Here is a 144,179-nt window from a genome sequence, read left to right as displayed (position 1 = left end):
TAACTTTCACGGATGATCTATCTAGATATGGATATATCTATCTGATGAAACATAAGTTGGATTCATTTGAAATGTTCAAACGATTCTGAAGTGAAGTAGAAAAATAAACTGGGAAGAGTATTAAAACTCTTCAATCTGATCGAGGAGGAGAATACCTTTCTAGTGAGTTTCTCACATATCTAGGAGAGAATGTGATTCTCTCCCAATGGACTCCTCCAGGAACACCACAGCATAATGGTATGTCTGAGAGGAGGAATTGGACTCTGTTAGACATGGTCCGATCCATGATGGGTTTTGCTAGCTTGTTGATATCCTTTTGGGGATATGCACTTGAATCAGCCTGTTATCTGTTAAATAGGGTTCCAAGTAAGTCTGTAATTAAGACTCTATATGAGATATAGACAGGACGTAAGCCAGCACTTTCACACCTTAGGGTCTGGGGGTGCCCAGCCTATGTCAAACGATTAGTCACAGACAAACTTGGACCTAGGTCTGACAAATGCATATTCATAGGGTACCCCAAACAGATGAAAGGATATTTTTTCTACCATGCTGATGAACAAAAGGTGTTCGTCAGTCTTAAGGCAATCTTTTTAGAAAAGAAGTTTCTTGGTGAAGGAACCGTTGCCTCTAAGGTTGAACTTGATGAAGTTCAACAGGTAGAAGGACCGACACCAATAGCTGAACCTGAGTCGGATTTGATTAGATCAGATGTGGAGCCCAATGTACCTGCACCATCAAGGCGATCCGGTAGAGTACCACGTCAGTCAGATAGATACTATGATTTTTTGGTCTGGAATAGTGATCCCATCGAATTCGATGAGAACGATGAGGATCCGATTACCTATATGGATACAATACAGAGATCTGATTTTGAGAAATGGCTTGAAGCCATAAAATTCGAAATGGAGTTCATGAAGGTCAACGATGTATGGACATTGGTTGACCCACCTGAAGGGGTTAAACCTATTGGGTGTAAATGGGTCTTCAAAAGGAAGAGGGGCGCAGACGGAAAGGTGGAGACCTATAAAGCCCATCTAGTTGCCAAGGGATATCGTCAACATTATGGTATTGACTATGACGAGATATTTTCCCCTGTGGTAATGCTCAAATCCATTCGGATAATGCTTGCAATAGCTGCCCATCTGGATTATGAGATCTGGCAAATGGATGTAAAGATAGCTTTTCTGAATGGAGAGCTGACCGAAGAGGTGTATATGATACAACCTAAGAGGTTTACATCCACAGATGAGTCCAAGGTGTGCAAGCTTCAGAGATCCATTTATGGATTGAAGCAAGCTTCTCGGAGTTGGAACATGCATTTTGATAAGGTGATCAAAATGTATGGCTTCATTAAGAATGGAGAAGAGCTCTACATCTATAAATGGGCAAATGATCCAGTTGTGGTATTCCTTATCTTGTACGTGGATGACATTCTCTTAATAGGGAATGACATCCCCATACTACAGGGAATAAAAGTTTGGTTGTCATCACAGTTTTCCATGAAGGACTTGGGTGAAGCATCCTACATCCTAGGGATGAAGATCTATAGGGATAGATCTAAAAAGATGCTTGAGTTATCCCAGTCCACGTACATAGATACTGTGCTGAAGAGGTTCAGTATGGAGAATTCCAAGAAGGGCTATCTACCGATAGGTATAAGTGTCCCTTAGACCTGAGATTGCCTCAGTGACTTGCAAGCAACTCGCTGTGCTTTGGTACTGGACTAACTGAATTTTTAATTTTGGGATGGAAGGCTTCTGGGCATAATCAAGTACTTGCAAAGTCAGAGTGTGATCGAGATGGGATTGACCACTCCAAGAGTTGGAGAAGAATGAGTCGCTGTATTTCAATTTAGCAAAACCTTGGCCAGGGTAATCCATCAGATGGATTTGATATTTTGAAATACAATGTGGACAACCTGATCAGAGTTGATAGTTGAACTCTGACATATCCTATGATCATTTTGGTCAAGGAGATGAATTATATGAAAACTATATCTGTATGGGTTCTAAGGATGTTGTTTTACACATTCGACCTATCCGGTCGTCAGGTACCATTGCTAGATGGTCACTTCGATTAGTATAAAAATTTATTTCTATGCTATCGACATAGGTTTGAACCTATGAGAGCACACACATTAGAGTTTATGATCCAATCGGATGGTTGATCAATGATTAAGAATCGTTCTAGGGTTAAATGATCCATACGATTGACATTTAACCTAGTGCAAGTGTTGCAGGAGGATCGATTAGCAATTTGATTGCTAATTGGCTTAATTTGATTAAGCCAATGGGCTGAGATTAAGTCTAATTGAATATGATTTAATTAGATTTAGTTTAGACTTGATTGGATCAAGTCCAATTGGTTTATTGGATAAGCCAAGTGCAAGAAAAAAACTAGTCCTAGTTCAATTAGGACTTGGGTCAACCTAATTTCTAATTTGATTAGAAAATTAAATCAAATTTAAATATAAATTTAATCTGATTAAATTAAATTTTTAATTGGGTTAAGACCTATTTTAGTTGGGTTGATCTAATTTTGGTTTGATTTGGTTTGAGAAATCAAATTAAAACAAGTCATGAGTTAGAATCCTAGTAAGACTAGGATTCCACCTTGCGCCACATAAGCCCCCCCGATGCCCTCTCTCTTATTCCACACCAATCCCCTCTTATTTTGTGTGACAAAAGCCCTCTCCCAAGTCTCTCCCATGTTCATAAAAGTTTTTCTCTCTTCTTTCTTACATGGAAGGTGGTTTGGATCAAATCAAAGAGGAATAAGTTTGGATTTCGAATTCTATGAGATAGAGTTTTAGAAATCCAAAACTCTTTCAATTTTGCATCGAATTTATCCAATTTTTTTTTAAAATTTTTGTGACTTTTAGGATACACATTGTGCACCCTTTTCTGATAGTTCATGCATGAAAATAAGGAGGAAGTGCTCAAGAGTTGGGCGCCCCTTATCTTGCCATGTTTGGATAAGCCTTGACTAGGTATTTGACCTAGCCAAGGACTCTATCATATATCTCTCTATAAAATGAGTTTCTTCATGAAATTTTTGAAGAAGATATAGATTTGATATACCTTTGACCCATCCAAAAATTAGAGAGAAAAACCTTTGGGTCGTAGAGATATAATAGACACAAGATAGGGTGTTTAGAGAGAAAAACGAGAAGAAGAAGAGGGTCTTCTTCTAGGGTTTCTTGTTTTCATCTCTTTTCTTCCTTCATTTTGAGTTTTCTGAGAGTGTCTCAGATCTGAAACTCCTCCTTCTACTTTTTGTTTTTGAAAGAGCTCAAATCAAGAAGAAAGAGGCACCTGATCAATCATCAAAGAAGGATCAGTGCAGTACTAGCATACTGTGCTGATTTTCTGAAGCAGGACTTCTGGTCGAGATTTGTGGGCTCGTGTGGATGACTCCTAGAGGCCAGAGGCATGTGTGGCTTGCAACATCATCCTTAAGCCTGGATCAGCAAGGTTAGAACGTCGAACTTGCAAGGTAATAAATCTGATCTATTGTTTAATACATACATTAGATGTAGTATAGAAACATGTTGATATGATCAACATGTAGTTCATGCTCTATATATTTTAATTTTTGATTTAATACTATATAATAATTATGTAATAAGATCTTAGATCTAGAGATTCTCTAGTTTTAGAAAATAAATTTTGATTTATTTTAGTCTTCCGCTGCATGATCTTGAAAAAGTTTCAACATCTAACCCTAAAACCCTAGATCTGGTTCCTTCACTAATTTGGTTTGAGTTGGCTCGAGTCTCAAAATTTGTAGAGTACCTATCTATCTTTTTGAGAGAGTTTGTTTGGTTTCATTTTGAGCTGGCTCAGCTGCATGCCAAGATAAAATTTCTATCCCATTTCATGCTAGAGCTGGCTCGATTCTTCGACAAGTCAGCTTTGATTTTTTAGGAAGGCTTTTCTTGTGCCGTTTGTCTCCAAAACTGATTTTGCTTGACTCAATTGATCTTCAATCATACTTAGAGTCTTCTAATGGTAATTTTCTTAACAAAAATATTCTTTGACATACTTGAAAAATATTATTATTAATTTATGCTCTAATATTTTGTAATCATTAAAATTATTTCTTAGATCAACAATCTTTCTCTTTTTGATGATGACAAAATATTGAGCATATAGTCGTGTATAAAAATTTTTTAAGGTAAAGGAAATGTACAATATCAAGAGTAGATAAGTGTTATAGATGTTTACACTTCATTGTATACTACATGCTTAAATAAATTCTGATTTGACAAGCTATATGGAAGAGTTGCACTTTTACAAATTCTAGATGCATGAAATTCTTAAAAGATATTTAGCTATTAAAATTTAAATTCCCCCTTAATAAGTGTATTTTATGAAACTAATGTAGGTGGAAATTTTTAACATCCATTAATATCTCAATTTAATTAATATATTAATTAATAATCTCAATCAATATACTCATAATATGCTCAATTTCTATTTCTCCCCCTTTTTGTCGACATCAAAAAGAGCATTAAAGAATACAAACATTTGAGAAAAGCTAAAGCAAACATTTATTGATTGATAACATTCATTACATGTTTGTATTACTTACAAAAAGGTGCCATTCAAATAATACAACACTTGATGACATTCTAAAGCAAAACATAAAAGACTAAAAGGCATTCTAAATTTCTAACCCGAAGAGAACAACTCCTCATCTAATGGAAACTCTATGATGCATTGAACTGGATCAGAGGATGAGGAGGATATTGATCTCTTGCTACAGGTCCTTGCAAAGGGCTTGGAGCGAATAGGAGGGAAACCAATGTCAGGTCTAACAGTGGCACTTAAAGGGGGTCTAACTGCGGAGGAAGAAGATGGGTGACACTGGCTAGGGAAGGGTCTAGGTAGGATAGGAGGTGGTCAAGATCGAGATGGAGATATCCGATCCATGAGCAGACCGATCTGCACCTTAATCCTCCGAACAGTACTAATGAGAACCTCGACATTGCCTTGTTAAGAAATGATAGCTTCCTCAACTCTCCTAGCAATTCTGATAGCCTACACAATCAAATGCTCAATACTCTGAGATAAATCAGATGTCCCCCTCTGAGTCTTCTCCAAAATCTCTAGTCTTTGAGACAGACTACTAATCTACTGACTAAGCTATTCAAGCTGTCCCTCAGATGATACTCTATGCTCATCAAGACTCTAAGTGATTTGCTGATAAAAATTAGTAAACAAATCCTCCATTCCCTTCATAATCTTCACCATAGCCTATTCTATAGCCCTTTTAAAGCTAAAATTGTGATGCATAATAGGAGTGTGAGGAGGACTAGAGCATGCTTTCCTATAACTGATGCTGGAGTCGGTGCTAGTGGGGGTGAAGAAGGTCTAGCTGCAGGTGCTGGTGAAGATGGATCGACAGAATCTGATGGGGATGAAGAAGATGATCCAGAAACATGACCAGGAATCCCCTCGGCTTCCCTAACCCACTGACCATTCACTTTTTAGTAACTCATGCGATGCAGTGAGTGAATGGTGTAATAATCTGTGTGAGTAAGAGATTTGAAGTCCTCACCATCCAGGTCAGTCCCAGCATCAATGAATATCAGAGTGAACACCATACCATAGGGCAAACAGGTCTTTATCTATGATCTTCCAACAGCATTCCTAATCTACTCAATCATCATAAATGATAGGTTCAGTGTAGTCCCTTCAACCATGTGAACCATCACAGCAAGATCTTTCCTTGATACCCAATCAAATCTTTCCATCCTAGGAAAGAAGATCCTGCAAATCATGCTATGGAGTAGCTTCAGTTCAGTAGGCAGAAGATTGGCTTTATGAAAGTTGAAGTCCTCCACATCATCTCTGCCTAGAATCCTTCATAAGCCATCAAAATCATTTTCTAGCTTAAGCATATCGATTTCAGAAGATGGCATTTCCAAAAGATACCCTAGCTTTCTCTGGTCAAGTACAATCTTAGTCCCTTTCACCACAGACTAGTTGAACTCTGTATCAGTTTTCAAATTTTCAAAAAATTCTCTCACATGGTTGGGATAGGTCGGTACCTCTAGAGAACAAATTTTCTCTCACCCTTGTTGATGAATCCAAGACCCAATCCGAAAGTTTTCCCCATCCAAAAAATCAAAACTAAACTTTCTGCCCAAAGTGATTGCTCGTGAAGCTATAGAAACCTGATTTGGTGGAAAAATCAATGCAGAAGGTGTGGGGTGAAGATCTTCAAGCTATCACTTCCTCTTGGACCGTGCCTCATGCTCCTCAATAGTGCCTCACTTCTTTGCAACCATGGTTTGAGTTTGGGGTCCCAATGCATGGATTCCCAAGATTTTGGAGGGTACAATAAGGAGGAAAGGGGTTTTGGTGGGTTTAGGAATGGAGTCAAGAGGATTTGAGGTGGGGCGAGCTTGGAAGAGTTGAACAGAATTTGGGAAAGTCAAACGTTTTAATTAAAAAATTGGGCCCCTGACCATCAAGTCAGCTCAATTCCCAGGTCAGATTGGATCGACAATCAAATCGACTTGACCCAGCTCAGGCCATAGTTTCAAAAATGAAATAAAATTCAAAAGAATTCAAAATTTGTCCAAAAAGTTTCTAGAAAACTTAAATCAAATCAACTAATATATGAACAAAAAGTTATTAAAGTGATTTTTAATCATAAGGGATCATGAATTCTTAATTCACCTCTAATCATATTAAATCTATTTTCATTCAAAGATTTTGTATAAATATCAGCTAATTGATTGTCAGTAGAAACAAATTCAAGTACGATGTCACTATTTTGAGCATGATATCTTATGAAATGATGTTTAATATCTATGTGTTTTGTTCTAGAGTGTAAGACAAGATTTTTTGTTAGATTAATTGCACTTGTGTTATTATATTATATTAAAATTTTGTTCTATTTAATTCCAAAGTCTTTGAGTTATTGTTTAATCTAAAGGATTTGAGCACAGCTACTCCCAGTTGCAACATACTCGGCCTCAACCGTGGAAAGTGTAGCTGAGTTTTGCTTCTTAGTAAATCAGGTGATTAAATTTAACCTAAGAAATTGGCAAGTTCGAGAGATGCTTTTTTTATTAATTTTACAACCATCATAATCAGCATCAGAATATCCAATTAAGTTAAATGAAGAGTGTTTAGAATACCACAATCCTAGGTTTTATGTGCTCATTAAATATCTAAAAATTCTCTTTACAGTAAGCATATGAATTTTTTTTAGATTTGATTGGAATCTAGCACATATACATATACTAAATAGAATGTTAGGCCTACTAGTTGTAAGGTAAAGTAAAGATCCGATCATACCTTGATAAAGTCCGAGGAAAAAAATGAGCTCTCCTATCATACTCATTTCAAATTCACCTTGCATTAGCTCGACAAGCTCTTGGCAAAGATTTTCATTAGTAGCTTCAAAAATGATGTCATCAACATAAATTTGAACTACAAGTAATGTTATCATTTTTTTTTCTCACAAATAGAGTTGTCCGTACATTATCTCTATAAAAATTATTTTCCAGTAAGAATTTGCTTAATCGTTCATATCAAGCCCTAGGTGCATGTTTAAGACCATATAAAGCTTTTATTTAGCTTAAAAATAGGGTTAGGGATTGTATGATTTTCAAAACCAGATGGTTGTTCAACAAAGACCTCTTCAGCTATATAGCCATTCAAAAATATACTTTTCACATCCATTTGATATAATTTAAAGTTCACGTAGCAGACAAATGTAAGTAGTAATCTTATTGCTTCTAATCTAGCTATAGGTACGTAAGTTTTATCAAAATCTATTCCTTTTTCTAGGTTATATCCTTTTGCAACTAATCTAGTTCCTTACTACATTACCCTGTTCATTCAATTATTTCTAAATACCCATTTAGTGTCAATTATTGGATGGTCAAATGGTCTACTTATAAGTGTCCATACTTTATTGCTTTCAAACTGATTTAGTTCCTCTTGCATAGCAAGCATCCAGCTAGAATTTATTTCAGCTTCTTCTATACATTTAGGTTCAATTTGAGATACAAAAGCTAAGTAATCATGAGAATCTCTAAGAGAGGATCTAGTTCTTACCCCATGAGAAGGATCACCTATGATAAGACCTTTAGGATGATGGACTGTATACTTCCATTCTTTGGGCAAATGATCTTGCATCTTATTGATGTTTTCTTCTGAATTTTTTTCTAGCTCTTTACCTTTTTCTTCTTTCTTTTCTTGACTTGACTTCTCCTTCAAGTTGAGTTCTCTTATTCCATTTTCAAGAATCTCTGCATCATCATCAATAGTATTTTCTTTTCTCAAGGAAGATTCGTTAGTTTTACCAAATACCACATGTATACATTCTTCAACAACCAATGTTCGTTTGTTGAAGATTCTATATGCTTTGCTGTGGAGTATCCTAAGAAGATACCCTCATCCGACTTGGCATCAAATTTTTTTAAGTTACCTTTTTCATCATTCAAAATAAAACATCTACATCCAAAGACATGAAAATAGTTAATGTTAGGCTTCTTACCTTTCTAAAGCTCATAGGAGGTTTTCTTTAAAATTGATAAGATTAAAACTCTATTAAGAATGTAACATATTATGTTTATTGCTTCAATCCAAAAATATTTAGGTAGATTTCCTTCGCACAACATGGTGTGGGTCATTTCTTCTAGAGTTCTATTCTTTTTTTTAACTACTCCATTTTATTATGGGGTTCTTGATGCTAAAAAGTTGTATTCAATATCTTTTTTATTATAAAAGTTTTTAAAATATTTATTTTCAAATTTAATATCATGGTCACTATGAATACAAACTATAGTTAAATTCTTTTCATTCTTAAAAAATATTGAGAAAGCTTCATCTTTGTGTGTGAAAAGTAAAATCCAAGTGTATCTAGAAAAATCATTTATGATCACAAGTCTATATTTCTTCCCTCCTAGGCTTGTGATCCTAGTAGCTCCGAATAAGTCTACATGGATTAATTCAAGTGGCCTAGAAATTGAAACTACATTTTTAGATTCGAAACTCTCCCTCATTTATTTTTCAAATTGACAAGTATCATAAATACAATTCTTTTCAAAGTCCAATTTTGGCAATCCTTTAGCTAAATTTTTTACAACTAATTTTGAAATAGTATTCATGCTTGTATGTCCTAGCCTGCGATGCCATAGCCAACTAGTCTCTTTGGCTTTAGTATCTATTGCGACAAGACATTGACCACTCTTCATGGCTATCTCATCAAGATCAACCATGTAGATGTTTCCAGGTCTATGTCCAATGAATTCTAAGTTTGCATCAAAGGAACTAGAGAAAATACACATGAAAGATTCAAAAAAAATATTGAAATCTTTATCACACAATTGACTAATGCTAAGAAAATTGTGCTTTAAACTATCAACTAAGAGCATATTTTCAATAAAAGTAGATGGAGTGATCTTTATTTTATCAATGCCAATTATCTTTTCTTTGCCATTGTCGCCAAAGGTAACCACTCTTTCCTTTTTTTCAAGGGTGATGAATTAGTCTTGGTCATCCGTCATATGTCTTGAATAGCCGTTATCTAAAAACTATCTTCGTTTAGTGCCATGGGCTGCAAGACACTCTTCTTCTTGTGCCATTAGGCACAAATTCGTAATTTTTTGATTTTTTTCATCTGAGGTAGAGTCATCATCGTCGCTTCGTGTGGCGACCATGGTCTTCTTTTTCAACTTCTTGAAGCTCTTCTTTAAAGTAGAGCATTCAGCTTTAAAGTGCCCCAGCTTTTTGCATTCGTAGCAAAGTGGCTACTCCTTCTTTTCTTTATCCTTACTTGAATCTCCCTTGATTAATTACCTTTTTCTAAACCCTTATCTCTTCTTCCTCATGAACTTCTTAAAGTTTCTTATGATTACTGCCATATCCTCATCATGCTCATTACTTTCGAATGACTCCTCATCACTCTCATCCTTCACTATAGATTTGAGGGTGATGATCTTTTTCTTCTTTCCTTCTTCATTATTATTGTGCTACCTCATTGCCAGCTCATGTGTCATTAGTGATCCAATTAGCTCTTTGAGTGATAGTTTGTTTAGGTCTTTTGCCTCCTGAATTATAGTTATTTGGGCTTCCCAAGTTCTAAATAAAGATCTGAGAATTTTTCTCACTAAATCACTATTAGAATAAACTTTACCAAGGCTTTTGAGGCCACTAATAATGTCAGTGAAATGTGTAAACATGCTGATGATTGATTCATTAGGATTCATTTTAAATAGTTCATATTGGTGCACAAGCATATTAATTTTTAATTTTTTAACTTGGCTTACCCTTTCATGAGTTATCTCAAGTCTATCCTAAATTTTCTTTGCTGCATTGCAAGTAAAAATTTAGTTGAACTTGTTAGCATCAAGGGCACAATATAATACATTCATTACTTTGGCATTTAGTGGAGCAAGCTTTTTGTCCATTTCATCCCAATCTTTTTCCAGCTTGAGTGAAGCAATGCCATCAACAATGACTATAGATATGTGCGGCCCATTGATTATGACACTCTACAAATCGTAATCAAGAGCATATATGAAAATATGCATGCAAGCTTTCTAATAGGTATAATTTGACCAATTAAGGAATGGTGGCCTGTTGGTGGATTGCCCTTCGGCAAGTGAACCACCCAATTGAGTTACCATGACCTTTTACTCTTGATCGTTAGATCAACTTCTAGCTAAGTAACAAACTCTGATACCACTTGTTGTCCAACTAGACAACCCAAGAAGGGAGGTGACTTGGGTTTTAAAAATTTTAAACAGATAATGTGCACTAGTTGTGAGCTAATTCAAGGTTGTGTAGTGAATTTAAGGTAAAGCAGATGCAAAACAAAAATGAAAGATGCACACACATAAATACAACAAGTTCATAGTGGTTCAGTGCACTCCAATCACCTACATCCACTCCCCAAGCGATCATCTTGAGAATTTCACTATAAAAAAATTACAGTTGCATAGTTTTGACAGACTCACTATCCAAAAATTTAGTTGATTTTAAAATAGGTGCACTAACCTTAACCTTTACAAGCCTTAATCCAAGGCTTCTAATTTAATTTAAGGGCTGGATTCAACCTTTTCCTCAAGTTTCAGTCCCTCTGAAACTTGTTGCAGCAAATCAAGAACAAAGAAAAGGTTACAACGAAGATTCTCCCAAACTGAGCTGATTTGTTATCGTTGATGCTTGGATGAAGAAGCTTTGAATGCTTTTCACTGATTGCTCCCTTGCTTCTTCTTAATTGCTTAACTAAGTCTCAAAAAAAGTTTGAATGGAAGTAGTTGAACTCTGTTAAATGCAGTCATGCAAAAGGCTGAGCTTTTATCACTTGAACAGTTCCTCTTTATTGTTTCCTTGACTTCTCTTTTATGTATGATTAATTTTCTTCAAGTTTACTATGGTTTGAGCCCAAATCTAGCCATTTTTGACTATTGGAGGTTGAAAATAGCCGTTGGGAGGAGATTTGGATAAAATCTGGGTTATTGTAGAACTGGCCGTTATGGCTGTCAGACGGCGTTGAGTCAGCTCGAACTGGTCTCGAGCCAGCCCAATTTGCATTCGAGCTTGCTCCACTACATTTTGGGTTAGCTCAACTTTGGAACTCAGAAAATTTGCATTCTGTCCCACTGACAGAGTCGACTTCGATACAAGTCAAGTCGGCTCGACTCCTGAAATCCAAATTTCAACTTTTTGTTCCACTGAGAGAGTCGACTCCAATTTGGTTTGAGCTGGCTCAAGTCTCAGAACTTGAAAAATACTTCTCTATCTTTCTAAGAGAGCCAGCTCGATTTTATTTTGAGCTAACTCAACTACATGCCAAGCCAAAGTTTCAATCCCATTTCATACCAGAGCTGGCTCGATTCTTCAGTGAGTTGGTTCTGATTCTTTAGGAAGACTTTTTTTGTGCCGTTTGTTTCCAAAACTGATTTTGCTTGCTTCAATTGATCTTCAATCATACTTAGAGTCTTCTAATGGTGATTTTTTTAACAAAAATATTTTTAAACATATTTAAAAAATATTATTATTAATTTATGCTCTAATATTTTATAATCATCAAAATTATTTCTGGGGTCAATAGAAACTCATCAAACCCCAACATTCATCATATGAATGATTCGATTAGCTTGAATCCAAATCATGATACTGATAAAAAATTTTTTCTATCAATCATCTTATTATGATCATAGATAGGACTACTTCTTATCTACTAAGATCAATAAATCCCATCTAGCTATGCACCATACTCCTACAATGAACCTACTGTAGTCAAAATATATTACAAGGATCTAAATGGCTAGAAGATCTTGTTTATGTGTAGTCAAACTATAGCAATCCTATTGTGAATAGTCGAGGCATCACAGGTTAAAAAATTACTCACACCACTACAGCATTGAGAAGATCACTGATGAGTGAGTAGACATCCATATAGTTTCTCATTTGATCATGCTTAGTACTGATGTTCTCTAAGAACTATCCGCACTCTTGCTTAGTATCTCTACACTATAGACTAGAGATTCATCTATCCCAAAAGAAGTGATTCATACACTGATCTAACCAGATCAGCCACTGTTCCTGTGATGATCCATCGAGCGAGAGCTATTTAGAAATTAATCATACATATCTCTAAGTCTCAACTCTTAAGAATATGTATCTTTAAATTATTAAATCCTAAGGCAATTCTTAGATACATTAGACAAGAATGGATAGAAAAGGTCCATTTTATTGATGAATCAATAGTTTAAGTATCTGCCACATTGGATTATAGGGTATACATCTAACACATGCCAACCAAGGGGCATGGACATTGGACAAAGCTTATCTAAAGGTATGGTAGGGAGAGAGAGAGGCTCAAAGCCCCTTGGTAGGAGTCTAACTCATCCTCCATGCCAAAAAAAAATTGCGCTAACATTTCTTGCACCAAATAATCAAAGGAGAGTCCCAACCTCTTAGGACTCATGGTTTAGATGTGGGATAAGGCTAGGATGTGCCATCTGATGGTAGACCCTTCATGGCTCAACCTAATCCAAGTCAAACTTAATTAGGTTAGCCCAATTAGCAAGGTTTCAAACAAAATCTAATTTGGTTAGGAGTAGGATTAGCCAATATGTGCTAGCATGCTAATTAGCAACCCAATTAGGATCCATTGAACCTAATAAAATTTAAATAAATTTTTGATTAATTGTTTAATATTTGTGATCCATTGAGTTCTACATCTAGCCAATAATAGGTCCAGATGCATATTAACCTAGTTTGATTGGAACCCTTCCAATTGATTTAGGTCAAATACATGTCAATCCAAGTTAATCAATTAGAACTCCTTCTAATTGATTCATAAATTAAACTTTTTAATTCATGAGAATCTAAAAGATAAGATTGACATCTAGCAATGTATCATGCCTATCCAAAAGATGAAAAATTTTATAGAAGTATCAAATATATCCTTCAATGGCAAGTTATCATGCAATTCAATCTTTCGATCATTCTACTATTGAGTTTCGACCATGCAGTAAAAAGTAATTTTTAAAATTTTTAAAAATATTCAAATCAATAGTTATATCAAATAAGACTATCGAGTCAAACCCAAAACCCTAGAATCACCTTGTCGAACATGATCAAAGCAAATTCAAGCATGTAAAGAGATAGAATATTATACTTTAACTAAAATAGAAAAATAGAAAGTTGGTGTTCTCCACAAAACCTCAAGATAGAAGTCCTCCAATGGTGATCCACATGGAAGTTGGCCAAGGTCCTTCCCAATCGGTGTGCAGCCGCAGCCTTATTTTCCCAAGAACACTGTCGGCTTCAAATTTGTGTCACGATCGCACCAAAGCCTAGTTGCTTTTGATCTTTCCATCAAAATAATGCTAAGAAGATGCTCTTCAGATATCATACAATTTAGTATTTAATTTTTAGCTCTAACATATAAAAAAATCAAATCCTATGGCACTTCAGCAACACTTACTGAAAATCTCACCACCCTTGTAGCAACTTTTGCCACTCAAATTCTTCTTTTTTTTTTTCAGAATTTTTTCATATTTTTTTTATGATTTCCACATTACTTCTCTCTAATTCACCTAAAAATATTAGTTAGAAGCTATCTGGGGTATCCCCTATAAATAGGGGACCAGGAGACGTTACATGGGATGAAAGGGTGCCAACTTTTGGCACTCCAAGTTCCCACACACCAAATAAATTCACTGAGTGAATTTTTGGTGATTTAGATACTTGGAATAGAAGGACTCTTCCTTCTCTATATCTCATAAAAATTTTATTAATTTTTGGAATCAAAACATAAGATTTCTAATTTATCTTATAAGGCAACGCATTTAATAAAGAGCTTTTTTAAGAAGGACTCTTTATTTCTCACGCTGATTTGAGGTGGGCGGTAATTATATTTTTGCATGGTTTTTGGTGAATGTGGAGAAGTCTTTCTCCACTTAAAACTGATCTAAGTTGGATAAGGATCCAATCCAAATTGACCCAATCCCAATAGGTCAAAGCCAACTGGTCTAGGTTAGCTCTAATACTTTGAACCAAACTAATTTGGAAACTTGGGTTAATACAATGTGCTAGCATATCAAATTAATCTATAGAATTTATATTAAATTTTAATTAAATTAGATCAAGATCAAATCTCAAAGTGTATGACCCAAGGCCAAATCTAGCCAGCAATGGATCCGGACTTTCGACGTAACCCTAATCCGATGAGATTAAGTCACCTGAAGAGTCCCAATCAACTTGGACTCTTCCAAATTGATTTCAGAATCAAATTCTTTCAATTTTTGTCAAGCCCACAAGTTAAGATTGACGTCTAGCAATATATCATGACTATCTAGAGATTTAAAATTTTGATAAAATTATCAAAATATCCTTCGGTGGTAAGTTTTCATGTAATTCAATCCTTCAGTCAAATAACATCCCAGATGAGCTGTGGGCATAAAAATATGTCAATCCCAATCACTTATCTTTATATATCTCGATTTGAAGGTGATGATTCAATTGATGGTATATTAAAAATTTTTTTCTAATTATCATCCTGGTTTGGCCAAAGACTTCCAGAATCACCGTCCTATGAGATCACGTAGGATGTTCACTCCCCTTATTAGGAGTGACTGATCTCTTATTGATCACTTATAATCTCCATACACACTTCACCATATCTAGAACACCCCACATAAGGATCAGAGAATCAAGTTAGGTAGTGAACCAAAATATGGATCCATGTACACAAGGTACCATAGTGACCTCAGATTAAAGGATCACTTACACAATTCTCACTAGAGAATTATCAGTTGACATGTTAATAAGACTCCATCTGATTATTCTCTCGCAAGTCAATTCAATGAACTCATTCTCTAATGAGCACCCATATCCATATATTAGTGTCACCACACAGGTGGTTGTGAGATCAACCATCCTCATTTTTGAGCATACATAGGATATACCAATCTTACCAGTATCATGGATCTCCGACTCAATGTACCAACGACTAGAAATATTTTAGATCAGAACTATCCAAGATTTAGGTCTCACTGGTGTGATCTCATCATGACCCTAAAACCATTGCCCAGACCTATGGGGTTCATTATAATCTTAAAATTAATAAGATACATCATATAATAAATCAAAAATATCAATATTATTAATAATATTAATACCAATTATATGAGTTTGAAAGATAAATTATAATAAATATCCTATCGCATCCCATATGTGATTAGTTTGTAAGGTATAATTCTTTTAATCTTCCACTTGCACTAAAGCCAATCGCTCCTATACCTGATAGCCATGCTATCAAGATGGCGGTCAAACTACCGCATTGACAAGGCCTTAGTGAATGGATCCACTATATTATTCTTAGTGTCAACACACTCCACAATCACATCGCATCTTTCGACTATCTTTCGAATGAGGTGGAATCATCTTAGGATGTACTTGGATTTATTATGAGATCTTGATTCTTTGGCTTGAGCAACTGCTCCAGTATTATCACAATAAAGAGGCACTGGTTGTTCAATCTCTAAAATCATACCCAACTCTATAATGAATTTCTTCATCCAGATGGCCTCCTTAGCAGCCTCACTTGCAGCAATGTACTTAGCCTCAGTGATCGAGTCAGCAATAGTTTACTGTTTGAAACTTTTTCAACTTACTGTACTATCATACAAGGTAAACACATATCTAAATATCGATTTGCTATCATCCAGATTAGATTAAAAACTAAAATCGATATAACCTTTCAATTTTAAATTAGATCTATCATATATTAGAAAAATATCTCTAGTTCTTCTCAAGTACTTGAGTATATTTTTCACAGCTTTTTAATGATCCTCTCCGGAATCAGCCCGAAATCTGCTTACAATGCCCAAGGCATAAGCCATATCAGACCTGATATATAACATAGCGTACATTATTGATCCTACTGCCGAAGCATAAGGAATAGAACTCATTCTATTTCTCTCTTTAGGTGTCTTAGGAGACATCTTCTTAAAGAGTCGTATGTCATGACCTATGGGTAAGTAACCTCTTTTACTTCTCTCCATATTGAACCTCTTTAACATAAGGTCAATGTACCTAGACTAGGACAAGCCTAGCATCTTTTTCGATCTATCTCTATAGATCTTTATACCAAGTATATAGGATACTTCACTCAAGTCTTTCATAGAAAACTTTTGTGATAGCCAAGTCTTAACCAATTGTAACATCGGGATATCATTCCTAATGAGCCGCATGTCATCCACATATAAGATTAAGAAGATAATAGCACTCCTACTACTCTTCTTGTAAACACAAGGTTCATCCATATTTTTGATGAAGCCAAATGATTTGACTGTCTCATCAAAACGGACGTTTCAGATCCTCGATGCTTGCTTTAATCCATATATGGATCTATTCAGCTTACATACCTGATTTTCTCTCCCACTTGAGATAAATCCCTCTGACTGAGTCATATAGACTTCTTCCTCAAAGTTTTTATTGAGGAAGGTAGTTTTGACATCCATCTGCTAGATCTTATAGTCATGGTATGCTGCAATAGCAAGCATTATCCGAATAGACTTGAGCATGCTACCAACGAAAAAAAATTTTTATAATCAACATCTTATTTTTGTCTGAAATCTTTTGCCACAAGTCTGGCCTTATAGGTTTCTACCTATCCATCTACTCCAATCTTCTTTTTAAAGACCCATTTGCAGCCTATTGGGGTCATACCCTCAGGCGCATCAACCAATGTCCAAACATGGTTGACATACATAGAGTCTATTTTGGATTTTATGGCATTGAGTCGCTTATCAGTCACTACTCATGACAGCTTTCGAATAGGTTGTAGGCTCATCATTCTCAATGATGTAGGTTGTGTTGTCATTCTTAATAACAAATCCATACCTGAGTGATACACTATGCACTCTACTCGACCGTCAGAGAGGAGGTGTGTATAGTGGCTGTGCCTCAATAATGGGCACATTTGGTTGAGAACCATCTAGTGAATCTTGGATGGATTGTAGGTTTTAAACTTCCTCAAGTTCAACAGACCTCCCACTGCCTCCTTTTTGGATAAACTCTTTCTTCAAAAAAATGATATGCCTACCAACAAACATCCTTTGTTGAGTAGGATTATAGAAGTAGTATCCTATACTCTCCTTGGGATAACCTACTGTTGGGTATAAAATACCCTCAGCCGAAGTTCTCAGCGGGATTGACCCTTGCAGGTCCCCTCCGACTTTCGACTACTGGTGGACTCCGCCCGAATTCCTATGGGAGCCAGGCTCCATCCTCGACACTAATAGCTGCAGAGAGACTTCGCCCGGACTCCTACGGGAGCCGGACACTGCCCACGACTTCAGCTGTAAGTGGACTTCGCCCGGACTCCTACGGGAGCTGGGCTCTGTCCCCAACTTCAACTGCTGGTAAGCTCCATCCGGACTCCTACGGGAGCCAGACTTCGCCCCTGATTTTAATTGCAGGAAGACTCCGCCCGGATTCCTACGAGAGCCGGGCTCCATCCTCGACTCCAACGGCTGCAGACAGACTTCGCCCAGACTCCTACGGGAGCCGGACTCTGCCCACGACTTCAACTGCAAGTGGACTCCACCCAGACTCCTACGGGAGCCGGGCTCCATCCCCAACTTCAACTACTGGTAAGCTCCGTCCGGACTCCTACGGGAGCCAGACTTCGCTCCTGATTTTAATTGCAGGAAGACTCCGCCTGGATTCCTACGGGAGCCGAGCTCCGTCCTCGACTCCAACGGCTGCAGACAGACTTCGCCCGGACTCCTACGGGAGCCAGACTCTGCGCATGACTTCAACTGCAAGTGGACTCCGCCCGGACTCCTACGGGAGCCGGGCTCCGTCCCCAACTTCAACTGCTGGTAAGCTCCATCCGGACTCCTACGGGAGCCAGACTTCGCCCCTGATTTTAATTGCAGGAAGACTCCGCCAGGATTCCTACAGGAGCCGAGCTCCATCCTCGACTCCAACGGCTGCAGACAGACTTCGCCCGGACTCCTATGGGAGCCAGACTCCGCCCACGACTTCAACTGCAAGTGGAATCCGCCCGGACTCCTACAGGTGCCGGGCTCCGTCCCCAACTTCAACTGCTGGTAAGCTCCGTCCGGACTCCTACAGGAGCCGGACTTCGCCCCTGATTTTAATTGCAGGAAGACTCCGCCCGGATTCCTACGGGTGCTGGGCTCCATCCTCGACTCCAACAGCTGCAGACAGACTTCGCCTGGACTCCTACGGGAGCCGGACTCCACCCATGACTTCAACTGCAAGTGGACTCCGCCCGGACTCCTGCGGGAGCCGGGCTCCATCCCCAACTTTAACTGCTGGTAAGCTCCATCCGGACTCCTACGATAGCCAGACTTCGCCCCTGATTTTAATTGCAGGAAAACTCTGCCTGGATTCCTACGGGAGTCGGGCTCCATCCTCGACTCCAACGGCTGCAGACAGACTTCGCCCGGACTCCTACGGGAGCCGGACTCCGCCCGCGACTTCAACTGCAAGTGGACTCCGCCCGGACTCCTACGGGAGCCGGGCTCCGTCCCCAACTTCAACTGCTGGTAAGCTCCGTCCGGACTCCTACAGGAGTCGGACTTCGCCCCTGATTTTAACTGCAGGAAGACTCCGCCCGGATTCCTACGGGTGCTGGGCTCCATCCTCGACTCCAACAGCTGCAGACAGACTTCGCCTGGACTCCTACGAGAGCCGGACTCCACCCATGACTTCAACTGCAAGTGGACTCCGCCCGGACTCCTGCGGGAGCCGGGCTCCATCCCCAACTTTAACTGCTGGTAAGCTCCATCCGGACTCCTACGATAGCCAGACTTCGCCCCTGATTTTAATTGCAGGAAAACTCCGCCTGGATTCCTACGGGAGTCGGGCTCCATCCTCGACTCCAACGGCTGCAGACAGACTTCGCCCGGACTCCTACGGGAGCCGGACTCCGCCCGCGACTTCAACTGCAAGTGGACTCCGCTCGGACTCCTACGGGAGCCGGGCTCCGTCCCCAACTTCAACTGCTGGTAAGCTCCGTCCGGACTCCTACGGGAGTCGGACTTCGCCCCTGATTTTAATTGCAGAAAGACTCCGCCCGGATTCCTACGGGAGCCGGGCTCCGTCCTCGACTCCAACGGCTGCAAACAGACTTCGTCCGGACTCCTTCGGGAGCCAGACTCCGCCCACAACTTCAACTGCAAGTGGACTCCGCTCGGACTCCTACGGGAGCCGGGCTCCGTCCCCAACTTCAACTGCTGGTAATCTTCGTCTGGACTCCTACGAGAGCCAGACTTCACCCCTGATTTTAACTGCAGGAAGACTCCGCCCGGATTCCTACGGGAGCCAGGCTCCATCCTTGACTCTGATGGCTGCAGACAGACTTTGCCCGGACTCCTACAGGAGCCGGACTCCACCCACGACTTCAACTGCAAGTGGACTTCACCCGGACTCCTACGGGAGCCGGGCTCTGTCCCCAACTTCAACTGCTGGTAAGCTTCGTTCGGACTCCTACGGGAGCCAGACTTCGCCGCTGACTTCAACCACAGGAAGACTCCACCTGGACCCCTACGGGAGTCGGGTCTCGTCCTCAACTCCAACTGTTGGTAATCTGCATCCGGACTCCTAAGGAAGCCAGACTCCGCCCGCGACTCCGACTGCAAGTAGGCTCTGCCCGGACTCCTATGGGAGCCGGGCCTCATCCTCGATTTCAACTGCCGGTGAGCTGTGTCCGGACTCCTAAGAAAGCCGGACTCCGCCCATGACTCCAACAGCAAGGAAACTCCGCCCAGACCCCTACGGTAGCCGGACTCCACCCCCGGCTGTGACTGAAGGAAGACTCCATCCGAACTTTTGCGAAAGCCGAATTTCGAGCTCCTCTCGGATAGATGGCTAACTACCTCTCTCTGCCAGACACTCCAGCCAGACTTCGACTGGCAGACCTTCACCCCCTGGCGCACTGCAGTAACAGCTGCGATTTTGCTCCATTCCCTGTGGTAGATTCCATGCGGCTCCATCACTCCACGACCCAGCTCCCCCTCCTGTGATGGATTCCACGCGGCTCCATCACTCCCTGGCAGGCCGTAATAATGGCCATGGTCTTGCTCCACTTCCTGCGACGGATACCGTGCGATTCTCCTATCTTCTGGCAAGTCGCGACAACGGACGCCGCTCCGCTCCTCGTGGCAGACTCCACGTGGCACACCCCGGTAATAGCCACGGGTCCACCCCACTACTCTCCGCAATAAACTTCTCCTGACTATGGGCGGCCCACTGCCAGACGGTTACAGGCATCACCATCAGTTTGTTGCCCCCTTTGCCTATAAAAGGGGGAACCCCAGATACGTTATTCTATAAGCTCTCATTTTTACCTAGAAACTCTGCTAAAATTTTCGTTCGAGCACTCCATTCTTGTTGAGGCAGAGAACTGACTTGAGCATCGGAGGGTCTTGCCGGAGCAACCCCACCTCCAGTTTAAACTTCTTTTGCAGGTCCCGGCGGCGACCGTGACTCCAGCTTCTCCGATGTAAGCAGATTTTTGTACCAACAGAATTGGCGCTAGAGGAAGGGCTGTGTCTTCGCAGTACCCTTGTTCTTAAAGGGGCGCTCAATGGGACCACCCCCGGGCATCTTTTCCGGCATCCTCTCCTCCCTCCTTTACTTGGTCTTTGCCCGATGCCTCCCCGCAAGGCGTCCACACGATGATCCACGGCCTCTGTGGCCAGATCTCAGGCTCTGGCCTCACCTCCAGTTTCTCAGCCTCCTCCTTCTCTGGTGACGGTGGTCGGTGCGGAGCAATTTGATCTACTGGCGCAGCAGGTCAGAGGCCTCACTGAGGTCGTACAGGCCATGCAGCAGCAGCAGCAGCAGCAGCAGCCGCAAGCATTTGTGCGCCTGGAAAGGGTGTCACCGGAACGCCAGAATTTGGCAGTGGGGCGGGCCACTTGGGCCAGCCACCCCGTCTTTCTCGAGAAGATGAACCCGAGGGTGGGGAGCCCTCAATCGGATCATGACTCTACCCCTGGAAGATCCCTACCCCCATTCTGTCAGAGGACCCTCGAGACCCGGAGTCGAGAGGATTTTCTGGACCGGAGGCTCCAGAAAATGAACCGACGAATCGAAGAACTCCGCCACGCTCGCCCCACTTATGGTGAGGATATTTGCACTGACCCCCCCTTTTCTCAAATGATCATATAGGAACCGATCCCGCCAAACTTCAAGCTCCCCTAGTTCGAAAGCTACGACGGGACTTTGGACCTGGACCGATCATCTGGAAGCCTTCCGGACGATGATGCTGCTTCATGGCACATCCGACGTCATCTTGTGCCGGGCCTTCCCATCCACCTTGAAGGGAGCGGCGAGAAATTGGTACTCGGTGCTGAAGTTGGGTACCATCTTTTCTTTCGATCAGATGAGCCACCAATTCGTGGCCCATTTTGTTAGCAGCCGACGCCCCCTGAAGGGCTCGAAATCCATCATGAATATCAGGCAGAGGGAGGGGGAGTCCATTCGGGCCTACATCAACTGCTTCAATGTCGCAGCGCTGGAGGTCCAGAATTTGGACCAATTGGTAGCAATGGCCGCTCTGAAGGGCGGCCTTCAGAAGAATGACCTTTTGTTCTCCATGGAGAAGAAGTACCCCAGGGATTTTGCTGATTTGTTGGCTCGGGCTGAAGGGCACGTCTGAGCAGAAGAAGCCTTCAAAATGAAGGATGAGGAGACTGCGAGAGAGCGGCAGGCGGGAGACTCGAGTAAGCCCGTAGTCGAAAAAAGGTCGAGAGAAGCTCGGCCACGTTCTCGATCCCCTCCTGGGCACAAGCGCGCCCATACTCCACCCCAGGTACGTAGGCAGAGAAGTCTGGATCACGGGGTTCGACAGGGTTCTCCATCGGAAAGATTCTGCAACTATGCCCCCCTCAATACCTCGAAGACCCAGGTACTGATGGAGGTCAGGGAGCAGCTCCCTAGGCCAGAGAGGATGCGCACACACCCCGGGAAGTGCAACCCCAACAAGTTTTGTCTCTACCACCGCGACCACGGCCATGACACAGAGGAATGCATCCAGCTCCGAGACGAGATCGAGGAGCTCATCCGGCAAGGTCGACTCGACAGGTTCATCCGACGCTGGCCTGAGGGTAGAGAAGATCGGCCAAGGGCCCTACCGCAACCTGAACCGCCAAGGAGGGAGGAGCAGCTTGGGGATCGGCCTCCAATCGGGACCATCGACTCCATCACTGGAGGGCCTCAAGGAGGAGCGGACCTTCTACGACCATGGAACTCGGGAAACCTGTAAATGTATCGCTTACGACTTTGCCCTGAATCTAAATTCCTTTCGACTTTGCATGTTCTTCCCATTTGGCATGGATTCGTTACGACTGGGGATAACCCCTTTAAACAGTAAAAACAAGGTCATGTTAGGAACAGGAGGAGAACCTCATCCTAACATAAATAAAATGAAAATCTGATTATCTTGAGATTGGATTGGGAGAGAGGCCCATATAACGCCTGAATGTGCCCCCACAGGCATGTCAAGAATAGGAGGAGAACCTCGTCCTGGCATGAGCAAAGTCAAAGGCTCGATTTTTTTAGACCGGATGGGGAGAGAGGCCTTACAACGCCCGAATGTGCCCCCACAGCCATGTTAGGAACAGGAGGAGAACCTCATCCTGGCATGAGCAAAGTCAAAGGCCCGGTTCTTTTAGATCGGATGGGGGGAGAGGCCTTACAATGCCCTAATACGCCCCCACAGCCATGTCAGGAACAGGAAGAGAACCTCGTCCTGACATGAGCAAAGTCGAAGGCCCGATTCTTTTAGACCGGATGGGGGGAGAGGCCTTACAACGCCCTAATGCACCCCCACAGCCATGTCAGGAACAGGAGGAGAACCTCATCCTGACATGAGCAAAGTCGAAGGCCCGATTCTTTTAGATCGGATGGGGGGAGAGGCCCTTACGATGGCCTTAATGTGCCCCCGCGGCCCCGTCAGGAACAGGAGGAAAACCTCATCCTAACCTGAGCTGAGATCGACTACGTCAGGAACGGAAGGAGAACCTCATCCTAACGGGGATGAAACCCGACCGCTCAACAAGATCGGATGAAGGGGAAAGGCCCCTAAGCGGCAGAGAGAAGAGCGAAGGTTCTGGGACTAACCTAGATCGCTCTGAAGGATGCGGAGGGGCGAGGACAGGGATGACTCGAAGGACGCCTATGGCCCAAGAAGATGCCAAGAGAATTGGGACTCTCGAAGCAAGGGTCGATACTGATAGAACTCTCGAGCGAAATAGGGCCCCTAAAGGTGGAGGGATGGGTTTAAATAGACCCTGAGATCCGACGCCATAATGATCGTGAATCCCCCCAGACCGGCCTGCACTCGACACGTGTCCCACTCGCCACGACAGATGGCTAAAAGTGGCTGACGGCTGACAGAGCTATTACTGTACCGTACCTGGGCCAGCATCCCAGAGGGAATTTCGAAGGGTCCCTTCGTATCGTCCCGATTCGAAAAGACTCCAGCACACGTGCATTTAATGCCAAAATATCTGAGGGCGATCGTGCACAGGATTCGAGGGGACAACTTCAGCTGTGCCAACCTCTCTGTACTTCCTTCATTTGAAATTCAAACTCGAAAGTAGGGGGACTGGTGTTGGGTATAAAATACCCTCAGCTGAAGTTCTCAGTGGGATTGACCCTTGCAGGTCCCCTCCGACTTTCGACTACTGGTGGACTCCGCCCGGATTCCTATGGGAGCCGGGCTCCATCCTTGACTCCGACGGCTGCAGACAGACTTCGCCCGGACTCCTACGGGAGCCGGACTCCACCCACGACTTCAACTGCAAGTGGACTCCGCCCGGACTCCTACGGGAGTCGGGCTCCGTCCCTAACTTTAACTGCGGTAAGCTTCGTCCGGACTTCTACGGGAGTCGGACTTCGCCCCTGACATCAACCGCAGGAAGACTCCACCCGGACCCCTACGGGAGCCGGGCCTCGTCCTCAACTCCAACTACTGGTAATCTACGTCCGGACTCCTAAGGGAGTCGGACTCCCCCCGCGACTCCGACTGCAAGTAGGCTCCGCCCAGACTCCTATGGGAGCCGGACCTTGTCCTCGATTTCAACTGCCGGTGAGCTGCGTCCAGACTCCTAAGGGAGCCAGACTCCGCCCACGACTCCAACAGCAAGGAAGCTCTGCCCAGACCCCTACGGTAGCCGGACTCCACCCCCGGTTGTGACTGAAGGAAGACTCCATCCGAACTCCTGTGAAAGCCAGATTCCGAGCTCCTCTCGGATAGATGGCTAACTACCTCTCTCCGCCAGACACTCCAGCCGGACTTCGATCGGTAGACCTTCACCCCCTGGCATGCCGCAGTAACAACCGTGATTCTGCTCCATTCCCTGCGGCAGATTCCACGTGGCTCTATCACTCCACGACCCTGCTCCACCTCCTGCGACGGATTTCAAGCGGCTCCATCACTCCCTGGCAGGCCGTAATAATGGCCACGGTCCTGCTCCACTTCCTGCGACGGATACCGCATGATTCTCCTATCCTCTGGCAAGTCACGATAATGGACGCCGCTCCGCTCATCGTGGCAGACTCCACGTGGCATGCCCCGGTAATAGCCACGGGTCCACCCCACTACTCTCCGCAACAAACTTCTCCTGACTATGGGCGGCCCACTGCCAGACGGTTACAGGCATCACCATCAGTTTGTTGCCCCCTCCGCCTATAAAAGGGGAAACCCCAGATATGTTATTCTATAAGCTCTCATTTTTACCTAGAAACTCTGCTAAAATTTTTGTTCGAGCACTCCATTCTTGTTGAGGCAGAGAACTGACTTGAGTGTCGGAGGGTCTTGCCGGAGCAACCCCACCTCCGGTTTAGACTTCTTTTGCAGGTCCCGACGGCGACCGCGACTCCAGCTTCTCCGACGTAAGCGGATTTTTGCACCAACACCTACAAATCTATATTTTTCTGATCTAGCATCCAGCTTATGTCCATCAATATTTTTCACATAAGCTGGACAGCCCCAAATCTTAAGATGCTTAAGATTGGATTTTTTTCCTTTTCATATTTCATATGGAGTGCTAGAAATAGATTTTGAAGGTACTTTATTTAAAATATACACTGTAGTCTCGAGGGTGTATCCCCAAAAGGATAATAGAAGCTCCGTGAAACACATCATCGACTGCACCATATCTAATAAGGTACGATTCTTCTTTTTCATAATTTTATTTAATTATGGAGTATAAGGAGGTATCCATTGAGAGAGTATACTATTTTATTTCAAATAATCAAAATACTCATTAGACAAATATTCTTCTCTTCGATCCAATGGAAGAGCTTTAATACTTTTCCTAGTTTGTTTCTCGATCATTCTTTGATACTCTTTAAATTTGTCAAAGACTTCAGATTTATATTTTATTAAATATACATATCCAAACCTAAACATATCATCAGTAAATATGATGAAGTAAGAGTATCTACCTCTAGCTTGAATCGATATTAGACCACACACATCAATATGTACAAGATCCAAAATATCACTCACCCAATCTTCATATCCAATAAATAGAGTCTTGATCATTTTTCCCATGAGGTAAGATTCACAGTTCCATATGATTCATAATCATAAGGATCAAAGAAATTATCTTTGTATAACTTGTTAATCCTTGACTCATTTATATGGCCAAGCCGGCAGTGCCAGAGGTATGTGACATTCACATTCACATCCTCTCTCTTTCTTTTCTTCATATTATCAATATGAAGCATATTATCATTAAGTCAAAGAAACATAAGACCATTATCAAAAAAAGCACTTCCATAATATTCATTAAAAAAATATACAGAACAATCATTTTTCTTTGCAATTATTTCAAAATCTTGTTCCAATAATAATGGTACAGAAATAATATTTCTAACAATATTTGAAATGTAATAACAGATTTTTAGTTTCAAAACTTTTTTCGAAGGCAACTTTAAAACCCTAGTTCCTACGGCTTCAGCTTGAATGGACTCTCCACTTGCGCCAAACAGGTCGAAGTCACCTTTATTCAGATTCCTTATTTTCTGTAGACCCTACAACGATTTGCAAAGGTACGAACCACAGGCAGTATCCAATACCCAAGAATCTGATATTGAAGTACTTAATAATAAATTAGTTTGTATCATATACAAATCTTTAGCAATGTTTGCTTATTTCACGGTTGCAAGGTACTCCTTGCAATTTTTCTTCCAGTTGCCCTCCTTGCCATAGTGATAACAAGTACATTTGGTGGAGACCTTCTTCACCTTCTTCTTGGAGATGCCAGCCTTAGGGTTCAGCTCTTTCTTAGAACTCTTCTTCACCTTCTTCTTGCTGATTTTATCAACATGAAGAACCTGAGCCTTTTCACCCTTGAAATAGGTCTCTATTGTTTTTAACATATTCAGCAGCTCAGGCAAGCTGATATTCAGTTTGTTCATATGATAATTAATAATAATTGAGAAAAGAAGTTAGAAAGAGACTGCAGGATAAAATCCTGACTCAGTTCACCATTCATGGCAAAATCCAGCTATCCCAAATGAGTGATCAAATCAATCATCTTTAGGACATGCATTTGCATGAAAGAGCCTTCAGTCATACGAGTACGAAATAACTGCTTCGATATCTCATATTGAGCAGTTCAATTTTGCTCCCCATATAACTTCTTAAGATTAAGGAGAATAGAGGGAATGTCCATGTCCTTGTAGGAACCAGATCTAGGGTTTCTGGGTTAGATCTTGAAAAAGAGGGTTAGATCTTGAAACTTTTTCAAGATCATACAGCGGAAGACTAAAATAAATCAAAATTTATTTTCTAAGATCAGAAAATCCCTAGATCTAAGATCCTATTACATGATTATTACATGGCATTAAATCAGAAATTAAAATATATAAATATAGCATGAACTACATGTTGATCATATCAACATGTTTTTATACCACATCTAATGTATGTATTAAACAATAGATCAGATCTATTACCTTGCAAGTTAGACGCTCTAACCTCGCTGATCCGGGCTTAAGGATGATGTTGCAAGCCGCACATGTGTCCGACCTCTAGGAGTCATCCACACGAGCCCACGAATCTCGATCAGAAGTCCTGCTTCAGGAAATCAGCACAGTATGCTAGTACTGCGCTGATCTTTCTTTGATGGTTGATCAGGTACCTCCTTCTTCTTGATTTGGACTCTTTCAAAGATGGAAAGTAGAAGGAGGAGTTTCAAATCTGAGACACTCTCAGGAAAATCAAGATGGAGGGAGGAAAGATATGAAAACAAAAAACTTAGAAGAAGACCCTCTTCTTCTTCACGTTTTTTCTCTCTAAATGCCCTAACTTGCATCTTTTATATCTCCACGATCCAAAGGTATTTCTCTCTAATTTTTGGATGGAACAAAGGACACTCAAATCTCTATCTCCCCCTAAAATTTTATGAAGAAACTCATCTTATATAGAGAGATATGATAGAGTCCTTGTCTAGGTCAAATACCTAGTCAAGGCTTATCCAAACATGGCAAGTTAAGGGACGCCCAACTCTTGAGCATCTCCTCAATATTTTCATGCATAGATCACTAGCAAAGGGTTCAAAATGTAAACCCTAAAGGCCACGAAAATTCCAAAAAAAATTTGGATAAATTCGGTGCAAAATTGAAAGAGTTTTGGATTTCTAAAACTCTATCTCATAGAATTCAAAATCCAAACTTATTCCTTTTAGATTTGATTGAAACCACCTTCCATGTAAGAAAGAAGAGAAGAGACCTTTTGTGAACGTGAGAGAGATCTGGGAGAGGGCTTTTTTCGCACAAAATAAGTGGAGATTGGCGTTGAATTAAGAGAGAGGGCATGGAGAAGGCTTATGTGGTGCAAGGTGGAATCCTAGTCCTACTAGGATTCTGTCTTATGACTTGTTTTAATTTGGTTTTCCAAACCAAATCAAATCAAAATTAGATCAACCCAATTAAAATAGGTCTTAACCCAATTAAAAATCTAATTTAATCAGATTAAATTAGATTTAAATCTGATTTAATTTTCTAATCAAATTAGAAATTAGATTGACCCAAGTCCTAGTTGAACTAGGACTATTTTTTTCTTGCACTTGGCTTATCCAATAAACCAATTGGACTTGATCCAATCAAGCCCAAATCAAATCTAATTAAATCATATTTAATTAAACTTAATCTCAGCCCATTGGCTTAATCAAATTAAGTCAATTAGCAATCAAATTGCTAATCGATCCTCCTGCAACACTTGCACTGGGTTAAATGTCAATCGTATTGATCATTTAACCCTAGAACGATTCTTAATCGTTGATCAACCATCCGATCGGATCATGAACTCTAATGTGTGTGACCTCATAGGTCCGAACCTAAGCCGGTAGCATAGGAATAAATTCCTATACCAATCGAAGTGACCATCTAGCAATGATACCTGACGACCGGATAGGTCGAATGTGTAGAACAACATCCTTAGAACCCATGCGGATATAGTTTTCATATAATTCATTCCCTTGACCAAAATGATCATAGGATACCCCAAAGTTCAACTGTCAACTCTGATCAGGTTGTCCACATTGTATTTCAAAATATCAAATCCATCTGATGGATTACCCTGGCCAAGGTTTTGCTAAATTAAAATACAGCAACTCATTCTTCTCCAACTCTTAGAGTGGTCAATCCCATCTCGATCATACTCTGACTTCGCAAGTACTTGACTGTGCCCAGAAGCCTTCCGTCCCTGAATTAGAAATTCAGTTAGTTCAGTACCAAAGCACAGTGAGTTGCTTGCAAGTCACTGAGGCGATCTCAAGTCTAAGGGACACTTATACCTATATCCCATCAGAGACATTCTCGACAGCAGAATGCTCTGGAGTTGGTCACGTTCAATGATGATGTACCCTTACATCTCACCTGTATGCCATACCAGTATCTCCACACTCCTTGGTTAAGAGGACAACCAACCCATATGGCCTACAGCGACCTATGCTCGATAGAAGCTGTTGTCCTTATTAACAGCCTATCATTTAGTCGTGAACTGTTTTAAGGACTAATCGATAAATCCTCTCTTTATCGAATCTAAATAGTCCTAAGGACTTCATCATAACAACGGAGTTCATTAGAAGATGAAAGCTTATGATGAAGATGCCAAATATATTTTATTTATTAACAAATCAATTACAATACTTGGTTGCTCAACCGTCAACAGCTTGACGATTGGCTTTTTGGGACACATTTCCCAACAACTCCCACTTGTCCTAAAGCCACTCGGCACAGTATCTAATACCCATCTTCGACTTGTGGTTGTCGAACTCCTTTATTGCCAGGGCTTTAGTGAAGGGGTCGGCTAGGTTCTCCTTTCCGTCGATCTTCTGAAGGTCGACGTCACCTCGATCCACGATCTCTCAGACCAGGTGGAAGCGGTGCAAGATGTGCTTCGTCCGCTGATGTGCTTTGGGTTCCTTCACCTGAGCTATGGCACCAGTACTGTCGCAGTAGAGCAGGACTGGACCATCGAGGGAGGGTGCTACTCTGAGCTCGTTGATGAATTTTCTCAGCCACACAGCTTCCTTCGCGGCATCTGATGCTGCGATATACTCCGCTTCACAAACAGAGTCTGCCACAGTATGCTGCTTGGAACTCTTCCAGCAGATGGCTCCACCATTCAGAGTAAAGATATAACCCGACACACTCCTGCTGTCATCATGGTCAGATTGGAAGCTGGAGTCTGTGAACCCCACAAGTTTCATATCTGACTAGCCATAAACCAACCATTGGTCCTTAGTATTTCTCAAATACTTAAGGATGGCTTTAACCACTTTTCAGTGATTTTCTCCAGGATCAGATTGGTATCTACTCACTACTCCTAGTGAGTATGCCACATCTGATCTTGTACATGTCATGGCGTACATGATAGATCCCACGGTTGAAGCATATGGGACTCTACTCATACGCTCTCTCTCTTCAGGAGTTGTCGGACAATCGTTCTTAGAGAGAGAAATTCCATGGCCTATCGGTAGATAGCCCTTCTTGAAATTCTCCATGCTGAACCTCTTCAGCACAGTGTCTATATACATGGACTGGGATAACCCAAGCATCCTTTTAGATCTATCCCTATAGATCTTCATCCCTAGGATGTAGGATGCTTCACCCAAGTCCTTCATGGAGAACTGTGATGATAACCAAACTTTTATTCCCTGTAGTGCGGGGATGTCATTCCCGATTAAGAGAATGTCATCCACGTACAAGACAAGGAATACCACAACTGGACCATTTGCCCATTTATAGATGCAGGGCTCTTCTCCATTCTTAATGAAGCCATACATTTTGATCACCTTATCAAAACGCATGTTCCAACTCCGAGAAGCTTGCTTCAGTCCATAAATGGATCTCTGAAGCTTGCACATCTTGGACTCATCTGTGGATGTAAACCCTTCAGGTTGTATCATATACACCTCTTCAGTCAGCTCTCCATTCAGGAAAGCTGTCTTTACATCCATCTGCCAGATCTCATAATCCAGATGGGCAGCTATTGCAAGCATTATCCGAATAGATTTGAGCATTGCCACAGGAGAAAATATCTCGTCATAGTCAATACCATAACGTTGACGATACCCCTTGGCAACCAGACGGGCTTTATAGGTCTCCACCTTTCCGTCTGCGCCCCTCTTCCTTTTGAAGACCCATTTACACCCAATGGGTTTAACCCCTTCAGGTTGGTCAACCAATGTCCATACATCGTTGACCTTCATGGACTCCATTTCGGATTTCATGGCTTCAAGCCATTTCTCGGAATCAGGTCTCTGCATAGCATCCATATAGGTGATCGGATCCTCATTATTCTCATCAAGTTCGATGGGATCACCATCCCGGACCAAGAAACCGTAGTATCTGTCCGGCTGACGCGGTACTCTACCGGATCGCCTTAATGGTGCAGGTATATTGGGCTCCGAATCTGATCTAATCATATCCGACTCAGGTTCAGCTATTGGTGTCGGTCCTTCTACCTGTTGAACTTCATCAAGTTCAACCTTAGAGGCAACGGTTCCTTCACCAAGGAACTCCTTTTCTAAAAAGATTGCCTTAAGGTTGACGAACACCTTTTGTTCATCAGCATGGTAGAAAAAATATCCTTTTGTCTCTTTGGGGTACCCTATCAATGAGCATTTGTCAGACCTAGGTCCAAGTTTGTCTGTGACTAATCATTTGACATAGGCCGGGCACCCCCAGACCCTAAAGTGTGAAAGTACTGGCTTACGCCCTGTCCATATCTCATATGGAGTCTTAATTACAGACTTACTTGGAATCCTATTTAACAGATAACAGGCCGATTCGAGTGCATATCCCCAGAAGGATATCAGCAAGCTAGCAAAAACCCATCATGGATCGGACCATGTCTAACAAAGTCCGATTCCTCCTTTCAAACACACCATTATGCTGTGGTGTTCCTGGAGGAGTCCATTGGGAGAGAATCCCATTCTCTCCTAGATATGTGGAAAACTCACTAGAAAGATATTCTCCTCCTCGATCAGATCGAAGAGTTTTAATACTCTTCCCAGTTTATTTTTCTACTTCACTTCAGAATCGTTTGAACATTTCAAATGAATCTGACTTATGTTTCATCAGATAGACATATCCATATCGGGATAGGTCATCCGTGAAAGTTATGAAGTAGAAATATCCACCTCCAGCACTGGTGCTCATGGGCCCACATACATCAGTATATACTAGGCTCAAGAGCTCAGTAGCTCTCTCACCTTTTCCAGTAAAAGGTGACTTGGTCATTTTACCAAGAAGACAGGACTCACAGGTTGGAAGTGATTCACAATCACTCACTTCAAGGATTCCCTCTTGAGTCAACCTATTTATTTTGTTCTTGTTTATATGACCTAGCCTACAGTGCCATAAGTAGATATCTGACACACTATCTAATCTAGGGTGCTTGCCAGTAGAATAGACTCTTATCAGGCTTGACCTTTTTGGTCTGGCTCTGCACTGATGTCCTAGCCTGAACTTGCACCTTCTTTACTTTCTTCTTCTTGTTCTTCTTTCCTTTCTTAAAAGGTCGAGAACCAGAAGACGAACCTCCCACTAAATTCACCGACTCCTTGTGAAGTTGGTGATCCTTCTCAAAGTTCTGAAGCAACCCCAGTAACCCATGGTAGTTCTCTTCAGGCTTTGTCATTCTATAATGAGTGAGGAATGGGAGATAAGACTTGGGCAGCGAGTTCAGTATTGCATCTTTCCCAAGCTGCTCATGCAAGGAAAAGTCGAGCTTGCTCAATCATTCCATCAGCTCGATCATGTACAATACATGATCAGTGACAGAGGCACCATCCCGTATTTTGGCGTTGAAGATGGCACAACTAGTCTTGTGCCTCTCCACATCATCGGGTGTGCCAAAGGCATCCTCCAACACTTGAAGCTTGTCCTTTGGCTGAGCCATCTCGAATCTGCGACTGAACTCGTCGCTCATGATAGCCAGCATGATACAGCGCACCATGGTCTGATCACTGAGCCACTTCTGGTAAGTGTCTCTGATTGTTCCACGTGCATTGACAGCTGGCTCCTCAGGTGCAGGATCTATTATCACATATAGGATCCGTTCATGCTCCAAAACTATCTTCAACTTTCGATACCAGCTACCGAAGTTGGGTCCCACCAACTTATCATTGTCCAACAATGATCGGAGCGATAGGAAAGTGGCCATATTTGCACAAAGGAGAACCATAACCTAATTAGTAATTGATTCATTAAACCTAAAGATTTGGACTTTAATCAAAAGGTTTCTCCCACTATTTTATTCGAATTGGTAGCCTCTACCTCCAATTCGAGGAATTAACCTAATTCCTTAGCGGGTACTAGAATCCACTTAGACTGCACACAAGCCCAACTTTGGTTGGCCAACCCATGTACATCTAAGGGTAGGTTCATAACCAAATATTTCTCTAAACAATTTCTAGTAATTTTAATTTTGCCCCAGAAACCTAATCAGTAGGCTTTGGCCTCCACTGTAAGGATCCAGTTAGGTCCAACCATTAACATGATCATACTTGGTGTATCTAACCAACGAATGATTAAGCCCAACTTTGGTTGGCTCACCTAACCACCATTAGAGAGATACTTCCAAGTTGTCATATGATGAGTGATAATTCCATTAGTCAACAAGCACCAGGCCTTTGGGTCTGCAATGATTATTGAGTTCATGGACTCATTATCAAACACCTTAATGGGAGGCTATGACTCAGTTATCTCCATAACTTTATCATTTTAAGGACCTAATAATTTTAGAGGATTTAAATAATATAGAGGATGAGGTCAGATGAACCAGCTTATCATGATCCTCCCACTGGCTTCACCAAGTCAGCTTAAGGGAGACCATTAAAAGGGCTGGTCTAGGAGCACCTAAATTAGTCACACTGATTTACCTAGTTGACATGGGTCAGCTCGAATAGTCAAGTGATCCGATCAAAACATAATTTCACCAAGAGGTCAGGTAAGTTCGATCAGTGGGAGGGTCTGCCAAAGCTTGCCTTAGACACCATCAGAAATAGCCAGGTAAGCGGGCTCCCAATTAAAAACCACCGGTCTGGTTTACCTTAGACACCAACTGGTTTAATTAGTTTCGATTAGATCAACCTAACAGTTCGTGCTAGACCGCTTAGTCAAGAATCAAGTCCATTTGGTTCTCGTTAAAGACATGGACTTGACCAACTACAACTACTGTAATTGATCTAGAGAATCCTTGACCTAATCTAAGACAACAATTGATTAGATTTAGTCAATTCTCTAATTAAGTCCATCTTTAATCTAACCATAGGTCTAACTCAATTAATGGACCTAATTCCCACTAACCCATTAACCCAATGTGTTATGATTTGTGTCTTAGGTTCTTCAATTCATAATCCTAGAACCTAATCAAACAACTTCTTAATTCTTAATTAAGTTTTGGGCTGAGGGTTGGGTTTGGCTTTTCAAAAAAAAATAATTTTCATATTTGTAAAACAATTTTACAATATGATTCTACCAATCATATTGCATGTTTGATTCATAATCAAGATGCAAGTGAAATAAACATGAAACTACTTTACATCTAATCTAAACAGGTTCATGTAATTGAAACAATTTCAACTTTAAATAATTTCTTTGCATAAAAATTATTAACAAAGAGATTTTATTTTAGATTTAAATATCTTTTAAATCTAATAAATCATAAATTTAATCTAGATCATATCTAACAAATTTATGATTAAAGATAGATCTACACAAACTAGGACAACCTTTGCACTGTAAGGGGTAAACCTTACAGCAGGACAACCTTGCAGTTTGTGATTGATCTAAAATTTTAATTTCAGATTTAATAATCAGATTATAAATTAGATCTAATCTAAAAGATAATCTAAGCATGTATAAATAATCATGTAATAAAGAACCTTACTCTGATACCAATTGTAGGAACCAGATCTAGGGTTTCAGGGTTAGATCTTGAAAAAGAGGGTTAGATCTTGAAACTTTTTCAAGATCATACAGCAAAAGACTAAAATAAATCAAAATTTATTTTCTAAGATCAGAAAATTCTTAGATCTAAGATTCTATTACATGATTATTACATGGTATTAAATCAAAAATTAAAATATATAAATATAGCATGAACTACATGTTGATCATATCAACATGTTTTTATACCACATCTAATGTATGTATTAAACAATAGATCAGATCTATTACCTTGCAAGTTAGATGCTCTAACCTCACTGATCCGGGCTTAAGGATGATGTTGCAAGCCGCACACGCGTCCGACCTCTAGGAGTCGTCCACACGAGCCCACGAATCTCGATCAGAAGTCCTGCTTCAGAAAATCAGCACAGTATGCTAGTACTGCACTGATCCTTCTTTGATGGTTGATCAGGTACCTTCTTCTTCTTGATTTGGACTCTTCCAAAGATGAAAAGTAGAAGGAGGAGTTTCCGATCTGAGACACTCTCAGGAAAATCAAGATGGAGGGAGGAAAGATATGAAAAACAAAAAACTTAGAAGAAGACCCTCTTCTTCTTCACATTTTTTCTCTCTAAATGCCCTAACTTGCATCTTTTATATCTCCACGACCCAAAGGTATTTCTCTTTTATTTTTGGATGGAACAAAGGTCTCTCATATCTCTATCTCCCCCTAAATTTTTATGAAGAAACTCATCTTATATAGAGAGATATGATAGAGTCCTTATCTAGGTCAAACACCTAGTCAAGGCTTATCCAAACATGGCAAGTTAAGGGACGCCCAACTCTTGAGCATCTCCTCCATATTTTCGTGTATGGATCACCAAAAAAGGGTTCACAATTTAAACCCTAAAGGCTACAAAAATTTCAAAAAAAATTTGGATAAATTCGGTGCAAAATTGAAAGAGTTTTGGATTTCTAAAACTCTATCTCATAGAATTCAAAATCCAAACTTATTCCTTTTAGATTTGATCCAAACCACCTTCCATGTAAGAAAGAAGAGAAGAGACCTTTTGTGAACGTGAGAGAGATCTAGGAGAGGGCTTTTGTCGCACAAAATAAGTGGATATTGGCATTGAATTAAGAGAGAGGGCATGGAGAAGGCTTATGTGGTGCAAGGAGGAATCCTAGTCCTACTAGGATTCTGTCTTATGACTTGTTTTAATTTGGTTTCCCAAACCAAATCAAATCAAAATTAGATCAACCCAATTAAAATAGATCTTAACCCAATTAAGAACCTAATTTAATCAGATTAAATTAGATTTAAATCTGATTTAATTTTCTAATCAAATTAGAAATTAGATTGACCCAAGTCCTAGTTGAACTAGGACTATTTTTTTCTTGCACTTGGCTTATCCAATAAACCAATTGGACTTGATCCAATCAAGCCCAAATCAAATTTAATTAAATCATATTTAATTAAACTTAATCTTAGCCCATTGGCTTAATCAAATTAAGCCAATTAGCAATCAAATTGCTAATCGATCCTCCTGCAACACTTGCACTGGGTTAAATGTCAATCGTATTGATCATTTAACCCTAGAACGATTCTTAATCGTTGATCAACCATCCGATCGGATCATGAACTCTAATGTGTGTGACCTCATAGGTCCGAACCTAAGCTGGTAGCATAGGAACAAATTCCTATACCAATCGAAGTGACCATCTAGCAATGGTACCCGACGATCGGATAGGTCGAATGTGTAGAACAACATCCTTAGAACCCATGTGGATATAGTTTTCATATAATTCATCCCCTTGACCAAAATGATCATAGGACACCCCAGAGTTCAACTGTCAACTCTGATCAGGTTGTCCACATTGTATTTCAAAATATCAAATCCATCTGATGGATTACCCTGGCCAAGATTTTGCTAAATTGAAATACAGCGACTCATTCTTCTCCAACTCTTGGAGTGGTCAATCCCATATCGATCACACTCTGACTTCGCAAGTACTTGACTGTGCCCAGAAGCCTTCCATCCCTGAATTAGAAATTTAGTTAGTCCAGTACCAAAGCACAGTGAGTTGCTTGCAAGTCACTGAGGCGATCTCAAGTCTAAGGGACACTTATACCTATATCCCATCAGAGACATTCTCGACAGCAGAATGCTCTAGAGTTGGTCACGTTCAATGATGATGTACCCTTACATCTCACCTGTATGCTATACCAGTGTCTCCACACTCCTTGGTTAAGAGGACAACCAACCCATATGGCCTACAGCGACCTATGCTCGATAGAAGCTGTTGTCCTTATTAACAGCCTATCATTTGGTCGTGAACTGTTTTAAGGATTAATCGATAAATCCTCTCTTTATCGAATCTAAATAGTCCTAAGGACTTCATCATAACAACGGAGTTCATTAGAAGATGAAAGCTTATGATGAAGATGCCAAATATATTTTATTTATTAACAAATCAATTACAATACTTGGTTGCTCAACCGTCAACAGCTTGACGATTGGCTTTTTGGGACACATTTCCCAACAGTCCTCATACTACCTCTAGAGCTCATTGCTCATGAAGGCAAGCATGATACATTTAACAGTCACACTGTCATCTTTCCACATCTTATATGTGGCTTTTTCTTCCTTGAAAGTATCTTTTCTAAGAGAATCTGGAGCAGGTGTATCCAGAATGTAGGAGACTTTCTCCTGAGTGAGAACAATTCTCAAGTTCCTTAACTAGTCGATATAGTTGGGTCCGATCAACTTGTAAGTATCTAGGATACCTCTAAGGGATAGTGAGAATGTCATAAGTGTAGTTAATCTATAATGACAAGAACACAATATAAGCAGACAACTCATGAAGACATTCACAACTAGACTAGAACTTTTATCTAATTGTGTCTCCCACTATTTTATCGAACTTTATAGCTCTCATATATGAAAATTGAGAAACATACTAATATTTCTTAGTGGGGTTGACATCCCTATTCCTCACAAACATCTTATGGATAGCACAATAAGTATTCAAGAGTAGGTAATTCTTTACCAATTGTACCTTTATAATTCTCAATATCTTTCATTCTAACCTCTAGATCATATATAGTCTTGTGGATAGCATAACAAACTATAGTATTCTAGTTAAGTTGATCCTTCAATCCTATATAGTCATACTTAAATAATACTGTCTTTGTGGATAGTACAACAAAATAATACTATTCAAATATGCCATAAGCATTAATATGCACTTGATCAACATCATGTCAATTTTTATATTAAGCCTTGTGGATAGCACAACAAGCTCACTAGGATCTTGACATACTCTATCAACCAAGTTTGAAGGAAGGCCTTTGTAGTATCTACATCACTAATCAATCTAAGTCTAAAATTCAAGAAGACCAAATTGGCCAGATAAGTAGGTGGGAGGCTCTCCGTAGCTTTTCAAGACACCAACAGAGTTGGTCAGGTCAGCATACGAACCTAATTAGAAAACTACCTTTCATAATTTCTTCGACCCCAATTGATCTTAAGAATTTGACTTTTTATTTAAAAGTGAATCTCGACATTACAACTTAATATAAGTTTACGAGGGACTTTAAACTGATCTCGACACATCCTAACTATATAAGTGCATAAAATGTACACTACAAATTATGCAAATTTGCATGCTTCTACTATTCAAAATAGCAATCACATTATCATGCCAAAAAAATATATAAGGGTGCAATCAAAGTCATAACATATGACTAACAAATTCATATAATATAGCATACTCTAATCTAATTAGGCATGCATAACACCCTTATTAGCTATACATCGATTTAATCATCATGCAACCATGATAATAAAATTCTAAATTATCATAAATTTATAATTTAATAATTAAAATTTAGAATCATAGTTCATAAAAAGTTAAAAATATTTTTTTAAGTTGGAAGAATCGATGCAAAAATAATGCTACATTTTTGACAGGATATGAACAAGAACAATTCTAAGCTACTATATTGCACTTGTTTGATCAAATCAGATAAGGATGGCTCTAATACCACTATTGAATTTTGATCACATAGCAAAAAATAATTTTTAAAATTTTTAAAAATACTCAAATCAATAGTTATTTCAAATAAAACTATCGAGCCGAACCCAAAACCCTAGAATCACCTTGCCAAACATGATCAAAGCAAATTCAAGCATGCAAAGAGATAGAATATTATACTTTAACTAAAATAGAAAAGTGATACATTGGTATTCTCCATAAGACCTCAAGGTAGAAGTCCTCCAATAGTGATTCACAGAAGTTGGCCAAGGTCCTTCCCAACCGGTGCGCAGTCGCAGCCTTGTCTTCTCAAGAACATTGCTGGCTTCAAACTTGCATCACGATCGCACTAAAGCCCAATTGCTTTTGATCTTGCCACCAAAATAATACCAAGAAGATACTCTTTAAATGTTATATAATCTAAAATTTAATTTTTAGCTCCAACATATGAAAAAACCAAATCCTAGGGCACTCCAGCAATACTTACTGAAAATCTCACCACCCTTGTAGCGAATTTGCCACTCAAATTCTCCTCTTTTTTTTTAAAAAAAAAATATTTTTAGATTTTTTTTTATGATTTTAAAATCCTTCTCTCTAGCTCATCCAAAAATCTCATCCAGAAGCTATCTGGGGTGTCCCCTATAAATAGGGGACCAGGGGACATTACATGGGATGAAGGGGTGCCAACTTTTAGTGCTCCAAATTTCTATGCACCAAATAAATTTATTGGGTGAATTTTTGATGATTCAGATACTTGGAGAAGAAGGAGGTTTCCTTATCTAGGTGTCATAAAAATTCTATTAATTTTTGGCATCAAAACATAGGATTTCTGATTTATCTTCTAAGGCAATGCGTTTAATAAAGAGCCTTCTTTAAGAAGGACTCTTTATTTCTCACACTGATTTGAGGTGGGCGGCAATTATATTTTTGTGTGGCTTTTGGTGAATGTGGAGGAGTCCTTCTCCACTTGAAATTGGTCCAAGTTGGATAAGGATCCAATCCAAATTGACCCAATCCCATTAGGTCAAAGCCAACTGGTCTAGGTTAGCTCAAATACTTTGAACCGAACCAATTTGGGAACTTAGGTTAATACAATATACCAGCATATCAAATTAACCCATAAAATTTATATTAAACTCTAATTAAATTATACTATTAAATGTCAAAGTGTGTGACCCATTGGATTCTAAATTTAGCCAGTACTGGATCCAAACTTTCGACGTAACACTAATCCGATGAGATTAGGTCACCTGAAGAGTCCCAATCAACTTGAACTCTTCCAAATTGATTTCAGAATCAAATTCTTTTAATTTTTATCAAGCTCACAAGTTAAAATTGATGTCTAGTAATATGTCATGACTACCCAGATGATTTAAAATTTTGATGAAAAATTATCAAAATATTCTTCAATAGCAAGTTTTCATGTAATTCAATCTTTCAGTCAAACAACATCCCAGATGAGCTGTAGGTATGAAAATATGTCAAACTTAATTATTTATCTTTATGCATCTTGATCTGAAGGTGGTGATTCAATTGATGATATATTAAAATTTTTTTCTAATTATTATCCTACTTTGGCCAAAGACTTCCAGAATCACCATCCTATGAGATCACATAAGATGTTCGCTCCCCTTATTAGGAGTGACTGATCTTTTATTGATCACTCACAACCTCCATACATACTTCACCATATTCAGAACACCCCACACAAGGATCAGAGAAACAAGTTAGGTAGTGAACCAAAATATGGATCTATATATACAAGGTACCATGGTGACCTCAGATCAATGGATCACCTACATAACTCCCACTAGAGAATTATCAGTTGACATATAAATAAAACTCCATCTAATTATTCTCTCGTAGGTCAATTCAATGAATTCATTCTCTAATGAGCACCCATATCCTTGCATTAGTATCATCACACAAGTGGTTGTGAGATCAACCATCCTCATTTCTGAGCATATATGGGACATTCCAGTCTTACCGGTATCATTGATCTCCGACTCAATGTACCAATGACTAAAAATATTTTAGATCAAGACTATCAAAGATTTAGGTCTCATTGGTGTGATCTCATCACGACACTAAAACCATTGTCCAGACCTATGGGGTTCATTATAATCTTAAAATTAATAAGATGCAGTATATAATGAATCAAAAATATCAATTTTATTAATAATATTAATATCAATTATATGAGTTTGAAAGATAAATTACAATAAACACCCTATCGCATTCCATATGCAATTGGCTTGTAAGGCATAATTCTTTCATCTACATCCTGAATATGTTTATGAGTATGGATACATGACAAACTTAATTATATATCCATATCGATTATCCATCAATCAATGATGACTCTAATGATGAAATATTAGAATTTTTTTTAATTTTTATCCTACTTTGATTAAAGACTTTCTGAGTCATTAAGAGATGATAACTCATCGGATGACATCTTCGCTTACTAGGAGTGATTGATTTCTTGTTGATCAACTCACAACCTTCATATACAATCCACCATACCAGAATGCCCCATACATGACTTAGTCATGAATGAGTATGAATTAAAATATAGATTCATGTGCACAAGATTCTATGATGGCCTCAGGTCTAAGGATCACTTACACAACTCTCACTTAAAGAACCATCATTTGACATGCAAGTAAGACTCCATAAGATGTTCTCTATCGATGAGTCAATTTAGTAGAGTCATTCGCTAATGATCACTCACATCCTTACATTAGTGTTTCCACACAAGTGACTGTAAGATCAGCCGCCCCCTCCATCGAGATGTATAGGATGTGCCAATCTAATTGGAATAATTGATCTCTGACTTAATAATCCAATGACTAAGAATATTTAGATTAGAGTTTTAAGATTTTAGGTCTCATTGGCATGATCTCATCATGGTCTTAAACTTATTGTCTTAATCTATGGGGTTCACCATAATCTTAAAGATAAATAAGATGTAAAAAATGATGAAACAAAATATCTCATTTTATTCATAAATAAACAATATCATTATATGAGTTGGAAGATAATATAGAAAAGTTTCTATCGCATCAACTGTGTGATTGGCTTGTAGGGCACTAATCTTTCAAGCTATAATTGGGACAAGTTTATTTGCTTCATTCTAGACCACTGTCACTCCAGACTTTTTGGGTATCACTTGCACCAAACTTACTCACGAACTATCTGAGATAGGATAAATAATTCTATTGTCAAGTAGCTTAAGGATCTCTTTCTTGACCACTTCCTTCATGGCTAGGTTAAGCCTCCTTTGGGGGTCTCTAGTAGGCTTGGTTTCTTTCCCTAGGTGAATCCTATGTTGGACAATTGAAGAGCTAATTCTTTTAATGTCGGCCATGGTCCACCCTATAGCTTCTCAATTTTCTCTAAGGACAGCAAACAATTCTTTTGTTGGGTTGGATCTAGGTTTGATGCAATTATCACCAGTAGGATTTTTGATGGACCCAGATATGCATACTGAAGGTGCTCAGGAAGTGGTTTCAGGTCCAACTTGAGTGCTTCCTCACTTGATGGCTTCGGCAATGGTTCAACCATTGCCATGAGTGGTTCAACTGGTGGTTCCCACTTCGATTGAGTCCTATGGTTATTAGATGTAGATACCTCATTTTCATCCTCAGATTCTTGGTTCAACCAGAGATCAAATTCGAGATCAAAATCTTCTTGGCTAAGATCAATGGGTTTATAAATGTCATCTTGGATCAAGTTCAGATCAATGGATTGGTCCAATTCATTTTTTAGGTTAAAATATTGAGGTTAACAGACATATTTTCAAAATAGAGTTTTATGAGTCCATTATGACAATTAATGAGGGCATTGGCGGTAGCAAAAAATGGTCTACCTAAGATGATCGGGATATGACCTTTAGGGTTTGACATAGGTTCAGTTTCTAAGATCATGAAATCCATAAAATAAATGAAATCACTGATCTTGATCAACACATCCTCCATAATTCTTTTTGGAGTCCTAAGAGACTGATCTGCTAGTTGCAAGGTAATCCTTGTTCGCTTTAGTCCTCCCAACACTAATTGCTCAAATATAGAATATGGCAATATGTTTACACTATCTCCTAAATCCAACAAAGCTTTATCAATGATGGTTTCCCCGATGACACATGAAATTGTGGGAGACCTTGGATCTTTGTATTTAACCAATATGTGGCTCGAAAGGTATGAGTTCATGCTAGCTGCCAAGAAGGCTCTCTTGGGCATATTGGTGGTTTTTTTCTTTGTGCATAAATTCTTAAAGAATTTGGCATAGGTTGAGACCTATTGGATCATATCTAGTAGAGGAATGTTCACCTTAACCTATTTGAAGACCTTTAAGATTTTATCCAAATGGGCTGATTGTTGGTTAGACCTAAGTTTGTTTGGGAAAGGAGCTCTAAGTTTGGTGGTTGATCCATCAACATGTTTGAACTTTGATGTGGGTTCTGTGAGTGAGTTATGTATTTCATCAGGCTCTGGTAACTTGGGTTCCTCAGACTGGCTTTGATCAATTAGTTGTTCAAAAAATGATTCAGAAAGTGGTTCTTCTTGATCCCCTAGTATACCACTTTATTGTGTTAGATGCATGCCCTAGAAGCCAATATGGCAGATACATTGTCATAATTTTAGGACATATATTTGTACTTAAACTATTGATTCATTAATAAAATGAGCTTTTTCCTTCCATTCTTGTTTTCTGTGTCCAAGAATCATCCTAAAAATTAATATCCCAAGAGTTGAGACTTAAAGACACGTATAATTAATTCCTAAACTACTTTCAATTGATGGATCATCATGGAGATGATGACTGATTTGATTAAATCAACGCACGAATTACTTTTTTCAGGATAGCCGAGTCTCTAGTCTACAATATGGAGATACTAAGCGAGAGTACAAAAAGTTGTTAGAGAACATCAGTACTAAGCCTAACTGAATGAGAGATCACATGAATGTCTATTCACTCATTAGAGATCTTCTTGATGCTGTAGTAGTGTGAGTGGTTCTTTGACCTGTAGTGCCTTAGCTATTTACAATGAGATTGCTATAATTTGACTGTATATAAACATGGTCTCCTAGCTATTTGGATCTTTATAGTGTATGTTGGCTATAGTAGGTTTATTGTAGGAGTAGGATACATACCTAGATAGGATCTATCAACTTTAGTGGATAAAAAGTAGTCCTATGGGATTTAAGAGGCTGAGTCCTTAAGTTTGTAGCCACAGCAAGATGATTGATGGAAAAAAGTTTTCATTAGTGTCATGATTTTGACTTGAGCTAATCAAATCTTTCATATAATTGATGTTGGGGTTTGATGAGTTTTCATAACCTCCATCTTATCAGAACTCATGAAAGAGGAACTAAATCACATGATAACTACACCTAAGGGTTCTAATTATTTTATTCTACTGGACTGCCACCACATGCTGCTAGACATCACTGGTGGATTGTTAAAGCTCACTAGGATCATTCTGGATCAATAATCCTTAATGGATGAGAGTTGAAAATATTTCAATCTATTAAAAAATATTTTGATGATACTATGATAGAGATCATAGTGTGTCTCACTACCAGATAGAACAGAACCTATGGAGTACATACAAAAGAGCTTTGATCAGATCAAATAGTTCGATCATGATCAAATTATCAATATGATTGATAATTTTGATCAATTGTAAAAGCTATAAATGTTGGATCAGCTAACAGTTAGCAAGGAGGACTTAATTGCAATTATTGTAATCTAATTTGATGAAATCAAGTTGGAGATCAATTCTTAAATTATTAAATCAGATTTAATTTATTCAGGCTTGATTTAATTAAGTCTAATTAGGCATCTAAATTTTAAATTTGAGCCCTAATTGAATTAGGACTGAGTTTGAAATGAATGGGGCTCGAATTGGTTTCGAATCAGATTCGAATTTAGTCCAGATCGAGTCAAATTGGATAAATATGCAAGAGTCCTAAATTTACTAGAACTCTTTGTTGCCCTTATATGGAGCCCAAGAGGGGGGTGAATTGGGTCTTTTTGAAATTTTAAAGATTGAACTACTTAAGCAATGTGTCAAGGTAAAGAGTGAAATGTATCAACTTGCAATAGAAACAAAATCAAACACAAATAAGCAGTAAGCAAGTAATGAGCATAAAGAATAAGATAAGAGAGGCAAGCACAACAAATACAAGTGATTTATAGTGGTTCGGTACCAACCTTGCACCTACATCCACTCCCCAAGTCCCTACTTGAAAATTCAATTCACTAAATGGATAACAATGATTACACCACGTCAGACACTTCCGACTCTTGCCTTTCAAGCAAGAACACTGGTTTCTCGAGTACAAGCTAACCTTCAACACTCTGATTCAGAATTTGGATCAATCCAAATGAGTTTTGGAACCCCGCCCCAAAATTTAAACACTCAAAAACTATTTGAGAAAAATAGAGTATATAAATTTCAGCACACAAACCCTTTAAATACACAAAATAAAAGCAATAGAAATACAATACTTAAGGGATGGAAGCCTTTACTGTACACTCTCAATGAATTTCACACTTGATTACTGCTGGAGAGTGGTTGGTGAGGTGCTTAAATGCTTCAATCTCTCTTTTAAGGCTGAAAATGATTTTTCTCAGATTTAATCTTTAAGCTTGTAAAAATTTTATGATGTTTTACTTGAATAGAGCATTTATAGTTGTTATTTATCCTTGAGAATGTCTTAGAGGTGGTTTAGAGCTATTGGAGTATGTTTAATGTGTATTAAATGCATAAAAAATGGCCTAAAAACTAGCCGTTACGTGTGCTTGTAGAAATGGGATGTCTCATGGGGCATCCCACTGGCATTGGGGCATCCCATGGGGTGTCCCAATTGGTCAGACAGAAAGTCCTGCTTTTTATTTTGGTCTCAGGGTCTCAAGGGGATATCCTATAGGATGTTCCAATTATATGGGACGTCCCAGGTGGATCGTCCCACAGCGTGCCGTGACCCAAAATGTTGCGTGCCGGCTACCTAACAGAAGGAGATGACCCAGGTGGGTCATCTCATCATGTTCTAATCTAGTTTTTCATGCATTTATGGTTTGAAACTCACCAGAACTCATCAAAATATTCTCAAATAAATTCAAATCAGTTTGAACACTCTTAAAAGCCTTCAAAACTTTACCAACTTACTGAAACTTTAATTTTTGACATATTTGATGAAGCTTTTCAAATCCAATCTCTTAGACTATCTGAAATATCATAAAAATAATCTTCAAATATAGAAAACTCATTAGTAGTCTCCTCAAATGGTTTGTGATCATCAAAATTAATTCTTAGAGTAACAATCTTCCTCTTTTTGATGATGACAAAATATTTGAGTGTTCATAAAAAATATCTTTAAAGCTCAAGTAATTTGGATTTGTGAAGCACTAGAAGAACTATACCAAAAGTTCAATCATAGAGGATCATGATATACAAACTTTAATGAATTAACTCATTTAGCTCAAATAATTTATGAATGAATTAGAGAATTTCTAAAGATTATCCTTATTCAATCAAAATCCTCTTTTTTCTTGCATGGATTAGATTATTTTGATTATTTGAAAATAAATCTCTCCCTTTTTTATATAAAGAAAGTGTATAAAAAAAAATTCTTTGATTTTAATATCAGAGGAATAGATATGAGAAGGTATATCTCTTTTCTTTTTCTTGTCTTGATGTTAAAGTAAGAGAGATAATTAGAGCAAGAATCAAAAATGAATGTATCGAGTCAATTTAGTATCAGCACAAAAGTAAGTAGAGCATTTAAGATAACTAGGTTGATCAGAGCAATTTTTCAAATAGTATCAAAATGAATGTAAAAATGAATGTACCTGAGTTAAAAAAATTTATGAATCAGTATCAGAGCTATTTTTTTAAAAAAAAAATAGGTGAAACAATATCAGAGCTTTTACCATTTAGTATAGAATACTATATCAGAGTAAAAATTGCTAAAAAGCTTAAAAAGAGCAAAAGATTTTCAAAAGATTTTAAGAACTACACCATTTTCATACTTTATCATTATTTCTCTCTCAAATGAATTATTTTCTCCATTTACCTTTATTTCTCCCCCTTTATCATTATTATATATTTTTTTATATTCTATTATTTTTCTCCCTTTTTGACATCATCAAAAAGAATAAACTAGAGGATTAGGATGTTCATGGTGTTAAGTCAAGTATCAAGAAAATAGAGCATGATACCACATTCATCCATCCAGCAAGAAATGATACTAAGCATTCATTCATCCAAAGAGACATAATAAATATTCATCCAAAGAGACATGAGTAGAAAGGAAACAACCTCATTCATATACACCAAAATAGAGGTTACAAGAGTCAAAAAGAGCATAAAGCTCTCATACATCCAATCTATAAAATATAACTTAGTAATCTAATACAAAATAAAGTCAGAGAGATTGGGCATCAAGCACGAGATCAAAAAAGGTGAGACATGATCAACCTCATCCTCGATCGAAGGATCTAGATCGAGAGGAAGATGCAGGAGGATGGAAAGCAATAAGCTGAACAAAGGCTGGCTCAATAGACACAGAGGGCCTAGACTAAAGCTGATTCCTGATGACATCAAGTTGGGACAAGATCCCCCTCACAGTAATTTGGAGCCCATTTAGATTAGCAGATAGGAAGTCTCTAGAGTCTTTGATGTCTGTCTGAAGTAGCTCAAGAGAGGAACGAAGCTGACTGTGGAGTCTCTCTATCTCTCGAGCCAGATCATCCATCTGTGGTGTAGAAGAAGTCGATGTGCCCACCCAGCAGAGAGAGAGACTACAATCCATCTAACTTCCCTCTCTATATCTAAAATCCTACCACTGAATTTGAGAAGGGAACTCTCCACACCGTGCAATCTAGTGCTCAGGACTGATAGAAGCTCCATCAATGAGGAAATATGTGGCACAATGGATGAATCCAATGATGGAGCAGAGAAGACACTTGAAGAGGCACGGTGAAACTGCTGTGGCTATTATGGCTGCTGCTGTACCTATTGTAGAGTCTACTCCTGGTACAGCTAAAACTGATAGAGTTGCTATAGAATCTGATCCTGAAACTGCTGTTGCTGGAACTGGTAGGATTGAAGAAGCTGATGTTGAAATCACTGCAGCTGAATAGATAAAATCTCTACCACTCTCTCAGCTAGCTGTCCCATAACAACATCTCCCAAACTAAAAGTAGACATGGTACAACTAGATGGGGCGACTCTAACCGAGGATCCTATCTCAGGCTCTAAAATATAGTGAACAACTGGACTCGGCCTGGGCTCAGGAGAAGATGGACCCTCCCCTTCAGCATGCTCCTCATCCTCATCACTATCCTCCTCTGCAGCATGACTCTTGGCCCACCAGCCATCCACTCTCACAAATCCCATCTTCCTAAGAGAGTGATTGTTGTAGGTGTCAGAGTATGACAGCCTACAAATAGTCTCTCCATCAAAACTGACTCCATCCTTTCTAAAGATAAATGTGAGGGCCATACCATAGGGCAAGGGTGCCTTGGACCTGTTCGAGGCATTCCTCATAGCATCAAACATCAAAAATGGAAGGTTTAGGGGAGACTCTGAAACAACATGGTGCATGAGATATATGTCTCTCCCCATCATCAGATCATATCTTCCCCCTCTAGAGAAGAAAATTCTAGAAACCATATGGTGGAGCAGTCTCATCTCCACACTCAGATCTTTAGCTTCAATTTTTAGAAAACCTTCCACATCATCCCTCTCAAGTATGGTCCTAAGTCCAACTTCTTTCTTAGGCAGTTCATCCAAACAACTACCTTCATAGGGCATTTGAAGCAATCTACCTAGTCTTGGAGTATTTAAAATGATCTGAACACCCTTAACAGTAAATTTTAAGACTTCCTCAGAGAAAAACAGATTGGAATAAAATTCCTTTACCAAATCTATGTAAACTGGTTCGGACAAGCTCAAAAAAAATTTCCAACCTTGCCAAATCATCTTCTCTCCAATAGAAAATCCATCTTGCCTTAAAAATTTGAAATCTACATTCCTACCCAATGCAACTTTTCTAGCAGACAGAAAATCTTACTTGGTGTCACAGGAGGTGAAGCATGGGGTGACTCTTGAGCAATCTTCTTCCTTCTCTCCTCAGCCTCCAAGGATCTCACAGACTTTCTCCTATGCGGCATCCTCATCTTGGGGCCATGATACAAAAAGATGATGAAAAGTGGTCTAGAGAGTGGAGAAGGGTTGCATTGAACTGAAATCAAAGAGGAGAAGAGGGTTTTTGAGTGATTTCCCATGGATTTAATGGCTAGGGTTTGAAGATTTGGGGAAAACTAAAAATGACCCATGAGAAAGATGGATTTGAGAAGAATGAGTTTTGGTTTGGAGGGATTTTGAGGTTTTTGGAAAAGCAAGGATGTGAATTCTTCATTGGGACGAGAGGGAGAGGAGAAGGCTTGGAATTTGAGGCATTCCAACTCCCTGTTTTATTGAAAATGATCGGGTGGGCTCACTTATAAGTGACCTACCTGCATGAATGGGATGTCCCATGGGACGTCCCATTCAGGGATCTTTTAGACGATGGAGAAAATAATTTAAATAGAGAAAAAAATTAAGAGGAAAAAAATAATAAATAGTCACATCGAGTTGAGAAGGTCATGGAGGGTCTATGTAAATTTTGATATGATTTTTGACAAAAAAATTCAACAGATAAAAATCCAAGAAGGTATATGAATAGTATTGAAGAATTTTTAAATGACTTGAAAAATTCTTAAAAAATGATAGATGGCTCCCAAAATTAAGATAATAAAATTAACAAATTTTTAAAAAAAATTTGGGAGCAAAATTGTGATAGAAATTCAAATAGAAGAATCTAAGATGCCCAATTCTCTCCAAATTTTACAAAATTTATTTTCATTAAGGGCTTTAGTGAAAATGTCAGCTAATTGATTTAAAGTATTTATGTATTTTAATATTATATCATTATTTTGAATATGTTCTCTTATAAAATAATATCTAATTTTAATATGTTTTGATGTAAAGTACTGAATTAGATTTTTGGTTAAATTGATGGCACTAGTGTTATCACATTTTATAGAAATATTTTTAAGTTCAATGCTAAAATCCATGAGCTGTTGCTTAATCCATAAGATTTGAGCACAGTAAGTTTCAACTGCAATAGATTCAGCCTCGATCGTAGACAAGGTCACTGAATTTTACTTCTTGCTAAACTAGGAGATTAAGTTTACTCTTAAAAATTGACAAGTTCCACTAGTACTTTTTCTATCAAGTTTACATCTAGCAAAGTCAGCATCTGAAAAACCTATTAAATCCATAGATGATTGTTTTGAAAATCAAAGACCTAGATTTTATGTTCCTTTTAAGTATCTAAAAAATTTTTAACAGTATTTAAATGTGATTCTTTAGGGTTTGATTGATATCTAACACACATACATACACTGAATATTATATCAGGTCTACTTGCAGTCAGATATAAAAAAGATCCTATCATGTCTCTATAAAATTTTGTATCAACACTTTTACCATACTCATCCTTTTCTAATTTATAAAAAGAAATTATAGGGGTACTTACAATATTTGAGCTCTCCATTCTAAATTTCTTTAAAAGCTCTCTTATGTACTTACTTTGGATGATGGAGATCCCTTTCTTTATTTGTTAGATCTAGAGTCTGAGGAAGAATGTGAGTTCTCCCATCATGCTCATTTCGAACTCTCCTTACATAAGCTTGATAAATTCTTGATACAAATTTTCATTAGTAAATCCAAATATAATGTCATCAACATATATTTGTATGATTAAAATTTTTTTATTTTTTTTATAAAAAGAGTAGTATCAATTTTTTCTCTTAAAAAATTATTTTCTAATAAAAATTTTCTTAATCTTTCATACCAAGCTCTAAAAGCTTGTTTTAATCCATATAATGCTTTGTTTAATTTAAATACATGATCTGAAAATTTATGATTTTCAAAACTAGGGGGTTGTTTAACATAAACCTCTTCAACAATATAATTATTTAGAAAAGTACTCATAACATCCATTTGAAATAAATTAAAATTCATAAAGCAAGCAAAAGCAAGTAGCATCTTATAGCTTCTAGTCTAGCAACAGGAGCAAATATTTTATCAAAATTATTTTTTTCTTGTTGATTATATCCTTTAGCAACTAATGTTGTTTTATTTCTTATAACATTTCTATCTTCATCTAATTTATTTCTATATACCCATTTGGTTCTTATTATTGGGTGATTTTTAGGTCTTACAACTAGTGTCCATATATTATTTCTTTCAAATTGATTTAATTCTTCTTGCATGGCAATTATCCAGTTATTTTCTTTTTCAGCTTCATCTATTATTTTAGGTTCTAAGTGAGAAATAAAAGCTACATAATTGCAAACATCTCTAAGTAAAGATCTAGTTCTTACACCTTGTGTCAGATCACCAATTATTAATTCTTGAGGGTGATTGTGGACATACCTCCATTTCATTAGAAGATTATCTGTGTCTTGAGGTCTCTCTTGAATGTTCTGATTATTGATATTTTCATCCTCATATTTTTCATCCATCTGAACCTTATTTTGTTGATCCGAGTCATTTAGGGTGAGCTCCTTCATTCTATCTTTTATAATATCTGCATCATCAACACCCTCTCTCTATTGGAAAATATGTCCTAAAGCCTATCATCTAAGTGGTAGATGATTAGAATTAGTATATGAATTATCTAATAATAATAGTTATTTGACAGATTCATCATAAAAGTTCTATCTTCCTTAAATGAACTCCTAAATTATGATGAAGTCCTTAGAACTACAATCAATCGATAAAGCAAAATTTATCGGATGGTTATTAAATTATTCATGATCAAATGATAAGTTATTAACAAGGATGATAACTTATCAAGTGTAGGTCGCTGTATGCCATATGCGTTGGTTGTCCTCGTAACCAAGTGGTGTGGAGACACTGGTATGGCATCCAGATGAGATATAGGAGTACATCTGTATTGAACGTGACCAATGTAACACTCTACTATCAAGAGTAGTTAACTAAGACCAATGGATATAAGTGTCCCTCCGATCTGAGATTACCACGGTGACTTGCAAACAACTCACTGTGCTTTGATGTCGGACTGTCTGTATTTTTAATATAGGTTCGAAAGGTTTTTGGGTGTAGTCAGTACTTGTGAAGTCAGTGTGTGAGTCAAGATGGGATTGACCACTCCTGATTAACTTCAGGAAGAGAATGTCTCGCTGTGTTTCAATTTAGCAAAACCTAGGCCTGGGTAATCCTCGTGAGGAGTCACGGGATTTGCAAAATTTTGAGAAACAATAGAGATGACTTGTATGAGTGTTGATAGCACACTCAAAGTCATCTTGAGTATTATTGGTCAAAAGGATATGGTAACCATGGGTCAGGGTTCTTAGAATGTTGCTTTGCATACATTCGACCTATCTGGATGTCAGGAACCTTTGCTGGATGGTTACTTTGATTGGTACAAAAATTAGTTTCTATGCTATCAGCTTAGGTTTGAACCTATAGGGTCACACACATAAGAGGTCGTAACCTAATCAGATGGTTAATCGATGATTGAGAATTATTCTAAGGTTAAACAATCAATGTGATTGATGTTTGACCTAATGCAAATGTTATAGGAGGATCATTAGCAATTGGATTGCTAATTGGCTCAATCTGATTGAGCAATTAAGCTGAAATCAAGCCTAATTGAATATGATTCAATTAAAATTAGTTTAGATTTAATTAGATTAAGTCTAATTGGTTTATTGGATAAGCCAGTTGCAAGGGAGAACAAGTCCCTGTTTGACTAGGACTTGTATGCACCTAATTTTTAATTAAGTTAGGATTTAAATTAAATATGATTTAATCTGATTTAATTAGACTCCTAGTTGGACTAGGATCATCATTAATTAGGTTGTAATTAATTTAAATTGGGTTTAAAGTATTTGATCTAATCTAAACAAGAATCCTAGTTAGACTAGGATTCCATCTTCTCTTGCGCCACCTAAGAAAATCAAAGCCCACGCCCACTAATATATTCCAAATAATTTTTCTATTATTTTCATATTTAAGAGAAGTAATCTCACACCACTTATTTTAGAGATTTGAATTAGATTTGATCTGGTTCAATATAAAAATTAATTTGGTTCATTGTGGAAAGTGGTTTAGCCTATTTCTCTTTTTGAAAGAGTCCCTCTTCACAAGGACTCTTCCCTCCCTCTCTTGCGCCAACTTTCCCCATGTTTATCCTTCTTTTTGTTGCCCCTTTTGTGGTTATTTTCATGCTATCCACAAAATAAATGAGATAGGGGGCGTCCAAGAGTTGGATGCCCCAAGGACTCCTTGTTAGACTAGGTCTTATGACCTAGTCTGCCATATAAAAGGAGGCCGCCCCATATGCCATGATATAGGAGTCAAAAAAATTATAAAAAATTAAGAGAATTACCAGAGGAGAATGAGGAAGACCTGAGAGGTTTGAGGCATTAAAATCCATGGGGGAGAGTCCTCTAACAAGAGATCAAAAGTTGATGTCTTGTAGAGAAGAAAGGTAAGAGAGAAGATTGTCTTCTCTTATTGGTTTTCTTTCATATCTTTTTCTCTCTTTATTTTTGTGTTTTTATGTGATAAAAATATGAGAGATAAATAAAGATTACATGGGTGGTTTGAGGTGTAAAAATCCTTGGAGAAAATTCTTCAATCAAGAGATCAAAGGTTGATGTCTTGTAAAGAGAAAGGTAAGAGAGAAGATTGTCTTCTCTTATTATTTTTCCTTTCATATTAATATCTCTTTGTTTTATATTTTTTTTATATGATAAAAAATTTGAAAGAGAAAGAGGGATGGCATGGTGAATTCATGCTCCAAAGAGTTGGAGCATGGTGATCTTATTTTGGACATGATATGATCATGTTCTGATGGAAGAAGAAGAAGAAAAGAAAGTCTTTTCTTAAGGTTTCTTTTAGAACCCTTCTTCTCCATAAATCATGAGATTTTTCTATAAAAAAAATCAGATATTATAAGATCTGAAAACTAGAAAAATATCAAGAGAAGAAGGTCTTCTCAAGTCCTAGCATAGAGATATTTTCAAGATATCAATTGTTGAAGTACTGAAGGAGAAGATCTGTCTTATCTTAGGATCCTTTTCTATTAAATATTAAGAGAGGTCAAAAGGTTTGACTTCTTCCTTATTCCACCTCATATTCTTCATCTCTTGGAATGTTCAAGAGATTCAAAGAATATTTTTTAGATTAACCATCCAGAGGGATCTGCAAGAAGCTAGCACTTCGAGTGGATCTTCGTTCGACGAACCTCTGATTTTGTTGCAGCCTTGTGTGGATCACCTGTAGAGGTTGGATATGTGTGCAGCTCCAAAGATAATAAAAAAAATCAATCATGGAGTTCTTAACCCACATGAAGGTAAGAGATCTGATTTCTTTTTTATCTAGATATGATCTAGGTTTTATATCTGAAACTGTTTCAGATCTAGGGTATTGATTTGATCAATACCAAATCTTTTATTTTTTGATTTATAAATGCAACATAACATGTTATTGGTCCTAATTGTAGGGTATAGTAATTTGATTGCATGCATTTGTAGATTAAATTATTTAATTTACATGTTTCGCTGCATTATATTTAAAAAAAGTTTTGAAATTCATGCATGAAACCCTGCACCTTTTCCAATAGTGGTATCAGAGCATCCAAGTTCTTTTATAACATATTCATAATTATATTAAAATAAATCTAAAAAATAATATAATGATCACACGGACTGTAGGTTGTCCTGCTGTAAGGTTTATCCCTTACAGTGCAAAGGTTGTCCTAGTACGTTGCGATCTAAAAAATTTAAAAGAATTTAAATAAATCTTGTCATGAATGTTTTAGATTAAGTCTATTTCATTTCATAAATTTTTATGTAATGTACATAGATTAAAATCATCCTAGAACAGGATCTTGCGAAGGTTCTATTTGCTGATTGGGTCGACTCGACTAGCAAGCCAGCTCGACCAGCATGCTAGCTCGACTGAAAAGTTGACTGAATTATATTTCTGACTGATTTTAATTGTTAGTGTTTGTTAGTGAAATAAGCCGATCCATTTTTGAAATGAGTTGACCTATTTAGTGAAACAATACTAGATTGTATTAAACCTTTCAAAAGTTGAAAATATTTTTCAAAATACCGAACCCCAACCCTCAGCCATAAACTTAATTAAAAGAATTAAGTGATTGTTTAGAATTTAGGTTTGTGATTTAAAGATCCTAAGACAATTTCATAAAACATGGGTTAAAGGGTAATGGGTTAGCTTTGATCAGATCATTAACAGGGTTAGACCTAGGGTTAGATTAAATATGGACTAAGTTAAGAAATTGATCAAATCTAATTAAAAGTTAATGACGATTAGGTCATTTCTATAGATCACTTCAATAGTTGTAGTTGATCAAAGTCCATATATCTAACAATTGGACACTGATCGTGGCTCAGCGGCTGAGCCCGAGTCTTTAGGCAGACCAAATCAAAATTGATAAACCAGTTGGTATCTAAGGTAAACTTGATCGATGATTTTTAATTGGGAGCATGCTTACCTGACCATTTCTTATGGTGTCTAAGGCAAGCATTGGCAGACTCTCCCATCGATCATACTTACCTGACCAATGTGGTTAATCAGGTCTTGATTAGGTTGCTCATTGATTCGTGCTAACCCATGTCACATAGAAAATCAGAGAGTCTGATTTCATTCAGTGAGACTGATCTAGGTGCCCATGGATCAAATTTGATCGTAGTCCTTGTTAATGACTTGAGAAGTCAGTAGGAGGACTTGACTTGATGAACTCAGTGGGAGCGAATTGGTCCATGTCTTTTCTATCCTTAAATCACTAATAATTTTAAATCTTCTAAAATTATTAGGTCCTTAAAATGATAAAGTTATGGAGATAACTGAGTCATAGCCTTCCATTAAGGTGTTTGATAATGAGTCTATTAACTCAATAATCATTGTAGACCCAAAGGCCTGGTGCTTGTTGATTAATGAAATTATCACTCATCATATGATGACTTAGATGTGTCTCTCTAATGGTGGTTAGGTTAGCCAACCAAAGTTGGGCTTAATCATTTGTTGGTTAGATGCACCAAGTATGGTCATGTTAATGATTGGACCTAACCGGATCCTTACAGTGGAGGCCAAAGACTACTGATTAGGTTTCTGGGGCAAAATTAAATTACTAGAAGTTGTTTGGAGAAATAATTAGTTAATGAACCTATCTGTAGATGCACATGGGTTGGCCGACCAAAGTCGGGCTTGTGTGTAGTCTATGTGGATTCTAGTACCTACTAGGAAATTAAAGTAATTTTTTGAATTGGAGGTAGAGGCTACCAATTTGAGTAAAATAGTGAGAGAACCTTGAGACTAAAGTTCAAGTCTCTACGCTTAAAATAATTCATATACATTAGGTCATTGTTCTCTTTTCTCAAAATAAGGCTAAACCTTAATTGCTCCAATCGCTGTTAGACAGTGATGACTTATGGGACCCAACTTCATTAATTAGTATCTGTTGGGTATAAAATCTCCCCCCAGCTGAAGTTCGTGTCAGGAGTGACCACTCAGGGATTCTACCAGTGTCCGACCTTCGACGACTTCTCTCCTGCGGTCGAGTCTCCACAGCATTCTCGAGTTCTGTCGATGGATAAACCCCCACCAGCGTCAACCAGATTCTTCACGACAGACGGACTCCTACGGGAGCTGGACTTCGCCGACTCCGACTATAAGAAGACTTCGTCCGGACTCCTATGGGAGCCAGACTTTATCCTTGACTTCAATTGTAGGTAGACTTCGCCCGGACTCCTACGGGAGCCGGACTTCGCCGACTCCGACTGCAGGAAGACTTCGTCCAGACTCCTACGGGAGCCGGACTTCATCCCCGATCTCAATTGCAGGTAGACTTCGTCCGAACTCCTACGGGAGCCAGACTTCGCCGACTCCGACTTCAATCGCAGGAACACTTTGTCCGGACTCCTACGGGAACTGGACTTCATCTCCGACTTCAATTGCAGGTAGACTTCACCCGGACTCCTACGGGAGCCAGACTTCGCCGACTCCGACTGCAGGAAGACTTCGTCCGGACTCCTACGGGAGTCGGACTTCATCCCTGACTTCAATTGTAGGTAGACTTCGTCCAGACTCCTACGGGAGCCGGACTTCGCCGACTTCGACTTCAATTGCAGGTAGACTTCGCCCAGACTCCTACGGGAGTCGGACTTCGTCGACTCCGATTGCAGGTAGACTTCGTCCAGACTCCTACGGGAGCCGGACTTCGTCCCTGACTCCAATTGCAAGTAGACTTCGCCCAGACTCCTACGGGAGCTGGACTTCGCCGACTCCGACTTCAATCACAGGAAGACTTTGTCCAGACTGCTACGAGAGCCAGACTTCATCCCCGACTTCAATTGCAGGTGGGCTTCATCCGGACTCCTATGGGAGTCGGACTTCATCCCCAACTTCGGCTGCAGGAAGTCTTCGTCCGGACTCCTACGAAAATCGAACTTCGTCTATAAAGAGCCTCTGACTGGGCTCCTACCGCAGATGGCTCTTGCCTATAGTACTAACGCTCAAGGTACCTAACGGTAGACGGCCCGCCTGCAACATCCGAGCTCCTTTCAGATGGATAGCCACCTCTCTCCGTCAGGCACTTCAACCGAGACTTTGACTGACAGGACTGGACTCCCTGACAGGCCACAGTAACGGCCATGAATCTGCTCCACCTCCTGCGATGGATTCTGCGTGGCCCCACCATTCTCCGCAACAGGCTCCACGCGGCAGGCCGCAGTAATGGTCACGACTCTGCTCCACTCCCTGTGGTGGACACGGCGCAGCTCCACCACTCCCTGGCGAGTCACGACAACGGACGCCGCTCCACTCTTTGCAACAGATTCCACGTGGCAAGCCATGGTGACAGCCATGACTCCACCCCATTACTCTTCATAATAAATTCTTCCTGGCCCCGTGCGGCCCACTACTAGGCGGTTACAAACAATCGCTATCAGTCTGTTGCCCCCTCCGCCTATAAAAGGGGGACCCCAGATACGTTATTCTCTAAGCTCTAATTTCTATCCCAAAACTCTGCTAAAATTTTTGTTCGAGCACTCCATTCTTGTTGAGGTAGAGAACTGACTTGAGCATCAGAGGATCTTGCCGGAGCAACCCCAACTCTGGTTTAGACTTCTTTTGCAGGTCCCGACGGTGACCGCGACTCCCTCGACTCCAGCTTCTCCGATGCAAGCGGCTTTTTGCACCAACAGGATTGGTGCTAGAGGAAGGGCCCGTGTCTTCGCAGTACCCTTGTTCTTAAATGAGCACTCAACAGGACCACCTCCGGTCATCTTTTTTGACGTCCTCTCTTCCTTCCCCCACTAGATCTTCGCCCGATGCCTTCCCACGAAGCATCTACACGGCAACCCACGGCCTCCACGGCCAGATCTCAGGCTCCAGCCTCGCCTCCAGTTTCTCAGGCTCCTCCTCCTCTGGCAACGATCGTCGGCATGGAGCGGTCAGACAATCGGCCTTCGATGGATTTCGCCAATACCATCTCGGAAGAATCCCAGTGGGGAGCGACCGGCGTATTGGCCAGACCTCCCAAGAGGCAAAAGATTGAGGAATCCATAACTTTCACTGAAGAAGATGCTCGGGGAGTTCAATTTCCTTATAACGATGTGGTTGTAGTTTCCTTGAATATAGCTAATTACGACGTCCATCGCATTCTTGTCGACAATGAAAGTTCGGCCGATATTTTGTTCTACGATGCCTTCTCAAGAATGTCTATCCTTGACGGCCATTTGGGGCCGATTAGCTCCCCTCTGGTAGGGTTTACCGGCGATGCTGTCCTGGTGGAGGGAGTAATAACTTGGACTGTAGCTGCAGGTCGATATCCAAGACAATCCAGGGCTCTGGTGAATTTTCTGGTGGTGAAGGCGCCGTCAGCCTACAATGTAATCCTCGACCAACCTGGCCTCAATGCTCTCCGGGCCATCGTGTCAACCTACCATTTGAAATTAAAATTTTCTACCAACCAGGGGGCCGGAGAAGTCAGGGGAGACCAAGCCCTGGCCAGATACTGCTACAACATAGCCTTGCAAAGAAGTGATCAATCCGACCTCTGTCCAGTTGATGGGCTGGACGCCCACGATGACCTCGCTGAGGAGAGGGGAGTCCAATCGAAGATCTGGTTTCAATCCCTCTGAATGACTGGAATGCAGAGCATGTGGTGAAGATCGGCTCCAACCTGGGGGAAGAGATGCGGGCGCATCTCGTCGATTTTTTATGAAAGAATGCAGACATTTTTGCTTGGGTTCCAGCAGACATGCTGGGGATTGACACGGAAGTCATGGAGCACCGTCTGGCCGTCGATCCAAAGCATCGACCGATGAAAGAAAAAATCTAAGGTCATGCATCGGAGAGGCAGAAAGCGATAGCCGAAGAAGTAGACAAACTCCTGAAAGTCGGATTCATTAGAGAAGTCAATTATCCTGACTGAATTTCCAACATTGTCCTAGTCAAAAAGGCAAACGACAAGTGCAGGATGTGTATAGACTTCAAAAGGCTGAATAAAGCCTGCCCAAAGGACAGCTACCCTCTACCCAGACTTGATCAACCGGTGGATGTGACCTCAGGCCATGAGCTTCTCACCTTTATGGATGCATTCTCCGCTATAACCAAATCAGGATGGCACCGGAAGATGAAGAAAAGACTGCTTTCATTACTAACCGTGGCCTTTACTGTTACAGGGTCATGCCTTTTGGCCTCAAAAATACAGGTGCAACCTATCAGCGGCTGGTGATCAAAATCTTCAAGGAGCAGATCGGCCGCAACATGGAGGTCTACGTGGATGACATGCTCGTGAAAAGCAAATCTTTCATGAATCACATCGCCGACCTCGAGGAGACCTTCGGTGCCCTCCGAAAATATAAGATGAAGCTGAACCCAACTAAATGTGCTTTCGGAGTAACCTCAAGAAAGTTCCTGGGCTTCATGGTATCGGGGCACGGGATTGAAGCCAATCTAGAGAAAATTTGCACCATCCAGGAGATGGCCGCCCCAAAGTCGATAAAAGAGGTTCAACGCCTTACAGGGAGGGTAGCAGCCCTGAATCGCTTCGTCGCGAGGTCGGCCGAATGGTGCTTACCCTTTTTCCAAACCCTCAAGCGGCCGAAGAACTTCTATTGGACCCTTGAGTGCCAACAGGCATTCGAAGAGCTGAGGAGCTACCTCGGCTCGCCTCCATTGTTGGCGAAGCCCGAGCCTGGAGAGGAGCTATTTTTGTACCTAGCGGTCTCCCCTATGGCTCTCGCAGCAGTCCTTGTCAAGGAAGAGGCAAAAATTCAACGGTCGATCTACTATGTCAGTCGTGCATTGAGAGACGCCGAAACCAGGTATATTAAATTAGAGAAACTAACTTACACCCTGTTGATTGCAGCCCAGAGGCTCCGACCCTACTTTCAAGGGCACACCGTAACGTTACTCACCGACCAGCCGATCAAGGAGATTCTGCACCGGTCGGATGCCTCCGAGAGGATGACAAAATGGGCGATCGAGCTCACCAAATTTGACATCAACTATTGACCTAGACCGACGGTAAAAGCCCAGATATTGGCAGATTTTATAGTAGAGTGCACTATCTCGGAGGAGGCCGAACTGGAACAGGGTGAAATTGATGACCTTGAGCCCCGACCAAACTCCCCTAAAGAAGAAGCCGACATGTGGACGGGTCTTCCAACATGTCGGGTGCAGGCGTGGGCCTGATCTTTATCAGTCCAGAGAGAATCATCGTGGAGTACGCTCTGCGCTTCGAGTTTCCCGCAAGAAACAATGGAGCTGAATATGAGGCTCTGATCGCAGGGTTGAGGATCGGTAAAGAATTGGGAGTAGATCAGCTCCAAGTTCACAGTGACTCCCAATTGCTAGTGGGACAAGTCAACGGAAACTACGAAGTGCGGGAGGACAGCATGGCTAAGTATCTTGAAAAGGTAAAGGAGCTCGTCCCCACCTTTAGTAGCTTCCACATCAGGTAGATTCTAAGAATGGAAAATACAAGGGCCGATCTTCTCTCCAAGCTGGCTACGCTGGCTCCGGTTGAATTGCCCAAGAGTGTTCTCTTTGAAGTTCTGAAGTGCCCAAGTACGGAAGAATCACGGCCCGTGATGGAAATTGATCATGAGCCCAATTGGATCGACCCACTGATGGCATATCTTAGGGATGGAGTTCTCCCTCATGATGCAAAAGAAGCTCGGAAGCTCAGAAATCAGGCCTCCCGATACATCCTTTATGAGGACAAGTTGTACAAGAGATCATACTCTCTGCCCCTTTTAAAATGCCTCCAGCCTTCGAAAGCTGAATACGCCTTGTGGGAGGTGCATGAAGGAATCTGCGGAAGCCATCTGGGGGCTAGATCCTTATCCCACAAGTTGCTCCGCCAAGGATATTACTGGCCGACGATGCATCGTGACTCAATTGAATACGTCAGAAAGTGTGACCAATGTCAAAGATATGCCAACATCCAGAGACAGCCCGCCACCGAGCTTACACCCCTGAGTGCCCCATGGCCTTTTGCACAATGGGGGATGGATATCCTTGGACCCTTTCCCATGGCGTCGGGGCAGAGAAAGTTTCTCCTGGTAGCGATTGACTATTTCACCAAGTGGGTCGAGGCCGAACCACTGGCGAAAATCAGGGAAGCTAAAGTGCAAGACTTCATCTGGAAGTCAATCGTTTGCAGGTTTGGCCTGTCGAGAACCCTAATTACTGATAATGGGTGGCAATTCACGGGGGTGAGGTTCGTCGAATTTTGTGAGGACCTAAACATCTCCCACAACTTCATATCAGTAGCCCATCCTCAGACGAACGGCGAAGCTGAAGTGACCAATAGAACCCTACTGCAGGAGATCAAGACAAGGCTCGAAAAGGTGAAGAAAATTTGGGCAGATGAACTTTATCATGTGCTGTGGGCATACCAAACTACCCAAAGACTATCCACGGGGGAGACCCCCTTCGCTCTAGCCTTCGAAACAGAGGCTGTTATCCCAATTGAGCTTAAACTCCCATCGGTGCGGGTCGTGGCATTCAATGAACATCACAATTCGCAAGGTCTTAAAGCCAACCTCGACTTACTGGAAGAAAAATGGGAGGTAGCTCAAGTTCGGATGGCAGCCTACAGACAGAAAGTCGCCCGCTATTACAATTCCCAGGTCAAGAATAAAGTCTTTAGAGCCAGAAATCTAGTGCTTCGACGAGCTGCTGTCTCGCAACCTCAGGATCGAGGGAAGCTCACCCCAAATTGGGAAGGCCCATACGAAGTCAAAGAAGTAGTCCGGCCCAGAACTTATTACCTCAAGGAGCTCGGAGGAGCAGACCTCCCGCGACCATGGAGCTCGAAAAACTTACGAATGTATCACCGATAACTTTGTTTTAAATAAAAATTTTATATCCACATGTCTTCTCTCTTGGCGCGAGCCTATATCGACAGGACAGTCAAAACAAACTGTGTCGGGAGCAGGAGGAGAACTTCATCTCGACAAAATCGAAGGCCCGATTCTCCTTAGATCGGATGGGGGGAGAGGTCCTGCAACGAACACATGTGCCCCCACAGCCTTGTTAGGGACAGGAGGAGAACCTCACCCTAACTTGAGCAAAGTCGAAGGCCCAGTTCTCCTTAGACCAGACAGGGGGAGAGGCCCTGCAACACCCACATGTGCCCCCACAACCCTGTTAAGGACAGGAGGAGAACCACGCCCTAACTTGAGCAAAGTCGAAGGTCCGATTCTCCTTAGATCGGATGGGGGGAGAGGCCCTGCAACGCCCACATGCACCCCCACAGCCATGTTAGGGACAGAAGGAGAACCTCGCCCTAACATGAGCAAAGTCGAAGGTCCAATTACCCTTAGATCGGATGGGGGGAGAGGCCCTTCAACGCCCGTATGTGCCCCCACAGTCCTGTTAGGGACAGGAGGAGAATCTCGCCCTAACTTAAGCAAGGTTGAAGGCCCGGTTACACTTAGACCGGATAGAGGGAGAGGCCCTGCAACGCCCGTATGTGCCCCCATAGCCCTATTAGCGATAAGAGGAGGACCTCATCCTAACCTGAGCTAAAATCGGTTACGTCAGAAATAGGGGAAGAACCCCGTCCTGACGCCAATTGAGACCTGGTCATTTAAGACCAGATAAGAAGAAGGGGACCTCACCGGCGATCCCTTCGCACTCCCGTGACCCCACCAAGAGCGGAGGGAAAATTCTCACTCGAAAAAAAGAAAAAGGAAAAAGGAGAGGGGAGTTAAAAAGGAAAGCGACGAACTGCATCAGCGATGAATGAAAAATGAATCGCATCGAAGATGCGAGGAACCTCGTCTCAGCGAGGATTGAAGTTCTTATCAAAATCCCCGACCTTCAAGGAAGCTCTCAACACATACCAGAGATAAGATGGCTTCCTCAGGGTGACGAGAAGCTCGGGCCTCCGAGCTCGAACTCTGAAAGGGGGCGTCAAACCCGAGCGGCCCCCGGGCAAGTCTACGGCCGTGGACAAAAGGATGGGTCAATGCGATGGCAATCGGGTACCTCCAAACGGCATCGATATCAAGCAAGGCAAAAGCCGAAAGAAGCTCGACAAACGACAATTCAACATGCGAGTAAAAGAGGTAACGAAAAATTCTCTTCTCATGTCGTTAATTAAGTATACATCATAGAGCCCTTAAGGCTGAGGAAGGAAGGCGACCGAAAAAATGGGCTGACGCGGCAACGACCAGTAACCTCCAAGCGACGTCGACAAAAAAAAAAAGAGGGGGGGGGAAGAAGAGAGAAAGCAGACGAAAAGAAAAAAAGGAGAGGAATACAACAATAACAATGGTGAATGAAAGAAGTTCGGCAGGCAACAATGACAAAATCTCCTTCTCATTCTCGATTAACAAGATGTACGTTACAAGACCCTGAGGGCCGAGAAAAAAGAACATTACTACAAGACTCGAAAGGAACACGTTAGGGACCACTTCAAGCTCTATGCTTCTCCTTCCAGTTTCATCCTTTTTAGCAGTATTTTCCAGTGCGTGTGATAAACCCCTCTACTCTCGCCCCCCACCTCATTTCGCTCCATTGCCGAAGCCCCGACCCTAGGGGGAAAAGGGGGGGATAGAATTCAAAGGACAGCGACGGCGGCAGCGACGACCTCCATCAAGAAGAACCGAAGGTACCCTGGAGGCCACGATGGCGCCAGAGGCATGCACCACCACCGTGTGCTCCACGACAACCACCGTCCTAGGTACTTCGGCAAGATCGGCATGCGCTACTTCCACCATCCCCGCAACAAGTTTTACTGCCCCACCATCAGCACCGACCGCTTCTAGTCCCTCGACCCCGACGACGTCAAGAATCTCGCCACAGCTTATGACGACAACTCTACCCCCTTGACCAGTGTCACTCCGTTCAACTACTCCAAAATTCTCGGACGAAATGCGCTCACCGGTTGTTTCTGTTATTAAATCCCTATTGTTGAAGGAATTCTCCCTCGAGCCCCCTTTGAGGCGGTGGGAACCCTCAGTGATAGTTCGACAGCCAAAAAATTTGCAGGCCGTTGTTTTCCCCCTCCTACTCCTCTCGATCCGTGGCATCCTCTCAAGGTTGGCCTCCTGGGCAGAAGCCCCAGCGGGAGAACCCCTCGAAGGGGCTTAGAAGACTGAAGGCGATGGGGTGCCGGCGGAGATGGCGAAGATTGGTGCGAAGAGTGCTTAGAGTCGAAAAGGGCACCGATGGAGTGACTAAACTCTCAGACAGAAGAAAGATGTCGACTCTCAAGCAAAATGAAGCCCCTGGAGGGAAGGAGGGGGGCTTAAATAAGCGACGGGGCCTGGCGCAGTTATGGTGGTGGATATCCCTAAGTCTACTGGGGCCCGCCACGTGTCCCACTCACCGTGACGTAGGGCTGGCTGCTAGCGGGACCATTATGGTGTGGCGCTTAGGACTGCGCTCCGGGGGTAATTTTGAAAGGACTCTTCGGATTGCCCTAATCGGGAAAAGACTCCAGCATGCGCGCATTGAATGCCAAGATTTTCGAGGGCGGTCATGTACAGAATTCAAGGAAACAACTTCGGCTGTGAAAATTTTTCTATACTTCCTTCGTTCGAAACTCGAACTTGGAAGTAAAGGGACTGGTGTTGGGTATAAAATCCCCCCCCAGCCGAAGTTCGTGTCAGGAGTGACCACTCAAGGATTCTACTGGCGTCCGACCTTCGACGACTTCTCTCCTACGACTGAGTCTCCACAGCATTCTCGAGTTCTGTCGATGGATAAACCCCCACCATCGTCGACCAGATTCTTCACGACAGACGGACTCCTACGGGAGCCAGACTTCGCCGACTCTGACTGCAGGAAGACTTCATCCGGACTCCTACGGGAGCCGGACTTCACCGACTCCAACTACAGGAAGACTTCGTTCGGACTCCTACAGGAGCTGGACTTCATCCCCGACCTCAATTGCAGGTAGACTTCGCCCGGACTCCTACGGGAGCTGGACTTCGCCGACTCCGATTTCAATCATAGGAAGACTTCGTCCGGACTCCTATGGGAGCCGGACTTCATCCCCGACTTCAATTGCATGTAGACTTCGTTTGGACTCCTACAGGAGCCGGACTTCACCGACTCCGACCGCAGGAAGACTTCGTCCAGACTCCTACGGGAGCCAGACTTCGTCCCCGACTTCAATTGCAGGTAGACTTCGTCCGAACTCTTACGGGAGCCGAACTTCGCCGACTCCGACTTCAATTGCAGGTAGACTTCGCCCGAACTCCTACGGGAGCCAGACTTCACCGACTCTGATTGCAGGTAGACTTCGTCCGGACTCCTACAGGAGCCAGACTTCATCCCCGACTCCAATTGCAAGTAGACTTCGCCCGGACTCCTACGGGAGCTGGACTTCGCTGACTCGGACTTCAATCGCAGGAAGACTTCGTCCGGACTCCTACGGGAGCCGGACTTCATCCCCGACTTCAATTGCAGGTGGACTTTGTCCGGACTCCTACGGGAGTCGGACTTCATCCCCGACTCTGGCTGCAGGAAGTCTTCATTCAGACTCCTACGAAAACCGAACTTCATCTATAGAGAGGCTCTGATTGGGCTCCTACCGCAGATGGCTCTCACCTATAGTACTAACGCTCAAGGTACCCAATGGTAGATGGCCCGCCAGCAACATCCGAGCTCCTTTCAGATGGATAGCCACCTCTCTCTGCCAGGCACTTCAACCGAGCTTCAGCCGATAGGCCTGGACTCCCTGACAGGCCACAGTAACGGCCATGACTTTGCTCCACCTCCTGCGATGGATTCTACATGGCCCCACCACTTCCCGCAACAGGCTCCATGCGGTGGGCTGCAGTAATGGTCACGACTCTGCTCCACTCCCTCGGCGGACACGGTGCAGCTCCACCACTCCCTGGCGAGTCGCAACAACGGACGCCGCTCCACTCTTCGCTACAGATTCCATGTGGCAAGCCATGGTGACAGCCACGACTCCACCCTATTACTCTTCATAATAAATTCCTCCTGGCCCCGTGCGGCCCACTACTAGGCGGTTACGAACAATCGCTATCAGTCTGTTGCCCCCTCCGCCTATAAAAGGGGGACCCCAGATACGTTATTCTCTAAGCTCTAATTTCTATCCCAAAACTCTGCTAAAATTTCTGTTCGGGCACTCCATTCTTGTTGAGGCAGAGAACTGACTTGAGCGTCGAAGGGTCTTGTCGGAGCAACCCCAACTCCGGTTTAGACTTCTTTTGTAGGTCCCGACAGCGACCGCGACTCCCTTGACTCCAGCTTCTCCGACGCAGGCAGCTTTTTGCTCCAACAGTATCAAAAGTTGAATTTGGTTCAGCAGTATGAATGGGTTCGTACTGGAGCTTCTTAGTCCAATCAAAAAAATTAATCCAAAATTAATCCAAATCAGGCAAAAGCACAAGGTCATAGGAAGAAAAATTGTCTTGCTTCCCTTGACCATAATGGGCTGAACAAGAGAAAGGAGCAAGGGTTGCTTATCAAGGATGTTATATGATAACACCTTAAAGTTTCTCTATATAATTCCACTACCTAGGTATTAGATACCGATGGTTTTATGCAATTTATTACTAGGACTACAAGTAAGTGGAATATTTGAAAATGGTGAGAAATTCTTGAATGTTAAGGATGGAAGTCTTATTCCAATCCTAACTTTAAGAATTGTAAAGCTTATTTTCAAATATTGTCATTTAAAATAATTGTTACTATTGTCCATTGTTTATAATCTTTGTTGGCCTTTTGGCTAAAGATGATCATCATTCATAAAGGAAGATTGTTGTGGTATTATTATGAATAATGTTACAATAATACATGGACAATAAGGAAATGATATTTACATAGCCTGTTAAGTATAATGTACACACCCAAGTTAGATAATGTCATGAATGTCTATCTTTGGCATTATAGGCTTAGTCATCTTGACAAGAATAGGATAAATGGGTTAGCTTGAGAGGAAAATCTTGACATCAATGATTGTGAATCATTGATAACCTGTGAGTCTTATCTTCTTGAAAAGATGATAAAGTCACCTTTTAATAGAAAAGATGATGGAGCTGATAAAGTTCTAAGTCTCATACATAGTGATGTATGTAGACCTATGAACTTAAGTATCAGAGGAAGATATTCATATTTCATTACAGACGACCTATCTGGGCATGGGTGCGTCTGGCCAAATCATTTGAAATGTTCAAATGATTCAAATGATGAAAAGGATGACATATCTAAGAGAGAATTGGATTCTCTCTCAGTGGATTCTTTTTCAGAACATAGTGAATCTGAAAGGAGAAGTTGAACTTTGTTAGACATGATTCAATCCACGATAGGGTTCACTAATCTGTCTGTTTCAGGATTGTGCTCTTGTGTGATTACTTGTTTTACTCTGAAAATATACTGAGTAAGTCTGTTGTGCAGATTTCATATGAGATATGGATCGGGCATAGACCTAGACTCTCTCACCTTTGGGTTTGGAGTTGATCGGCCTATGTCAAAGGTTTGCATATAGATAAACTTGATTCATGATCCAATAGGTGTTTAAGGGTTACTAATTCTATCATGCTGAAGAACATAAGATGCTCATTAGCAGTAGGGCATTCCTTTTGGAAAGGAGTTTCTTAGAGAAGAAACTGATGCCTATCAAGTTGCACCTGAAAGTTTGACTGGTAGAAAATGAACCGACATAATCTAGTAAACCTACAGAACCAGATTTGATTAGATCGAACTCAGAGTCCATTAAAGTAAACGCAATGTAGTGGTCTAACTTTGAGAAGTAGCTTGGAGCCATTAAATCCAAATTGAAGTCCATAAAAATCAATAGTGTATGGACACTAGATGATTCACCTGAAGGAATAAAACTCATTGGGTGTGAATGGATTTTTTCAAAAGGATCAGAGTAGCATAGACGGAAAGGTGGAGATCTATAAAGCTTGTTTCACTATTATCCCAGAGTTAGAACATACATTTTGAACATATGTCTTTGTTATGAACAAAAAGATACCCTGCATTTATAAATGGGTAAAATATTCTATAGTGTTATTCCTTGTTTGTCTGTGGATGAAATTCTCTTAATCGAAAATAGCATTCCAGCATTGCAAGGAATAAAGGTTTGGGTGTCATCCAATTTCTCCATGTTCAAGACCAGATATGGTATGCTCACTAATGGTAGTAAGCAGATACCAGTCTGATCTAAGTAAGAACCACTGAAAGATTGTATAGACAATCCTTAAGTATTTGAAAAATACTAAGATCTAGTGACTCAAATATGAAAATACTGACTTTAAACATGTGGATATTTTGATTTTAGTCAGATCAAGATAACAACAAAAAAGTGTCGGATCATACCCTAATTGTAGTAGCAATCTGCTGGAAAGGTTCCAAGTAGGATACATTAGTCTACTCAATTAGTGATGTAGAGTACATCGTAGCATATGATACTACCATGTAAGCTGTGTAATTACTGAGCTTCATTAATAGGTTTGGAGTGGCACCCTCCATCGATGGTCCAGTCCTATCGTAGCACTGGAGCCATAAATTTAGGTAAAAAATTGAAGGACCAGCATACTCTATATTACTATCACTTTTGATTTTATATTAGGGTGCATCAATCTTTGGAAGATCGATGAAAAGGGAGAACTTGACCGACCCATTTGTTGAGGCCTCAAAACTAAAAAGTTTTACGAACTCAAATGGAAGATAGAATATTTGATATCATTCTGATTGGCTTTAGTACAAGTGGGAGCTGTTAGAAAATGTGTCCTAAAGTCTATCATCTAAGTGGTAGATGATTGGAATTAGTATATGAATATCTAATAATAATAGTTATTTGGCAGATTCATCATAAAAGTTCTATCTTCCTTAAATGAACTTCTAAATTATGATGAAGTCCTTAGAACCACAATCAATCGATAAAAGAGGATTTATCGGATGGTTCTTAAATTGTTCATGACCAAATGATAAGTTATTAACAAGGATAATAACTTATCAAGTGTAGGTCGCTGTATGCCATATGCGTTGGTTGTCCTTGTAACCAAGTGGTGTGAAGATACTGGTATGGCATCCAAGTGAGATGTAGGAGTACATCTGTATTGAACATGACCAATGTAACACTCTACTGTCAAGAGTAGTTAACTAAGACCAATGGGTATAAGTATCCCTCCGACCTGAGATCACCACGGTGATTTGCAAGCAACTCATTGTGCTTTGGTGCTGGACTGCCTGTATTTTTAATATAGGTTTGAAAGATTTTTGGATATAGTCAAGTACTTGTGAAGTTGGTGTGTGAGTCAAGATGGGATTGACCACTCCTGATTAACTTCAGGAAGAGAATATCTCGCTGTGTTTCAATTTAGCAAAACCTAGGCCTGGGTAATCCTCGTGAGGAGTCATGGGATTTGCAAAATTTTGAGACATAATAGAGATGACTTGTATGAGTGTTGACAGCATACTCAAAGTCATCTTGAGCATTATTGGTCAAAAGGATACGGTAACCATGGGTCAGGGTTCTTAGAATGTTGCTTTGCATACATTCGACCTATCTAGACGTCGGAAACCATTGCTAGATGGTTACTTTGACTGGTACAAAAATTGGTTCCTGTGCTACCAGCTTAGGTTTGAACCTATAAGATCACACACATAAGAGGTTTTAACCTAATCGATGGTTAATCGATGATTGAGAATCATTCTAAGGTTAAATAATCAATGTGATTGATGTTTGACCTAATGCAAGTGTTGCAAGAGGATCATTTGCAATTGGATTGCTAATTGGCTCAATTTGATTGAGCAATTGGGCTGAGATCAAGTCTAATTGAATATGATTCAATTAGAATTAGTTTAGATTTAATTGGATTAAGTCTAATTGATTTATTAAATAAGCCAGTCACAAGGGAGAACAAGTCCCTGTTTGACTAGGACTTGTGTGCACCTAATTCCTAATTAAGTTAAGATTTAAATTAAATATGATTTAATCTAATTTAATTGAATTTTTAGTTGGACTAGGATCATCATTAATTAGATTATAATTAATTTAAATTAGATTCAAAGTATTTGACCTAATCTAAACAAGAATCCTAGTTAGACTAGGATTCCATCTTCTCTTGCGCCACCTAAGAAAATCAAAGCCCATGCCCACTAATTAATTTTAGATAATTTTTTTATTATTTTTATATTTAAAGAAAGTAATCTCATACCACTTATTTTAGATATTTGAATCAAATTTGATCTGATTCAATATGAAAATTAATTTGGTTCATTGTGGAAAGTGGTTTAGCCTATTTCTCTTTTAGAAAGAGTCCCTCTTCACAAGGACTCTTCCCTCCCTCTCTTGTGCCAACTTCCCCCATGTTTATCCTTTTTTTTGTTTTCCCTTTTGTGGTTATTTTCATGCTATCCATGAAATAAATAAGATAGGGGGCATCCAAGAGTTGGATGCTCCAAGGACTCCTTGTTAGACTAGGTCTTATGACCTAGTCTGCCATATAAAAAGAGGCCACCCTATATGCCATGATATAGGAGTCAAAAAATTTATGAAAAATTGAGAGAATTACCAGAGGAGAATGAGAAAGACTTGGGGGGTTTGAGGCACCAAAATCCATGGAGGAGAGTCCTTTAACAAGAGATCAAAAGTTGATGTCTTGTAGTGAAGAAAGGTAAGAGAGAAGATTGTCTTCTCTTATTGGTTTTCTTTCATATTTTTTTCTCTCTTTATTTTTGTGTTTTTATGTGATAAAAATATGAGAGAGAAAGAAAGATTACATGAGTAGTTTGAGATACCAAAATCCTTGGAGAAAATTCTTCAATCAAGAGATCAAAGGTTGATGTCTTGTAAAGAGAAAGGTAAGAGAAAAGATTATCTTCTCTTATTGTTTTTCCTTTCATATTAATATCTCTTTGTTTTATGTTTCTTTTATATGATAAAAAATCTAAAAGAGAAAGAGGGATGGCATGGTGAATTTATGCTCCAAAGAGTTGGAGCATGGGGATCTTATTTTGGACATGATATGATCATGTTCTGATGGAAGAAGAAGAAGAAAAGAAGGTCTTTTCTTAAGGTTTCTTTTAGAACCCTTCTTCTTCATAAATCATGAGATTTTTCTATGAAAAAAATCAGATATCATAAGATCTAAAAACTAAAAAAATATCAAGAGAAGAAGGTCTTCTCAAGTCCTAGCATAGAGATATTTTCAGGATATCAATTGTTGATGTACTGAAGGAGAAGATCTGTCTTCTCTTAAGATCCTTTTCTATTAAATATTAATTTTGATTTTAGGGAGGTCAAAAGGTTTTACTTCTCCCTTATTCCTCTTCATATTCTTCATCTCTTGGAATATCCAAGAGATTCAAAAAATATTTTTTAGATTAACCATCCGAAGGGATCTACAAGAAGCTAGCACTTTGAGCGGATCTTCGTTCGACGAACCTCCAATTTTGTTACAGCCTTGTGTGGATCACTTGGAGAGGTCGGACGCATGTGTGGCTCCAAAGACAACAAAAAAAATCAACTATAGAGTTCTCAACCTATATGAAGGTAACATATCTGATCTCTTCTTTTATCTAGATATGATCTAAGTTTTGGATCTAAAACTATTTCAGATCTAGGGTATTGATTTGATCAATATCAAATCTTTTATTTTCTGATTTATAAATGCAATATGACATGTTATAGGTCCTAATTGTAAGGTTTAGTAATTTAATTACATGTATTTATAGATTAAATTATTTAATTTATATGTTTCGCTGCGTTATATTTAAAAAAAGTTTTGAAATTCATGCATGAAACCCTGCACCTTTTCCAACATTCTCTTCTTTGATGGAAGGTCATTAGTTTCATCAAAAATAATATGAATTGACTCTTCCACTACTAGTAATCTTTTATTAAATACTTTAAAAACTTTACTAAAAGTGGAGTAGCTAAGAAAGATAGCTTCATCAGATTTAGTATCAAATTTATCTAAGCCATCTTTGCCATTATTCAAAACAAAACACTGACAACCAAAAACATGAAAATAACCTATATTAGGCTTTCTACCCTTCCATAGTTCATAAGGTATTGTTTTTAAAATTAATCTTATTAAGGCATAGTTTAGAATGTAACATGCTATGTTAATTACTTCTGCCCAAAAATACTTTGGGAGCTTGCTTTCACATAGCATTGTACGTGTCATTTCTTCTAGTTTTCTATTTTTTCTTTCAACTACTCCATTTTGTTGTGGTGTTCTAGATACTAAAAAATTATGATGTATATCTTTTCATCACAAAATTTTTTAAAGTCTTTATTTTCAAATTCAATACCATGATCATTTCGAATCGAAATAATTGGTAAATCTTTTTCATTTGAAATTTTTCAGCAAAACTTAGAGAATGCAGAAAATACTTCATCCTTAGAAGCTAAAAATAAAATCCAAGTAAAATATGAAAAATTATCAATGATTATAAAATCATATCTTTTTTCTCCTAGACTAGTCCTTGTAGGACGAAATAAATCTGTATGCAGGAGTTCTAGAGGTTTAGAAGTTGAAACAATATTTTTAGATTTAAAGAAAACTCTTGTTTGTTTACCTAATTGACATGCATCACATATTTTATCTTGATCAAAATTGATTTTTGACAAACCAAAAATCAAATCCTTTTTACTGATTTTAGAAAGTGTGTGCATACTAATATGTGCAAGTCTACGGTGCCAAAGCCAACTAGTCTCATTAATTTTAGCATTCATGACCATAAGACATTGCATGCTTTATAAAGAGAGATTATCCAAATCAATCATGTAAATATTGCCATGCCTATGTCCAATGAATCTAGTGCTAGCATCAGTGAGACTAGTTACAATGCACATAGATGATTCAAAAACTACTTTATAACCTTTATCACATAATTGACTAATACTTAACAGGTTATGTTTAAGACTATCTATAAGTAAAATATTTTCAATGCAAGTGGAGGGAGTGATACCAATGTTATTGATATCGATGATTTTTTCTTTACCATTGTCTCCAAAGGTGACCATCCCTCCATTCTTGGCTTCCAATATAATGAATTATGATTCATCACCTATCATATGTCTTGAGCATCCACTATCAAGATACCACTTTTTTTTTGTTGCTTGGGATGCAAGATACACCTGCACACATGAGATCAAATTTTAACCTTAGGTATCCAAGCTAACTTGGATCCTTTGGAGTAGTCACAATGGTTCCTTTTGGAACCTATATTTTCTTAACCTTTCTACCATTAAATTTGTTTGATGAACGTGTATATGCTTTATGCCCTACCATACTGCATCTAAAACAAGTAATATTTGATAAATTTCTTATGGATTCATTGACAAAAATATTTTTGAAGGACTTCTATTTTCTTAGAGTATTATAGTCAAGTTTTGCTTTATTATATACAGCCTTTTGACTGTCAATAATTATCTGAAATTTGTTTGAACTTAAAGTAAATTTGTCAACTATAGGTTTTAACTTTGATATCTCTTCCTTTAATTTTTGATTTTCTTTTATAAGAGTTTTGTTTTGACTAGAGAGTTCATCTTTTTTTTTTATTAGTGATTGATTTTTTAGATCTAATTCTTCATTTTTCTTATTAATTTCTTCTTTTTCCTTGATTCATAGTTTCTTGATTTTAGATTTTTATTTTTAATTATTAATTTTTTTAGATCATTTAAGAGTTCATGAAAAGCTTCTAATAATTCATCATAAGTAAATTCAGGTTGAGTTTCAGATGATACCTCATTTTTGTGTGCCATAAGGCACAGGTTGGCTTCTTTCTAGGTTTCTTCATCAGTGGTGGAGTTGTCACTGTCACTCTATGTAGCCATCATGGCCTTCTTCTTCTTGAACTTTTTTTGATTTTTCTTGAGTTAAGGGCATTCTGATCTGAAGTGGCCAGGCTTCTTGCACTCATAGCAAATTATGGGCTACTCCTTTTCTCTCTTTACTTGGCTCCCCCATAGCTGGTGGTCTTCTCTTAGTCTCGTCTTTTCCTTCTCATGAACCATCTAAATTTTCTAGTGATCAGGGCCAAATCCTCATCTTCTTCACTATTGTCTAATTTTTCTGAGTCATCTTCTTCTTGAGCTGTTGACTTGAGGGCTATGGTCCTCTTTCTTCTAGTTTTCTCCTCAGTGTGTTGCTTCATGGTTAGTTCATGGGTCATGAGGGATCGAAGCAGTTCCTCCAATGATAGAATATTCAAGTCCTTGGCCTCTTGGATTGTAGTGACTTTCGCTTCCCATGATCTTAGTAATGATCTGAGCACTTTTCTCACAAGATCACTATTAGAGTAATATTTGCCAAGACTTTTTTAGCCATTTATGATATCAGTGAACTGAGTGAATATTTGAGTTATGGATTCTTTAGGTTTCATTTTAAACAGTTCATAGTTGTGTACAAGCATATTAATTTTAGATTCTTTTACTTGGTTTGTGCTTTCGTGTGCGACTTCTAGCCTATCCAAAATTTTTTTAGCAGACATGCATGTGGAAATATGATTAAATTCATTAGCATCCAATGCACAATAAAAAATATTCATGGCTTTAGCATTGAGCGAGCCATTTTCTTATCAAAATCATTCCATTCACTTTTCAGCTTAGGAATAGACATGCCATCAATCAATTTGATGGATGTGTGTGGTCAATTTACTATGACACCCTATATATTATAGTCAAGTGCTTGAATAAAAATTCTCATCCGAGCTTTTCAATAGGTATAGTTTGATCCATTGAAAAGTGGAGGTCGGTTTGTAGATTATCCTTTGGATAGGGATGTGCCAAATTGGACTGCCATGGATCTTTAGCTCTTGATAGTCAAATCAAGCAAGAACCAGAGGACCGAGCTCTGATATCACTTGTTATCCAGATATGGAGCCCAATAGGGGTGGTGAATTGGATCTTTTTAAAATTTTAAAGATTGAACTACTTAAGCAATGTGCCAAGGTGAAGAGTGAACTGTATCAACTTGCAATAGAAGCAAAATCAAACACTAATAAGAAGTAAGTAAGTAATGAGTACAAAGAACAAGATAAGAGAGGCAAGCACAACAAATACAAAAAATTTATAGTGGTTTGATGCCAACCTTACACCTACATCTACTCCTCAAGTCCCCACTTGGGATTCAATCCACTAAATGGATAACAATGGATTACACCATGTCGGACACCTCTGACTCTTGCCTTTCAAGTAAGAACACTTATTTTTTGGATATAAGCCAACCCTTAACACTCCAATTCAGGATTCGGATCAATCCAAATGAGTTTTAGAACTCCCTCCAAAACTCAAATACTTAAAAACTATTTGAGAAAAATAGAGTATACAAATTTTAGCACACAAACCCCTTAAATACACATAATAAAAGTAATAGAAATATAATACTTAAGGGGTGGAAGCCTTTGTTGTACACTCTCAATGAATTTCATACTTGATTGCTACTGGAGAGTGGTTGGTAAGGTGCTTAAATGCTTCAATCTCTCTTTTAGGGCTGAAAATGATTTTTCTTAAATTTAATGTTTGAGCTTGCAAAATCTTTATGATTTTCCACTTGAATAGAGTATTTATAGTTGTCATTTATCCTTGAGAATATCTTCGAGTTGGTTTAGAGCCATTTGAGTGTATTTAATGTGCATTAAATGCATCAAAAATAGGTTGAAAACTAGCCGTTACGCATTGTTATAGCCCAAAGTCCAAGCCCATCTAGCAAAAACCAAGCCCAAAAAAAAAAATTAGAAATAGAGAAAAAATCGGGAAGAAGACTCCCGATAGGAGTCTTCTTCCCCGATGAGATCTTGGTGATCGGGAGTCCTAGGACCTCCCAGAGTACTACGGCTCTCTATAAAAAGACCCTCCCCTTCCTTAGAAATCGATCATCGGTTCTCTTCCCCTCTTTTTCTCCCTGATTTCCCGATCGGAGCCGTGGTGATTTGTTTCATTCTCGCCATGATTGCTCACCGGTGGGGTCACCGGAGGTCGAAGTGAGTTCTCCTTCTCTTCCTCTCTTCTTTTCCCTTCTTCTCGTGCCTTTGTGCGCGACTGCCAGCGATGGGTGTCGTCAATTTTTGGTCAGAGAAGAGATCCCTATTTTGGTCTCTTCTTCCCTTGGATTTTCTGACACCGGCGATCACAACCGATCGCCAGCCTTGCATCTCCAAAATCAGGAGGGTGGCCCCCTCTGCCGTCGGCCTCCGCTGTGACGGCCGTGGCCTGAATGGCCCGACAAAGGAGGGAACCCGTTGGTCCCCTGTTTCGGCCAGGAAGAAGCCCGAGAAAAAGAAGAAAAAAAAAAGAGAAAAGAAGAAGAAAAGAAGAAAAAAAAAAGAAAAAAGAAGAAAAAAAGAAGAAAAAAGTGAAAAGAAGAAAAAAAAATTAATTATTAAAAGAAATATAAGAAGAGTTTTCATGGATTAGTCCAAAAATCCTGGATGCTGTCGTCAAATTGATCCATGTGGGGACATTGGATTTTAATAAATTTTAATTTTTTTTAATTTGATAAAATTTTGATCAAAATATGATATTTGACGTATCAGGTCCAGAGAAGGATTTTCAAAATTTTTAGAATTCCTAGTTTAGATTTTCTTTTGAGGTAAGTAGTGTTTACTTTTATTGAATTTATCTGGTAAATTATAAATTCTGAATTAAATAAATTCATGGCATGCTTGTGATTGAAAATATTTATTGAAAATAATTATTAAAATTATTTATGATTGAAATTAATTATGGAAATTATTTATAAAGTTATTTGTTGTAAAATTATTATGATGATGTTTGATCATAATGAATGATATGATTGATTTGACTCGAATATCATTTATTTACATTATTTTTGAAAATATTATATGAATTGGAAGACACTATGAATTGACAACCTAACTATGTAAAGGACCCCACCAATGGGGGCATATACGTTGGCAATTGATTGTCCTGAGGATTTATGTCGCCAGCGAGACCAGTGACATGTCGCCAGAGAGACCAGCGATAAACTGCCAACGAGACCAGCAGTTCTAAAGGACTTGGCTACCAGATGATTCGCAGTCCGCCGCAAGCAGATACGCGGTGTTATGACCCTGCCATAGGAAAAATATGGTCATAGTCATGGTTGGTAAGAAGAACTTAAGAAATTGATGAATTTAAGATGATAAGCATAATTTAAAATTATGATGAATTAAATTTTATATATGATTGATAGTATGATTATGATTTCATGAAATTACATATTGATTTTGTTATTATCAGTAAATCGATATGTATAGTATATTTGCTTGATTCATTTAGTTAAAGGTATATACTGCTTACTGGGCTATTTAGCTCATGATGAGTTTTATGTTTTTCTTTACAGATCCAAAAAATTAGCATGATGCAGGATTCTGGTTGGGAGAGCGATTAGAGATGGAGTTAGCTCATTTGATTTAGGATTTTTTTAGAATTGATTCAAGACTTTTATTTTAAGTGTTGACTTTGTCAGATAATTATTTTTCTTTTGGACACTGAGTTTTGATTTATTATTTGAACTAAGATTTGATTATTAAAAATTAAAAAATTATTTGCCTTGCATGCTTATAGGAAAAATTTTCTATGAGTATGCGGCGGTTGCCATGACCCTTGATTCACAATCTCGGATCGGGGGCGTGACAATTCATATGGTATCAGAGCATAAATAGATAGATAAAGATATGTAGAATAGAATGAGCGAGTGATGGGTAGATATTAGGAAATTTGAGGGGTTAGTTATGGTGATTATGATCTGACCTGTCTCAAGTAAGTTTATAACCTTATTAAGGATAAGTTATTATCTCAAATTTATCATAGGTCAAAATGCCTCCATGATGAATGAAGAATACTCAAGGAGCGGTAGGAGGGACATCAAATCCACTTGGTGATAACACTCCCCAATTGAATAGCGGCACATCTCAACAGGAGAAAATCTTTGATCTTACCGAAAATACTCCGACAGTACCAGAGGAGCCGAACATGACTCAACTAATGCAAACTCTGATCGGAGTAGTTCAAATTCAACAACAATTACTTCAACAACAACATGCACAGCCACGTCAGCATCCTCCACCGACACCTGGACATGGAGAACATCCAATGCAGAGAAACAATATCGTCGAGTTTAAGAAGCTAGCCCCTCTAGCCTTCAAAGGGACCATTGAGCCACTGGAAGCAGATAACTGGATTATAGAAATGGAGAAGGCATTCGCCATGCAAGAATGCCATGATGAAGAGAAGATCCACTACACAACATATCTGTTACAAGGCGAGGCATACAACTGGTGGCGTATACTTGAACAAAAATATGAACATGATAGGATACCACTCACTTGGGAGAGATTTCGAGATGAATTCTTTGATAAATACTTTCCTCGAAGTGTCAGAATACAGAAAGAGCAGGAGTTCATTCATCTGAAATAGGGGAACAGATCCGTTGCAGAATATGAAGTTAAATTCATGGAGTTAAACAAGTTTGTTCCAAGATTAGTTGAGATTGAGCAAGACAGGATACATAAATTTGAAATGGGATTGAAGACAGAAATTAGAAAATAAGTTATACCCTATGAGTTAGGTACTTATGCCTCAGTTGTGAATAAAGCTCTGATAATTGAGAGGGAAGTTAATGAAGCACATGCGGAGAGAGAACGAAACCAGAAGAAGAGAAATAGGTTTGGTGGAACTCAAGGATGAAATCAGAACAATAAGGGATCAGCAAAGAAGCCAGCAAATGATAAGAATCGTGAGAATGAGACAGCTAGATGTTCGAGATGTGGCCGAAGAGAGCATGAGTCTTCAAATTGCCCATGGAATACTGGTTCTTATTTTAGCTGTGGACAGAAAGGACATAAAATTGTAGATTGCCCCCAGAGGAATGAGAATAGACCCACACAAACAAAGGATGGAGGTCAAAGGCCAAAAACTCAAGGAAGGATCTATGCACTCACACAACAGGATGCTCAGGCCTCTAATGCAGTGGTGACAGGTATCATTCCTGTATCCGGTATTCCTGCTTCAGTTTTGTTTGATTCTGGTGCTACACACTCTTTTATATCCACTACTTTTATTAGACAACATGATATAGTATGTGAACCTATGAAAACTAAATTATATGTTGAGACACCAGTAGGTGGTATTTTGAGTACCGAAAGTGTGTGCAAGTCATGTAGTATCAGAATAGGAGAAAGAAAATTACCGACAGATTTGGTGGTCCTAGATATGCATGATTTCGATGTCATTCTAGGAATGGATTGGCTTGCTACTTATCATGCCTCTGTGGATTGTTATGGAAAGAGAGTAAACTTTCATATATCAAAAGAATTGACTTTCAGTTTTGATGGAAGTACAGGAATCACCCCTCCACGTATTATTTCATTTGTGCAAGCTAGACAGATGCTAAGAAAGGGATGTAGAGGTTACCTAGTATCAATAAAGAATAAAGAACATGATGAATTGAAGTTACAAGATATTCCTATCGTAAATAAATTTTTGGATGTATTTATTGATGATTTAATCGGACTACCACCAGACAGAGAAATTGAATTTACCATTGAGTTGGCACCCAATACTAATTCGATTTCAAAAGCTCCTTACAGAATGACCCCTATGGAGTTAAAGGAGTTAAAGGATCAATTACAGGATTTGTTGGATAAAGATTTTATAAGGCCTAGTGTATCTCCTTAGGGAGCTCCAGTCTTATTTGTAAAGAAGAAAGATGGTAGTATGAGACTTTGTATCGACTATAGAGAGTTGAATAGGAATAGTATCAGAAATAAGTATCTTCTACTTCGAATCGATGATTTGTTTGATCAGCTGCAAGATGCACAAGTCTTTTCTAAAATTGATCTTCGTTCAGGATATCATCAGTTAAAAATTAAAATAGAGGATATACCAAAGACTGCATTTAGAACTCGTTATGGACATTATGAATTTCTAGTGATGCCGTTTGGGTTAACCAATGCTCCAGCGGCCTTTATAGATTTAATGAACAGAATATTCAGATCCTATCTTGATAAGTTTGTTGTCATATTTATTGATGATATATTGATATATTCAAGGAGCAAATTGGAGCATGAAGAATATTTACGATGTGTACTACAAATATTGAGAAAAGAAAAGCATTATGCCAAATTTAAGAAGTGTGAATTTTGGTTGGATAAAATAGTCTTTTTAGGACACATCGTGTCTAAAGATGGAATTTCTGTAGATCCTACAAAAGTGAAAGCTGTGATGCAGTGGAACAGACCTACAAATATTTTCGAGATTCGAAGCTTTCTGGGAATGGCAGGATATTACAGACGATTTGTAGAAGGATTCTCCCATATAGCTGCATCTTTGACTCGTCTTACTCAAAAAGAGGTTAAATTTGAGTGGATCGAAGATTGTGAACAGAGTTTTCAAAAGTTAAAATAATGATTAGTTTCAGCCCCTATCCTTACTATACCAACAGGAGACGAAGGTTTCACAATATATAGTGATGCATCTAAAAAGGGACTCGACTGTGTATTGATGCAACATGGTAAGGTAGTGGCTTACGCCTTAAGACAATTAAAATCATATGAACAGAATTATCCAACACATGATTTAGAATTAGCTGCAATGATTTTTGCCCTAAAAATTTGGAGACATCACTTATACGGTGCGCAGTGTGAAGTGTTTACTGATCATAAGAGTTTGAAGTATATTTTTACGCAAAAAGAATTAAATATGAGACAGAGAAAATGGTTAGAACTATTGAAAGATTATTATTTAACAATCCATTACCATCCCGAAAAAGCTAATGTCGTTGCTGATGCCCTTAGTAGAAAATTCATGAAAAATTTGGCAGTTTTAATCACACAGCAAAGCCAATTATTGGAGGATATAAGAAAACTGAAATTAGACATCCGAATATATGACTCAACAGTACGATTAACCAACATGAGGGTTCAGCCAATACTCATTGAAAGAATTACGGTTGCCTAGAATGATGATCCACAACTAATGAAAATAAGGAATTCAGTGGAAGCTGGTGTTCAATCTGAATTCAAGATACATGATGATGATTCGTTGAGGTTCGAAAATAGAATTTGCGTACCCAATGATTCAGTACTCAAGCATGAAATACTTCAGGAAGCACATCAGACCGGTTATACAGTTCATCCGAGAGGTACTAAGATGTATAGAGACTTAAAGGAAATGTACTGGTGGAATAATATGAAGAGAGAAATCGCTCAATTTGTGGCTCAATGTTTGGTATGTCAACAAGTAAAAGCTGAACATCAGAGACCTGCAAGACTACTTCAACCTCTTGATATTCCAGTATGGAAGTGGGAATATATCACTATGGATTTTGTAACTGGACTACTGAAGACTCCAAGTAAAAATGATGCAGCCTGGGTGATTTTGACAAAGTCTGCACACTTTCTACCGATTAGAGTTGGATTTACTTTGGAAAGACTAGCAAAATTATATATGAAAGAAATTGTAAGGCTACATGGAATTCCAGTGACCATCGTATCGGATCGAGATACCAGATTTGTATCACAGTTTTGGAAGAGCTTACACAAGGCATTAGGAACAAAATTGAACTTCAGTACAGCTTTTCATCCACAGACTGATGGTCAGTCAGAGAGAACTATTCAGATCTTAGAAGATATATTGAGAACTTGTATTTTGGATATGAAAAGTTCATGGGATGAGCATCTACCTTTGATTGAGTTCGCTTACAATAACAGTTATCAGGCCAACATTGGTCTGGCACCTTATGAAGCATTATATGGTAGAAGATGTCGATCACCGATTCATTGGGATGATGTTGGTGAGTGGAGAATATTGGGTTTTGAACTTGTTCAACAAGCAGTCGAGAAGATTCAATTAATTAAAGAACGACTTCGGACAGTACAAAGTGGACAGAAAAGTTATGCAGATAACAGGAGATAAAAATTTGAATTTCAAATTGATGACTATGTATTTCTCAAAGTATCTCCTTCAAAAGGAATCTCAAGATTTGGCATTCGTGACAAATTGAATCCTAGATATGTGGGTCCGTTTGAGATTTTGGAAAGAATTGGTGAGGTGGCTTATAGACTTGCCTTACCACCTTCACTTGCAGGAGTACATAATATTTTTTATGTTTTTATGTTAAAAAAATATTTACCAGACCCAAGTCACATCGTGGAACTTGAACCATTGCAAGCTAGAAAGGAGTTATCATATGAAGAATATCCGATACGGATCATAGACCGTAAAGAACAAGTGCTGAGACGTCGCAACATTCCTTATGCCAAGGTACAGTGGAGTCAACATTCGGAAAGAGAAGCTACTTAGGAGCTAGAGGAAGAAATGAAGCAAAAATATCCCGAGCTCTTCGAGACTATAGGTATGAAAAATTTCGAGAACGAAATTCCTTTTAGGGGTGAAGAATGTTATAGCCCAAAGCCCAAGCCCATCTAGCAAAAACCAAGCCCAAAAAAAAAAAAAAATCAAAAATAGGGAAAAAATCGGGAAGAAGACTCCCGATAGGAGTCTTCTTCCTCGATGAGATCTTGGTGATCGGGAGTCCTAGGACCTTCCGGAGTCCTAGGGCTCTCTATAAAAAGACCCTCCCCTTCCTTAGAAGCCGATCATCGGTTCTCTTCCCCTCTCTTTCTCCCTGATTTCCCGATCGGAGACGTGGTGATTTGTTTCATTCTTGCCGTGATTGCTCGCCGGTGGGGTCTTCAGAGGCCGAAGTGAGTTCTCCTTCTCTTCCTCTCTTCTTTCCCCTTCTTCCCGTGCCTTTGTACGCGACTGCTGGTGACGGGTGTCGTCGATTTTTGGTCGGAGAAGAGACCCCTGTTTTGGTCTCTTCTTCCCTTAGATTTTCCAGCACCGGCGATCACAACCGATCGCCAGCCTTGCATCTTCGAAATCGGGAGGGTGGCCCCCTCTGCCGTCGGCCTCCACCGTGATGGCCGTGGCCTGAACGGCCCAGCAAAGGAGGGAACCCGTCAGTCCCCTATTTCAGCCAGGAAGAAGCCCGAGAAAAAGAAGAAAAAAAAAGAGAAAAGAAGAAAAAAAGAAGAAAAAAAAAGAGAAAAGAAGAAAAAAAGAAGAAAAAAGAGAAAAGAAGAAAAAGAAGAAAAAAAAATTAATTATTAAAAGAAATATAAGAAGAGTTTTCATGGATTAGTCCGAAAATCCTGGATGCTGTCGTCAAATTGATCTATGTGGGGACATTGAATTTTAATAAATTTTAATTTTCTTTAATTTGATGAAATTTTGATCAAAATATGATATTTGACGTATCAAGTCTGGAGAAGGATTTTCAAGATTTCTAGAATTCCTAGTTTGGATTTTTTTTTGAGGTAAGTAGTGTTTACTTTTATTGAATTTATCTGATAAATTATAAATTTTGAATTAAATAAATTCATGGCATGCTTGTGATTGAAAATATTTATTGAAAATAATTATTGAAATTATTTATGAAGTTATTTGTTACAAAATTATTATGATGATGTATGATCATAATGAATGATATGATTGATTTGACTCGAATATCATTTATTTATATTATTTTTGAAAATATTATATGAATTAGAAAGCACTATGAATTGACAACCTGACTATGTAAAGGACCTCGCCAATGGGGGCATATACGTTGGCAATTGATTTAATTGAGAATTTACGTCGTCAGCGAGACCAGTGACATGTCACCAGAGAGACCAGCGACAAACCGCCAGCGAGACCAGCGGTTCCAAAGGACTTGGCTGCCAGATGATTCGCAGTCCGCCGCAAGCAGATACGCAGTGTTATGACCCTGTCACAGAGAAAATATGGTCATAGTCATGGTTGGTAAGAAGAACTTAAGAAATTGATGAATTTAAGATGATAAGCATAATTTGAAATTATGATTTATTGAATTTTATATATGATTGATAGTATGATTATGATTTCATAAAATTATATATTGATTTTGTTATTATCGGTAAATCAATATGTATAGTATATTTGCCTGATTCATTCAGTTAAAGGTATACACTGCTTATTGGGCTATTTAGCTCATGATGAGTTTTATGTTTTTCTTTATAGATTCAGAAAATTAGCATGATGCGGGATTCCGGTTGGGAGAGCGATTAGAGATGGAGTTAGCTCATTTGATTTAGGATTTTTTTTACAATTGATTCAAGACTTTTATTTTAAGTGTTGACTTTGTCAGACAATTATTTTTCTTTTGGACACTGAGTTTTGATTTGTTATTTGAACTAAGGTTTGATTATTAAAAATTGAAAAATTATTTGCCTTGCATGCTTATTGAAAAAATTTTTTATGAGTATGCGGCGGTTGCCATGACCCTCGATTCACAATCTCGGGTCGGGGGCGTGACATGTGTTGCTCCTAGATTGATTTTGATGATCACAAAGCAGATTGAAGGGATACAAATAATTTTAAAATGAAAAAGTCCTTATGCTCTTCAAGGGCAAAATCATAATTTCACTAAAATTCTGATTTGATAGTACCATTTGGTAGAACAAATGATTTGAAATCTATTGGTGAAAATTTCATTGTGTTTGGACTTATATTTTTGAAGTTATGAAGGTTTGAAGTGCATGAGTCGACTCATGATCAACTCATGGCACTGTGAGCTGATTGGCACGCAAAAATTCTCCTTGGCACGCTAGTTTTCTGGCTTGGCACGACCTGTGAGTCGACTCATGAGTCGACCCACAAGGCATGAGTCGACTCATGAGTCGACCCCTGTTAATTTGAGCCAAGAATTTCCAGAAACGCATTCTCTGGTTTTTGCAACAGAGGTCAACTCATGAGTCGACCCCTGAAGCATGAGTCGACTCATGAGTCGACCCCTGCGACGGAAAATGTCAGCAACGGCTATTTTTTTGCCCATTTTAATTGCCATTTATGCTTCCTAAAAATCCTCTAACGGCTCTTTATCTACCTAAATTGTTTTCTCTTGCTTCTAATGCTACAAAATGCTTTAAATGGTGAAAGAAATTGCAGATTAAATAGCGGATCAAACATGAAATCAAAAGAGACGAAAGAGAAGAGAAAAAGAAGAAAAAGAGAAGAACAGAAGAGAGGATCCAAAATTTGCAAGAAAAAGCCTGAGATCAACGAAAAATCCAAAGAGAAAAAGAGAGAGGATCCACAATATACCAGAGAGATTGTGAAAGAGAAAAGCAAAATCTTTCAAGGAGAGAATTCTTCACGCCTATTGTTTCAACCTTGATCTAGAGATTGTTCAAAGCTTTCAAGAGATCTTCAATCAACAATCAACCTCTTCTCAAGCATTCAAGCATTCATCCACTTTGAGAAAATCTGAAAAAGGGGTTCTTCATTTGAGTAAAGCTTTTATTGTTATATTTGCTCATTTAAGGAGCTGTTATTGTATTAATCTGTGCTCTAAATTTTCTAACTCTTTGTGAGTTTTTGTTCTTGTGTTTGGAGGATTTCCAAAATAAGGAAAGGTTGATCCGAACCTGAAATCGGAGTGTTTTGGGTTTACTTGTACCCGAGAAACAAGTGTTCTAGCTTGGGATAGCTAGTGTCGGAGTTTCCGACGTCTTGTGTTCTAGCTTGGGATAGCTAGTGTCGGAGTTTCCGACGTTTTGTATTCGGGTTGAATACAAAGGATAGTGGATTAAAATTCCCAAGTGGGATCTTGGGGAGTGGATGTAGGTGCAAGGTTAGCACCGAACCACTATAAATCCTTGTGTTTGTGGTGTGCTTTATCGCTTTATCTTATTTCTTTATTATATCCTTGCTATACTGCTTTAGGTAATTAATATTGATTTAAAGCCATTATTTTGTTCTTCACAAGTTATCTGTTGGGCTTAAAATTTTTAGAAACCCAATTCACCCCCCCTCTTGGGTTGCATAGCTGGGCAACAAGTGGTATCAGAGCCGGTGCTCTAGCCCTTCTTTGATCTAACAATCAAAGAGCCAAAGATCTATGGCAACCCATGTTGGAACTTCTCTAGCCGAGGGGCAATCAACAAACCGACCTCCACTTTTCAATGGGTCTAATTACACCTATTGGAAAGCTCGGATGAAGATTTTCATACAAGCACTCGACTATGATATGTGGAGTATCATAGTGAATGGTCCTCACACACCCACCAAGATTATAGATGGTGAGGAGTCAACCAAACTCGAGAAAGAATGGGATGAGGTTGACAAGAAATTGGCACAATTAAATGCCAAAGCCATAAATGTTCTTTATTGTGCACTAGATGCTAGTGAATTTAATCGTATTTCTACTTGTGCATCTGCTAAAGAAATATGGAATAGGTTAGAAGTCACCCATGAGGGAACAAATCAAGTAAAAGAGTCTAAAATAAACATGCTTATACATAAATATGAATTGTTCAAAATAGAGCATGATGAGTCCATAACTGCTATGTTTACTCGTTTTACTGATATAATCAATGGTTTAAAGAGTCTTGACAAATCTTATACTAACAGTGAACTTGTAAGGAAGATTCTCAGGTCACTGCCAAGAACTTGGGAAGCCAAGGTGACTGCCATCCAAGAAGCAAAGGACTTGAACACTCTACCTCTAGAAGAGCTTCTTGGATCCTTGATGACTCATGAACTTAGCATGAAGCAACATCAAGAGGATGAAGTCAAAAAGAAAAGAACCATTGCCCTCAAATCCATAACTTCGCCTGATTATGAAACGGATGACTCTGAAGATGAAGATCAGGATGAAGAGATGGCTCTCATCATCCGAAAATTTAAGAAGTTTCTAAGAAAAAGGAAACAGGGGATGAGAAAGAAATTCACAAAAGGGGATCAAAGCAAAGAAAAGGAGAAAGATCAAACCCCTATATGCTACGAGTGCAAGAAGCCAGGACATTTCAGATCCGAATGTCCACAATTGAAGAAAGGTCCAAAGAAGTTCAAAAAGAAGGCAATGATGGCGACCTGGAGTGCGAGTGATGACTCAAGCTCCGACGAGAAAACCTCAACAGAACAAGCCAATCTGTGCCTGATGGCACATGAAAATGAGGTAACTTCTGAATCCACTAGTAAATTTACTTTTGAAGAATTGCATGAAGCATTCTATGATTCAATTGATGAGTTAAAGAAACTAGGGAAGAAAAACAAAGAGCTGAAATTGAAAAATCAGTCCTTAGTGAAACAAGCTGAAAATCTTTCAATTGAAAAATTCACCTTGATTCAAGAAAATCAAAACTTAAAGGATGAAATGAACAAGCTGAAATCTATAGTAGATAAGTTCACCTTAAGTTCAAACAAGCTAAATATGATCCTTGATAATCAAAAAGCTATATATGATAAGGCTGGACTTGGATATAAACCCCTGAAGAAACAAAAATTTCTGAAGGATATTTATGCAAATTATTCAAGCAAAAAGTCTACAAATATTACTTGTTTTAAATGTGGAAGAATAGGACATAAATCATACACATGTCTTATTAACAAATATGCAAACACAAAGAAAATATGGGTTCCAAAAGGAACCATTCTGACTAACCTGAAAGGACCCAAGAAAGCTTGGGTACCTAAGACAGAAACTTGATCTGTGCTTGCAGGTGTGTCTAGCATCCCAAGAAGGAAACAGGAAATGGTATCTTGACAGCGGATGCTCGAGACACATGACTGGTGATGAATCACAATTCATCACGCTTGATGCTAAGGATGGAGGGATGGTTACCTTTGGAGATAATGGAAAAGGAAAGATCATCGGGATAGGTAACATTGGTATCACTCCCTCCAAATACATTGAGAATGTTTTACTAGTTAAAGGTTTAAAGCATAACTTACTTAGCATTAGTCAATTCTGTGATAAAGGGTATAAAGTAAGTTTTGAATCATCTGTTTGCATTGTGACAAGTCCTATTAACGATGGCATTAAATTTATAGGACATAGGCATGGCAATGTTTATATGGTAGACTTGAATGATTTAACTAAATTAGACATGCAATGCCTAGTTTCCTTAACTGCTAAAATAAATGAGACTAGTTGGCTGTGGCATCGTAGACTTGCACATATTAGCATGCATTCTCTTTCAAAATTAATTAAAAAGGATTTAGTTCTCGGTTTGCCAAAACTGAAATTTGAAAAGGATAGAATTTGTGATGCAAGCCAATTAGGCAAACAAACTAGAGTTTCATTTAAATCCAAAAATACTATTTCAACTTCTAGACCTTTAGAGCTCTTACATATGGATTTATTTGGACCAACTAGAACCACTAGTCTAGGAGGAAAACGATATGGATTTGTAATAATTGATGATTACTCTCATTTTACTTGAGTTTTCTTTTTGGCTCACAAAAATGAAACTTTTCATACTTTCACTAAATTTCATCGAAAAGTCTCTAATGAAAAAGGTTTTTCAATTCAAAATATTAGAAGTGATCATGGAACTGAATTTGAAAATCAAGATTTTGAAAATTTTTGTGATGAAAATGGAATTGGCCATAACTTCTCTGCTCCAAGGACACCCCAACAGAATGGGATAGTTGAAAGAAAAAACAGAACCTTAGAAGAAATGGCCCGTACCATGCTTTGTGAAAGCAACCTTCCAAGATATTTTTGGGCGGAAGCTATTAACACAGCATGTTACATTTTAAATCGTGCTTTAATTAGACAATTTTTAAAGAAAACCCCCTATGAACTTTGGAAAAGAAGAAAACCAAATATTGCATATTTTCATATTTTTGGTTGCCGATGTTTTGTATTAAATAATGGCAAAGAAAAACTTGGTAAATTTGATGCAAAATCAGATGAAGCAATTCTTCTAGGTTACTCCTCCACTAGTAAAGCATTTAGAGTGTTCAACAAAAGAACTTTAGTAGTTGAGGAGTCCATACATGTTGTCTTTGATGAATCTAACGATCTTCCTTCAAGGAAGAATGAGGGTGTTGATGATGCAGATCCACTAATAGAAGGTATGAAGGAGATCACTCTGAAAGATTCAGCAACTCCAGAAGACAAGGATCAAGAAGACGAACAAAATGAAAGAGGTGAAGAAATTCAAGAACAACCTCAAGGTACAAATGACCTACCCAAAGAATGGAGGTATGTTCACAACCACCCTAAGGAGTTAATTATTGGTGACCCTATGCATGGGGTAAAAACACGTTCTTCACTTAGAGATGTACTTAATCATTGTGCATTTGTATCTCAACTTGAACCTAAAACTTTTGAAGAAGCTGAGAATGATCATAACTGGATTAATGCTATGCAAGAAGAACTTAATCAATTTGAAAGAAATAATGTTTGGACCTTAGTGAAAAGACCTAAAGATTATTCAATAATTGGTACAAAATGGGTCTTTAGAAATAAATTAGATGAGCATGGAAATGTAATTAGAAATAAAGCAAGACTGGTTGCTAAGGGATATAATCAAGAAGAAGGAATTGATTTTGATGAAACCTTTGCACCTGTTGCTAGATTAGAAGCCATTAGACTTCTACTTGCTTATGCTTGCTTTATGAAATTCAAACTATTTCAAATGGATGTTAAAAGTGCATTTTTAAATGGATATATTTCTGAAGAAGTATATGTAGAACAACCCCCTGGATTTGAAAATCATGCTTTTCCCAATCATGTCTTTAGATTAAATAAAACTTTATATGGTCTAAAACAAGCACCTAGAGCATGGTATGAAAGGCTAAGCAAATTTTTACTAAATAATGGTTTCTCAAGAGGCAATGTAGATACAACCCTATTTATTAAAAGAAACCAAAATGATATGCTAATTATACAAATTTATGTTGATGACATAATTTTTGGGTCTACTAATGAATCCCTTTGTCAAGACTTTGCTAAGCTTATGCAGGGAGAGTTCGAGATGAGCATGATGGGTGAACTCACCTTCTTCCTCGGACTCCAAATCAAACAATCAAAAGAGGGAATCTCCATCATCCAAAGCAAGTACACCAAGGAACTACTCAAAAGATTTGGAATGGAGAACTGCAAACCAATTGGCACACCAATGAGTCCCTCAAGTAAGCTTGACAAGGATGATGAAGGTAAAAGCGTAGACTTAAAATACTACAGAGGTATAATTGGCTCATTATTGTATTTAACTGCAAGTAGGCCTGATATCATGTTTAGTGTTTGCTTATGTGCAAGATATCAATCTAATCCTAAGGAATCTCATTTGAATGCTGTTAAAAGAATCCTTAGATACTTAAATGGTACACAAACTATAGGGTTATGGTACTCTAAGGACTCACAAATTAATTTGTTAGGATATTCAAATGCTGATTTTGCTGGATGTAAATTAGATAGAAAAAGCACAAGTGGAACTTGCCAATTTCTTGGAGTAAACCTAATCTCATGGTTTAGCAAGAAACAAAATTCGGTGGCACTGTCTACGGCTGAGGCCGAATACATTGCAGCCGGAAGTTGTTGTGCTCAAATCTTGTGGATTAAGCAACAACTCGAAGATTTTGGAATCAAACTTAATGAAACACCAATAAGATGTGACAACACAAGTGCCATAAATCTATCTAAAAATCCAATTCAACACTCAAGATCTAAACATATTGAAATAAGACATCATTTTATAAGAGAACATGTTCAAAACAAAAATGTAATTCTTGAGTATGTTTGCACTGAAAATTAATTAGCTGATATCTTTACAAAGGCCCTTAGTGAGGATAGATTCTGTAAAATTAGGAGAAATCTAGGAATTCTAGATCCATTTGCCTAAAATTTCTCAATTTCCAAAGAATTGATTAGAGCTCAATTTTCAACATCTATCCTGGTCCCAAAAGCTCAGATTTATCATTCTAAAAACTTATTATTGAGTAAAATTCCTTCACTCAAAATTTTAAATTTTTCTAGAATTTATTCACATTTTTTCTGATTTTCTGAACTTCATGAGTCGACCCCCATGAGTCGACTCAATGGCAAACTTGTAAATCCCACAAACTTTCCACGGGCTCATTGTTTTTAAACGGGAACCCTATTTGTGAGACGACTCATCTTCTCATCGTCTTCCTTCCGAAAGCCATTCTTTCCAACTCTTTTTTGCTCCAAATCCAAAAATCAATTCTGAGGCAATTCTCCCTCCTACTCTCCACCAAAAATCGCCTCCTTGGAAAAGAGATTTTTCGTGCTTTCTCGCATTGCTCGGCGCGGGTGGAACGTGCCCTAGAACTTCACCGTTCATTCAAAATCCGCTTCTTTTCTCCTCCAAAATCTCTCTTTATTCTCTTGTGATCCCTCCTCCACTGAATTCAAGTCTCCTTGTCTGCTACTTTATTGGATATGGCTCCAAAGATGAAACTTCCCCAAAGAAAGAAATCAATCCGAGAGCCTGAGGAAATTGTCCGAAAGAAAAGGCATGCTCAGTTTTCTAGTGTTTCCACTCCAGTTTCAGTACCTGCTCAAGGTCCCTCTCAATCCTCAGTAAGCCCCAGTGTAAATCCTCTTTCTGATAGAAAAGTAGAAACCGGAAAAAACATAGACTTTCGGTTCTTTGAGAAAGAAGGCTTTACTTTTGCTACCAAGATCAAAAATCAAGGATGGGAACTTTACTGCTCCCTTAAGGAAGTCACCTATGTTGATCTAGTCAGAGAGTTCTACCAGAACCTAAATTATGGAAACGGGTCAGTGACTTCAACTGTCAAAGGGATTGACATATGCTTGGATCCTAGGATATTGGGAGAAATACTTCAGTTGCCTAGTGAAGGATACTCATATATGGAACTCCCAATTAAAGAAGAAGGGATCAGAATTATCTTAGGAGAAGCTTTTTCAGGAAGTTTAAACAGATTGGAAGCAAAGCTACTGTCCATTGAGATGAGGGTCCTGCATCAGATTGTAACAAAACTCTTCTTTCCTAGAAGTGGTAGGCATGATCTACTATTTGGCAGAGATGTATGTGTCATGTTTCATATCATCACTCAGACCCCCCTAAACCTCCCTGCACTTATGATAGAGGCCATGAGAGAAACTTTGAACAGATCCAAGGCACACTTGCCTTATGGTATGGCCCTTACTAGAGTATTTAGGAGGTTTGGAGTTAGCTGTGAGGGGGAGACACCTACCAAACTCTCACATGTGGACACTTTCAACCAACACAGCCTGCACCGAATGGGAATTACAAAGACTGTTGGTGGTTGGATCAAGGGCTCTGAAGAAAGAGCTGAGGAGAGAGCTGAGGAAAGAGCTGAAGACAGAACTGAAGGCAGAGTAGAAGAAGAAGGTCCATCTTCTCCTGTACATGACTTCAGGGCAGCATCACCACAGATCCAGTTCATTCCTGATACAGAGGCTGGCCCTTCTGAGTTTACTAGGATGCCCACTCCAGTGTATCAGCCAGAAAGCAGAGCACCTCATTCAGAGTTCAGACTGACTGACGATCAAATCGAGCATATTTCACAACGTGTGGCTTCTTTGTTGTCTAGCCAGTGGAGTAGTACTTCTTTTGCACCTGGAGCTACCTCTTCTGATCAGACCATTACTCCCCACATCTCCACTGTATTTCAGATGATTTCAGATCAGTCCATCAGGATCCAGCAGCTTGAGGACACAGTCTGGAGACTGACTGGCAGAGTTCTTGACTTGCAGGGGCAAGTCCTTGCATTGGCCCATCCCCAGCTACAGGAGTCTACTATTGAGGTCACAGACCTCACTGCAGAGGCTGGCAGGCTCAGAGGAGCACTAGAAGGTGGATATGATTTACTGAGGAAAGAGATCCGAGGATCGAGTGAGCATGCTACCACCCAGTTCACTGCTCTACTTCAATCTATTTCCAGAGCACTGAACGTACTTGATTCTATTAGACTCACCCTTTCTGTTCAGTCCCTAGCATCTCAGCATTCTCAGCCACCCAGTTCATCTCGCTCTCCTACTCGTGGCAGAGGCAGACGGGGTAGAGGACGCACTTCTGATCCATCATCTCCTCACCCTATATCTGATGACTCCGATCATTGACTTATCTAGGTCCTAGGTGTTAGTGTCTTGTTCTAGGATCTATACCTTGGGGCCATGTATTGACAATTAGCTGGTTGAATTTTATTTTTAAACTATGTATTGAAACAATTATGATATTAATGGAATCATCTTTTACCTATTTGTAATGATCATATTTTGGTTATATATTTTCTTCTTGTTGAAATATTGTCTTCTCCTTGTTGTTGTTTGCTGTTGATAATTGCTATATTAAGGGGGAGCAAACATCTGTGAAAAACTCTAAAGAAGAAGAAATTAAAGAATATTTCAGAAAAAGAAAAGAAAAAGTTAACTATATTTGATGATGTCAAAAAGGGGGAGAAATTAAACAAAAACAAAAATTGAAATTAGACAAAAAGCAAAATCCTAAATTATGAGAAAAAGGGGGAGAAATTAAACAAATACAAAGATTGGAGAAATTAAAATAAATATTGGAGAAATTAAAACAAATATTGAAGAAATTAAACAAATATTGTTGAAATTAAACAAAAACAAGGATTGAAAGATTAAACAAAACTTTGAAAAATTTTGGTATCAAAATTTGGTATCAGACAGAGCTTAAACAAAAAGTCATCCATCAAAAGCAAAATTATGAGTACAATGCAAATAAGTTTTTTTTATATGCTCTGATATATTTCAAAATTCAAACTTGCTCTGATACATCTTTTGAAATTTTATTCACCTTGATACATCTTAAGAAATTTGTTTTACTCTGATACATCCTACAATTTCTTTTAACTTGCTCTGATATATGATAAAATTTAATCCGATACAGTGTGAAGGTTTCTCTGATAAATTATAACATTTGATCCGATACAGTGTGAGAAAGTTTCTCTTATATATTATAACATTTGTTCTGATACAATGTGAAATTTACTCTGACATTTGCTCTAATACACTGTGAAATTTTCTCTGATATATTATAAAATTTTCTTGCTCCGATACATTATAAAATTTTTTCTGATATCATTGTAAAAATTATTTTTCTTACTCTGATACATAGAAAAAGTTATTTATCTTCTCTTGCTCTGATATATCTTGAACTCAAAATGATCTAATACCCTTTTCAAATCTTTAAGAAAATGGACAAACTATTTTTGTATTTACATTACATGCCAAAAGAATCATACTCTTTTCAAGCATATACACTTATAATGGATTCTTTTGAAATTAATGCATTAACATAAATATTTTTTGTTCAAATATTTTGTCATCATCAAAAAGGGGAAGATTGTTGCTCCTAGATTAATTTTGATGATCACAAAGCAGATTGAAGGGATACAAATAATTTTAAAATGAAAAAGTCCTTATGCTCTTCAAGGGCAAAATTGTAATTTCACTAAAATCCTGATTTGATAGTACCATTTGGTAGAACAAATGATTTGAAATCTATTGGTGAAAATTTTATTGTGTTTGGACTTATATTTTTGAAGTTATGAAGGTTTGAAGTGCATGAGTCGACTCATGAGTCAACTCATGGCACTGTGAGCTGATTGGCACGCAAAAATTCTCCTTGGCACGCTAGTTTTCTGGCTTGGCACGACCTGTGAGTCGACTCATGAGTTGACCCACAAGGCATGAGTCGACTCATGAGTCGACCCCTGCTAATTTGAGCCAAGAATTTCCAGAAATGCATTCTCTGGTTTTTGCAACAGAGGTCGACTCATGAGTCGACCCCTGAAGCATGAGTCGACTCATGAGTCGACCCCTGCGATGGGAAATATCAGCAACGGCTATTTTTTTGCCCGTTTTAATTGCCATTTATGCTTCCTAAAAATCCTCTAATGGCTCTTTATCTACCTAAATTATTTTCTCTTGCTTCTAATGCTACAAAATGCTTTAAATGGTCAAAGAAATTGCAGATTAAATAGCGGATCAAACATGAAATCAAAAGAGACGAAAGAGAAGAGAAAAAGAAGAAAAAGAGAAGAACAGAAGAGAGGATCCGAAATTTGCAAGAAAAAGCCTGAGATCAACGAAAAATCCAAAGAGAAAAAGAGAGAGGATCCACAATATACCAGAGAGATTGTGAAAGAGAAAAGCAAAATCTTTCAAGGAGAGAATTCTTCACGCCTATTGTTTCAACCTTGATCTAGAGATTGTTCAAAGCTTTCAAGAGATCTTCAATCAACAATCAACCTCTTCTCAAGCATTCAAGCGTTCATCCACTTTGAGAAAATCTGAAAAAGGGGTTCTTCATTTGAGTAAAGCTTTTATTGTTATATTTGCTCATTTAAGGAGCTGTTATTGTATTAATCTGTGCTCTAAATTTTTTAACTCTTTGTGAGTTTTTGTTCTTGTGTTTGGAGGATTTTCAAAACAAGAAAAGGTTGATCCGAACCTGAAATCGGAGTGTTTTGGGTTTACTTGTACCCGGAAAACAAGTGTTCTAGCTTGGGATAGCTAGTGTCGGAGTTTCCGACGTCTTGTATTCTAGCTTGGGATAGCTAGTGTCGGAGTTTCCAACATTTTGTATTCGGGTTGAATACAAAGGATAGTGGATTAAAATTCCCAAGTGGGATCTTGGGGAGTGGATGTAGGTGCAAGGTTAGCACCGAACCACTATAAATCCTTGTGTTTGTGGTGTGCTTTATCGCTTTATCTTATTTCTTTATTATATCCTTGCTATACTGCTTTAGGTAATTAATATTGATTTAAAGCCATTGTTTTGTTCTTCACAAGTTATCTGTTGGGCTTAAAATTTTTAGAAACCCAATTCCCCCCCCCTCTTGGGTTGCATAGCTGGGCAACAACATGCATGCTCATAGAAATAGAGCATCCCATGGGGCGTCCCATGGGGCATCCCAATTGGTCAGACAGAAAATCTTGCTTTCTATTTTGATCTCAGGGTCTCAGAGGGGGCATCCCATGGGGCGTCTCAATTATATGAGGCATCCCAATTATATGAGACGTCCCATAGCGTGTCATGACCCAAAATGCTATGTGCTGGCTGCCTAACAAGAGGGGATGACCCAAGTGGGTCGTCCCATCATGTCCTAATTTAGTTTTTCGTACATTTAAAATTTGAAACTCATCAGAACTCATCCAAATGCTCTCAAATAAATTTAAATTAGCTTGGACACTCTCGAAAGCCTTCAAAACTTCACCAACTTACTGAAACTTCAACTTTTGGCATATTTGATGAAGCTTTTCAAACCTAATCTCTTGGACTACGTGAAACATCATAAAAATAATTTTTAAAGATAGAAAACTCATTAGTAGTCTCCTCAAATAGTTTGTGATTATCAAAATTAATTCTTGAAGCAACACTCTCTCTCCTTTCTCATGAAAGGAGGGGTGTGCATGGGGATTCGTGCTCCCTTTGTTTTGCATCATAACATGGAGAAAAAATAAGAGAGGGGGTGCAAGTTCAAAATTATCACCCCCTCCCTGGTATTCTCTATCTCCTCATGAGATGGGGTTGGATTGGTTCAAGTTTGAAATTGAGCTCTTATCAGATAAGAGTTCAAATTTAATAGAACTCTATGATAGCCATCTATAAAAGGGAGGGACTTCTTCGGCATGGAGAGTATGACAATCTGATTGTTCCATTTGAGTGCCTTCCTCTCCTCTTCCTTCATCCATATTCCATATGCCCAACCCCGATCGGCCACACAGAAGGAGAGAAATTAGAGAGAGAGAGAGATTAAAGGAGAGAAAAAATGAAGGAGTTCTCCATTGCCTCTCTACTTCCTCCAGTCTTGCACGATAACAGTCTGTGCATAGATCCTTGATACTCTTCTACAATGGTCAAAGAAGGAGATCAGATCCAAACTAGTGAAGTGGAGATCTAAAAAAGAGCTAGCACCTTGGTGGTCTTTGGCGCTTCCAATCTGCTTCAACTCTATATACAAACCCGTAGAGACCAAATGCATGTATGGCTTTCAATGGAACCTACAGACATCTTCAGATTCAGATCTGAAGGAGTTTAGCAATTTAGGTAGGTGATCCGATCACCGGTTAAATTTTATTTTTGAAATCAGATGCATGATCATTTTATTTTCATCATATGAACTAGATCTATAGGTATAAGATTAGATCTATGCATGTGTAGATTAAAATGATTTTAATCTGATCTTCCACTTCTTGTTTCATAATTTGTTTGAAAAATCTGCATGCATGACATCTCAAAACCTAATAGTGGTATCAGAGTCATGGGTTCATGTGCATAAAAATAAGATGAGATATGATTTCTAATCAGATTTGAATTCATATGATTAGATTTGAATTTATATGATTAGATCTAAATTGATATGATTAGATATGAAATTAATATATTTTAAAAAGCATTTTCATATTTAGAGTTGATTTTATTGATGTATAAGATATATGAATATTAGTTTAGATCTCAAATATGTATATTAGTTCGGCATCGATATGCTGTAAGGTTGTCCTAGTATAAGGTTTACTCCTTATGTTGCAAAGATTATCCTATATCGATGTTGAACGATTTTATATCTAATTTTAAATCATTTATGAGAGATATGAATGATTGTTTAGATCTAAAAATTAGTTTCAAGATCATAATATATTAAATTATACAATTAATTTAGATCTAAAATTTAGAATTAAGATCTGAAATTTATATTTATGCATGAGGAATTGGACAAGGGAAAATCAAATTAGGTCTAGTAATTGGATTACACCTAGGGTTTTTGATTTGAATATAATGAAATCCAATCGAGATGAGCAGTTGGTCCAACCGAGTTAAGGGTTGATTAGGATTAGGTCAAGAGAGCTCAGGATCAAATGAATAGTTGTGGTTGGTCGAGTCGATTGACATCTTTATATTAAATCGATTGACCCAAAAGACTCGATTGGACTCTGTGGCTCGAGCTTGAATCACTTAAGCTAACCTATTTGAAACCAATTGACCAATTAGTGTCTAAGACAAGTGCTTAAAAGGTGGTTACTTTATTAGGATCCTTGATTCTTTAAGGGGGTGCCTCCCATCGATCTCCACTTACCTGACCAATTCAAAAAATTATATCTTGAATAAGGTTACTTGGTGGTTTGGTTTAGCCCATGCCAATTAAACTAGTCATTGTGATAACAAACTAGATGAGACCTAAATCAAAATCTCCTCACACATATTAAGTCTAGCGATCATCCACCATTATAGATGTGCGGGCATGCTACTGGTGTTGATTGTTCTGGATTGATCATAGTAGTTCAATTACATCAGAAATATGCAACCACTCTATTAGCAAAGGATTGTTGTAGGGTGATGATGGGGTTAGGCTCAATATTTATTAGGTGAGGGATCCAATGATAGTTTTACTCTTGCATTGAATGGTGGGTCTGACTTAACTAAAGAGTGTGGCCAATATCTGTCAGGTGAGCCCAAATGACTTAAAGATCGAATTGCTACAATATTCTTAGAGAAGCATTGAACAAGGGGTTGTCCACTCATCTGTATGCGTGTTACCAATATCTCTCAAGTAAGGTGTACATACATCAGTGGGATTGCAGTATCCACTAAAAATTCATGTCGCATTAGGATTTTTATTTCTCCATTTGGAGAGTGTGAGAGATTCAAAAACATAGTGAGAGCCTATTTATTTCTTAAAGTTCCTAGAATAAATATAAAATTACGTATAAATATCTAACTAGAATATCTACTCTCGTAGTTTAACCATGTTAGCTCCAAACCCTTTAGCCCATGTTGGGTATAAAATACCCTTGGCCGAAGTTTGTAAAAGACCGACCCTTCCAGGACTTTTCTGGCTTCCGACCTTGTGTGGCATCTCTCTGAACCCCCTCGACCGTTCGGACTTCTTCGATATTGAGCATCTCCATTCATCTACCGGGCCGCTCCAAAGGCTCTCTGGGCTTCACTATCAGTCGATCTTCTACAGTGATCAACTATTCTCCGAATCTCTTCCAGACTTCTTCTGGCCACAGACGACCCTACTCCGAACTTCTTCCAGACTACGTCAATATCGAGCTTCTCCAATAACAGGATTTCTACAGTAACTGACTCCATCCAAGTTTCTACGATGGTCGACCACCTTCTGGATTCCATCCGAGCTCCTACGAGAATCGGATTCCAGTCGAACTCCCACAGTGGAGGGATCCCAGACAAATTTCGACAACAAAAGGGCTCCACCAGTCGAATCTCTACTCCGAACTTCTACTACAAATGGTCTACTCCGGATCTCTACTATGAGCTTCTACAACGGGGCAGACTTCGTCAGCCAGGTCACTACTCCTAGCTTCTACAGTAAGAAATCTCCATCCGAGCTTCCACGACAACCGATCTTCGATCGAGCTTCTACAATAAGCGGCCTTCTTTCAGCCTGCTGCAAGAATCGAGCTTCGTCCGAACTTCCATAGTGGATGGATTCCGAACGAGCTGCTACAATAGATGGGCTCCAGCAGCTGGACTTCTACAACGGTCGATCACCTCTGGTGTCTGCCGAACCTCCCCAGCCATCAACCTTCAATAGCGTCAGCCAGACTTCCACAATGCCATCCAGACTTCCACAGGATTTCCAGACTCCTCCAGCGGACGAGCCTCCCCAATGCCATCCGAAGTCCACCACCGGCCGACCCTCCACCAGATTCTTCATAAAATCGGACTTCTTTGGCGAATAATCTTCAGACGAGCTTCCACATCAGGCAAATCCCAGACGGACTTCACTAGCAATCGGGCTCCTACCAGACTTCACCAACAGAAAGTCTCCATCCGAGCTTCTACAGCAGATGACTCCCACCTGTAGCATCAGTGCTCGAGGCATCCGATAATAGTAGACTCATCAGCAACCTCAGAACATCCGAGCTTCTCCTAGATCGATGAGATAGAGAGCCATTCCGCTCCATCAGACATCCCAACGAGCTCCAGCTGACAGATCCGAACTCTCCGGCAAGCCATGACAGGGGCCACTACCCTACTCCACTCTCTGGCAAGTTGCGACAATGGACACCACTCCACTCTCCGTAACAAACTCCACGTGGCTCTGAACGACCACTGATGCCACTACTCTCCGTAATAAACTCCACGCGGCTTTAAACGGCCTACTACCAGGTGGTTACAGACATTGCTGTCAATCAGTTACGCTCTCTGTCTATAAAAAGGGACCCCAAATATGTTCTTCTCTAAGCTCTAAACTCTATCTCGAAATTCTGCTAAAATTCTCACTTGAGCACTCCATTTCTGTTGAAGCAGAGTACTGACTTGAGCATCGGAGGGTCTTGCCAGAGCACCCCCAACTCCAGTTTAGACTTCCCTTGCAGGTCCTGACGACGACCGTGGTCATCTCAACTCCAGCAACTCCGGCTTCGGTAGAATTCTGCACCAACAGAATTAGCGCTAGAGGAAGGGTGCTGTGTCTTTGCAGTACCCTTGTTCTTGAAGGAGTGCTCAACGGGACTATCTCCGGTCATCTTCTCTGACATCCTCTTCTCCTTCTCCTTCTAGATTTCTACCTGATGCCTCTCCGAAAGGCTTCCACCAGGCGATCCATGACCTCTGTGGCCAGATCTCAGCAATCTTTGCAAGACCTGACCTCATCTCCAGCTTCCCAGGCTCCTCCTCCTCCGACAATGACAGTCGACAGATTCATTCGACGCCAACCTGAAGGTAGGAAAGATCGGCCAAGGGCCCTACCACAACCGGAGCCACGAAGGAGGGAAGAATAGCCTGGAGATCGGCCTCCAATCAGGATCATCAACACCATCTCTGAAGGGCCCCGGAGGGGAGCGGCTAGTGGATTGGCCAGACCGCTCAAGCGGCAGAGAACTGAAGGACCTATAACCTTTACTGAAGAAGATGCCCGGGAGATCCAATTCCCCCATAATGATGCGGTTGTAGTTTCTTTAAATATTGCTGATTATGATGTACGCCGCATTCTTGTTGATAGTGGAAGCTCGGCCGATATTTTGTTTTACGATGCATTCTCAAAAATGTCCATCCCTGATGGTCGGTTAGGGCCGATTAGCTCTCCGTTGGTAGAGTTTACTGGCGATGCTGTGCTAGTGGAGGGAGTAATAACTTTGACTATAGTTGCAGGTCAGTATCCAAAATAATCTAGAACGCTAGTGGATTTCTTGGTAGTGAGGGCGCCGTCTGCCTACAATGCAATTCTCGGCCGACCTGACCTCAATGCCCTCCAAGCTGTAGTATCGACCTACCATTTGAAATTGAAATTTTCTACTAGCCAGGGGGTCGGAGAAGTCAGAGGAGATCAAGCCCTAGCAAGATATTGCTATAATATAGCCCTTCAGAGAAAGGGACAATCCAACCCTTACCCGGTTGATGGATGGACACTCACGACGACCTTGCTGAAGAACAGGGTGAGCCAATTGAAGATCTTGTCTCAATTCCTTTGAATGATGGGAATGAAGAGCACGTGGTGAGGATCGACTCCAACTTGGGGAAAGAGGTGCGGACACAGCTTATCAATTTTTTTACAAAAGAATGCAGATGTTTTCGCTTGGGCTCCGACGGACATGCCAGGGATCAATGCTGAAGTTATGGAACACCATTTGGCTGTTGATCCCAAACACCGACCGACGAAGAAAAAAGTTCGAAGTCATGCACCAAAAAGGCAAATGGCAATAGCTTAGGAAGTTGATAAACTCTTAAAAGTCGGGTTCATCAGAGAGGTCAACTATCCGAGCTGGGTTTTCAATGTGGTCCTGGTTAAGAAGGCGAACGGTAAATGAAGGATGTGTATAGACTTCAAAAAGCTGAATAAAGCCTGTCCAAAGGACAGTTACCCTCTGTCCAGAATCGATCAATTGGTGGATGCAATCTCGGGCCATGAGCTTCTCATTTTCATGGATGCATTCTCTAGCTACAATCAAATCAGGATGGTGCCAGAGGATGAAGAAAAAATTGCTTTTATTACTAACCGTGGCCTTTATTGTTACAGGGTCATGCCTTTTGGCCTCAAAAATACAGGGGCGATCTATCAATGGTTGGTAAATAAGATCTTCAAAGAGCAGAACATGGAGGTCTACGTGGACGATATGCTCGTAAAAAGTAAATCCTCGATGAACCATGTCACCGACCTTGAGGAGACCTTCAGCGCTCTCCGAAAATACAAGATGAAGCTGAACCCAGCCAAGTGTGCTTTTGGAGTAACCTCAAAAAAATTTTTGGACTTTATGGTATCAGGGTGCGGGATCGAAGCAAATCTGGAAAAGATCGCACCATCCAAGAAATGACTGCCCCAAAGTCAATAAAGAAAGTTCAGTGCCTTACTGGGAGAGTAGCGGCTCTAAATCGCTTCATCTCAAGATCGGTCGAGCGGTGCCTGCCTTTCTTTCAGACTCTCAAGCAGCCAAAGAACTTCTGTTGGACCTCCGGATGTCAGCAAGCATTCGAAGAGCTGAAGAACTACCTCGGCTCATCTTCACTATTGGCAAAGTCCGAGCCTAGAGAGGAGTTGTTCCTGTACCTGGCGGTCTCTCCTGTGGCCCTCACAGCAGTTCTGATTAAGGAAGAAGCAAAAATTCAACGGTCGATTTACTACATAAGCCAAGTATTGAGAGACGCCGAAACCAGGTATACTAAGTTAGAGAAACTAACTTACGCCTTGTTGATTGCAGCTCAAAGGCTCCAACCTTACTTTCAAGGACACACCGTAACACTGCTCACCGACCAGCCGATCAAAATGGTTCTGCATCGAGTGGATGCCTCTAGGAGAATAGTGAAATGGACAGTCGAGCTCACGGAGTTCGACATCGACTATTGACCTCGATCAGTAATAAAAGTCCAGATATTAGTAGACTTCATGGTGGAATGCACTATCCCAGAAGAGGCCGAACTTGGACGGGATGAAGCCGACAACCCAGGGCTCCAGCCGAACTCCCATAAAGAAAGAACATATCTCCCTGATGGTTTTTGGGCCTTCTACGTGGACGGTTCCTCCAACATGTCAGGTGCAGGCGCGGGCCTGATCTTGGTCAATCCAGATGGAATTATCGTGAAGTATACGCTGCGCTTCGAGTTTCTTGCGATAAATAATGGAGCAAAATATGAAGCTCTGATTGCAGGACTAAAGGTCGCCAAAGAATTAGAAGTAGATCGGCTTCAAGCCTATAGTGACTCTCAATTAGTAGTGGGGCAGGTCAGCAGAAATTATGAAAGTCGGGAGGACAGTATGGCCAAGTATCTCGAAAAGATAAAGGAGATCATCCCTACCTTCGACAGCTTCGACATCAGGCAGATCCCAAGAGCAGAAAATACCAGGGCCGACCTTCTCTCCAAGTTGGCTACAGTGGCTCCGACTGAACTACCTAAGGAAGTCTTCTTTGAAGTTCTGAAGCACCCAAATACGAAAGAATCACAGTTTGTGATGGAGATCAGCCATGATCCCAGTTGGATCGACCCACTGGTTGCATACCTCAAGGATGGGATTCTTCCTCCTGATGCAAAAGAAGCTCAGAAGCTTAGGAACCAGGCCTCCCGATATATCCTCTACGAAGGCAAGCTATACAAGAGGTCATACTCTTTGCCCCTCCTGAAATATCTCCGGCCTTCTGAAGCCAACTTCGCCTTGAGGGAGGTACATGAGGGAGTCTGTGGAAGTCTTCTAGGGGCCAGATCTTTATCCCACAAACTGCTCTGATAAGGCTATTACTAGCCTACCATGTACCACGACTCCGTCGAATATGTCAGAAGGTGTGATCGATGTCAGAGATATGCAAATATCCAAAGGCAACCTACCTCCAAACTTACACCATTGAGTGCCCCATGGCCGTTTGCACAATGGGGGATGGATATCCTCAGACCTTTTCCCATGGCATCTGGGCAGCGGAAGTTCCTCCTGGTGGCAATAGACTATTTCACCAAGTGGGTCGAAGCTGAACCTTTGATAAAAATCATAGAGGCTAAAGTGCAGGACTTCGTCTGGAAGTCAATTGTTTGTAGGTTCGACTTGCCCAGAATCCTCATTACTGATAATGGGCGGCAATTTGCTAGAGCAAAATTTGCTGAATTTTTTGAGGACCTAAATATCTCCCATAACTTCACTTCGGTAGCCCATCCACAGGCAAACGGCGAGGCCGAGGTGACTAACAAGACTCTATTGTAAGGTATCAAGGCGAGGCTTGAAAAGGCAAAGGGAACTTGGGTAGATGAGCTTTATCATGTGTTATGGGCATACAGAACTACTCAGAGATTGCCCACAGGGGAGACCCCCTTTGCCTTAGCCTTCGGGACAGAGGCCGTGATCTCGATTGAACTCAAGCTTCCGTCGGTGCGAGTCATGGCATTCAATGAGTAGTGCAACCCACAAGATCTCAAGGCCAACCTCAACTTATTAGAAAAAAAGTGGGAGACAGTTCAAGTTCGGATGGTGGCTTACAAGCAGAAAGTAGCCCGCTACTACAATTCTCAGGTCAAAAGCAAAGCCTTCAGAGTGGGGGACCGGTACTTCGACGAGCCGCTGTCTCACAACCTCAAAATCAAGAAAAACTTGCCCCAAACTGGGAAGGCCCGTATGAAGTCAAGGAGGTAGTCCGGCCCGAAACATACTATCTAAAAGAGCTCAGAGGAGCAGAGCTTTCGCAACCATGGAATTCGAAAAATCAGCGAATGTATTACCAATAGCTTTGTCTTAAATAAAAATTTCATATTTACATATTTTTTTTTTAGCATGAGCTTATAACGACAGGAAGTAACTCCCTCATACAATTAAAATTAAGCTTATTAGGAACAAGAGGAGAACCTCATCCTAACATGAGCAAAATCGAAGGCTCGGTTACTTAAAGACCGGATGGAGAGAGAAGCCCTTGCAACGGCCCTTATGTGCCCCCACAGCCTTGTTAGGAACAGGAGGAGAACCTCGTCCAAATATGAGCAAAGTCGAAGGTCTGGTTACTTAAAGACCGGATGGGGGGAGAGGCCCTTGCAACGGCCCTTATGTGCCCCTACAGCCTTGTTAGGAACAGGAGGAGAACCTCATCCTAACATGAGCAAAGTCGAAGGCCCGGTTACTTAAAGATCAGATAGGGGGAGAGGCCCTTACAACGGCCCTTATGTGCCCCCACAGCCTTGTTAGGAACAGGAGGAGAACCTCATCCTAACATGAGTAAAGTCGAAGGCCTGGTTACTTAAAGATCGGATGGGGGGAGAGGCCCTTGCAACGGCCCTTATGTACCTCCACAGCCTTGTTAGAAACAGGAGGAGAACCTCATCCTAACATGAGCAAAGTCGAAGGCCTGGTTATTTAAAGATCAGATGGGGGAAGAGGCCCTCGCAGCGGCCCTTACATGCCCCCACAGCCTTGTTAGGAACAGAAGGAGAACCTCATCCTAACATGAGCTGAAACTGACTGTCGGAAACAAGAGGAGAACCTCATCCTAATGCAAAACAAAGACCCAGTCGATCAAGATCGGACGAGAAGGAAAGCCTCCTTAATGGCTCCTCTACACTCTCACGACCCTGTTAAGAGCAGAGGGAAAATCCTCACTCAAACACAAAAAAAAGGAGGAGATGAAAAGGGAAAGCGACGAACTACACCAGCGATAAGTGAAAAACAAACTACATCGAAGATCCAAGGTACCTCGTCTCAATGAGGAAGGATACTCCTATCAAAAAACCCTCAGTCACTAAAAAGAAACTCGATATAGGTCGAGAAGAAATCGACTTCCTCAAAGTAACGAGAAGTTTGGATCCCCAAGCTCGAGCACCGAGAGGAAGCGTCAAACTCAAATGGCCTCGAAAAGACCTACGGTCACGAACAAAGAAGGCAGATCAACACGATGACGATCGAAAACCTTCAAACAACGTCAGTATCAAACAAGGCAAAAGATAAAAGAAGTTCGGTAAACAATGACTCAAAGCAAGAATAGATGAGGAATCACAAACAATGCCGATGCCAAACAAGAAGGAAGATAAAAGAAGTTCGGTAAACAATAATTTAATACAAGAATGGACAAGGTAATGGAAATTTTTTTTTTTATTTCATTAGTGAAGTGTACATTACAAAGCCTTGAGGGCTAAAAAAGAGAAACAACAAGAGAGAAAAGGAATACAAGGCAAAAGAGCTCCAAGGAAGCTCAGTACCATCAGACTTCGAACTCTCGATTTCAGCCATCGTCGAGGATTGCTTTAAGTACCTGACTTCTTCTTCTAGTCCTCCTTTGGATTAATGATTACTCTAGCATTATCTTTAAAGTACATGTAGACGCCATCCTTTTTGCGCCATGGCTTACGCTGCCTCACAATGACGGCAGGCATGACCTTCTTTCTGAGATCGGGTTTCTCCTTCTTTTTGACTTCTTCTTCCAGTCTCCCTTTGGTTTCCCCCTTCCGCAGGATCGAAAAGTACTCACACTCAAAGATGTGCCACAAGTACGGGCTCTGGGCGATCAAGGCGAAACACGATCGGATCTGTCTCTTCTACTCTCACCTTCTTCGCCAACCCAGAAGTTGCAGCGCCTTCCCTCTTGTGGGTTTTGAGACTCTTGGCTAATATCCAAGCTACGTCCGCATCTATATCTGCAACGAAGGAGGGACCGAAGAAACTCCCGTGCAAAGTGAGATCCTCGAAGGGGGGAGGCAGGTTTAAATAGGCGATGGGGTCTGGTGCAATAATGACTGCAGGACTCCTCTGGCTAGTCCATAACCGCCACGTGATCCACTCACCGTGGCAAGAGGCTGAAGGTGGCGACAACTGGTAAAACCATTATTGCATTGTACCTAGGGCAGCGCTCCAGTGGGAATTCCAAAAAGAAAAAATCTTTTTCGAAAAGGCTCCAGTACCAGCATGCCGAATGTCAAAATATCTGGCAACCATCGAGTGCGGAAATCGAGGGGGGCAACTTCAACTGTGAGAATTTCTTTGTACTTCCTTCATTCGAAATCCGAACTCGAAAGTAGGGGGACTGGTGTTGGGTATAAAATACCTCCGATCGAAGTTTGTAAAAGACCGACCCTTCCAGGACTTTTCCGGCTTCTGACCTTGTGTGGCGTCTCTCTGAACCCCCTCGACTGTCCAGACTTCTCCAATAATGAGCTTCTCCATTCATCTATCGGGCCGCTCCAAAGGCTCTCTGGGCTTCACTATCAGTCGATCTTCTACAGTGATCAACTATTCTCTGAATCTCTTCCAGACTTCTTCTGGCCACGAATGACCCTACTCCGAACTTCTTCCAGACTTCGTCAATATCCGAGCTTCTCTGACAACGGGATTTCTACAGTAATCGACTCCATCCAAGTTTCTACGACGGTCGACCATCTTCTGGATTCCATCCGAGCTCCTATGAGAATCGGATTCCAGTCGAACTCCCACAGTGGAGGGATCCCAGATGAATTTCGACAATGAAAGGGCTCCACCAGTCGGATCTCTACTCTGAACTTCTATTGTAAATGGTCTACTCTGGATCTCTACTACGAGCTTCTACAATGGGGCAGACTCCATCAGCCAGATCACTACTCCGAGCTTCTACAGTAAGAAATTTCCATCTGAGCTTCCACGACAACCGATCTTTGATCGAGCTTCTACAATAAGTGACCTCCTTTTAGCCTGTTGCAAGAACCAAACTCCATCCGAACTTCCATAGTGGATGGATTTCGGATGAGCTGCTACAACAGACAGGCTCCAGCAGCTGGACTTCTACAATGACCGATCGCCTTCGGTGCCTGCCGAACCTCCCCAGCCATCAGCCTTCAATAGCATCAGCCAGACTTCCACAATGCCATCCAGACTTTCGTAGGATCCCCAGACTCCTCCAGTGGACAAGCCTCCCCAACGCCATCTGAAGTCCACCACCGGCCGACCCTCCGTCAGATTCTTCATGAAACTAGACTTCTCCGACGGATAATCTTCAGATGAGCTTCCACATCAGGTAAATTCCAAATAGACTTTTCTAGCAATCAGACTCCTGTCGGACTTCACCAATAAAAAATCTCCATCCGAGCTTCTACAACAGATGACTCCCGCTTGTAGCATCAGCCCCCGAGGCATCTGACAATAATAGACTCGTCAGCAACTTCAAAACATCCGAGCTTCTCCTAGATCGATGAGATAAAGAGCCATTTCACTCCATCAGACATCCCAACTAAGCTCCAGCCGACAGATCCAAACTCTCTGGCAAGCCACGACAGGGGCCACTACCCTACTCCACTCTCTGGCAAGTCACGATAACAGACACCACTCCACTCTCCATAACAAACTCCACGTGGCCCTGAACGACCCCTGACGCCACTACTCTCCGTAACAAACTCTGCACGATTCTGAACGGCCCACTACCAGGCGGTTACAGATGTCACTGTCAATCAGTTATGCTCTTCGTCTATAAAAAGAGACCCCAGATATGTTCTTCTCTAAGCTCTAAACTCTATCTTGAAACTCTGCTAAAATTCTCACTCGAGCATTCCATTTCTGTTGAAGCAGAGTACTGACTTGAGCATCGGAGGGTCTTGCCGGAGCACCCCCAACTCTGGTTTAGACTTTCCTTGCAGGTCCCGATGGCGGCCGTGGTCATCTCAACTCCAGCAAATCTGACTTCGGCAGAATTTTGCACCAACAGCCCGTATCCTAAAATCCAACCATCTGATTGGAGTCAATTTCAAGGACTGGCTTAGAAACCTCAAGATAGTCTTGATATCAAAAAATATAGGATATATAGTCGACTAGGATCCCCTACTTTGCCATCCCATTCTAGTGTTGAATAGAGGGCAGCATAAGAAAAATGGACAGATGATGAAAATCGGGTCAAGTGCTACATACTGGCTTCGATGACTAATGAGTTACAAGGCTAGCATGAGCATATGCCAACTACAGTGCTACGATTACTCACGTACAGGAGTTGTATGGTGAGTAGAGCTGCAATGCATATTATGAAGTGTTAAAGAGACTCTTCAACTCCAAAATGCGTGAGGGACAGTCGGTCCACGATTACTATCTGACTATGATCAAGGACCTAGAGGAGCTTGAGAAGCTTGGCTTGATGATGTTGTAGGGAATTATATCCTAAAATCAATCGTATAATGATTGAGTTCATCTTTGTATATGAATTATTGATTATTGGATAAAAATTATTCTGACATGTTTCATCATAAAGTAACATATTCCTTGAACTCTTGTGTTGTGATGAAGTTCTTCGAACTATGTTAGTGTATAATAAAGAGAGGATTTATCATGTAGTTCTTAAACATGTTTGCGACCAAATGATATGTCTTTACAAAATATGACATTTATTGAGTAGAGGTCATTGTGTGCCATAAGGGTTGGTTGTCCTCTTAAGCAAGGAGTGTGGTGATACTAGTATAGCATATAGGTAAGATATAGGGGTACATCATCACGGAACAAGTGACTCATTTGCTAAGCATTCTATTATCAAGAGCTGCTCACGAAGCACATGGGTATAAGTGTCCTTCAGACTTGAGATCACCATAGTGACTTTCAAGCAGCTCACTGTGCTTTGGTACCGAACTATTTAAATTTTTAATACAGTGACGGAAGGCTACTGGGTACAGTCAAGTACTTGCAAGATATATGTGTGGATCAAGATGGGATTGACCCCTTCGAATTATTGGAGTTGATGTATCGCTGTATTTCAATTTAGCAAAGTCTCAGTTAGGATAATTCATGAGATGGATTTGAAAGGTTGAAATACAATATGGATGAAGCAATCTTGATTGACAGTTAACCTGAGACCATCCTAGAGCATTCAGGATCAAAAGGATGAATTATGCGGTAACCATGCTTATGGGTTCTAGAATATTTTTTTGTAATAATTTGACCTATTTGAATGTCAGAAATCATTACTACATGGTATCTCGATTAGTGCAGGAATTGGTTCATGTGCTACCGGCTTAGTGTTTGAATCTATGGAGTCACACACACAAGTCAGATAAAGTAGGAAGGAATTGGCCTATTGATGCGTAGTCGTTGATAGCACCAAAAATAACTCTACTCACTACGTAGGTAGGATGAGTCGAGATCGTATCCTCAGGGACCTTGGGCTAAGTTGAGATTGCAAAATGAAAGAAAGAAACGTTATTTTTGATTTAGAAAGTAAATTATCTTAAAATTGATGTAATTAGAAAATCAAGAGCTCGAGAGTTTTGAATTAATTTTGCACTAGTAGAGTTGTATCTCTTTTTTTTTAATTAAATAGATGTGATTAATCTTAAAAAAAATACCTATCTTTCCTCGGCACGCCCCGTACCCGTAGATCACGGTGCGTCTCCAGAAAGTACTAGGTAAACAATGTTGGGAAATGTATCCCAAAAAGCCAATCGTCAAGCTGTTGACGGTTGAGCAACCAAGTATTGTAATTGATTTGTTAATAAATAAAATATATTTGGCATTTTTATCATAAGCTTTCATCTTCTAATGAACTCCGTTGTTATGATGAAGTCCTTAGGACTATTTAGATTCGATAAAGAGAGGATTTATCGATTAGTCCTTAAAACTGTTCACGACCAAATGATAGGCTGTTAATAAGGACAACAGCTTCTATCGAGCATAGGTCGCTGTAGGCCATATGGGTTGGTTGTCCTCTTAACCAAGGAGTGTGGAGACACTGGTATGGCATACAGGTGAGATGTAAGGGTACATCATCATTGAACGTGACCAACTCCAGAGTATTCTGCTATCGAGAATGTCTCTGATGGGATATAGGTATAAGTGTCCCTTAGACCTGAGATCGCCTCAGTGACTTGCAAGCAACTCACTGTGCTTTGGTACTGGACTAACTAAATTTCTAATTCAGGGATGGAAGGCTTCTGGGCACAGTCAAGTACTTGCGAAGTCAGAGTGTGATCGAGATGGGATTGACCACTCCAAGAGTTGGAGAAGAATGAGTCGCTGTATTTCAATTTAGCAAAACTTTGGCCAGGGTAATCCATCAGATGGATTTGATATTTTGAAATACAATGTGGACAACCTGATCAGAGTTGATAGTTGAACTCTGGGGTATCCTATGATCATTTTGGTCAAGGGGATGAATTATATGAAAACTATATCTGCATGGGTTCTAAGGATGTTGTTCTGCACATTCGACCTATTCGATCGTCGGGTACCATTGCTAGATGGTCACTTCGATTGGTATAAAAATTTATTCCTATGCTACCGGCTTAGGTTCGGACCTATGAGGTCACACACATTAGAGTTCATGATCCGATTGGATGGTTGATCAATGATTAAGAATCGTTCTAGGATTAAATGATCAATACGATTGACATTTAACCCAGTGCAAGTATTGCAGGAGGATCGATTAGCAATTCGATTGCTAATTGACTTAATTTGATTAAGCCAATAGATTGAGATTAAGTCTAATTAAATATGATTTAATTAGATTTATTTTAAGCTTGATTGAATCAAGTCCAATTGGTTTATTGGATAAGCCAAGTGCAAGAAAAAGCTAGTCCTAGTTCAACTAGGACTTGGGTCAATCTAATTTCTAATTTGATTAGAAAATTAAATCAGATTTAAATCTAATTTAATTTGATTAAATTAGGTTCTTAATTGGGTTAAGACCTATTTTAATTGGGTTGATCTAATTTTGATTTGATTTGGTTTGGAAAACCAAATTAAAACAAGTCATAAGATAGAATCCTAGTAAGACTAGGATTCCACCTTGCGCCACATAAGCCTTCCCCATGCCCTCTCTCTTATTCAACGCCAATCTCCACTTATTTTGTATGACAAAAGCCCTCTCCCAGGTCTCTCCCACGTTCATAAAAGGTTTTCTCTCTTCTTTCTTACATGGAAGGTGGTTTGGATCAAATCAAAAAGGAATAAGTTTGGATTTCGAATTCTATGAGATAGAGTTTTAGAAATCCAAAACTCTTTCAATTTTGCACCGAATTTATCGAAATTTTTTTTGGAATTTTTGTGGTTTTTAGGGTAAACATTATGCACCCTTTTTTGATAATCCATGCATAAAAATATGGAGGAGGTGCTCAAGAGTTGGGCGCCCCTTAACTTGCCATGTTTGGATAAGCCTTGACTAGGTATTTGACCTAGACAAGAACTCTATCATATCTCTCTGTATAAAATGAGTTTCTTTGTGAAATTTTAGGAGAAGATAGAGATTTGAGAGACCTTTGTGCCATCCAAAAATCAGAGAGAAAGACCTTTGAGTCATTGAGATATAAAAGATGCAAGTTTGGGTGTCTAGAGAGAAAAACGTGAAGAAGAAGAGGGTCTTCTTCTAGGGTTTTTGTTTTCATATCTTTCCTCCCTCCATCTTGAGTTTCCTGAGAGCATCTCAGATCTAAAACTCCTCCTTCTACTTTTCATCTTTGGAAGAGTCCAAATCAAGAAGAAGGAGGCACCTGATCAACCATCAAAGAAGGATCAGCGTAGTACTAGCATACTGTGCTGATTTCCTGAAGCAGGACTTCTAATCGAGATTCGTGGGCTCGTGTGGACGACTCCTAGAGGCCGGACACGTGTGCGGCTTGCAACATCATCCTTAAGCCCAGATCAGCAAGGTTAGAGCATCTAACTTGCAAGGTAATAGATCTGATCTATTGTTTAATACATACATTAGATGTGGTATAAAAACATGTTGACATGATCAACATGTAGTTCATACTATATTTATATATTTTAATTTCTGATTTAATGCTATGTAATAATCATGTAATAGGATCTTAGATCTAAGGATTCTCTAGTTTTAAAAAATAAATTTTGATTTATTTTAGTCTTCCGCTGTATGATCTTGAAAAAGTTTTAAGATCTAACCCTGAAACCCTAGATCTGGTTCCTACAAACAACTCTTCTTTCCTCGGCACGCCCCATATCTGTAGATCACGACGCATCTCGGGAGAGTAAAAGTTGTTCCTAATATTAATCTAACAAGAAAGCATAAATAAAAGCATATAAAAGGGATCAAATAAAGAACTCATGATAATTTAAATAAAAAGTATAATCTTTATTGCATATAAAGAAATACAGAAAAGTTTAGAACAATAAACCATCTCTGTGTCGTTATAAAATTTCTTCTCCACTCCCGAGACTGCTAGCCTAGTTGCTCATGAAGTAGTCCCTTTCTATTCCTCTATGCAAGGCTCTAGAAGAATTTTTGGGCTCCCTCTCCAATGGGAGTACAAAAGTTTTTTTATAGGTGTTAGGAGGGAGGAGTTTTACATGATTTTCCGATGTGGGACTAAAGAAAATACAAATATTTCCTCTTAAAATATTTTTAAATATTAATTTTTTTTCTTTAATAAGCATCTGTTCGACCGCCATCAAAAACTTCCTGTGAACCCGTCTGCTGTGTGCCCACACCCGCGCGATGCCGCACTCGTGCCTGCGCTCGCGCCCACGCCGCGTCCACGCCGCGTCTGCCCCGCATCCACACCGCGTCTGCCTCGCATCCATGCGCTCACGCGCGTTCCCAGGAACAACTTCACGCTATTTTTTTTATTCCATTTCCAAAAAGAAACTTTTATTTCTTCACAATGACATCTACATCCTTTTTGGATTCCTTGCATAGTATCTTTATTTTCTATAATACCAGATGCGTCTTTCTTTTATTTTAATTTTATTTTAAGTCCAAATTTCTTCAAACTTGAGTCTTTTTGATCTATGAATCGGACTCTTTGTATCAGCGATCATCTTTCCTGTAAAATATAAAAAGAAGCATCAAATTCTTAATAAATAAAATAAATTAAATATAATTTTCTACTTTAAATGACTTAAATTAAGTGTTTATCACACCCTCCAACTTGAATTTTGCTCATCCTCGAGTAAAATATATATATCAGCATTGTGTACCGACTCGGTCTTGAATCAAAATTAGGTTAGGCATCCCAAAAGGTAGATGATACTTGGTCAGACCATTAAAGAGATATTTTATTGAATTATCAATTTGACCCAATTAGTGACTGAGTATTAACTAAAGAAATTTCAAGAGCTTTTCTTTCACCAACTCCCCATTTTACTCTTTAAATCCTCTAACTTAATGGGAAAGAGGTTTATTATCTTCTTGCAATTTAGTCCCTTTTTTTTTTTTTTTTAACATTGCCTACCTTTTTACGCGAACCACAATACTTACTTAGGCGAAAGGGCCCGATTACTCAGTAAGAAACCAATATTTTTTTTTTAATAAAAAGTATATTTTAAGGAGAATTTTTGCATACCTCGACCTTTCCACCCAATCTCTCATGAAGTAGATTCTGTATTGAGATCAGTAAGAAGAGGGTTGTAGAATCACTCCTAAAATTTGGTCTAGTCTAAACCCTACCATTCATTGGGTTTTCTTAATAATTTATTCCTCAGTATCTCTAAAATTATCTTGACTATTAATCATTCATTGTTTAGGATGCCTAATTGACTCTTAATCAAAATAAAATTTGGATACACAAAATTAATTATTTCTGACCATACTCGAGGATTTGATTAATTTCCTCTCCCCCCAACTTAATCTATATTATCCTCAATGGAGTAGGAAAGTAAAGAAAATAAAAGGAGAGAGTGCACCTGGGATAATTTTACTTCAGAAGTTGAAGATAGCTTCATTGATTAATAGGCTCTTGTTCTAAATTCCTGTAGCTGCAGTAAAGTAAGAAAAATATGAAATCATTGGGTTACCTCCCAACAAGCGCTAAGTTTTACGTCTTCAGCCAGACGTTAAGTTTATTGATAGACTTTTCCATACAAAGCGGTCCTTTATTCTTTAAAAAAAATGATGATCAGTTAAAACAAAATAGAAGAAATTTGGGTTGCCTCCCAAAAAGTGCTAAGTTTTACGTCTTCAGCCAGACGTCATATGCAATAAAACCAACAAAAGGTGGGCAATGGCTCATACTTGATTGTCCATGGAGGAGTGGTTTTATCGTGTGGTGTATCCAATAATGTATTAACTTCTTTCATATATCCCTTAAAGTCATACACTCCAAAGTGAGCCAAGCAAGTATCTAACGGGTCAGGTGCTAGAATTGTGGGTGTTGCATCTTCTATAATGTCTTCTAGTGTATCTACTTCGAAGCAACTATCCATTGATGGTCTTTGGGAAGCACCAAACACATTCAGTCTCAGTTTCTTATTCCCAAACGATACATCCATGACTCCTGTCCTACAATTAATGCATGCATTTGTCGTAGCTAGGAAGGGTCATCCTAAGATAATGGGAATTTGTCTGGGGTTGCCACTTAATTCCATATCGAGAACCAGAAAATCAACTGGAAAGTAAAACTCATCTACCTTGACCAAGACATCCTCAAGCATTCCACGTGGTTCCTTAATTGATCTGTCGGCTAACTACAGTGTGACTGATGTGGATTTCAGTTCTCCGAATCCAAAAAGTTCATACATCGAACTAGGTAAAAGATTCACACTTGCCCCTAAATCCAGAAGAGCTTTTTCAATGTGATAATCTCCTATAACACAGAAAATGATGGGGTCTCCTGGGTCCTTAAGCTTTGGAGGAGTGGCATGTTGGAAGACAGAACTAGCCTGTTCAGTGAGGCATATTTTTTTGAAATTTGTGATCTAGATTTACATTTTTGGGTGCACAAATCCTTCAAAAATTTGGCATAAGCAGGGACCTATTTGATTGCGTCTAGAAGGGGAAGATTAATTTGGACTTGCTTAAACAATTTTAACATCTCATCGAGTTTTTCTCCCTTCTTATCTGCTGGAATAGGAGCTTTCAGGGCATCCAGAAATGGGGCTTTAGGCAAGTAAGATGATTCCGGTGCAGTTGGTTCCTTCTCTATTTTAAGGTCCTTCTTGTTCTTGGATGATTTGGATTTGGTTAAAGGTTTAGGATCGATCTCATTGGTTTTACTAGTGTGTTCAATGACTTTCCCATTTCTCAAAGTCATGATTGATTTGGCATGTTCAGAAAAAGCTTCTGGGGTATTAGAACTTTCAATCACAAATTGCCCTCTTGGGTTGCTCTCGGGTTGACTAGGTAATTTTTCTCCTTCCCTCCTACTGAATGCAGTCGCTAGTTGACCTATTTGGGTCTCTAGCTTAGCAATGGATTGTGTGTGGGAGTTAAGGATCTGAGTGTTGACTTCTAATCATTCTAGTACTTTCAGAACTTTTTCCTCAAAAGCTGAGCTGTGACCAGTAGTAGACGGTTGAGGAGCATTTTGTAATTGATGATATGGTCCATGCCTATATGTTGGGTCTTGATATTGAGGTCGAGGTGCGGTAGGGTCAACCATTGGTTGTGGTCTCCAAGAAAAATTTGGATGGTTTCTCCAGCCCAGATTGTACGTACTAGAATAGGGGTTGTTCCTTAGTCTATGAGTAGTTTGGGCTTGATGGACTTGTTCTTGTACATATTCATGAAACTGTGGTGCAACCGGACAATCATTCACACAATGAGTGGGGCTCAAACACAATGCACATATATCTTGTATCTGACAGGATGGAGAAGGTGACTGTCCTATACTTAATAATCGATCTAACTTTTGGGATAATTCATCTACCTTATGATGGATATCTATGGCATTTCCTACTTCATATATTCCACCTCTCTTTGGGTTTAACAAGGGTTTATCTCTAATAGAGGCAGACATATGATGTAATGAATTTTTACTTAAAATTTCAAACAGTTGCCATGCCTCATCCTCACTTTTCAGCATGAATGTCCCACCGCATGATGCATCGACCATTTGTCGATGTCTTTCAGATAGCCCATCATAAAAATATTGGATTAACTGCCACTTGGGTACAGCATGGTGGGGATATTTTCTAATAAGATCCTTTAATCTCTCTCATGTTTCATGAAACATTTCTCCATCTAATTGGAAAAAATTAGTTATGGCTTTCCTTATTTGATTAGTTTTTCCTATGGAAAAATATTTCTTGAGAAACTCTCCTTGCAATTGGTCCCAGGTTGATATAGTCATGGAATCCAAATTATGTAGCCAGTATTTGGCTTTGTCCTTAAGTGAGAAAGGGAATAATTTTAACCTAAGAGCATCATCGGAGAAGTTGTGAATTTTGACAGTTGAGCATATCTCAAGAAATTCTTCAAGATGTTTATAAGGGTCCTCATTATTAAGTCCATAAAATGAAGGTAACATTTGGATTATACTGGACTTAATTTCATATTGAGTGGCCTCCACAGGGGGCACTTGAATACAAGGAGAGTAGGTATATGTGGAAGGAGTAAAGTATTCCTTCAATTGCTTGGGTGGATCATTCTCCAGATTTCGATCCATATTTTTATGTCTGTTGGCTCTAAAGGTTCTTTCTATTTCTAGATCAAAAAGTTGAATTTCTGGTCGTAACGATCTACGGCCAAGCATACACCTTACAATTATACGGTAGAGAAAATACAAAAAATTTTTCTTTTTATAATATATATTTTTATAATAAAGTGAGAAAAGAATGAAGAAAATCTAAAGAGAAAAACCTAAGAATCTTAAATCTATGAAAAGAGAGAAATTAGTTAATGTTTAGATGTTAATTGCAATCAACTTAAACAATCATAGACTCTCTATCCTAAGGTTAACTTAGATCTAGACAGCTCCTAACTTCCAAGACCGCCTTTGAGAACTCCAAGCTCAAGATTGACTAACTGACTCGGCTAGGTAAGCGTAAGATGTGGGAGATTTCCTACTCGTTGCTTTTCTTAGACACCAACTGAGTTGGCTAGGTCAGTCAACGGAACCAATTGAAAATCACTTTCTTTAACCACTTGCCTTAGACACCGAGCAATTAATCAATCCGCACTCGGTTCAACTCTAGAGCTTTCTTATCCTATTGAGCTCGAAATTCCTAGGGCTGACGTCTAGTTGATTTTAGATTAAGGTCTAGGTTATGCAAATGCAAGGAGGTGATTTATGGGCCAAGGAAGGGTGATCAAATCCCCATCTTATCTTAGTTAATGGGTTGCACCCTTAAAGTTAATTATGGAGATGAGATACAAAGAAACAAGGTGTCCAATCAAGTTAAAAATTTTTATATTTGGGGTTACGCTATTTTAGTTAAGTGTTATGAAATGTCAGTGGCTTTTTTTTTTAAAAAAAGTTTATAGTTTTATCTTTTTATATATTTTTTTTTATTTTTTTATTTTTTTAGTTTTACAAGAAAATAAATTTAAGTGATTAAGTCTAAAAAGTAATAAATCACTAGGCTATAAAAAGTAGCAAATTATTCTAAGCAGAAAAATTCTTAAGATTAAAAAGTAGTAAATTAGTTATGCAAGGTAATTATGTAATTATGCAAATAAGATTATCTAGCTAGAAAGCACTGAAAAAATTTAAAGTGAGAAATAAAAACTGAAAAGCATTTTTAAAAAAAATTTTTTTTTTAAATTTTTTTAATTCAACCGTGTCAAGATCTCCGGCAACGGTGCCAAAATTTGATGCGTAGTTGTTGATAGCACCAAAAATAACTCTACTCACTACGTAGGTAGGATGAGTTAAGATCGTATCCTCAGGGACCTTGGGCTAAGTTGAGATTGCAAAATGAAAGAAAGAAATGTTGTTTTTGATTTAGAAAGTAAATTATCTTAAAATTGATGTAATTAGAAAATAAAGAGCTTGGGAGTTTTAAATTAATTTTGCACTAGTAGAGTTGTATCTCTTTTTTTTTTAATTAAATAGATATGATTAATCTTAGAAAAAATATCTGTCTTTCCTCGGCACACCCCGTACCCGTAGATCACGGTGCATCTCCAGAAAGTACGAGGTAAACAACTCTTCTTTCCTCGGCACGTCCCGTATCCGTAGATCACGGTGCATCTCCGAAAAGTAAAAGTTGTTCCTAATATTAATCTAACAAGAAAGCATAAATAAAAGCATATAAAAGAGAGCAAATAAAGAACTCATGACAATTTAAATAAAAAACATAATCTTTATTGCATATAAAGAAATACAGGAAAGTTTAGAACAATAAACCATCTCTGTGTCGTTACAAAATTTCTTCTCTACTCCCAAGACTGCTAGCCTAGCTGCTCATGAAGTAGTCCCTTTCTATTCCTCTATGCAAGGCTCTAGAAGAATTTCTGGGCTCCCCCTCTAATGGGAGTACAAAAGTCTTTTTATAGGTGTTAGGAGGGAGGAGTTTTACATGATTTTTCGATGTGGGACTAAAGAAAATACAAATCTTTCCTCTTAAAATATTTCTAAATATTAATTTTTTTTCTTTAATAAGCATTTGTTCAACCACCATCAAAAACTTCCTGCGAACCCATCTGCCGCGCGCCCACACCCACGCGATGCCGCACCCATGCCCGTGCTCGCGCCCACACCGCGTCCGCACCGCGTCTGCCCCACGTCCACGCCGCGTCTGCCCCACATCCACGCGCTCACGCGCGCACCCAGGAACAACTTCACGCTATTTTTTTTATTTCATTTCCAAAAAGAAACTTTTGTTTCTTCACAATGATATCTACATCCTTTTTGGATTCCTTGCATAGTATCTTCATTTTCTATAATACCGGATACATCTTTTTTTTATTTTAATTTTATTTTAAATTCAAATTTCTTCAAACTTGAGTCTTTTTGATCTATGAATCAGACTCTTTGTATCGGCGATCATCTTTTCTGTAAAATATAAAAAGAAGCATCAAATTCTTAATAAATAAAATAAATTAAATATAATTTTCTGCTTTAAATGACTTAAATTAAGTATTTATCACCTATGTTTATATATCTAATTTGAAAGTACTTGACTTGATTGAATATATAAGCTAACTTGATGGAGAATTAAGTTATGGATCAAACAGGATTGAAGAGTTGACTATGTATAGCTAGCACTACACATGAGTTTCATGTTCGATCCCGAAGATGAACAGTTTCTGATCTATGATTCATGGAGTATATGAAAGATTAGATTTAAGTACTAATTAATTTCATATTAGATCTGAATTAACTAGGCTTAATTGGATTCAAAATCTAAGTTAGACTTGGTACAAAAGTTCTAACGAGTTTGGGATTGACAGACTTTCAAAATTATTTCGAATGAACTTCGAATTGGATTTGAATCGGATCTATTTTGGATGAGATATAAGAAATCCTACTTGCATTGGGATTCTCCTCTCATGTGGACTAACCAATACCTAGAATAGTGTTGGTTTGGGGTGTCCCATGTGGGTGAAGGAGTGGGTGCAAATGATTGTCATAAGTGATGGCAATTCTATCTCATGTAGGAATCTTTCTTTCAAAAGTATTGGACTGATTCAAATCAGATTTGAGTTAGAAGTCTTATACTTATTGGGTCATAAAATTTATCTATCAATAGAAAGGGTCTCTATCTATGGATGCATAGTAAAATAGCGAATAAATCAGATTGAGAGAAAAAAGAAAGAGAGAGAGAGGCGTGAGAAGAAAGAAGCCCTTCTTCTTCTCCTTAGTCTCTCCCCTTTGGTGCTGCCCCTTCTTCGTTGGGCATGGGCCCTCCTTCGATGTCCCACCTGCTAGTGTGAGAGATCACACTAGCATATTTTCTCCCTCATTTGATTGAGTTGCGAAGATTGGAGTTCATCTTGCTTTCCTGCGGCATCTGGTATGCATGCGAAGTAGAAGGTCTACACATCAAGGCCTCTGCGAAGGTTTATATTAGATTATTTGAGATTTGATCTCTAGTTACATTGCTAATTAGGTAACAATTTGATCCTTATTCATGTAGATTAATAGAAAAATTTTAGATGCAACTTGCATTCTGAGTTTTCCATCCCTTCAATTGGTATCAGAGCAGGTCTGAAATATATGCATGCATAACTGAATTTTTTAAGATTAATTACATAAGATGTAATTAGAATTTTTTGATTTAAATCTATTTGTATAAAATTTTTTATCTGATTTTGATTGGATTAGATGAGCCTAATCAATTGTTGATTAAGACTGTTATAAGTTTGTTATAATAGAATTCTACTGTCGCTGAATTTTTAATAGAATAACAACGTGAATTAAAATTTATTTTAAATTTATTTTAATAAAATTTTAATATTATTGTTTCCATTATAAAGTGAGATTTATTTTAGATTTAAATTGGATCTATTTTGAAAGATATTTAGATCTAAATCCTATCGAAATTCAATACTGCATGAAAATAGATTTTACTAAAAATTTATTCCTTATGTATTCATGTTTGTATCTAATTAATTTTCTATATGATATCAAATCTGAAATTGATATTTTATAATCAGTATAAGATATATTTCAGATTTGATATAATATATATGATACATCAAATCTAATTAGATTAGATGAAGAACATAATTGATAAGATCAAGGATATGTTCATGACACAAAATTATTTTGTCAATAATTGTATGTTGATGTAATTATATATGAAACTAGATTTTAGATCTTAGTAACCTAGTACTCGGATTGATGAGATCATTAGACCATCCAGTCATAAGAGATTGAAGAGATTAATCTCTCTTTTGTCTATTTGATGGGTTCTCTTATGACGTGTAGGGGTGTCATTGTGATCTGATTTCATGAAGAAGAAAAGCGAATAGATTTTTATGTATTATTTTGATCATAAATATGTCTAGATTATATCTAAAGTGATTTATGATTCATTATAATAAGATAAAATTTAGATATAAAATTATTTTAGATCTGAATTGCATGTTATATAAGATGTAATCGGTATTGATCTAAAAATTATCATGATGCATGAGATATATGTATGAAGTTTAGATCATATCTATGTATATTTAATTATTAAATATATTATGAACATTTATTTTTATGGATTGAAACATATGATATGCTTCACCTAAAATCTTAGTAGAATAGTTCTACAGATCGAAACATACATTTCACACACTTAATTATGAATTAAGATTTGAATGATTTAGATTTAAGAATTGAAGATCATTAAGACACCACATAAATCGATGGGCAAAGGATTAGCTTGAATCAGGACCTTCTAATGGGTTAGACCTAGGATTAGAAATACATATAGATCAAGTAGAGAAATTGATTAAATATAGATCAAGTGTTGAATTAGATTAGGTCAGTATTTCTCTAAATCAATCTCAATAGTTGAAGTTTGATCAAGTCCATGTGTTTGACCTTAATAAATGGACCATGATCATGGCTCCGTGGTTGAGCCCAAATCTTTCGGTGAACCAAATCGAAACTAATTAATCAGTTGATTATTGGAGCAACTTTCTCAGGTTGTGGACATTAGGAAATAACAAAGATCAGGTCATGGAGGTCCTTGAAGGTCAGCAACTAAACAAAATAAAAACAGCCTTCAAAATTTCAGCAGCCTTGTAAATCCTGTCGGCAGGATTTTTTTCTGTGATTTGAACCTCTTCTCCACCAGATCTGAATCCACCTTTTGAGATCTGAAAGTATCCTAGATGAAGTTTCTAAAAAATAAAAGATGAGACCTAAAACTCCTCTTGGGCATCCAAGAGGGGGGCGCACAAAACGGAGGCGTGCACAAAGGGGGGCGCTGGTTTCTAGCGCCTCCTTTCTTTCCTTTCTGGGTTGGCGGCCAAGAAACCCTAAGTTTTCTTGCTTCTAGGATGTGAAGAAGACCAGAGAGAGAGAAAAGAAGAGAGAGAAAGATTAGAAAGAAAATAATTTTATATTTCTTTGATTCATCGTGTCCAAATACAATGTATCTTTATATACAGGGTCAATGTGACCCAACCCAAAAACTTTTCTGGCTAACTCAATATAAGATTGCACTCATCCAAGCTCATGTACACCCATGAGTTGATTCAATCTCATAATCTTGAACTCAATCCTAACCCAAATATAAGTTAGCCCCTCAAGGCCTAAAATCTCTAGATCTCCAGACTCGAAAGGCTGACAGCCTTTCATCCTAGGGCCCGAACTAGCCCTAGAAACCCCATGACCACCTCATGGACTTTAGACCTTGGCCTTAACCTTGGTCCCCTGAGCCTTGGGAGTACCACATGAGGCCCAACAATCTCCATCTTGGTGCCCCAAGGCCTCAACCAACTCCATCCTGTCCATCAAGTACATCAGTGTCATATATTTTCGAAAGCTGTCCCATAGAAGTATCTTCATTAGTGCATCCACTGGATTCTCCTTGGTGTGGACCTTCACTAGCTCCACCTCACCTTCTTCTACAAGCTCTCTGATCCGATGATACTTGATATCAAAATGTTTCATCCTCGCATGGTAGACAGTGTTCTGTACAAGTAATAGTGCACTCTGACTGTCACAGTTCACCCTGACGACCTCCTGTGTGAGGCCCATCTCCAATGCCAAGCTCTTCAACCATAGGGCCTCTTTCGCTACCTCCATAACACCAATGTACTCCACCTCAATCATGTATAAGGCCGTGATAGGCTAAAAGTATCATCTCCGTGAAATGAGACCTCCAAACAAGCTAAATATAAAACCTATCATCGACCGTCGGGTGTCCATGTCTCCATCAAAATCCACATCCATGAATCCTCCTATTTGCCCCCGAGTCTCCTTGGATGTGTTGGAGAGTCCCTCAGCACCTTCTTACTGTCTGTAGTAAATACTAACTCCGACAATACCCACCAAGTACCTAAAGATCTCCTTCAATGCTCACTAGTGCTCCCTGCCAGGCTGCGCCATGAACTTGCTGACCTGGCTCACTACATGGGTGATATCCGGCCTACAACACACCATGGCATATATAAAGCTTCCCACACCAGAGGCATATGGTATTCTCTCCATCTCTTGAGCCTCCACCTCCACCTCAGTCTGTGGCGACATCATCTTTGAGAGTCTAAAGTGCCCGACGAGTGGCAGCTCCATCAGTTTCGCTTCCTTCATCCCAAACCTCTCCAAGACCTTCTTGATGTAACCTTCCTGAGATAAATGCAGCACCCTCTTGGCTCAATCTCTAAAAATTTTTATGCCTAAGATTTTCTTTGCAGTCCCCAAATTTTTCATCTCAAACTCTTGAGACAAAGCTGCCTTCAGTTCCTACACAACTTTCCTACTCTTGCATGCTATAAGCATGTCATCCACATACAAGAGTAAAAACACCCTAGACCTATCTTTCAAAGATTTAACATAAACACAAGAGTCATACTCGCACCTGAAAAGCTCGATGCTCCTCACATAAGAATCAAACTGCTTGTACCATTGCCTCAGTGACTGCTTCAGCCTGTACAGTAATTTTTGCAATAAACAAACCTTTCCTTCTACTCCTGACTCTCAGAACCTAGGTGGCTGCTTCATGTAGATGCTCTCCTTCAGATACCCATAGAGGAATGCCGTCTTGACATCCATCTGCTCCAGCTCCAAGTCCTGAGCTGCTACGATGCTCAGCAACACCCTGATGGAAGTATGCCTGAGACAGGAAAGAAAATCTCACTGAAGTTGATTCCTTCCTTCTGTGAATATCCCTTAGCCCCTGGGCTCACCTTGTACTTGATATCTCTCTACTCTGAGGCCCCTCCTTGCATTGGTAAACCCACTTACAGTCAATGGTTTTTTTCTCTTGTGGCAACTGCACCAATCGCCACGTCTCATTCTTGTGGAGAGACTGCATCTCCTTAGATATTGCTTAGACCCACCTCTCTCTATCCTGGCTCTCCATATCCTCCTCATAGGTGTAGAGGTATCCATTCACTGTAATCAGGGTATATGACACCGTCTCTTCAAAGCCATATCATTTTGGTTGCCTGACGTTCCTTTTGGGCTTGTATAGTGCAACCCCGATATCTGTCCATGGTCCAGTTTGCTCCTGCTAGATCTCTTGGCCTCTTTAATTCATCCGAGCTCTCTCCACCTATGAAGACACCTTTGGAGAGTGCTCCACCTGAATACCAAGTCCTCCTGATGCACCTGCAAGGGGCAAAATAGAATAGGATGTTAGTTGTCTAGCACTGCCCTGTTGGACCTCCTACAGCTCCTCCATGCCATCTCACTTTTGGAGAACTGAATTTTCATCAAAGGTGACATCCACACTGATGACAACCTTCTTCTCCAATGAATCCCACCACCAGTATCCCTTAACTCCTCATGGATATCTCAAGAACACCATCTTTCGTGACCTAGCTCTAATTTGCTCTGCTCACCAGCACAGATGTGCACAAATGCTGTGCACCCAAACACCCTTAGATGGCTCAACTCAATCTTTCTTCCAGACCATTTCTCCTCTAGAATACTACCATCTAACTTAGATGGACTAAAGTAGTTGGTACATCATCATTGAACGTGACCAATTCTAGAGTATTCTGCTATCGAGAATGTCTCTGATGGGATATAGGTATAAGTGTCCCTTAGACCTGAGATCGCCTCAGTGACTTGCAAGCAACTCACTGTGCTTTGGTACTAAACTAACTGAATTTTTAATTTAGAAATGAAAGGCTTCTAGGCACAGTCAAGTACTTGCAAAGTCAGAGTGTGATCGAGATAGGATTGACCACTCCAAGAGTTGGAGAAGAATGAGTCGCTGTATTTCAATTTAGCAAAACCTTGGCCAGGGTAATCCATCAGATGGATTTGATATTTTGAAATACAATATGGACAACCTGATCAGAGTTGACAGTTGAACTCTGAGATATCCTATGATCATTTTGGTCAAGGAGATGAATTATATAGAAACTATATCCGCATGGGTTCTAAGGATGTTGTTTTACACATTCGACCTATCCGGTCGTCGGGTACCATTGCTAGATGGTCACTTCGATTAGTATAAAAATTTATTTCTGTACTACCGACTTAGGTTCGAACCTTTGAGATCACACACATTAGAGTTTATAATCCGATCGGATGGTTGATCAATGATTAAGAATCGTTCTAGGGTTAAATAATCAATACGATTGACATTTAATCTAGTGCAAGTGTTGCAGGAGGATCGATTAACAATTTGATTGCTAATTGGCTTAATTTGATTAAGCCAATGGGCTGAGATTAAGTCTAATTGAATATTATTTAATTAGATTTAGTTTAGACTTGATTGGATCAAGTCCAATTGGTTTATTAGATAAGCCAAGTGCAAGGAAAAAACTAATCCTAGTTCAATTAGGACTTGGGTCAACCTAATTTCTAATTTGATTAAAAAATTAAATCTAATTTAAATCTAATTTAATCTGATTAAATTAAGTTTTTAAGTGGGTTAAGACCTATTTTAATTGAGTTGATCTAATTTTGGTTTGAGAAATCAAATTAAAACAAGTCCTGAGTTAGAATCCTAGTAAGACTAGGATTCTACCTTACGCCACATAAGCCCCCCCGATGCACTCTCTCTTATTCCACACCAATCTCCTCTTATTTTGTGTGACAAAAGCCCTCTCCCAGGTGTCTCCCACATCCACAAAAGGTTTTCTCTCTTCTTTCTTACATGGAAGGTGGTTTGGATCAAATCAAAGAGGAATAAGTTTGGATTTCGAATTCTATGAGATAGAGTTTTAAAAATCCAAAACTCTTTCAATTTTGCATCGAATTTATCCAATTTTTTTTAAAAATTTTTGTGGATTTTAGGGTACATATTGTGTATCCTTTTCTGATAGTTCATGTATGAAAATAAGGAGCAGGTGCTCAAGAGTTGGGCACCCCTTATCTTGCCATGTTTGGATAAGCCTTGACTAGGTGTTTGACATAGACAAGGACTCTATCACATCTCTCTCTATAAAATTAGTTTCTTCATGAAATTTTTGGAGAAGATAGATATTTCATATAACTTTGAGCCATAAAAAAATAAGAGATAAATACCTTTGGGTCATAGAGATATAATAGACACAAGATAGGGTGTTTAGAGAGAAAAACGAGAAGAAGAAGAGGGTCTTCTTCTAGGGTTTTTTGTTTTCATCTCTTTCCTTCCTCCATTTTGAGTTTTCTGAGAGCGTCTCAGATTTGAAACTCCTCCTCCTACTTTTTATCTTTGAAAGAGCTCAAATCAAGAAGAAGAAGGCACCTGATCAACCATCAAAGAAGGATCAGCGCAGTACTAGCATACTGTGCTGATTTCCTGAAGCAGGACTTCTGGTCGAGATTCGTGGGCTCGTGTGGACGACTCCTAGAGGCCGGAGGTATGTATGGCTTGCAACATCATCCTTAAGCCTAGATCAGCAAGGTTAGAACATCTAACTTGCAAGGTAATAAATCTGATCTATTGTTTAATACGTACATTAAATGTAGTATAGAAACATGTTGATATGATCAACATGTAGTTCATTCTCTATATATTTTAATTTTTGATTTAATGCTATATAATAATCATGTAATAGGATCTTAGATTTAGAGATTCTTTAGTTTTAAAAAATAAATTTTAATTTATTTTAGTCTTCCACTGCATGATCTTGAAAAAGTTTCAACATCTAACCCTGAAACCCTAGATCTGGTTCCTTCACTAATTTGGTTTGAATTGGCTCGAGTCTCAAAATTTGTAAAGTACCTATCTATCTTTTTGAGAGAGTTGGTTTGGTTTCATTTTGAGCTGCATGCCAAGATAAAATTTCTGTCCCATTTCATGCTAGAGCTGGCTCGATTCTTCGACAAGTCAGCTTTGATTTTTTAGGAAGGCTTTTCTTATGCTGTTTGTCTCCAAAACTGATTTTGCTTGACTCAATTGATCTTCAATCATACTTAGAGTCTTCTAATGGTGATTTTCTTAACAAAAATATTCTTTGACATACTTGAAAAATATTATTATTAATTTATGCTCTAATATTTTGTAATCATTAAAATCATTCTTTAGATCAACATTCTTTCTCTTTTTGATGATGACAAAATATTGAGCATATAGTCGTGTATAAAAATTTTTTAAGGTAAAGGAAATGTACAATATCAAGAGTAGATAAGTGTTATAGATGTTTACACTTCATTGTATACTACATGCTTAAATAAATTATGATTTGACAAGCTATATGGAAGAGTTGCACTTTTACAAATTCTAGATGCATGAAATTCTTAAAAGATATTTAGCTATTAAAATTTAAATTCCCCCTTAATAAGTGTATTTTATGAAACTAATGTAGGTGGAAATTTTTAACATCCATTAATATCTCAATTTAATTAATATATTAATTAATAATCTCAATCAATATACTCATAATATGCTCAATTTCTATTTCTCCCCCTTTTTGTCGACATCAAAAAGAGCATTAAAGAATATAAACATTTGAGAAAAGCTAAAGCAAACATTTATTGATTGATAACATTCATTACATGTTTGTATTACTTACAAAAAGGTGCCATTCAAATAATACAACACTTGATGACATTCTAAAGCAAAACATAAAAGACTAAAAGGCATTCTAAATTTCTAACCCGAAGAGAACAACTCCTCATCTAATGGAAACTCTATGATGCATTGAACTGGATCAGAGGATGAGGAGGGTATTGATCTCTTGCTACAGGTCCTTGCAAAGGGGTTGGAGCGAATAGGAGGGAAACCAATGTCAGGTCTAATAGTGGCACTTAAAGGGGGTCTAACTGCGGAGGAAGAGGATGGGTGACACTGGCTAGGGAAGGGTCTAGGTAGGATAGGAGGTGGTCAAGATCGAGATGGAGATATCCGATCCATGAGCAGACCGATCTGCACCTTAATCCTCCGAACAGTACTAATGAGAACCTCGACACTGCCTTGTTAAGAAATGATAGCTTCCTCGACTCTCCTAGCAATTCTGATAGCCTACACAGTCAAATGCTCAATACTCTGAGATAAATCAGATGTCCCCCTCTGAGTCTTCTCCAAAATCTCTAGTCTCTGAGACAGACTACTAATCTACTGACTAAGCTGTTCAAGCTGTCCCTCAGATGATACTCTATGCTCATCAAGACTCTAAGTGATTTGCTGATAAAAATTAGTAAACAAATCCTCCATCCCCTTCATAATCTTCACCATAGCCTATTCTATAGCCCTTTTAAAGCTAAAATTGTGATGCATAATAGAAGTGTGAGGAGGACTAGAGCATGCTTTCCTATAACTGATGCTGGAGTCGGTGCTAGTGGGGGTGAAGAAGGTCTAGCTGTAGGTGCTGGTGAAGATGGATCGACAGAATCTGATGGGGATGAAGAAGATGATCTAGAAACATGACCAGGAATCCCCTCGGCTTCCCTAACCCACTGACCATTCACTTTTTAGTAACTCATGCGATGCAGTGAGTGAATGGTGTAATAATCTGTGTGAGTAAGAGATTTGAAGTCCTCACCATCCAGGTCAATCCCAGCATCAATGAATATCAGAGTGAACACCATACCATAGGGCAAACAGGTCTTTATTAACGATCTTCCAACAGCATTCCTAATCTACTCAATCATCATAAATGATAGGTTCAGTGTAGTCCCTTCAACCATGTGAACCATCACAGCAAGATCTTTCCTTGATACCCAATCAAATCTTTCCATCCTAGGAAAGAAGATCCTGCAAATCATGCTATGGAGTAGCTTCAGTTCAGTAGGCAGAAGATTGACTTTATGAAAGTTGAAGTCCTCCACATCATCTCTGCCTAGAATCCTTCATAAGCCATCAAAATCATTTTCTAGCTTAAGCATATCGATTTCAGAAGATGGCATTTCCAAAAGATACCCTAGCTTTCTCTGGTCAAGTACAATCTTAGTCTCTTTCACCACAGACCAGTTGAACTCTGTATCAGTTTTCAAATTTTCAAAAAATTCTCTCACATGGTTGGGATAGGTCGGTACCTCTAGAGAACAAATTTTCTCTTACCCTTGTTGATGAATCCAAGACCCAATCCGAAAGTTTTCCCCATCCAGAAAATCAAAACTAAACTTTCTGCCCATAGTGATTGCTCATGAGGCTATAGAAACCTGATTTGGTGGAAAAATCAATGCAGAAGGTGTGGGGTGAAGATCTTCAAGCTATCACTTCCTCTTGGACCGTGCCTCATGCTTCTCAATAGTGCCTCGCTTCTTTGCAACCATGGTTTGAGTTTGGGGTCCCAATGCATGGATTCCCAAGATTTTGGAGGGTACAATAAGGAGGAAAGGGGTTTTGGTGGGTTTAAAAATGGAGTCAAGAGGATTTGAGGTGGGGCGAGCTTGGAAGAGTTGAACAGAATTTGGGAAAGTCAAATGTTTTAATTAAAAAACTGGGCCCCTGACCGTCAAGTCGGCTCAATTCCCAGGTCAGATTGGATCGACAATCAAATCGACTTGACCCAGCTCGGGCCATAGTTTCAAAAATGAAATAAAATTCAAAAAAATTCAAAATTTGTCTAAAAAGTTTCTAGAAAACTTAAATCAAATCAACTAATATATGAACAAAAAGTTATTAAAGTGATTTTTAATCAGAAGGGATCATGAATTCTTAATTCACCTCTAATCATATTAAATCTATTTTCATTCAAAGATTTTGTAAAAATATCAGCTAATTGATTGTCAGTAGAAACAAATTCAAGTACGATGTCACTATTTTGAGCATGATATCTTATGAAATGATGTTTAATATCTATGTGTTTTGTTCTAGAGTGTAAGACAAGATTTTTTGTTAGATTAATTGCACTTGTGTTTATTACATTATATTGAAATTTTGTTCTATTTAATTCCAAAGTCTTTGAGTTATTGTTTAATCTAAAGGATTTGAGCACAGCCACTCCCAGTTGCAACATACTCGGCCTCGACCGTGGAAAGTGTAGCTGAGTTTTGCTTCTTAGTAAATCAGGAGATTAAATTTAACCTAAGAAATTGGCAAGTTCGAGAGATGCTTTTTTTATTAATTTTACAACCATCATAATCAGCATCAGAATATCCAAGTAAGTTAAATTAAGAGTGTTTAGAATACCACAATCCTAGGTTTTATGTGCTCATTAAATATCTAAAAATTCTCTTTACAGCAAGCATAAGAAATTTTATTAGATTTGATTGGAATCTAGCACATATACATATACTAAATAGAATGTTAGGCCTACTAGTTGTAAGGTAAAGTAAAGATCCGATCATACCTTGATAAAGTCCGAGGAAGAAATTGAGCTCTCCTATCATACTCATTTCAAATTCACCTTGCATTAGCTCGACAAGCTCTTGGCAAAGATTTTCATTAGTAGCTTCAAAAATGATGTCATCAACATAAATTTGAACTACAAGTAATGTTATCATTTTTTTTTCTCACAAATAGAGTTGTCCGTATATTATCTCTATAAAAATTATTTTCCAGTAAGAATTTGCTTAATCGTTCATATCAAGCCCTAGGTTTATGTTTAAGACCATATAAAGCTTTATTTAGCTTAAAAATAGGATTAGGGATTGTATGATTTTCAAAACCAAATGGTTGTTCAACAAAGACCTCTTCAGCTATATAGCCATTCAAAAATAGACTTTTCACATCCATTTGATATAATTTAAAGTTCACGTAGCAGACAAATGCAAGTAGTAATCTTATTGCTTCTAATCTAGCTATAGGTACGTAAGTTTTATCAAAATCTGTTCCTTTTTCTAGGTTATATCTTTTTGCAACTAATCTAGTTCCTTACTACATTACCCTATTCATTCAATTATTTCTAAATACCCATTTAGTGCCAATTATTGGATGGTCAAATGGTCTACTTATAAGTGTCCATACTTTATTGCTTTCAAACTGATTTAGTTCCTCTTGCATAGCAAGCATCCAGCTAGAATTTGTTTCAGCTTCTTCTATACATTTAGGTTCAATTTGAGATACAAAAGCTAAGTAATCATGAGAATCTCTAAAAGAGGCTCTGGTTCTTACCCCTTGAGAAGGATCACCTATGATAAGACCTTTAGGATGATGGAATGTATACTTCCATTCTTTGGGCAAATGATCTTGCATCTTATTGATGTTTTCTTCTGAATCTTTTTCTTGCTCTTTACCTTTTTCTTCTTTCTTTTCTTGACTTGACTTCTCCTTCAAGTTGAGTTCTCTTATTCCATTTTCAAGAATCTCTGCATCATTATCAATAGTATTTTCCTTTCTCAAGGAAGATTCGTTAGTTTTACCAAATACCACATGTATAGATTCTTCAACAACCAATGTTCGTTTGTTGAAGATTCTATATGCTTTGCTGTGGAGTATCCTAAGAAGATACCCTAATCTGACTTGGCATCAAATTTTTCTAAGTTACCTTTTTCATCATTCAAAATAAAACATCTACATCCAAAGACATGAAAATAGTTAATGTTAGGCTTCTTACCTTTCTAAAGCTCATAGGAGGTTTTCTTTAAAATTGATAAGATTAAAACTCTATTAAGAATGTAACATATTATGTTTATTGCTTCAATCCAAAAATATTTAGGTAGATTTCCTTCGCACAACATGGTGTGGGTCATTTCTTCTAAAGTTCTATTCTTTTTTTTAACTACTCCATTTTATTATGGGGTTCTTGATGCTAAAAAGTTGTATTCAATATCTTTTTTATTATAAAAGTTTTTAAAATATTTATTTTCAAATTTAATATCATGGTCACTATGAATACAAACTATAGTTAAATTCTTTTCATTCTTAAAAAATATTGAGAAAGCTTCATCTTTGTGTGTGAAAAGTAAAATTCAAGTGTATCTAGAAAAAACATTTATGATCACAAGTTCATATTTCTTCCCTCCTAGGCTTGTGATCCTAGTAGCTCCGAATAAGTCTACATTTTTAGATTCGAAACTCTCCCTCATTTATTTTTCAAATTGACAAGTATCATAAATATGATTCTTTTCAAAGTCCAATTTTGGCAATCCTTTAGCTAAATTTTTTACAACTAATTTTGAAATAGTATTCATGCTTATATGTTCTAGTCTGCGATGCCATAGCCAACTAGTCTCTTTGACTTTAGTATCTGATGCGTAGTCGTTGATAGCACCAAAAAAAATAACTCTACTCACTACGTAGGTAGGATGAGTCGAGATCGTATCCTCAGGGACCTTGGACTAAGTTGAGATTGCAAGGTAAAAGAAAGAAGCGTTGTTTTTGATTTAGAAAATAAATTATCTTAAAATTGAGGTAATTAAAAAAATAAAGAGCTCAGGAGTTTTGAATTAATTTGCACTAGCAGAGTTGTATCTCTTTTTTTAACTAAATAGATGTGATTAATCTTAAGAAAAATATCTGTCTTTCCTCGGTACGCTCCGTACCCGTAGATCACGACGCATCTCCAAAAAGTACTAGGTAAACAACTCTTCTTTCCTCGGCACGCCCCGTATCCGTAGATCACGGTGCGTCTCCGAAAAGTAAAAGTTGTTCCTAATATTAATCTAACAAGAAAGCATAAATAAAAGCATATGAAAGGGAGCAAATAAAGAACTCATGATATTTTAAATAAAAAGCATAATCTTTATTGCATATAAAGAAATACAAGAAAGTTTAGAACAATAAACCATTTCTGTGTCGTTACAAAATTTTTTCTCCACTCCCGAGACTGCTAGCCTAGCTGCTCATGAAGTAGTCCCTTTCTATTCCTCTATGCAAGGCTCTAGAAGAATTTTTGGGCTCCCCCCCTAATGGGAGTACAAAAGCCTTTTTATAGATATTAGGGGGGAGGAGTTTTACATGATTTTCCGATGTGGGACTAAAAAAATACAAATCTTTCAAAATATTTCTAAATATTATTTTTTTTCCTTATTTTGAACTCATCTGCCGTGCGCCCACACCCGCGTCAGTGCCCGTCCCGCGTCCGCGCCTGTCCCCGCATCCACGCCGCGTCCACACCGCGTCCCGCGTCAGCACGTCCACGCGCACCACTTTGTTTTGAATTCATGTGAAACAAGCGCCAGCCAGCCTTTGAATTCACATGAAACCGCCCAGAGAAAATCAACGTGAACCATCTTTTCACATACCAAAAAGAAACTTTTGTTTCTTTACGATGACATCTGTATCCTTTTGGATTCCTTGCATAGTATCTTCATTTTCTATAATACCGGATGCATCTTTCTTTTATTTTAATTTTATTTTAAGTCTAAATTTTTTCAAACTTGAGTCTTTTTGATCTATGAATCGGACTCTTTGTATCGGCGATCATCTTTCCTGTAAAACATAAAAAGAAGCATCAAATTCTTAATAAATAAAATAAATTAAATATAATTTTTTACTTTAAATGACTTAAATTATGTGTTTATCACAACCCCCAACTTGAATTTTGCTCGTCCTCGAGTAAAATAGATATATCAGCATTGTGTACTGACTCGATTTTGAATCAAAAATTAGGTTAGGCATCCCAAAAGGTAGATGATACTTGGTCAGATCATTAAAGAGATATTTCATTGGATTATCAATTTGACCCAATTAGTGGTTGAGTATTAACTAAAGAAATTTCAGAGCTTTTCTTTCACCAACTCCCCACTTTACTCTTTAAATCCTCTAACTTAATGAGAAAGAGGTTTATTATCTTCTTGCAATTTAGTCTCCTTAATATATATATTATTATTATTATTTTTTATTTTATTATATAACATTACCTACCTTTTTACGCGAACCACAACGCTTACTTAGGTGAAAGGGCCCGGTTACTCGGTAGGAAACCAATGTTTTTTTTTTTTTTTTTTTTTTTTAAGGAGATTTTTTTTTTTTTTTGCATACCTCGATCATTCCACCCAATTTCTCATGAAGCAGATTCTTTATTGAGATCAGTAAGAAGAGGGTTTCAGGAATCACTCCTAAAATTTGATCTAGTTTAAACCCTACCATTCATTGGGTTTTCTTAATAATTTATTCCTCAGTATCTCTAAAATTATCTTGACCGTTAATCATTCATTTATTAGGATGCCTAATAAAATTCGAATTCACAAAACTAATTATTTCTGACCATACTCAAGGATTTGATTAATTTCCTCCCCCCCAACTTAATCTACATTATCCTCAATGAAGAGAGTGCACCTGGGATAATTTTGCTTTGGAAGTTGAAGATAGCTTCATTGATTAATAGGCTCTTGTTCTAAATTCCAGTAGCTGCAGTAAAGTAAAAAAAATATGAAATCATTGGGTTGCCTCCCAACAAGCGCTAAGTTTTATGTCTTCAGCCAGACGTCAAGTTTATTAACAGACTCTTCCATACAGAGTGGTCCTTTATTCTTTAAAAAAAATGATGATCAGTTAAAACAAGATAGAAGAAATTTGGGTTGCCTCCCAAAAAGTGCTAAGTTTTACGTCTTCAGCCAGACGTCATATGCAATAAAACCAACAAAAGATGGGCAATGGCTCATACTTGATTGTCCATGGAGGAGTGGTTTTATCATGTGGTGTATCCAACAATATGTTAACTTCTTTCATATATCCCTTAAAGTCATACACTCCAAAGTGAGCCAAGCAAGTATCTAAGGGGTCAGGTGCTAGAATTGTGGGTGTTGCATCTTCTATAATATCTTCTAGTGTATCTACTTTGAAGCAACTATCCATTGATGGTCCTTGGGAAGCACCAAACACATTCAGTCTCAGTTTCTTATTCCCAAACGATACGTCCATGACTCCTGTCCTACAATTGATGCATGCATTCGCCGTAGCTAGGAAAGGTCATCCTAAGATAATGAGAATTTGTCTGGGGTTGCCACTTAATTCCATATCGAGAACCAAAAAATCAACTGGAAAGTAAAACTCATCTACCTTGACCAAGACATCCTCAAGCATTCCACGTGGTTCCTTAATTGATCTGTCGGCTAACTGTAATGTGACTGATGTGGGTTTCAGTTCTCCGAATCCAAAAAGTTCATACACCGAACTAGGTAAAAGATTCACACTTGCCCCTAAATCTAGAAGAGCTTTTTCAATGTGATAATCTCCTATAACACAGAAAATGATGGGGGCTCCTGGGTCTTTAAGCTTTGGAGGAGTGGCATGCTGGACGACAGAACTAGCCTGTTCAGTGAGACGTACTTTCTTTGGGATTTATGATCTAGATTTACGTTTTTGGGTGCACAAATCCTTCAAAAATTTGGCATAAGCAGGGACCTGTTTGATTGCGTCTAGAAGGGAAAGATTAATTTGGACTTGCTTAAACAATTCCAACATCTCATCGAGTTTTCCTCCCTTCTTATCTGCAGGAATAGGGGCTTTCAGGGCATCCAGAAATGGGGCTTTAGGCAAGTAAGATGATTCTGGTGCAGTTGGTTCCTTCTCTATTTTCAGGTCCTCCTTGTTCTTGGGTGATTTGGATTCGGTTAGAGGTTTAGGGTCAGTCTCATTGGTTTTACTAGTGTGTTCAATGACCTTCCCACTTCTCAGAGTCATGATTGATTTGGCATGTTCAGAAAAAGCTTCTGGGGTATTATAACTCTCAATCACAAATTGCCCTCTTGGGTTGCTCTCGGGTTGGCTAGGTAATTTTCCTTCTTCCCTCCTACTGAATGCAGTCGCTAGTTGACCTATTTGGGTCTCTAGCTTAGCAATGGATTGTGTGTGGGAGTTAAGGATCTGAGTGTTGACTTCTAATCTTTCTAGTGCTTTCAGGACTTTTTCCTCAAAAGCTGAGCTGTGACCAGTAGTAGACGGTTGAGGAATATTTTGGAATTGATGGTATGGTCCATGCCTATATATTGGGTCTTGATATTGAGATCGAGGTGTGGCAGGACCAACCACTGGTTGTGGTCTCCAGAAAAAATTTGGATGGTTTCTCCAGTCGGGGTTATAAGTGTTCGAATAAGGATCGTTTCCTGGTCTGCGAGCTTGTTGGACTTGAGCTTGCTGAACCTGCTCGTGCACAAACTTAGGAAATTGAGGTGCGGCTGGGCATTCATTAACAAAATGGTTCGGACTTGCACACAATGCACAAACTTCTTGGATTGGATTAGGTGGAATCGGGGATTGTCCAGTATTTAGAAGACGATCTAATTTTTGGGACAGTTCATCTACCTTTTGATGGATATCTATTGCATTTCCTACTTCATATATTCCACCTCTTTTTGAGTTTAACATGGGTTTATCTCTAATAGAGGCAGACATATGATGTAATGAATTTTTACTTAAAATTTCAAACAGTTGCCATGCCTCATCCTCACTTTTCAGCATGAATGTCCCACCGCATGATGCATCGACCATTTGTCGATGTCTTTCAGAGAGCCCATCATAAAAACATTGGATTAACTGCCACTTAGGTACAGCATGGTGGGGACATTTTTTAATAAGGTCTTTTAATCTCTCCCATGTTTCATGAAATATTTCTCCATCTAATTGGAAAAAACTAGTTATGGCTTTTCTTATTTGATTAGTTTTTCCTATGGGAAAGTATTTCTTGAGAAACTCTCCTTGCAGCTGGTCCCAGGTTGATATAGTCATAGAATCCAAAGTATGTAGCCAGTATTTGGCTTTGTCCTTAAGTGAAAAAGAGAATAATTTCAACCTAAGAGCATCATCGGAGAAGTTATGAATTTTGATAGTTGAGCATATTTCAAGAAATTCTTCAAGATGTTTATAAGGGTCCTCATTACTAAGTCCATAAAATGAAGGTAACATTTGGATTATACTGGACTTAATTTCATATTGAGTGGCCTCCACAGGGGGTACTTGAATACAAGGAGAGTAGGTATATGTGGAAGGAGTAAAGTACTCCTTCAATTGCTTGGGTGGATCATTCTCCTGATTTCGGTCCATCTTTTACGTCTGTTGGCTCTAAGGGTTCTTTCTATTTCTGGATCAAAAGGTTGGATTTCTGGTCGTAACGATCTACGGCCAAGCATACACCTTACAATTATACTGTAGAGTACACACAGAATTTTTTTTTTTTTATAATATATATTTTTATAATAAAGTGAGAAAAGAATGAAAAAAATCTAAAGAGAAGAACCTAAGAATCTTAAATCTATGAAAAGAGAGAAATTAATTAATGTTTAGATGTTAATTGCAATCAACTTAAACAATCATAGACTCTCTATCCTAAGGTTAACTTAGATCTAGACAGCTCCTAACTTTTAAGACCGCTTTTGAGCACTCCAAGCTCAAGACTGACTAACTGACTCGGCCAGGTAAGCGTAAGATGTGGGAGGTTCCCTGCTCGTTGCTTTCCTTAGACACCAACTAAGTTGGCCAGGTCAGTCAACGGAACCAATTGAAAACCACTTTCTTTAACCACTTGCCTTAGACACCGAGCAATTAACCAATCCGCACTCGGTTCAACTCTAGAGCTTTCTTATCCTATTGAGCTCAAAATTTCTAGGGCTGACATCTAGTTGATTTTAAATTAAGGTCTAGGTTATGCAAATGCAAGGGAGTGATTTATGGGCCAAGGAAGGGTGATCAAGTCCCCACCTTATCTGGTTAATGGGTTATTGCCCTTAAGATTAATTATGGAGATGCAATGCAAATAAACAAGGTGTCCAATCAAGTTAGAAATTTTTATATTTGAGGTTACGCTATTTTAGTTAAGTGTTATGAAATGTCAGTGGCTTCTTTTTTTTTTTTTAATTTTATCTTTTTATATATTTTTTAATTTTTTTTTTAGTTTTGCAAGAAAATAAATTTAAGTGATTAAGTCTAAAAAGCAATAAATCACTGGGCTATAAAAAGTAGCAAATTATTCTAAGCAGCAAAATTCCTAAGTAGTAAATTAGTTATGCAAGGTAATTCTGTAATTATGCAAATAAGATTATCTAGCTAGAAAGCACTGAAAAAAAATTTTACAATGAGAAATAAAAACTGAAAAGTATTTTTTTTTTTTTTTAAAAAAAAATTTTTCAATTTTTTTTTTTTAATTCAACCGTGCCAAGATCACCGGCAACGGTGCCAAAATTTGATGCGTAGTCGTTGATAGCACCAAAAAAATAACTCTACTCACTACGTAGGTAGGATGAGTCGAGATCATATCCTCAGGGACCTTGGGCTAAGTTGAGATTGCAAGGTAAAAGAAAGAAGCGTTGCTTTTGATTTAGAAAATAAATTATCTTAAAATTGAGGTAATTAAAAAAATAAAGAGCTCGGGAGTTTTGAATTAATTTGCACTAGCAGAGTTGTATCTCTTTTTTTAACTAAATAGATGTGATTAATCTTAGAAAAAATACCTGTCTTTTCTCAGCACGCTCCATACCCGTAGATCACGGCACGTCTCCGGAAAGTACTAGGTAAACAACTCTTCTTTTCTCGGTACGCCCCGTATCCGTAGATCACGGTGCGTCTCCGGAAAGTAAAAGTTGTTCCTAATATTAATCTAACAAGAAAGCATAAATAAAAGCATATGAAAGGGAGCAAATAAAGAACTCATGATAATTTAAATAAAAAGCATAATCTTTATTGCATATAAAGAAATACAGAAAAGTTTAGAACAATAAACCATTTCTGTGTCGTTACAAAATTTCTTCTCCACTCCCGAGACTGCTAGCCTAGCTGCTCATGAAGTAGTCCCTTTCTATTCCTCTATGCAAGGCTCTAGAAGAATTTCTGGGCTCTCCCCCGTAATGGGAGTACAAAAGCCTTTTTATAGATATTAGGGGGGAGGAGTTTTACATGATTTTCCGATGTGGGACTAAAAAAATATAAATCTTTCAAAATATTTCTAAATATTATTTTTTTTCCTTATTTTGAACTCGTCTGCCGTGCGCCCACTCTCGCGTCAGTGCCCGTCCCGCGTTCGCGCCCGTCCCCACATCCACGCCGCGTCCCGCATCCACACCGCGTCCCACGTCAGCACGTCCACGCGCACCACTTTGTTTTGAATTCATGTGAAACAAGCACCAGCCAGCCTTTGAATTCACGTGAAACCGCCCAGAGAAAATCAACGTGAACCATCTTTTCACATACCAAAAAGAAACTTTTGTTTTTTTACAATGACATCTGTATCCTTTTGGATTCCTTGCATAGTATCTTCATTTTCTATAATACCGGATGCGTCTTTCTTTTATTTTAATTTTATTTTAAGTCCAAATTTCTTCAAACTTGAGTCTTTTTGATCTATGAATCGGACTCTTTGTATCGATGATCATCTTTCCTGTAAAACATAAAAAGAAGCATCAAATTCTTAATAAATAAAATAAATTAAATATAATTTTCTGCTTTAAATGACTTAAATTATGTGTTTATCAGTATCTATTACGACAAGACATTGACCACTCTTCATGGCTATCTCATCAAGATCAACCATATAGATGTTTCCAGGTCTATGTCCAATGAATCCTAAGTTTGCATCAAAGGAACTAAAGAAAATACACATGAAAGATTCAAAAAAAATATTGAAATCTTTATCACACAATTGACTAATGCTAAGAAAATTGTGCTTTAAACTATCAACTAAGAGCATATTTTCAATAAAAGTAGATGGAGTGATCTTTATTTTATCAATGCCAATTATCTTTTCTTTGTCGTTGTCACCAAAGGTAACCACTTTTTCCTTTTTTTCAAGGGTGATGAATTAGTCTTGGTCATCTGTCATATGTCTTGAATAGCCATTATCTAAAAACTATCTTCGTTTAGTGCCATGGGCTACAAGACACTCTTCTTCTTGTGCCATTAGGCCCAAATTCGTAATTTTTTGATTTTTTTCATCTGAGGTAGAGTCATCATTGTCGCTTCGTGTGGCGACCATGGTCTTCTTTTTCAACTTCTTGAAGCTCTTCTTTAAAGTAGAGCATTCAGCTTTAAAGTGCCCCAACTTTTTGCATTCATAGCAAAGTGGCTACTCCTTCTTTTCTTTATCCTTACTTGAATCTCCCTTGATTAATTACCTTTTTCTAAACCCTTATCTCTTCTTCCTCATGAACTTCTTAAATTTTCTTATGATTACTGCCATATCCTCATCATCTTCATTACTTTCGAATGACTCCTCATCACTCTCATCCTTCACTATAGATTTGAGGGTGATGATCTTTTTCTTCTTTCCTTCTTCATTATTATTGTGCTACCTCATTGCCAGCTCATGTGTCATTAGTAATCCAATTAGCTCTTTGAGTGACAGTTTGTTTAGGTCTTTTGCCTCCTGAATTATAGTCATTTTGGCTTTCCAAGTTCTAAATAAAGATCTGAGAATTTTTCTCACTAAATCACTATTAGAATAAACTTTACCAAGGCTTTTGAGGCCACTAATAATGTCAGTGAAATGTGTAAACATGCTGATGATTGATTCATTAGGATCCATTTTAAATAGTTCATATTGGTGCACAAGCATATTAATTTTTAATTTTTTAACTTGGCTTATCCTTTCATGAGTTATCTCAAGTCTATCCTAAATTTTCTTTGCTGCATTGCAAGTAAAAATTTAGTTGAACTTGTTGGCATCAAGGGCACAATATAATACATTCATTACTTTGGCATTTAGTGGAGCAAGCTTTTTGTCCATTTCATCCCAATCTTTTTCCAGCTTGAGTGAAGCAATGCCATCAACAATGACTATAGATATGTGTGGCCCATTGATTATGACACTCCACAAATCGTAATCAAGAGCATATATGAAAATATGCATGCAAGCTTTCTAATAGGTATAATTTGACCAATTAAGGAATGGTGGCCTGTTGGTGGATTGCCCTTCGGCAAGTGAACCACCCAATTGAGTTACCATGACCTTTTACTCTTGATCGTTAGATCAACTTCTAGCTAAGTAACAAACTCTGATACCACTTGTTGTCCAACTAGACAACCCAAGAAGGGAGGTGACTTGGGTTTTAAAAATTTTAAACAGATAATGTGCACTAGTTGTGAGCTAATTCAAGGTTGTGTAGTGAATTTAAGGTAAAGCAGATGCAAAACAAAAATGAAAGATGCACACACATAAATACAACAAGTTCATAGTGGTTCAGTGCACTCCAATCACCTACATCCACTCCCCAAGCGATCATCTTGAGAATTTCACTATAAAAAAATTACAGTTGCATAGTTTTGACGGACTCACTATCCAAAAATTTAGTTGATTTTAAAATAGGAGCACTAACCTTAACCTTTACAAGCCTTAATCCAAGGCTTCTATTTTAATTTAAGGGCTGGATTCAACCTTTTCCTCAAGTTTCAGTCCCTTTGAAACTTGTTGTAGCAAATCAAGAATAAAGAAAAGGTTACAACGAAGATTCTCCCAAACTGAGCTGATTTGTTATCGTTGATGCTTGGATGAAGAAGCTTTGAATGCTTTTCACTGATTGCTCCCTTGCTTCTTCTTAATTGCTTAACTAAGTCTCAAAAAAAGTTTGAATGGAAGTAGTTGAACTCTGTTAAATGCAGTCATGCAAAAGGCTGAGCTTTTATCACTTGAACAGTTCCTCTTTATTGTTTCCTTGACTTCTCTTTTATGTATGATTAATTTTCTTCAAGTTTACTATGGTTTGAGCCCAAATCTAGCCATTTTTGACTATTGGAGGTTGAAAATAGCCGTTGAGAGGAGATTTGGATAAAATCTGGGTTATTGTAGAACTGGTCGTTATGGCTGTCAGACGGCGTTGAGTCGGCTCGAACTGGTCTCGAGCTAGCCCAATTTGCATTCGAGCTTGCTCCACTACATTTTGGGTTAGCTCAACTTTGGAACTCAAAAAATTTGCATTCTGTCCCACTGACAGAGCCGGCTTCGATACAAGTCAAGTCGGCTCGACTCCTGAAATCCAAATTTCAACTTTTTGTTCCACTGAGAGAGTCGACTCCAATTTGGTTTGAGCTGGCTCAAGTCTCAGAACTTGAAAAATACTTCTTTATCTTTCTAAGAGAGCCAGCTCGATTTTATTTTAAGCTAACTCAACTACATGCCAAGCCAAAGTTTCAATCCCATTTCATACCAGAGCTGGCTCGATTCTTCAGTGAGTTGGTTCTAATTCTTTAGGAAGACTTTTTTTGTGCTGTTTGTCTCCAAAACTGATTTTGCTTGCTTCAATTGATCTTCAATCATACTTAGAGTCTGCTAATGGTGATTTTTTTAACAAAAATAATTTTAAACATATTTAAAAAATATTATTATTAATTTATGCTCTAATATTTTATAATCATCAAAATCATTTCTGGGGTCAATAGAAACTTATCAAACCCCAACATTCATCATATGAATGATTCGATTAGCTTGAATCCAAATCATGATACTGATAAATTTTTTTTTCTATCAATCATCTTATTATGATCACAGATAGGACTACTTCTTATCTACTAAGATCGATAAATCTCATCTAGGTATGCACCATACTCCTACAATGAACCTACTGTAGTCAAAATATATTACAAGGATCCAAATGGCTAGAAGATCTTATTTATGTGTAGTCAAACTATAACAATCCTATTGTAAATAGTCGAAGCATCACAGGTTAAAAAATTACTCACACCACTACAGCATCGAGAAGATCACTGATGAGTGAGTAGACATCCATATAGTTTCTCATTTGATCATGCTTAGTATTGATGTTCTCTAAGAACTATCCGCACTCTTGCTTAGTATCTCTACACTATAGACTAGAGATTCATCTATCCCAAAAAAAATGATTCGTACACCGATCTAACCAGATCAGCCACTGTTCCTGCGATGATCCATCGAGCGAGAGCTATTTAGAAATTAATCATACATATCTCTAAGTCTCAACTCTTAAGAATATGTATCTTTAAATTATTAAATCCTAAGGCAATTCTTAGATACATTAGACAAGAATGGATAGAAAAGGTCCATTTTATTGATGAATCAATAGTTTAAGTATCTGCCACATTGGCTTATAGGGTATACATCTAACACATGCCAACCAAGGGGCATGGACATTGGACAAAGCTTATCTAAAGGTATGGTAGGGAGAGAGAGAGGCTCAAAACCCCTTGGTAGGAGTCTAACTCATCCTCCATGCCAAAAAAAAATTGCGCTAACATTTCTTGCACCAAATAATCAAAGGAGAGTCCCAACCTCTTAGGACTCATGGTTTAGATGTGGGATAAGGCTAGGATGTGCCATCTGATGGTAGACCCTTCATGGCTCAACCTAATCCAAGTCAAACTTAATTAGGTTAGCCCAATTAGCAAGGTTTCAAACAAAATCTAATTTGGTTAGGAGTAGGATTAGCCAATATGTGCTAGCATGCTAATTAGCAACCCAATTAGGATCCATTGAACCTAATAAAATTTAAATAAATTTTTAATT

General features: G+C 39.0%; 2 non-coding genes and 1 pseudogene across 2 annotated transcripts; all 3 read left to right on the top strand.

Annotated features, from left to right (window-relative positions):
• Positions 1-76,612: 76,612 nt before the first annotated feature.
• On the top strand, positions 76,613-129,316 carry LOC140853775 (uncharacterized; annotated as a pseudogene).
• Positions 117,075-117,180, top strand: LOC140853919 (small nucleolar RNA R71). Its single transcript, XR_012137060.1, has one exon. It is a non-coding gene; the product is annotated as a small nucleolar RNA R71 (small nucleolar RNA).
• Positions 129,317-137,268: 7,952 nt separating the features above from the next.
• Positions 137,269-137,374, top strand: LOC140853868 (small nucleolar RNA R71). Its single transcript, XR_012137011.1, has one exon. It is a non-coding gene; the product is annotated as a small nucleolar RNA R71 (small nucleolar RNA).
• The last annotated feature ends 6,805 nt before the right edge of the window (positions 137,375-144,179 follow it).

This window comes from Elaeis guineensis, chromosome 14, assembly GCF_000442705.2.
Source record: "Elaeis guineensis isolate ETL-2024a chromosome 14, EG11, whole genome shotgun sequence".
Classification (NCBI taxonomy): domain Eukaryota; kingdom Viridiplantae; phylum Streptophyta; class Magnoliopsida; order Arecales; family Arecaceae; genus Elaeis; species Elaeis guineensis.
This window is presented reverse-complemented; position numbering and strand designations above follow the sequence as displayed.